This window comes from Panthera uncia (genome assembly GCF_023721935.1).
Source record: "Panthera uncia isolate 11264 chromosome A1 unlocalized genomic scaffold, Puncia_PCG_1.0 HiC_scaffold_16, whole genome shotgun sequence".
Lineage (NCBI taxonomy): Eukaryota > Metazoa > Chordata > Mammalia > Carnivora > Felidae > Panthera > Panthera uncia.
In genome coordinates, this window is record NW_026057576.1 from 70543214 (window position 1) to 70687392 (window position 144179).

At 42.6% G+C, this 144179-nt stretch overlaps 2 protein-coding genes and 1 long non-coding RNA gene across 8 annotated transcripts; 1 reads left to right on the forward strand and 2 right to left on the reverse strand.

Moving 5' to 3' along the window:
* The first annotated feature begins 17158 nt into the window (after positions 1-17158).
* TPP2 (tripeptidyl peptidase 2) lies at positions 17159-85058 on the forward strand. Of its 6 annotated transcripts, XM_049647180.1 has the most exons (31): positions 17159-17414; positions 24833-24961; positions 33477-33572; positions 35325-35429; positions 37351-37475; positions 40386-40549; positions 43651-43805; positions 44418-44494; positions 46470-46597; positions 48699-48798; positions 52077-52225; positions 53968-54083; positions 54592-54760; positions 55444-55601; positions 55884-55960; positions 57917-58023; positions 59991-60145; positions 61256-61372; positions 61614-61714; positions 62332-62428; positions 63447-63584; positions 64941-65185; positions 65442-65520; positions 67687-67725; positions 73182-73333; positions 74430-74526; positions 75581-75711; positions 79937-80144; positions 80238-80309; positions 81870-81989; positions 84086-85058. In XM_049647180.1, exons 1-31 carry the CDS (start codon positions 17250-17252, stop codon positions 84173-84175), a joined length of 3861 nt encoding a protein of 1286 aa, XP_049503137.1. In that variant the 5' UTR covers positions 17159-17249; the 3' UTR covers positions 84176-85058. The 6 variants fall into 6 exon arrangements, with proteins under 6 accessions (XP_049503137.1, XP_049503139.1, XP_049503138.1 ...); XM_049647182.1 differs by lacking the exon at positions 80238-80309; XM_049647181.1 differs by lacking the exon at positions 67687-67725.
* Positions 70287-76641, reverse strand: LOC125933935 (uncharacterized). The gene is made up of 3 exons (XR_007461163.1): positions 76341-76641; positions 75494-75576; positions 70287-72424 (listed from the first exon to the last, which is right to left on the reverse strand). It is a non-coding gene; the product is annotated as an uncharacterized LOC125933935 (long non-coding RNA).
* Positions 85059-91456: 6398 nt separating the features above from the next.
* On the reverse strand, positions 91457-99557 carry METTL21C (methyltransferase 21C, AARS1 lysine). The gene is made up of 4 exons (XM_049647186.1): positions 99411-99557; positions 95942-96093; positions 92859-92976; positions 91457-91851 (listed from the first exon to the last, which is right to left on the reverse strand). Exons 1-4 carry the CDS (start codon positions 99532-99534, stop codon positions 91457-91459), a joined length of 789 nt encoding a protein of 262 aa, XP_049503143.1. The 5' UTR covers positions 99535-99557.
* Positions 99558-144179: the final 44622 nt, after the last annotated feature.

Sequence of the window (144179 nt, forward strand, 5' to 3'; positions counted from 1 at the left end):
CTCTCTGAACTGAACCTCAAACCCACGGTGTGTGTCCAGTGGACTGTGGTCCATCTCTCTTGGGATAATCGGAGAAAGATGAATGGGAGACTCATGCCTTCTCTTCATGATGACACTGCCTTGTTTCCTTTACTAAAGTCTGTTCCATATGAAGAGCCATCATGTAATTCATTATGAGTCCTGTTGTATGACAGTGACATCCAGTGTGGGGCACCACCCTATTAACCACTTTGCATTTGGTACAACCACCTACTGTGGATTTCAAAAAAAGGTAGGTATATACCCTCCTTAATCTCTGCACTTCACTGGTGTACATAAAGCAAAAGCCAGGGGGTAGTGACTATGGCTCCTTACAAAACAAAATTTTTGTGACAGATATGGAAAGGAAATTTGGAATACAAATTTCTGGAGTTCTCAACTATGTATATGAAAATTGTAAATGAAGCTGCTTGTCATAATTGACACGAAAACGAATCCCAGTCAACTTAGCAAAGATCTTTTTAAGTATCTATTATACACTATGGCTTTTGGTAAGGACAAAAGAAACAAAAAATTAAAACTTAGAATTCAGTGAAAATAAAATTGAGGGCATTCAGATAGCAATAATGAAAGGAATTGACTTCCTGCCTCATGACTTGATACTTCTGTGCTCAAAATCCGTGATGTGTCCGGCAAACCCATGTCCCTCTTCCCAGGGAGCTGGCCAGGGTGGCGGTTCCATGTTCTCAGCAACGTCTCCCATCAGACCACAGCTGATGCATGCAAGGATGCGTTTGTGTGTTGAGCTGTCCAGTGGGATTTCCTTGGGAATTTTGACCGTCTGACTCAGAAATACAAATTAATGGCCACCTTCCCATTCCCCCAGCATTATTATCCAAAGACATTCAACTTAATACTGGACAGACTAAAGGATAATCTTTCCTCAGTGGAACCATGAGACATTTAACTCAATGGCCATGTGCCCATCAAATGCAGGAAGTATATGAAATAAGAGAGGAGAATGAAGCCAACATACTGAGTAAAACAGAGTCCAGAGCTGGCAAAAATGGCCCTGGTGGCATTTGTGTCCCTGGTTCTGGTCAGTCCTCAGGCCCACCGCATCTCTTCCTTTCCCAAGGTTTATATGGTTGACACTTCCTTAGATTCCTTTGGGTCCTGCATCCCTCAACTAACTTGAAAGCCATTTTCTCGTTAATCTAATGACGTCCTAAGTAACTCAGAGTCCTCTTGTGCACACCTCAGTAAACAGAGGCATGTCCGGGGGTGTCTCTCCATAGTTGTGACACCCAGGGTGGCTGGGGAAATCAAGAATGGTTGAAGGCACCGCAAATTACAAGGGTTGCTTGTGCCCTAGTACAACTAGACCAGACAAGTTGGCCTCCCTCTGCAAGTTTCTTCCCACAGACTCCAGCCATTGCTTCCCTCATCTCAACACACCCCCCACCCCTACCATAACATTCTGCTTCCTGCCCTGCACCTGCCCTTTACTGCTGCACATGGTCCCTACCTCTCAACTCTAGCAAATAGGACACTCATCCCAGTATTGAAAGAGCAGTATCCGCCCAATGGGAGAAATCATAACTGCTCCAAAGCTGGTAGGAACACCACAAGTGTGTGAAATCACCCAACAAATTATAAAATGTAAGCCACGGTTCTATGTCATTGAGTATTTTCTCATGATAGCAAACAAAAATGGACTCCCAGGGCCATCTTGGAGAGAGACCTTCCATGAAGAAGATGTCATTACTCCAACACTATTATTTTACCCACCATATACACCTGTGATGTCACTAGTTACTAGTTTATGAACATTCTCCTTGTCACAGAATAACTCATCTGGCACTAAGCTCCAACATTACTATTGCAGATAGCAATTTGGAGTAAATTCTCTTGTGTCACTAAAGCATTGGAAAGTGACCTGCTAATGCTCCCTTATCAAAGAGTGTCATATATTCTAAGTGAATTTATTACTTTGTGAAGACATGAAGAGCTTGAATCATTCTCTATTGCTTAGAAGTAAAATTTCAGTTTATTACAAAACAAATTATGAAAATCCTCCTTTGGGGTAAACTTTGTTAAGTGGTATATTTTTGGCTTAGGGTGGGAGTTGATTTTTCTGCTAAACTAATACATCCATGTGTCTTCATGATCTCGGGAATACATTTTTTAAAATATTTAGTTACACTCTTATCTCTGATAATTAACACAATTTCTATCTTAAGCTAACAAAAATATGTCCTTACCTTCACATTTAAAAAATGCAACGTATAGGGCGCCTGGGTGGCTCAGTCAGTTAAGCGTCCGACTTCAACTCAGGTCACGATCTCACAGTTTGTGAGTTTGAGCCCTGCATCGGGCTCTGTGCTGAAAGCTCAGAGCCTGGATCTTGCTTCGGATTCTCTCTCTCTCTCTCTCAAAAATAAACATTTAATTAAAATAAAATAAAACATGCCTTGTGTTAAGTCCTGGGATCCTCCAGAGATAGATTATAGATGTGAAATACCTTACTAAAAAGGAAGAGGAAGAAATGTCTACTTTAGAGTATACCCTGTTCCAATAAGCTGATTTAATGCCAAAGTGGAGACATTTTTAGCATGCTTTCCCAACGGAGACCAAACAGATGCCTTCCCATTTGAGGGGGTGTCACAGGGAATCGTCTGAGCAGTCAGACGATGTCACATCGTCACATATGTATGCTCAACAGAATTCAGCATAAACAATTGGGGAATTGCAGTCTGGTAGGAAATTTATGATATTAGATTGTTTCCTTGGGTATTTTCAGACTTAGAAATACAGAGTTGGCCAGTTTTGTCAGAACTTCCATTTCTCCAGCCAGAATGGTGGGCTTGCATTGATAATGTAAGTCCTAGAAACCAGCAATCACAAATATTTATGAAGTATCTATTGTGCTCAAATCCCTTGGCTCAGAAAATCTCTTACATCAAAGACTTCTTACAACACACAGCCCCTCTTGCTACAGAGTGTGGTGTTGCCTAACAGCAAAGAAGAGTCTTCACTGTGCATGCCATCTGCCATGGAAGGCACTTCCCAACCTAGTATGGGAGCCTGTACAACCCCGGAAATTCAGTGAAATGGTCAAATCTGGGAGGGAGGAAGGCAACCATCCAGCAGTGAAGGGCTGTAAACAACAGAAAAGACATGGGAACTGTGGATGACAGTCTACAAAGGAGCACGTGCAGAAAGTACATGGAAATCTCACAGGGACCCTTTCTGGTTCAAGGACTGTTGGTCCCAGTTCTGACACTGAGCCCCTCCCTCTGCCCTGGGAGCTAGATACCAGATACCACAGCACAGCATTCCAATGCTGGCCTCACCCAGGCAGTCACCCTTGGGCACCCATACTTGTTAAACACTTTCCTTACTTCTCCTCAGCTTTAGCCCTTAACCGGCACCTATGGACCTGCTTTACAAGCATCTGAATGTCTTATTTTTAAAAGGAAAGAAAAAGTCCCTACAAATAACACTTTTCCAGCCTATTTACTGTATTTGAAGAAAGTTTCTCCTCCAATCTCCGTTGAAGGGCGGAGCTAATTTCTCCGGAAATATCACCCATTCTTTCTTTCTTGGCAGTTATGCAAAAGAACATTCTACACATACGATATTTATTTTTTATTTTTTTATTTTTGAGAGAGAGAGCGAGATGAAGAATACGAGCAGGGGAGGGGCAGAGAGAGAGAGAGAGACAGAATCCAAAGCAGGCTCCAGGCTCCGAGCTGTCAGCACAGAGCCCGATGCAGGGCTTGAACTCACGAGCCCTGAGATCATGACCTGAGCCAAAGTCGGTGCTCAACCAACTGAGCCATCCAGGCGCCCCTTTATTTTATTTTTTTAATGTTTATTACCCGAAGCAGACTCCAGGCTTCTGGAGCTTTCAGCACAGAGCCCAACGTGGGACTTGAACTCACAGACCTCGAGATCATGACCTGAGCCAAAGTCGAACGCTTAACCAACTAAGCCAGTCAGGCACCCCATACAGTATTTTCCCCCTGTGCCTTCTCACTCTTATTATTTTAAGTTTATTTATTTATTTTGAGAGAGAGAGAGCAAACAGGGGAAGGGCAAAGAGGCGGGGAAAGAGAGAGAATCCCAAGCAGGCTCTGCACTGACAGTGTAGAACCCAGTGCAGGGCTTGAACTCACAAACCATGAGATTATGACCTTAGCAGAAATCAAGAGTCAGACACTTCACCAACTGAGCTTCCCAGGCACCTGTCACTCTTATTTTATCATGCTATACTGTAGATGTTCTCAGAGACTTTCAAAGAAAATCTCTTTAAGTCTCTCTGCTATTAATTTTATTAGCCACATGAAATCATTGAATGGTTAAAGTCATTGAGAATGGTTAAAGGAGGGCAGATAAGGAACTCGCTTTCCTTTTCTTTTTTTAGTTGACATACAACATTGTGTGGTTTTAAGGTGTTGATTTGATACACTATTGCAAAATGATTGCGCCCCTAGCGTTAGCTACACCTGTATAATATCACATGGTTACCATTTCTTTTTTGTGGTGAGAACATTTAAGATCTACTCTCTCAGCAACTTTCAGGTATAGAATACAGTATTATTAACTATAATCAAGGAATTCGCTTTTCTAAAGTAAAAAAAAAAAAAATCTTCGCCAACTTGAGCATCTGGGAAGCTATAAATTGAAAGTAATAAAGATTGATCAACCTTCACTGGAAAAAACTCCCACAGACCTTGAAATACTTTTGTGTAGGAGATAAGTAAGACCTCTGACTAATGATCTCACAAATCCAAACATAGCAGGTGAACCGGAGATGCCTGTAGGTTCTTCTGTGTTTGGAGTATGGCTCAGGTCCTACTTCTCTGAGAGAAACCTATATTTACATGCTCCCAGATCTGGTTTGTCAAATCCACTTTTAGCTGAGGTGACTGAGATTCTGATAACATGAACAATTTTCACAAGTGTGTGTGTGTGTGTGTGTGTGTGTGTGAGAGAGAGAGAGAGAGAGAGAGAGAGAGAGAGAGGCAGAGACAGAGACAGAGAGACAGAGAGGGAGAGAGACAAAGACAGAGAGAGACAGATTTAAGAGATTTGCTTGCCATTAGATTTAGAGAAGGAATAAAAGGAAACAATAATTATCATTTTTTTAATATTCATTTATCAATTCAGGACTCAATTTTGGTTTCTGTGCCTCAACTGAGATCAACTGGCCCTTTAAGTCAGCTTTATTTTCTGTTGAGAAGTTTGTTTGACAAGTTCACAAAATAACAACAGAGAGGTCAGTTAAGTCTTTTAGGTGTCATTTTTACCTCAGAAAAGACCTCTGAATTATTTTCTATAATTGAGAATTGGTATATGTCTTTTGCTTAAAAGTATCACAATACGACAGAGGATTTCACACACCTAGATACTAGTTTGGTAAGCTGTTGGTGGCCTTAGCTATGGGGAAAATTTGCTTTCAGTACATTGTGAAAGGTTGAATAAATGGGAGTAAATAGTGTAGCTACAGTCATTGAATTTGAGGCATCAAGATAGGAGATTCTCAGTCTGAGAGTCTTGGTGTGAGTTGTCCTGATTATTTGTGAGGTTTGTCACAAATAAATTGTCACCGCTAACAAACTGCCAATTTTATGTTAACCAGGGGCTGCTTGATAGGAAAGGAGTTTCTTATGTTTACCCAGAGACTGGATCCAAGAACAAACGCAGTGAAAACGTCCTTGAGCTTTTCACATTAGAGGGAATTCAAGGGTTTTCCTATAACAAAGAGACTCCCATTCATTCTACAAGTGTCTCTGAGAAAGTGAAAGAAAGTGAGAAATCTGGGGGACTAAACATATCTTGTACCTGAATTTAGCAGTAAGTAACCTTTACTATTGAATCTGAATAGTTATGTTGGGTACAAATTGCTGTAATGCATTATTTTTACCAAAAGTGGGAGAAGCTTTTGTGAAAATCTGGGTAAGTTTATGGAAAATTTTAACTTCATACTTCAAAAGGGGAAAGGTGAGGGGGTAGGTTTAAACACTGTCACTGTAGATGGACTCAAATGGCTATCTTCAAATGCTCTTATGAAAGCTCAGTAGATACCGTAGTGGCCCAAAAGACCTATCTTGGTCGTTCCTGACCTCCACATGTGCAAGGTTTTAAGACAGAGTTTTTTGGATATAATCATTTCATCTGGCCACTTCTGCGACTTATTCAGTTGTATTGTATCCTTCTAAAAAACTTTTTAATGTTTATTTATTTTTGAAAAAGAGACAGAGACAGAGTGTGAGCGAGGGAGGGGCAGAGAGAGAGGGAGACACAGAATCCAAAGCAGGCACCAGCCTCTGAACGGTCAGCACAGAGCCCAACGCGGGGCTCGAACTCACCAACTGTGAGATCATGACCTGAGCCCAAGTTGGGCACTTAACCAACTGAGCCACCCAGGCGCGCCCCCTATTATATCTTTCTAAAAGAGAATTGGCAAATCAGAAGCAAAGAACCATTCCAAGATTAGACACATTCTTGGTTTATTTATACGCTTAGTTTCCTGCATTCTGAATGTTTTTTCATAATTTAGCACCTATCAGAGCAGCATCTTTAGTGGGTAGTCTCCGGAGATTGATTTACCATGGCTCACTCAAGTATCCCCTGGAACAAAATCACAATTTACCAGGCAGGATGGAACGAGCGTGAACAAGACGCCTGCTTGTAAAGGCAAACTCTTACCAGAAGATGGCACTATTGCAAAACCGATGCTGAGTAGAAAACCCTCCCACACCCCCCCCCCCCCCCCCCCCAACAAATTACTTTTGAAACATAATATTTTTCTAGGAGCTACTCACACACTTCACACAAATAGATACTGAATCAAAGTTTACATGGATAAGAAAACAGAAATTTTTACTCCCATTAAGGCTAATTATAAAGGAATTATAATTGTAAAACTGAACACATAGTTTCCAACCCCAAAAGCATGCTTTCCTATAAATATGTAGATTTGCAGTCTACTTTCCACTGTAGCCAATTTTTAGTTGTAGATACGACCACCATTTAAGCAAAGCAGTAAACACTTTTCTAGCAATCTCTCACCATGTGCCGGAAGAGTTCTAAGCACCTTACACAAAGTCAATTAATCTTAATGGGCCACTCTGAGGACACTCTTTTTTTTGGAGGCATCGAGTGAGGACACACTGTGGCTATTTTCTACCACGTTCTCCACTCTACCTGCCGAGCTGTATTCTAGTATCTGAAAATGACCTTGGTCCATTTGGCTTGAAATTCTTTCAAAAAGCTGGCCACCATGGTTGTTTGAGAAGAGTCACCTAATTAGAACCAATATGCTTCCATATTCATTTCTTGTTGATTCTTGAACGCTTTTTTCCCACAAGGTCAGGTTTTCATAATTCAAATCTGAAAAATCTTTTCATGCATTTTGAGTAGGAAATGTGAAAATGTATGTACTGTGAGAAATTCCAAAATTCTGGTACCTTTTCTAAGGAAATAATCACAGATACAATCAAGATTTGGGTTTTGTAAGGATGTTTGTTATAGCATTGCTTATAAAGGCAAAACCTTAGAAACAATGTAAATATTCAAAAATAGGGAATGGTTTTAAAACTTTCAACATATTTATTGAACTATAAGTAAATCGTGTTTATAAATAAGTCTTTAAAACTGCAAATGTGAATAATATAATGTTAGATGAAAAGTTTGTATATGAAATTCTGAAGACAGTCTAATTTTGGTCTAAGAAGAAGTCTAGTTTTGGTCATTGATCTCTATTTCAGGGGAGTGGATTTAGGATGCTTTTCATTAAAATCAAAATCACAATGAGATGTCACCTCACGCCTGTTGGGATATTAAACAAACAAACAAAAAAAGGTAAGTGTTGGCAAGGATGCTGAGACTTTGGAAGCCATGGATATTCTTCTGTTTCTCTGATTTTTGTTATTCTTTTTTTAATGTTTATTTATTTTGAGGAAAAGAGAGAGAGTACGTGTGTGTGAGCTGGGGAGGGGTAGAGAGGGAGTAGAGAGGGGGAGAGAGAGAGGCAGGGGAGGGGCCGAGAGAGGGGGAGAGAGAATCCCAAGCAGGTTCCATGCTATCAGTGCAGAGCCCAGAACTTGATCCCACGGACCATGAGATCATGACCTGAGCCAAAATCAAGAGCAGGACACTTAACTGACTGAGCCACCTGGGCACCCCTATTATTTTAATTTCAGTATAATTAACGAACAGTGGTACGTCAGTTTCAAGTGCATTCACCAATTCTGTGCATACTCAGTGTTTGTCACGGTAAGTGTACTCAGTCCTCTTCACCTATTTCACCCATCCCCCCTCCTCCCCTCTGGTAACCATCAGTTTGTTCTCTATAGTTAGGTCTGGGGGGGGGGGGGTTGTCCCTTCTTTTTCTTTGTTTTTTTCTTGAATTCCACATATGCGTGAAATCATATGGTACTTGTCTTTCTCTGACTGACATATTTCACTTAGCACTATACCTTCTGGATCTATCCGTGTTGTGGCAAGGTTATTCCATTCTTTTTACGGCTGTGCAATATTCCATTGTATATATACACCACTTCTTCTTTAACCATGCATGTGCTGATAGGCACTTGGATGCTTCCATATTTGGGCTATTGTAAACAACGCTGCAGTAAAGACAGGAGTGCATTATCTCTTGTCAAATTAGTGTTTTTGTATTCTTTGGGAAGTACCCAGTGGTGAAATTACTGGATCACATGGAAATTCTATTTTTAATTTCTTGAGGAACCTCCATACCGTTTTCCACAGTGGCTGCACCTCTTTGTATTCTCACCAACAGTGCGCGGGGGTGAGACCTGTGTGCATTCTCAATGGGAATGATAAATGGTGCAGCCACTAAGGAGAATAGTATGGAGATCCTCAAAAAATTAAAAATAGAACTACCATATGAACCAGCAATCCCACTTCTTGGTATATATCCAAAAGAATTAACACCAGGTTCCTAAAGAGATACCTACACCCCATGTTCACTGCAGCATTATTTACAATAGCTGAGATATGGAAATAACCAAAATGTCCATTGACAGATGAGTAGATGAAGAAAATGTAGCATAAACATACAACGGAATATAGTTCAGACTTAAAAAACGAAGGAAATTCTGCCATTTGCATGGATGGACCTGGAAGATGTTATGTCAACGGAAATAAGTCAATCACAGAAGGACAAATACCGCATGAGTGCATGAGTCCTTTTATATGAGGCACCTAAAACAGTCAAAGGTACGGAGGTAAGCAACAGAATGGTGGTTGTCTGATGAGGTAGGAGGATGTGCAGAGCTATTATTCAACGGATATAAAGTTACAGTTACACAAGATGAGTACTTTCCAGGGATGTGCTGTCCAACATAGTGCTTCTGGTCAACAGCGAGGTACTGCACACTTATCAACTTGTAAAGACAGTTGAGCAGGTCTCTGGAGCTTGTCTAGAGCAGTTTCGGTTTGTTCCTAGAGCTGTTTCACAAAGAACCTTCTAATGGCTGAGACAAAAGGAAGGAAAAGGGTTCTGCCTCGCTGAACAGTATATTTAATTCACAGCCCCAATGCCTCACATCGTGTGGCGGTCAACACGAAACTGCAGTTTCTTGAGGACAGGGACTGTCGTGTTCCCCGCGGTGCCTAATGCAACATTTGCATATGGTAGACGTTCTGTAAATATCTGTTGACAGGTCTGCCCTCGGAACAGTTCTAAATGAGATGCTGAGGATGCCCCAGATGGAGTGATAGCAGAAAGCAGTGTCTAGGTTTCAGTTCTAACTTTGTCATCAATAATAACTACCATTTGCCAAGCACTTACTTACTAGGTACCAGTCACAGCTGTCTTCCTTTATGTGAAGCCTCTGACTCAGGGTAAAGCATTTTCTGTGGACGGGCCAGACTTCCAGGTTAGAGGAGAGTCCCACTGGCAGTAGGGACACATTCTCCTCTCTGTGAGCTCTGAGCATCCAATACATGTGATGCCTCTGCCCCAGCTTTGAAACCATTGCCAGTACAGAAGCCATCCCTTTGCTGCGCTGTCTGTGGTTTTCTGTTATCTTGTCATAGCATCCCGCACAGACGAAGACAGAAGGTCATCTTGACAATAGCAGAATCTAGCCTATCATGATAGAGGAGGCTACTGTGTAACCCAGACAGACATCCTGTTGGCTCGAATGAAGGAGTTGGCAGTGAAGGCGATGACAAGGGATCAGACTCTAGGTGGATCTGGAAGATAAAGCCAACAGGTTTCACTGATGACTTGGATGCATGAAGAAGAGTGAGGAGACAAGGAAGATTTCACGATTTCTTACCTAAGCGACTAGAAGCATGATGTTTCCAATAACTGCAAAGATCACTGGGAGAAGAACAGGTCCGAGGAAGATCAGCAGCTGAGTGTTGGAGCTTGTAAAGTGTTGATGTTTTGTTAGATAACCAAGTAGGTATCAAACAGGCAGATGGAATTTAGGAGAGAGAGCCAAGCTGACAACTCAGATTTTGGAATCTTCAGTGAGTAGACGATAGAGAGCCACGCCACAAGATTTCATCATCAAGGGACTTCGGTGTAAATAGAAAAGAGAAGTCTGAGGACCAAGTGGGCTGGCATCTCTAATCCAGAGGTCAGGAGAAAAGGAGGAACCAGCAAAGGAGACATAGTGAAACAGGAAGGCCAGGAAGATAAAACCAAAGGTTGTGTTTTGAAAACCAAAGTCTGTCAAGGGGGACACGGCATTTGGCTGTGTTGAATAGTGTTGTTGATGGTCAAGGAAAAAGGAAGCCACTTTCTGTTAGCCGTGTGGAGGTCCTTGAAGTACATTTTCAAAAGTGGGGGAAATATCCTAATCCTAGTGGGTTCTTAAGAAGCTGGGAGGACTTCACTTGGAAACCACAAACATACACAACCAGCAAAGCTTGGAACGGTGGCAACCGGCAGGGGAGGCACACTTCCGGGGCCCAGCTCCCTTATCGCAAAGCAGGGCAGAGCAGGGTGGGTCTGAATCTGAGAGGCAATACATTGATAGTTGGCCCCCTACCCAGTGAAACAAAACAGCTTAAAGAAACTTTTCAGTTTTAATTCTCTGTGCTGCTGAGCTATCTTAGAACAGAATAGGGCAAATCTCCTAGAAGTAGAGTTTCCCAAACTTTAGTGATGAGAAGAATCGCCTGGGTCTTTGTTAAAAATACACATTCTCTGGGTGCCTGGGTGGTTCGGTCGGTTAAGCGTCCGACTTCGGCTCAGGTCATGATCTCACGGTCTGTGAGTTCGAGCCCCGCATTGGGCTCTGTGCTGACAGCTCAGAGCCTGGAGCCTGTTTCAGATTCTGTGTCTCCCTCTCTCTCTGCCTCTCCCCGGTTCATGCTCTGTCTCTCTCTGTCTCAAAAATAAATAAACGTTAAAAAAAAAATTTTTTTTTAAATACACATTCTCATGGGTACCTCCCCAAATGCCCCCTCCCCACTAAACATTCTGATTCAATGAGTTTGAGGTAGACACCAGGTCATCTGCATTTTTATCAGGAGCGCTGGATGATTTGGATCATTGGACCAGTTTAGAGACCTCGGTTGAAGAAATTTTTCCTTCGGTCTTCATGTGATTACTACTTCCTGGCTTTGAATGTGTATGTGGTGTGTGTTTAAGTATTATGCATACGATGTGCTTTCGTTAAAATCTTTATCTCAACCTAACAAACATGTATTTAAAAGTTTTAGGAACTCAATAAAGACTTTAATTTTTTAAATTTTTCTAATGTTTTTTATTTATTTTTGAGAGAGACACAGACAGACAGAGCATGAGTAGGCACAGAGAGAGAGGAAGACACAGAATCCGAAGCAGACTCCAGGCTCTGAACTCTCAGCACAGAGCTGCGTGTGGGTCTCGAATGCATGAATCATGAAATCATGACCTGAGCCGAAGTCAGACACCCAACCAGCTGAGCCACCCAGGTGCCTCAAAAGACTAATTTTCTTAAAGTCTCTTCTTCCACCTTATTTTCTTCTCAAAGCCTTTTATATTCCCTAAAGCTAGCCAGAAAAGCTAAAATTGCTTTGTGATTTATTGGGAATCTTTTTTCCCCCAGATTTTAGTCAGTTTCAGAAGACTTCAAAGAATCTCAGTTTGACATCCCAAAATGCTACCACCAGTGTATGTGGGTGCATGCGCACGCGCGCACACACACACATACACACACACACACACACACACACACACACACCCAAACAAGGATTATTATAAGCTGTTCTCCATTTGTGTTTTCTTATTAGAGGAAAAAGAATAGCTCAATAAGATTGGAAATATATCGTGTTAAAGAAAATTCCCTGCTCACATGCGCTCCTCTCTCTTTCAAAATGATAAACATTAAAAAAGAGAGAGACAGAGGCACCTGGGTGGCTCAGTTAAGTGGCCAGCTCTTGATCACGGCTCAGGTCATGATCCCACGGTTCATGAGTTCAAGTCTGAGTCAGGCTTTACACTGACAGTGTGGAGCCTGCTTGGGATTCTCTCCCTCTCCCTCTCTCTCTGACCCTCCCCTGCTCATGTTCTTTCTCTGTGTCTATATTGTGTTTCACAAATTCACAAACTGACCTCCTTATCTCAAGGAAACAGGCTTTAAGGTTCTACTATATGCTACCTTGATTTTCAAAAACCAGTTCTTGCAAACTACATATCCTTTGGGGAAAAAATTGCTTTGTCTACTTTATCGAACTCTCTAACTCCCAACGTTAGGTAGTAGGATGCCAAACGAGACAGCCAGGCCTAGTGCATACCAGCTACACTATACTAACAGCAGTTATTTATTGGCACTGTGGGGGGTTCATTTTCCCATTTAGTTCTGATAGAACCCTCAGATTTGTAGTTAAGGACCCTGGGGTCTTGTTAAATGTCATGAAGCTAATTAGTGGCAGAACTAGTCCTCGAAGAGACACTCCCTTAACTTCTAAGTGCTTTTCCCAGCCTATTTTCTGCCTTTCTTGCTCAAGTCATGATATTCAGGATCATCGCTAGGATTCACCTTTCGTTGGAATGCTAAGGCTAACATGTTTTTCTGGCACCCCAAGTCTGAGCCCCTGGGAAGAGCAGTGTCACTGCAAATGCTGCCCAGGATTTCAAAACCCAGCAGCTGGGACAAGGTGGATGCTTTCAAAATCTCAACACAGTTTTGGAAACTTGATTTAAAAATATTCTCTAAATGGTGTGGTGCCACAATAGTTGCAAAGAAGGTGAGTCATGGGAAACTACTGCCTCTCACGGCCCCTTTGCATTGGCTTGCAGCCTGGATGGGCCGGGTGATGGGAAAGCAAGGAGGTAGATGGCAGGAACACCTGGCTTAGCACTTCCTACTCTCAACAATGTTGTGTGGGAGGGTTTCGTGTGTGCAGCCTGTTGCTTTACCCCAGATGGGGTAATTGATGCCTTGGTCTGACCCTGTTGTGTCCTGTCCACCCCTTCCTCCTCCTCCTCCCATTCCTAAGCCCTTATTTGATTTATCTGTATCTTCATTGTTCCCTCCTAGTGTCCTCTACTTGTTTCCTTCCCACATCCAAAGAATCAAGCTGTTTGTCAAGTGATGCAAACTGACTCAGCATTGAAAGATTCCTCTCGACTGAGAATGTCATTGAATCAAAGGAAGAAGAGCGTAAACACAGAGTGCAAATACTAAGGATGTGACGACAGAGAATAAATGACTTTGTTTGGAGTTAAAGTGATTTCAGGGGTTATATGAGATAGTGGTTTTCAACTGTGGTGCAAAGTCACAGATAATTTCAACACAATCAATATCTAGACACTGAAAAGTCATGTCTACTCTTTTCTAAACTTCTCTGCTTAAAACTGATCTGCCTGTGGTGGAAGGTAATACCTACTCTCCTTTGCACCTGTGTCACATCTGGGTCTCTCTCACTTGTTAGTAGTAAAGGCATCTTACTATTGGGCAGTGCCCACAGGTAAAATAGACGGTGGGGCATCAAATAAGGGGACAGTTTGAAATATTGTCTGTGAAAGCGTCTTTAACCAAAGCCCAATAACATGTATGTCATGCACCTTTTTAAAAGCTACATTTTAAATAACATTTTTCTTTTTGTTCTGTAATTTGTAATCAAAGCTTAAGATGTATCCATATCATTTTGATCAACTTCCTAGTAATTAAAAGGTAACTTAATCCAAAAGAAAAATGTTAACACTTTTGTCCAGGAAAAAAATTTAAATATTAACACACATTTCTGTTATAGATCATAAATGATCAATAGGATTTTGCATTATAAATATAGATTTCATTAGAAAACTCAGTACAGAATGGAAATAAAGTTTCAAGAAAGAGTGATGTAAAATGACTGATTTTACATATGTTTTGGGGGTGCCTGGCTGGCTCAGTCAGTAAAGCTGGCAACTAACTCTTGATTTCAGGTTCATGAGTTCAAGCTCCATTTTGGGTGAAGAGCTTATGTAAAAAAATACATTTGAGGGGCACCTGGGTGGCTCAGTCGGTTAAGCTTCCAACTTCGGCTCAGGTCATGATCTCACGGTTCATGAGTTCAAGCCCCACCTCAGGCTCCGTGCTGACAGCTGGGAGCCTAAAGCCTGCATCAGATTCTGTATGTCCTTCTCTCTCTTCCCCTCCCCTGTTCATGCTCTGGTTCTCTCTCTCTCTCTCAAAAATAAATATTTTAAAAAATTAAGAAAAAAAATATATATGTATATTTGAATATGTCTTTGAATATGTCCAGATAGTTTATAAACAGACACTGGTAAGTATCAAAGAGTAGCATTCAACTGGATATATTTAAATGGGTGATGTAAAAAGTTTCATGAACGAATGCCAAAACTTTAACATGTCAGATATTACATTCTTTTTTTTTTAACTTTTTTAATGTTAATTTATCTTTGAGAGAGACAAAGAAGGAGTGAGAGCGGGGGAGGGGTAGAGAGAGAAGGAGACACAGACTCTGAGCTGTCAGCACAGGGCAGCTCCCAGCTCTGAGCTGTCAGCACAGAGCCCGACGTGGGCCTCGAACCCACGAACTGTGAAATCATGAGCTGAGCCAAAGTCAGACACTCAACTAACTGAGTCACCCAGGCACCCTACATATTACATTCTTTATAATTCCTTAAGCTTATGACAAATTTCAAATGTTATCTTAAAACTATACAAGAAGATACATTATTTTTCTAAAACATTTTTCCAGGACTCATAAGAAAAAAAAATTAAAGAACACTGGTACAGGAGGCTAATAAGTATGCCATCTCATAATGAACAGTTCATTCCCCATCCAGTCGTTGGATGGTACAGTAGAGAACAATGTGATAGGAAAGAAAATACCGAGGACTGTGAGAACAGAAATCCAGCTTTCTCACTCTTTTTGTTACTTACTGCAGTCAACCTTTGCAGTCCAGCTTTGTTTGCTCATCTGTAAAATGACAGAACTAGACTATGGTTCATTTTAAACCGGGAGCTGTTTCATTCTGTCACCAAATGCTCTACATTGGTTATATTCTTAGAGTTTGTCTTTTTCTTTTCTTTCCTGTTAATTTGAAGTTTTTTTCTAGAGGTAGCATACACAGTTGAGAACAGGAAGGAAAGCGTTAACTATTCTCTTCTTCCTCACCACTAGAGAATACAGTTCCCTAAGACTTATGAAATCAAAAAATGGTCAAATAATCATTAAAACAATCACACAGCGATTGTAGTCATTTTTGGGAGTGCATGAAGATTTTCTAAACCCTGTGGATTGGAAAACGACATACACAGGGCTGGCTTCCCTTTCCATCAGGCATTCTCAGCCTTGGATCCATGATGGAATCCAAGGGGTTCAATAACTTGTGTAAGAAAAAGGGAAAAAATACATCTTTATTTTCATGAGCCTCTTAAATCTGTTTTCTTCAGTTACACATGTAAGCAATACACAGAGTAGTGATTAGTTACTGTTTGTTACTTTGTCACCAACACAAGTATACCGTGCTAGCTCTGTTATTTAATGTTTATTTATTTTGAAAGAGCAAGAGCATGAGCAGGGGAAGGGCAGAGAGAGAGAAGGAGAGAATCCCAAGCAAGTTCCACACGGTCAGTGCAGAGCCCCAGTGAGGCTCCATGTCACCAATGATGAGATGATGACCTGAGCCTAAATCAAGAGTGGGACGGTCGCTTAACCCACTGAGCCACCCAGGCGCCCCGGTTTTAATACTTTTGATAACTATATTTCAACATAATTTTCTTTGTAATCCTATATATTTCATTTTATGCGTCTGAAAACGTTGCTGAAAAGTCCCTAAACTTCACCAGATTGCCAAAAGAGTCTGTGGCACAAACTAAAAGTCTAAGATTACTCAGGCGTGAATATAGACATAGATCATTAAAGAACCCCTAGCGCGGGCTGCAAGAAGCAATTGACAGCCACTGTGAACTTGAAAAAATGCAAATTGTTTCGATAATTGAGTGAACCTTAAAGAACAACCAGGAACTTCAATTTAAAGGGCCAAAAAGAATGTTGTTTAGAAATCTCGGAAGCCAAAGGTTAGCAATGATGATAGGAGCGGCCCGCTTCGGCCTCCTACGTTGTCACTGCCTAAGAGGCCGACTCAATGGCCAAGAACCCACTTCCTGTTGACAGAGTCTCGGGTCTAATCCACCCTGTTCCTCCCAGTCTGGGCCGCGATCAAAGGAGTACACAAACCCTACACCACAGAATCAAAAAACTGTCCTTCAAAAATGTATATCGGGGCAAATCGCCGATATCCTACGACTCCAGGGGGTTTAGCGTTCGAGAGTCGGCTCCCTTTCCTCGGGGCAGCTGGGACTCCAGCAGCAGCGGACCGAAAACTTTCGTCCACAACTTGAAGTTAGGAAGGGTTTCCGCTACTCCGGCCGGCGGCTCATTTCCTTCCCTGTCCCTCGGAGAGGGTTTCTCCCGGGACTCACAGACCCTTCCCTCGGAGCGCAGCCCTCTCCTAAAAAAAAAAATCCCCAGTGCAGGTCTCTTTAAGACCCCAAGTCTAAGAGCCGAAATCTCCAGCACCGGAGCCAGACTCCTCCTCCTTCTCTGCGGCCCGGGCAACACTCCGGCCCAGGTCCTGAGAGCGGCGCCGATGGGTTACGTAGAGGCACGTGATTGGCCGCCTGCCCCTGGCAGGCCGGGATTGGCCGGCGCCCGGCCCCGCCCCTCGCCCCCGCCCCTCGCCCCCGCCCAGGCCCGCGGCCGCCCGGGTGTCCTCGCGCCGCTCGTCCACGCGCAGCCTGGCAGTTTGCCTCTTCCTCGTCCTGCAGCCTGCGTCCATGGCCACCGCAGCGGCCGAGGAGCCCTTCCCCTTCCACGGCCTCCTGCCCAAGAAAGAGACCGGGGCCGCCTCCTTCCTCTGTCGCTACCCAGAGTATGACGGGCGGGGGGTGCTCATCGCCGTCCTGGACACGGGGGTGGACCCCGGGGCTCCTGGCATGCAGGTGCGGCAGCCGCGGAGGGCGCGGGGGCGCGGGCGGCCGGCTGGCCGGCGGGCTGGCGGGCTGGCGGGGGACGTGGAGGGGACGCAGCCTCGCAGCGCGGCAGGCCGAAGCCCGCTCGGCGGCCGAGCGGGAGCCGGCACCTGGAGGAGGCATGGGGGCTCGGGCTGGGCCGTCAGCCCGGCCCAGACAAAAGCGGCGTGCCAGGCGCGGCCGGCCGGGGTGCCTAGGTCCGCCTTTCGCCCAGGAAGCCTCTTCCTGCCCAGGTGCTGCCAGGCCCGGGCCCCGGGGCCGCTTCCCGCCGCGCTGCCTTCCTCCGCAGGTCCCTAGCGTCTCGGGCACCGGCCCGTGCCTACTGTTTTTTGACGGGGATTTTACAATTTTTATTAGTTGTCGGGGGTGGGGGCGGGGAGGAAACAGAACAGTGGCGAACGACCTATCAGACCCTTTTTATTGCTGTCGTTCGGGGGATTTGGTTCTGGGGAGAATTGTTGGTCTTTAGCACCAAAGCCGGGTTTCGAGAAGATAACTCGGTCAACTTCCTCTGGTAGTTTCCTCTGGTAGTTTTATGTGTTCTATTTTTAAACCATCTTCTGCACTGTACTTGTTTAGGGTCATTGAAGCGCATGGCTTCGTCTTTGTTTTACATAAGAACCCAATTTAGTTTGTTTTTGGCCAACTCTTCAGGCTCTATTAAATTAGGCTTCTTTAATTTTTTTTTATCTCCAAATATAAAACAACATGCTTTAATTACGATTTTAAAAAATTGCTTAATTTTGCCAGATGCACCTTTGAAATCTTTAAAGTACTGTGCCAAAAGGTAATTTTTTTAAAAATGTGTCTCTTGATTAAAAGTATTCCGTCTAAAGTCTTTGAAGTTTGGCTTCTGTAGATTTCACCTTAGCATTTAATGAAATACAGTCATAAACAAAATATCACTGTTGAAGATCCATCTTTTAAAAATCTAATCTGGATGTAATCCTCTCCCTCTGATCAACCCTTCATCTGTGTATCTTACTCTCCTTTCTTCACTATACTCTGAAGTTTAGTAATTCTCTCCCTCCCCCAAGTCCCCTCTGGCCTCTGGATCCTTTATTGTACTTTGCAATAATCGAGGTAGCATTTTGGAGGTTAAGATGTCATGCTGGGGAGGGGGCGGGAAGGGGAACCAGTCTGACTGTACAGGATCCCTTTAGGAATCTTGCTTTCTCCTGTTAAGTCTTCAGCAGCACTCTGGAGTACAACACACCTTGGGCTTTTGGGACCAGGAAGCTTTGGTGAATCAGAATAGGGAGTCATACTGTTCCCTCCTGGTAGCTCTAGTGATACAGTTGTTGCATTAATAACTCTGAAGCTTTGCAACAGTGACAGCTATCACCTCATTGAGGCTTGATTGCAGAGTGGTCGTGGTTTCCATTCTGTCCTAGTGTATGTTTACTTTTTATAGGGATAAGTGGGAGGAGAACAGCTGGGGTAAGTGGTTCACTGGTTCTTTTGTCAGGATAATAAAAGGATCAGGAGAGTTTGGAGGAGTACTGTCTCAGTAAAAATGCTTTTGTAGAATTTCCCAGTCTGCTTATCACTTTGTTCCGTTACTCTCTGTAAAGTAATAGCAGTTCTCAACACAGTGTTGCTGTGGACATTGATTGAGAAGATTAATTACATGTGACTTTTTCAAATGCTCAAGCAGAGTATTAAGCAAACACTGATTTTTTTTTTTAAAGCAAGTTTATTTAGAAGTTGAGGTTGGGATTTAAATCACCCACTGTGTGAAGTATAAATACACACTAGATATTGGCATGTAATAACAAATGTTCAAGCAGTAAAATATTGAAATAAAATGAAAACGTAACTCTTGTCTTCCAACAACTTTAACTCTGAGATACTGACATAAATATGACCAGTTAAAGAAATTCAGTACAGTGGCTTGCACATGAGTGAATTGTCAAGGTTTTTTTCCCCTGCTTTTGCCAATTTATTTTGTAGATCTGTGTATACATCATTAAGATAAGAAAGTGGATAGAAATAGGAAGGAAAGAAAAAAAGGAGTGGACATTTAGAATGCCAGGTGGGGTCTGCATGGAGGACCAGAGATACAAATAAACCCTTTGGAGATGGCAATGGGGTGTCATTCTTCAGTGAGTGCTTTGGGCCCAGTGGTCTTTTGTGACAGCTGTCTGGGCTTGTGAAAAGCAGAGGGTGGTGGGCACCTGGATGCTTCAGTCGGTTAAGCGTCTGACTCTTGGTTTCGGCTCAGGTCACGGTGTCACAGTTCGTGGGATCGAGCCCCTCATGGGACTCTGCACTGACAATGCAGAGCCTGCTTGGGATTCTCTCTCCCTCTCTGCCCCTCCCCTGCGCATTCTCTCTCTCTCTCTCTCAAAATAAATAAACTTCAAAAAAAAAAAAAAAAGTAGAGGGCAGACAGCATGAAAGGAGTAATAAGTGCATAAATGATTACATCTTTCCTCATCGAATATCCAGGCACCTGGCAGGTGCCCAAGGGTGAGTTAAAAGCCTTCCTCCTGCAGGCGTCACCAGGATTGATCAGGGGCCAGTGAGAGCTGGCTTTGAGGCCGAGATGGGACTTGCACTGACCTGGAAAGAATACACAGTGGCCAGTTGGTCTCCTGCCACCAGTCTTCTCTTGGCTCCACCCTTTACAATGCCAGATTATTTTCCTTAGAAAAAATAAGAAACTGCTTCTGTAACACCCTTGTGTAATACAAAACAAAGCACTTAATTTTGGCATTCTAGTTGCCTTTGCCTAAAAATTCCGGAATTTGAATATTGTGTGGCGCTTCTCCGTGCAGCTTGACGTCCTCGTGGTGCTTTGCTTCTCACTGTTTGCCCTATGCTTCCATCCAGAACATTCCACCCTTTCCACTCACCCCCGTGTTTCAGGCCTTTCCTCAACACATGAGTTAATCTGCCCGCAAGCCTTCCACCCTCACCTGTAACTTGCGTAATCCTTTAAGACCCACCTGGGTCTTGACCCTATTAGCTTTTGGGACCTCTACTGGCTGAATTAAGACCCCAGCATATATCTACACGTGTGTGCCCAGCATTGTGTTTGACCCGAGGCTTCAGGATGAATAAGGCCCATCCTTACCAACAGTTATTTGGGTGCTTTTTTTCTTTTTGCTTTCCTAGCAATGTGTTCATATCCCCCCTCCCCGCCCCCCCTGTAGCGCTTAAAATGTTTCATTTTAGTATTTCTGTTTACGTAACCTTTTTTCCTGCATAAGTTAAAATTCTTTGACAGCATATGTCCAAATGCATTTTGTAGGAGACGTGCCTATCACATTATTTTTGTTGAATGAGAAAAAAAAAATGTGTTCACAGCGTGCATAATTTCCTCATGGAGAAAAAAATGGCTTGGGGAAGGTTACAAGTGGTCCTATAAAAATCTTTGTTTTTACATTTCCTGAAGTAATAAAGTAAATCATAGATACATAATTGGTTACAAATGTTGGATGCTATGCAGTTGGTTTTAATTTTTATTACCTTTCTCTCGGTTAGTCTTCCCTAATTCCCCCAAGCTGGGTTTTATATTCTTACATGCTTTCATACACACTGTCCTTACCTTTTTTATTTATTGTCCTGTGTTGCAGTTATCTCTTTACTAATCTGTTTTCCAACTGGATTGTAAGCTTTCTGAAAGTGGAACCTGTCCGATTCATTCATCATTACGTCCTCAGAATAAGTCATTTAATAGTACTTGCTTATGAAATATCTTCCCTTGCTTAAAAGAGTATTTTCAAGTAAATGCTTCTACATTCACCTTGTTTTGCTCAGGATGATTTGCAACTCCCCTTTCCCGCTTTCTTCTGATCCTCGTGTTTAATGACGGGAGCTCCCAGCCCTCACCAGCTTCCTCACCAGCTTCCTCACCATAATCAATTCAGTGGAGACACAAAGTGATTTCGAGTCTTGACGTGGGGGAAACCTTTAGACAATTTCTGTTTTGTTTGTCCAGCATAGCCCCCTAGGCCTTTCTCAGTCCCCCACCCCAGTGCACACGGCGTACTACCCTAGCTCTGCTCATAACATCCTCCTCCTCCCCCTGCAAAGATGAGGGAATTCATTCTGATGGTAGCAGTTCACTGTCCTACTTCTCCCAAAGCTCCATTGCAAAATCCTCAGCCGGTTTGCCTTTTTTAACACCTCTCCTCCCTAACCTCAAATTCCCTCTTGTGTCTTACTGTCTCCAGTGGCGTGGTTTCCTTTACCTAATGGAGAAAGAAGTACAGGGATAGAAAAGTGCATATGTAAGAAGTTGTAATGAAAGAGACAGACTAATAAGTAAAGCTGGTGGCAATAGTAGATGGTAAATAAGTCACCAAATCCCATTAGGTTTTCTTCCTTTGTTCACACACTGATAATGAGGTTTCTAGTGAGAGGGATCTGTTGTCTGGCTTGTTAGTGATCTCTTGTGATTCTTGATCTCAAGTCACTGAAGTTGTTTGCTCATTGAGAAGATAAAGATAGGTGATTGTGTTCCTAGTGCTATGGCTTAGCTTTCAAGTTACAGACTTATTTGGAATGCATTTTGAAATCGATTATTTTCTTACGTGATTTAGCTAGTTTTAATTTTATAAGGGAGTATTTCCATTTTGTATTGTGGTTGATTTTCTTATATTTTCCTTCATTTATTTTATTTCCAAAGATGCTTAGCCAATCCCTTCAAAGCCAGTAGCGGATTTAATCAGTTAATTTTATCATGATCTTATCAGAATTTGGTTTGACTTCCAATGTTGTTTTTTTAAACTGATTTTGAGCCTCCTGAGTATATTATTTTGTTACTAGTATAGACAATTTCCAAGAAATAAGTATCCAGCTTAAAGTTTCCGTTAAAAAATTTAAAAAAGGCAGCTGTACCTGGGAGGCCTTTATGGCCCCAGGTGGTTCTATAGCAATGTCGTTGGAAGAAGATTTGGGGCCCGCCAAGAACCTCTTTGCTTCTGCCTCATAAAGAAAAACTTGTGCCTTTGTTTCCTCTACGTGGTAACTTTCCCTCTCCTCCCTTGGTAACCCTTACCTACAGGGCTTTGAGGACACTACAGTGGGAGAAGTGCCTGGAAAGACACACAGAGGGACACTTAGCTTGATCTTAAAGAGTGTGAATGTGAATTCTCTGGGTGGAAAGGAGTTGGAAGACCTTGTGCTTCTCTGATGCTCTTGGCATTTTTTTTGCGTTCCCTTTTTTCTCCGCCCCGCCCCTCCTTGAGGATAGGTAGGGGGTTGTCTTTTTTTTTTTTTAATTTTTTTTTTTAACATTTATTTATTTTTGAGACAGAGAGAGACAGAGCATGAGCAGGGGAGGGTCAGAGAGAGAGGGAGACACAGAATCCAAAACAGGCTCCAGGCTCTGAGCTGTCAGCCCAGAGCCCGATGGGGGGACTCGAACTCATGGACCGCGAGATCATGACCTGAGCCGAAGTCCAACACCCAATCGACTGAGCCACCCAGGCGCCCTGGGGGATTGTCTTTTTTTGGTCGTCTTTGTGTCTCCATGCCTGACGATTCCCTGCTGGTAACTCAGTACCTCTATCTTGAATGCTACAGATTCCCTTTGCAAAGCAAGCCAAGAAGTGATTTTTCCAACGAAAGCAGTGTGGAAATATAGGACTGCTGTTACCTGTAGTAGTCTGCATGGCCCCAAAGAAAATTTGTGAACTGGCCAAGAAACCAGGCCTTAGAAAAATCAGTCTTAATGCTGAGCGGTTTGTGTCAGATCGTTCAGTAATTAAATCTGTATTGAGCACCAACCAGGCACTGCTAGGTTTGGGAGAATTTGGTGAATAAAATAGACCTAGTCCTTGCCCTTAGGGAACTTACTTTCTAATAGTGGAAATAGATGAGGAATCAGCTAACTGTAGAATTACAAATTCTGTGAAGGAAACAAGGCCCAGTGAGGAGGAGTAAGGCTCAGGTTTAGGGTGGTGACTGCCCACAGAAGAGGTCATCACGGAGGCCTTCTGAAGAGGTGACATTTTAGTAGAAGGCTGAAAGATGAGATGGGGATTTCTATGGAACAGCTGAAGGGACAGACAGAGGATCCCAAGCGGAAGGACCGTGTGCACAGAGTCGTGGGGCAGGGAAAGGTTGGCACATGGCAGGAACCTAGAGGAGGCCAGTGTGGTTACAATGGTCCAGGGCCGCGGTGGAACGGGTCGCTCAGAGGCTTTTGTGCTGAGTGCGGGAGCTCCATGGCGGGGGGCCGCATGGGAGCTGGCGGCTGCCATCGCACAGCTTGTCCTCTTGCTTCTGGTGCGGGCCACGAACGCACCCGGGAGACCTGCACAGAGCATCAGTGTCACGAAGGCAAGGGTGGTGGTGGGGAGAGGGTTGGGATAGCGGTGGCTAAAATCCAGAGAAGATGGACTCGAACTGTATTTTAGAGGTGGAATGAAGATGACTTCCTGACAGATTTGATGTGGGCAGCAAACCAGAGAAAGGAATCCGAGAAGGACATTGAACTCTCTGGTTTGAGCAACTGGGTATGTGCCGATTCCTGAGATGGCAGAGCCTGGAGGGAAGGAAGTTCGAATGTTAAGTCTGAACTTTGAACTTAACGAAGTTTGAGTGCCGGTGGGCATCCTGTAATGAAATGTCATTACATGTTTTCCCCTGAAGGTTTGTGCTCATCGGGCCCAGAGCTTACCTTCTTCAGATCTTTTCTCAGATGTTACCTTCTCAGTGAGATCTTTCTTTTTTTTTTTCTTAATTTTTTTTTTTTTTTTTTTACCATTTATTTATTTTTGAGACAGAGAGAGACAGAGCATGAACGGGGGAGGGGCAGAGAGAGAGGGAGACACAGAATCGGAAGCAGGCTCCAGGCTCCGAGCCATCAGCCCAGAGCCCGACGCGGGGCTCGAACTCACGGACCGCGAGATCGTGACCTGAGCTGAAGTCGGACGCTCAACCGACTGAGCCACCCAGGCGCCCCTCAGTGAGATCTTTCTTAACCAACCTAGTTACTGAAAACCCCACGCTACCTCCTCCTTCTCTTTAATTTTTCTCCATAATAATTATCACCATCTGGTGTTAGGTATCTGACAAGTTAATTGAGTAGAACAGAAGATCTGTGAGACCAGGGACTTCTAGGTATTGATCATTACTGTGTGTGTCCCCAACACCTAAACAAGTGGCCTGTGGTAAATGCTTAGTAAGTATTTATTAACTGTGTAAAATCACTTGAAGGATTCTTTGTTTTTCATGAGTAATTTTTTTGTAAGTATATCTCCAGTTTTTGGCTTAAAACAACTCAATTTTCTTTTTTAAATGAATGCAGATTTTATAGGGTATTTTATGTATGTGTGCATGTGTGCACACATATATGGGGGTTGGCATTGCTTTTTATAATGATTAAGAAATTAAATCTATAATTCATATTTCAGTTATCCCTTCATTTTCAGGTCACAACTGATGGAAAACCAAAAATCATCGATATCATTGATACAACAGGAAGTGGTGATGTGAATACTGCTACAGTAGTAGAGCCCAAAGATGGTGAGATTGTTGGTCTTTCAGGAAGAGTGCTCAAGGTTAGAGCTTTAATCTTTTAATCGAATTTTTCTTTCCTTTTTTTTGTACTGTTGCCTCAAAGCATTTAGTGTTTTTAGCTTATGGTTACTGGTAGGTTACTAGTTACCTGTTGCTGTTTAACAGATTACCCCCAAAACTTCATGGTTTAAAACAACAAACATTTATCATCTCACAATTTCTGCGTGTCAGTAATCTGGGTTTGACTTAGCTCGGTGCCTCTTGTTTAAGATCTCTCCTGAGCTTGGCCAGGGCTGCAGTTTCATCTGAAGGCTCAGCCTGAGTGGGGAAGGGGAGTCTGTTGCAAGCTCACTCAAGTGGTTATTGGCAGGCTTAGGGTCCTCTCCACGGGGCTGCTATATGCCATGTAGCTGTCTTCCCCCTGGGTGAGTAGTCCAGGAGAGTACCCAAGATGGAGGCTGTAGTCTTTTTACATATTAATCTTGGGATTCACATTCCATTGCTTCTGCCATTTTGTTTTCATTGGAAATGAGCCATGAAACCCAGCACACACTTAAAGGGGAAGGGAATTTTACGAGAGCATGAGGACCAGGGGTCATCTTAGAAGAAGTCATTTGTTTTGTTGTGTGACAGTGGGCTTAGAATTAGGATATATTTTTCATTGTGGTTGCCAAATTCCAAAAATTTTTAAGTTTTGGATAGAAAGATGGGAAAAGTGACCAGGTTATAGTTTTGCCTTGTTTCCTGTTCCTTCTGAGAACTTGAACAGGAAATATTTAGGATTTAATCATTGTGGACTTAAGTAACTGGCTTTGTGTTAACTCTTTGTGCTTGGTAGAAAGGTGAGCTAACATGAAAAATGATTAGATTGCTAACATAAAGCAATTCATGAGATGTTAGCTAATGAGCTTATAGATGTCAAGAATTTGTGGTTTGGTATTTTAAACCAATAAGCAGAATTAGTTTGGAAAATGAATTTGTGCTTATTTATATGTTTAAAGAGCTGTATTTAACTCTGGCCATCTTTTACCATCTCTCTGAATTATGTTTAGGCATCCTCTTCTGGATAAGGTTGTTGTGCTATGTAGTGAGTTAACACAAATTCAGCTGCTTAAAGCTACATACATTCCTGCATTTATTATTTTACTGTTTCCACGGGTCAGCACTGCTTTCTGTGGTTCTCTGGTCAGTGTCTCACAAGACTGTACTCAGGTATTGGTTGGAACTGTGGTTTCATCTGAGGCTCAGGATCCTTTTCCAACTTCATTCTTCTTGTTGGAAGAATATATTTTTCTTGCAGCTGTTGAGCTCACCACAGTTTGCTTCTTCCAGGCCAGCAGGAGAATCTCTCTGACCATTGGAATGGCCCCTGTCTGTTTTAAGGAGCCTACCTGATTAGGTAGGCTCACCAGGGCAGTCTCCTTTTTTATTAAATCAGTCACCTAATTACAGACCTTAATTGTATCTGCACAATGCCTTCACTTTGCTATATTACTTACCATAATACAGTCACAGGAGTGCTAGTCACAGGCCCTGCCTTTACCAAGGGGAGAGGGCTATACAAGGGCATGGGTCTTCTTGAGAATCTGCTACCATAGGCACACAGCAGGCATTAACATCCACGACTGAATTGTTTGTATGACCCCAAAAGTCATATGTTGAAGCCCTGACACCCAATTTGATAGTATTTGGAGATGGTGTTAGGGGTAGGTGAGCTCATGGGAGCGAGCCCCTCATGACAGGATTAGTCCGTGTTCTCTCTCTCTCTCTCTCTCTCTCTCCCCCCCCCCCCCCTACCGTGTGAGAATAAAGTGAGAAGGCTGTGCCTGCAAGTTAGGAAGAGTCTCCCCAGAACCTGACCATGCTGGCACTCTAATCCCATGCCCCCAGCCTTCAGAACTGAGAAAATAAATTTCTGGTGTTTGAGCTACCCAGTATTCTGTGGTATTTTCTTACGGTGCCTGAAGTAAGACACCATCTGCCGAAAGAAAAGAAAGAAAGAGAGAGAGAAAGAAAGAAAGAGAGAGAGAGAGAGAAAGAAAGAAAGAGAAAGGAGGGAAGGAAGGAAGGAAGATTGTAAACTAGAGGGAAAGGAATTTCTGCACATCTGCATTATTCTGAGGTTTTGCCTGCCTTCCCCAAGTCTGTGTTGTTATTTAGACTATATTTCAGAGAAGACACATTGGGATTCCTGTGAGTTACATTCTTTGGGAAATTAGGGAATGCTTCTAGTAGGTTCCAAAGATTTAGAATCCTGTAAAGTTTTGTCCTCAATTGTTGTTTTATAAGTTTATTTTATGAGAGAGAGAGAGAGAGAGAGTGTGTGAGTGCGTGAGCCGGGGAGGGGCAGAGAGAGAGAATCCCAAGCAGGCTCCGCACATTGTGGAGCCCGACATGGGGCTCGAACCCGTGAACTGTGAGATCATGACCTGAGCTGAATTCAAGAGTCAGATGCTTAACCGACTGAGCCACCCAGGCACCCACTCAGTTGTTTATTTTAAATAACTGTAATAGCCCATGCTTTAAACCACATGGACTGATAACACCACTCGTGCTCAAAGGCAGAAGTGGATGTACCATGTATATGGTAGGAAATAAGATCAGAAAATCGACAGATTACTACTTAAATCTTAACCTGATGACCTACTTCTTTAGCTCTACTGTTAAGTATTCTCTGCCCATCAATATAGCGGGAGGTTTTAACTTAATTTTTTTTGTATTCAATGTGTCTTCAGAATTTAAAAGGACAAATGCTTGTCCACAGCTTCTAACAGGAGAAGCCGAGTGCGGTGCCCTGCGTCTCCCCTTTCACCACCGATTCCCACTCTCCGAGAGGGAAGTCTTTGATGTTACATTTTCTTCAGGGTTTTAAGTAACATACTCTTCTTAATTCTTGAATTTTTATCTGTGGAATTAGCAGTGTGGAAGAAGAGAGTTCACCTTCCAGGTCGTTCATTTCTGAGAAGTTTCCTGGTATTGTCTCTGGGGTTCTTCCTTCCACTGTTTTTGCTGTTCTTTTATCTGGAATCCTGTTAATTGGACATTGGACCTCTTGAGTTGATCTTCCAATTTTCTTATGTTTTTCCATCCTTATTGCTTGTGTTTGTTTTTTTCCTTCCTGAGAGATTTCTGAGATTTCTCAGTATTCTTTGCTAACTCTCAAATTGAATATTGTTAATTTTTGCCTATTATTTTTAAATGTAAGTCTGTTCATGTCCACTCAGAGCATATCTTCGTGTCATGTATACAACATTTTATGTGGGAATATTGTCTAAATTTTTTTTTCTAGTTTCTTCATCCTCTCTTTACTCACCTTCCTCTTCCTCCCATTCTCCTTTCCCCTTTCTCTTCCTTTTTCTTCGCCCCTCCTGTTCCCTCCTCCCTCTTCCCTTTCTCTTCCTCCTCTTCTCCTGCTCCCTCTACCTCTCCCCCTTCCTTGTGCTCTACTTTCTACCTGAGAGCTTTCCCCCAGCTGTCTAGCTACCCTGGCTGTCTCTTGGTTAACAAGGCACCTAAAGGGGACAGAGGTGCTCTCTGCCTTTGCAGGGCCTAGGGGTGTGGGTCTCAGTGATGCTATTGTGACAGACTCCAAAGTGACAGTATATGGCATACTTTTTCCCATTGAGATATGCTCATTTACCTCCAAGAGGACTTGGCCAGTTCGGCCTGGGGTTTGGGGGAGAGGGGAGAAGCCTCTCAGGGGCTCATGCCTGGAAAGGTGCCTGGAGAGATCTCTTGCAGACTCTTAAGTATGTCTCACCTCTCCGCTCTGCTGTGTGAATCCCTCAAGAAAGCTGACATTTCCATGTCTCTGGTTCAACGTCCAGTTGACTGGCTGGTCAGGTTTGGGCAGCCCATGGGATGTGCAGCAGGTGTCTGATTGTTCCTCATACAGGCTTTCCACCAGTCTTCTTGGTGTTAGCTCTTTATCTGAACACAGAACATACCCACATACATGTTCAGCTTATTTTCTTTCAAGGAAGTGCAGGTGTTCAGATACTTTGCAGTGGGCATCAGAAAGAATAGTGTTGCTAGTCACTGGTATTCTGGCTAGCTCGGATCTCTCAGAGCTCTTTAGCACACAGTTCTTAGCAACGTAGCGAAGTATTCAGGTTTCTTTGACTTGACCATGCCTTAAGATGAATTAAATAGCTGTATTTCAGCTTCTTCGAAATCGCCCATAAACTGTTGACAGTTAATGTCTTGCTTTCCCTGTTTGAGATGAACTACTGGTTAAGTGCTTTGAACATTCCAATAATCTCTTTCTCTAAGGAGGCCATTCCTAGGCCTTCTTGAGAAACTAGTGGTCAGTTACTTTGGAAAGTGACACTCCTATGAGCAAGTAGAAGCAAAAAAGTGAACAGGAGCTTAAAATCTTTTATGATGAAATGTACAGGCATAAAGGAAAGTGCATAAAACACATACGTACAGCTTGATGAATACTGAAGTGGATGCCGCTTTATCTACTACCCAGATGGGACAAAGAACATGACCATACCTCAGAAGCTTCCTGCATTCTCCCAGATCACAACCTACTTGGGCTTTTGTGATGATCATTTCTGTGCTTTGCTTTATAGTTTTACCACCTCTGTGTGGATACATGAAATACATTGTTGGTTTTGCCTGTTTGTGGACTTTATATGAATGACCTCATTTGTGTATCATTTTATATCAGTTGTTTGCAAGATTCTTGCCACTCAAGCCAGGATGTTGCATGTAGTAATGAGTTGTTTAATTTCATTGCTGTTCGAGATACTGAGGTTTGTATATACCAGTTCTGTCCACTCCACTGAGGATGAGCCGTTGTTTCCAGTTTGGGAGTCACTAAGAGCTCTTCAGAGAACATTCACGTGTATGTATCTTTTGCACATGTGTGTAGATAACCTCCAGGATGCATACCTAGAATTGCTGAGTCTTAGAGATACAACTTAACTAGGTGATGTCAAACAGATTTTCCAAGTATTTGCACTAACCTGCATTTCTACTAGCAGTGTGCAAGACATTTGATAGCTGTACTGGTAACACTTGGTATTTTTAGGCTAAAATCTTTGCAGATATGTGGGGAATCTAGGTGTATCATGTTGTGGTTTTAATTCATATTCTCTAATTACTAATAAGATTGAACTCCTTTTTATATATTGATTAGACATGAGGATTCCCTCTCTTGGAAAGTACGTGTTCGAGTCCATTTGCCCTCTCTCCCCCAGTGAGTTGTCTTGTTTCTTACTAATTTGCAGAATTTCGTTATGTATTCTGAGAACCTGTCCTGTGATGGACTGTGGGTCAGGTGTCTTCTCCCATTCTGTATGTCTGTGTTCACTTTCTGGGCGGTGTCCTTTGAGAGCTAGAAGTCGTTAAATTTAATGTATTTGGATATTAGTCTTTGCCTTTTTGATTAGGGTTTTTCATGTCTTAATGACCTTTGCATGTCCTTCCTGACCCCAAGATCAAGAAGGTATTCTCCTCTATTATTTTCTAAAAACTTTTGCCATATTTCTTTTCCTATTCTAGATAATTCAGCTGGTATTGATTTTAGGCTGTATCTGTTTTTCCATCTGAAGACCAGTTGCCATAATCTCCCCACAAATTTTTCAGTGTTGCCTTTTACTTTGCAACCTTCACAGTGGGGTGATATAGTTTCAAAGTCTCATTTCCAATTCTCTGTGTCCTTTGGATGTTTTTTTCCTCATTTTCCTTATTCTAACTTTAGTAGCCATTTGGAAGGGAGCACAGTGCTTTTTAAAATTTACCACATTTAACTTGAAGTCAGTCTTTAAATCATCAATATTTATTCTTGTGTGTGTGTGTGTGTATGTATATATATATATATATATATATATATATATATATGTAAAAAAGTCCAGGCCTAGTGAATCACTTGGCCAAATGTGGCACCATATTTAGATGCAGTGATAGCTGGCAGGTCCATGAGGCTGACAAGGCTGACATAAAGTTTGAAGTTAAAAAAAAAAAAAAAAAATGGGACATTAACACTTATGATGACATTTGGCTTGTTAAGGAAATGTTCAATTCATTAGGCATCCCCTTAAAAGAGTCAGGGAAAAGAGGTGTAATTAGTAATCAAAGAGACTCTGTTTCTTTTATGAAAATGATCTTATTCCATTGCAGTGTTAACCTTAAAAATAAAACTGCCAGTTATTTACCAGCAAAAGTGGGTTTATTCCAGCATAGCAGAGAACTGCAATCCGGAATGAGCAGCCTTTGGCAAAATCGTAGACAAGTCCCCAGAACAAAGGAGAGGACTGCTATTTCATATAGAGGAAAGAGGGGAAGGCAGGAGGCCTGGTGGACACGAAGCGCCCCTTGCAGTAAACTGCCTCCTGCCTGGATGGGAAAGTCTGTGCACCGGCGAGGTCCCCCTCCATGAGTGGTAGTGCATGAGAGCACCCCCTGCTGGCCGCCTGACTCCATGCGAGCAGGTCTCTAGTTCTACAGTAGTTACCATGTAATAAAACCATTTTAAAGAAACCCACTTAAGTGGTCAAAATATAAAGCTTGGATTCTTAAAAGAGACCGAAAATAAGTTCATGTGTATAAAATACTCAAACAGGCAAAATGACATACTCCATAATTGCTTCATAGGATAAAGTTAGCTTTACTCAAATTTGGTTAACTCTAGATAGCAGAACTGTGATTATAACATTTATGATTTTTGTAGTTGAATTTTTAATAAATAACCAGTCTGCCTTTACTGTGAGGAAAATACATAGTAGTGATTTGAAAAGTATCTGGTTGTGTGGACACTGCAGATTTTGGTCTCATTTATGATTAAGTATAAATTATGTGTAGTGTATTATTTTTATTGCGTTACATATATTGTAAGTAATTGTGGTTAAATACGTGTTCGCACCTGTTCATCTTGCTGTTATTTCAGTCAGTCACTCCGTTTAGTCCTTCGGCATTTCACGGCCTTTTATAATCTCCTTGTACGAGAAGTTGCCACTAGCCTAGGGTTACAAGACCTGTGTAGTGGGACACCTGTGATGAAATAGTGTTTGAATTTGCCAGCCAGGGATTACTTACTTTTTTGTTGTTGCAACACTGTATTGTTGTGATGTCAAGGGCTGCTGCAGGAACATTAAGAGTTAAGAATTCCTGTTCTCTAAAAGAGATCGGTAAATTGTGAATGAAAAGCACCAGTTTATATGCCATCATATACTCCAGACATCCATTCGATTCAGAAATGTTTACTGACATATGCAGACTTTTAAAAAGTCGATCTTTGAAGTGCTGTGAATGGTGGGTTTTTCCCTCTATTCAGTCATGAGAAAATTTCATCCAAAAGTTTCTTTCCTGGGGACTAACTTGATGAGGGACCAGGGGTGAGCCAGTTACAGATAACTACCCGAGTGAGAACTCAGGAGTCAGCCAACTCTGAGTGGTTGATAGTTCAACCTCATGTTTTATACACATTTGAAAGCTGTTTTTGATGACCGGGGGTCCTGTGATTACAAAGAGAGTGAACATTCCACATTTTCTTGATTGACATTTGAAGTTGGTTGATGTTCAGTGTACTTGTGCAAATCATAAGGTGGAGATTATTTATTTTTTTCCTTTTACACACCGGGAAGTAGGAACCTGTGGGTCCACTCTGGTTAGTGGTAGAGTTTGGGTTCACAGCCAGGTTTATCTTTACACTGGATGTTTTGGTCTCCATGATAGAGCTAGATTCTAGCTTTCTTTTCAGCCTTCCTGTGGTTTGGGCAAGCAGTGTGATTTCTTTTTGTTTCTTTGCTTTTTCCATGTGTACACTGGGCATGCTGTTTACATCATTCTGTTAATTAGAGGCCTTAAGTGTTATTTTTAAATACTTTGAGATATTTAGAAAGACTATTATGTTATATATAATTAATGTAATCTTATATAACTTTTTTCTTAAAGAGCTTGTTTTAAGTATCTAGGCATTATCCCTGTTGATTGTAGAGAATGCAGTTCTTAACAGAAAATCTAAGCATGGAGAGGGTCTGTTAACTGCTTCTCTTTGCCCCTAGTTGGGCAGTAAGTAGGTCTGAGAAGGGAGGGAGAGGTGAGGTTTCCTTGATGCTTGAGAACTAAAGATTGTAGCAGTTTAATGAGGTAGCTTATGTTGAAAGCACTTTATAGACCATGAAACATTGTAATTCAAAGGTATCTTGGGGCGCCTGGGTGGCTCAGTGGGTTAAGTGCCCAACTCTTGATTTCAGGTCAGGTCATGATCTCACAGTGGTGGGATTGAGCCCTGTGTGGAGTTCTGGGCTGAGCATGGAGCCTGCTTAGGATTCTCTCTCTCTTCCTCTGCCCCTCTTCCTTGCCCCTGCTTTCTCTCTAGAAAGAAAAAGAAAGATATCCTGAGTGAAACATCTTACGTATGAATGAGAAAAACTCGAGAGAGATATTAAGTGGCATCTTAGAATATGAGAAATATTGCTCTAATACACAACCTTGCTTATCCAAGTTGAGCCATTAGGATAGAAGTGAAATAACCTTTCTCCCCAGTAGTAAATCATTGGAATTGGGAAGCATTTAGTGAGTCAACAATTTGCTCTTTTTCTGTAGATTCCTGTGAGCTGGATAAATCCCTCAGGCAAATATCATATTGGCATTAAAAATGGCTATGACTTCTATCCAAAGGCGCTCAAGGAAAGGATACAGGTAATGTCCAGTCTAGAATCAATGACTTCTTCCTCAAATTTTTTTCCTACTGAAGGAAAAAAATTTTCATAAGATCCTGTTAACTCTTAATTATTGTGGAGACCGGGAGCCTTTCAGACAATGACTGCTTAAAGGTTCTGGTCAGTGGAATGTTACCCATTTAAAGTCACCATTCTTAATCTTGGATACATGGCTAAGTTTAGAGAATGTTGTGAATACATTGAAATTCAAGTTTTTGTATATTTGTGTTTTTCTGGGAGTTCGAATATAGCTTTCATTGGAGTTTTGAAGGACTTTTTTTTTTTTTTTTTAATCTCCAAAAGGCTAAAGACTGTTTAAAGTTGATTTAAAGCCCTGGCCGACTTATTTATTCCTGGTCCTGTAGCTTCTATGATAATTTGTCCCATTTTTCTTAACCATTTAACTAGGCTTCTTGATCTCAGTTAGTCATCATTCAGTACTAAGAAAAGGGTTACTCAGACCAAAGCAGCTAAAGTGTGGAAAACACAAGTCTGTCATTAGAGAAATAAGAATTGCAAATTGAAGAAGGAGGAGTCTGCTTTAAAACGGAGCTACTGAGTAAATCTTTCTGTGATGATGGAAGTGTTCAGTATCTGTCCATCATGGCAGCCACTGGCCACAAGTAGCTGTTGAGAACTTGAAATGTGACTAGTAGGAAAATTTAATTTTATGTAATATTTTAAAATTTAAATCTAAGTAGCAACACATGGCTCCCATATTTGCCAGTACCACTTTAGTAGATTGCTATAATACTGGTAGCTGATACAGGTTCAGAGTTGCAACTGCAAAGGAAGATGTGATCCTTGAAAATGAGCCTGATGGGTAAGACCTATGGAACGTTTCATCTCATCATAGCATTGTTATTTGCTTCTCCACGGGGTCTGTGAACCATAAGAACTACTCAGCATGTTGCATATATAACCTTTACTTATTTGATTCTCATCGTTCTGCAAAAAATAAGGTTACAAAAAATGCATATAACTTACTGGATACTAATTTATTTTAAAATTTCAGGCCGAAATACACATAACGGTATTATGCACTATCTTAAATTTAATCAGTTGTATCAATAAGATGCAAATTAACATGCAAATATAGAGTAAGTTAATATCAACCCCCTCCTTAGCTCAGTGGAGTTGATTGTTTTACTGGAAAGGATTTTTTTTTTTAAACTAGCAGACCTCCACTGGGTGGCACTATGGGTTAAAGACAGCAGAGATGAAGGTGAGACCAATTTCAGTAACAAAGAACACTGTCAAATCCAAGACAGGAAAAAAACAAGCCAGGAAGGGAGGAAGTCTAGGAAGCCTGCATGTCTCTCTTGCGGCCAGTCTTACTCTTGTGTTCCGCCTACATGGCTTAAGGCAGTCCTCAGTTCCCTAAGGGCCAGTGTGTAGTATTTGCTTTTATTGTAAATGCCTGGGAATTCAGTTTTTTTACCTGACATGCTGTTATTAATCCTTGGATGGGCTGAGATTGGGACATACGATGTTATCAAAATACATTTGGTTGTGCCTTGCTAAATGTGTTCTCTTAAAACCCACGTGTAGTGAATAGTTTTAGTAATTGACCCATTGCTTTATCAACTTGATGATAAATGATTTTTTTAGCCTCTGTGTGAAAATTGTGTACCATCACAACTGATAACAATTAGGTCCATATATAAATGACTGGCTAGGTTTACCTGGGTATTTGTCAACCTCGTTGTAAGGTAACTTTTGTGTCTTGCAGAAAGAACGGAAGGAAAAAATCTGGGATCCTGTTCACAGGGTGGCCCTTGCAGAAGCCTGTAGAAAACAAGAAGAATTTGATGTTGCCAACAATTGCCCTTCTCAAGTTGGTGCCAGTGGCTTTTATTTACACGTTACCACAGAACCATATTTCAGAGTTCTCAGAGAATCGGCAGACTTTTTTCACAAGTTTTAAATTGTTTAATTTTAGTAATTTTTCTTTTATTCTGAAATCAATTTACACATTTTTCACAACTTCTCATGAATTACCACAAAGTGAACACTCCCTCCCATACCTCTTCCTAATCATTGCTCCCTTCCTCCTCCAAAAGCAACCACCATTGCCTGTTTTAAATTTGCAGAATGGAATCATACAGTGTGTCCTTTTATACATCACTACTTTCAGTCAGTGTTATGTTTGCGACATTCATCCATGTGTGAGTGTGGAAGGAGTTTGTTCATTTCTCTTGCTTATGATGGATGCACCACAATTCATGCGTGCATTCTGCAGATCAATACTTTGTTTTCAGTTCTTGGCTCTTGTGGAAGATGCTGTTTTGAACATTCTCGCGCGCATGTCTTTGGTGGGTCGTAAAGGGGTAGTTCCAGTTCATATTCCCGCAAGGATATGAGAGCTCCCATTATTTCACATCGTTAAATAGCTGTTACATTTCTTTTAATCAGTTAATCAAATGAAGATAATGTCTTGGTTTATAAGGAAAACAATACGTGCTAGTTGCAGAAACTTTTTGGATAACACGGGTGTGTAAAGTAACAAGCAAGAGCCTCCAAAGTGCCACTCCCCAGGGATGGTACCAACAACCTGATGTTTATCCTTCTGAATCTTTCTTTTAATGCATACATGTACCTTTTCTTAATCAAAAGTGGAATGGTATTGGTGGTTGTCAGCCCTGGCTGCAGATTAGAATCACATGAAGAGCTTTGTGCCCTAGAGAGGAATTAAATCAAAGCCTTGGAGGAAGGCTGGCATTTTTTAAAGCTCCCTGGAGCTTTAATTAATGCACAGTTAGGGGCGAGGACTACTGGCCTCAATAGATCTACATACACATTTAACTTGCATTTACTTAATCTGCGTACAGCATCCCCTTTAATTGGGTAATTCACCCTCTTTAGCTGCATTATTTTCTGTTAGGTCACTGTTTGTCCTTCAGCCTCTTACTAGTCACATTAAATGTTGTATTTCAGGCAGTACGCATATCAAGTCAACTTTATAGAAGGAGGGATCTAGATTTAATTATCCATTTGATTTTGTTTACCAACAATGTCTGTATAATTGTTTTTTTTTCCTTTAAGGAGGAGTAAATGTTGAATATATTGAATAACTAAAAATGAAGCGTAACCAGATTTTTGGAACATATGGAAATTACATTTTAATTCAGTAAGACTGTTCAGGTGAATGTAGAGCAGTCTAATGTAGTACGTAGTTTAAACAAAAATAGTTGGCGTGTAACAGTTCTCATGGTGATGGATCAGAATGGTTAAATAGCTTATCTATACAAGGTCAGGAATATAGTATGTGTTTAGCATGTTCTAAAAGACAGAAGGTAATTTGTGGTTTCTCTTATTTATTTGGATTCTTAAACAGATTTCAATGGAAACAATCCTGATTAAAAAAAAATCTAAAGGTCAATAGATAACCTATTTTATAGCCATTTTAGAGTTAATTTTGGAAATTAGTTGTGCAGATTATAGATATGTGACTAAATAAGTCTTGGTCAAATGATACCATCAACATGGAACACTGTGTCTTTCCCAAAGCGGTTGGAATAAATAAATGAGAGATTGACTAAAAGAAGTATTATTTTTAAAGTATTCGATATATTAATTAATATCTGCATCATTAAATTGAACTACAAGTTGCATAGATATAAAAAAAATTTCTTACATTTTTCCAGAGTAAAATGGCTTTCCTGTTGGTCACACTGTGTCTTTGGTTACATGTTAATATGTTGTGTGTTTCAAGAACACAAAATGTACTAATATTAATATATGTTCTTATTGATTAGGCAAATAAACTAATCAAGGAGGAACTTCAAAGTCAAGTGGAATTGCTAAATTCTTTTGAGAAAAAATATAGTGATCCTGGCCCTGTGTATGACTGCTTGGTGTGGCATGATGGTGAAGCCTGGAGGTAAACATCATGTATTATATAGATCTTCACTTAAAGCTGTTTTTATCTACTCTGAAGAACATTAAATTCTCAGAACCGTCCAGAGAATTGGTTTAAGTGACATTAATATCCCTAAGCAAAACTGTTGGACAGCCGAATTGGCTTTTGGGTAGTTTTGGATAAGCTCTTTGAACTTCTTGGTATTTTAGGTGCTAAACCTGTCCCTTGTGTGTTTTAAAGAAGCTTGTTTCATTAACCAGACAGTAACTTAACCAGATAATAGCAGGTTAATCATTGGTAGACATAGAAATGTTCCTGACCAGAGCTGGGCAGTTTGGAAAGTAACTGCAAGAGAATACTAGATACAGAACTGAGCGTATGTGGGAAATATTGGACAGGGACTTAAGGAAATATTCTAATATTCGCAGGGATGGGGTAGTGGGACAATAGGTGGTTCAGTTCCAATGTTTCCTGCATGTACTGAAAACACTGCCAACTTTGTCCTGAGGAAAATATGTTTCCAAGGTCCTTAAGGCAGTTGACAAAGGAAGGGATCCATGCAACGGTTTGTCGACATTATTCTAAGACAGCTTTTAGAATTTTTGCATTGCAAATGAAACTTAGAGGAAATAAAATCTGAAGTCACTGGAGTAACACTTTAGAAAATGTTATAATTAATGAAAAATGCAGCAGAATTGTGGTTTCAGGTGCTACTGGAAATAATTTTTCTGATTGCATTGTACTGTATATCGTGTAGGGCTTCGATTCCCTGCCCCCATCTCAGGGTTAGACACAGAATTTTTTGAGGAGAATCTTAGAGACCCCAAATTACCTAAGGCGAGTCTTGGCACTGTCATTTCAAAAATGCCGGCCACTTCTGAGGGGAGGTAAAGTGACCTTAAGTGCCTTGGTTTTTGTTTCTACAGACTGTCAAAGCTGCCCTCCTCCTGCCACGCTTCCACTGTTGAACCCATATCACTACCCTTAGCAGGGAACCCAATAGAACCATACTCTTAAGTATTCGTCAGGATGTACAGGGTCAAACGCAGTCACTCTCTGTTGAGAAAACTGTTTACAGAAGATTACTTGAAGGAAAGAACTGTTAGTTGGTTTCTTTTCAGTGGTTTTTGACCTTGTTTTCTCAGGTTTCCTTTGAGTTGGATGAAAGCTGTGGACTTTTTTCATAGAGGATAGGATGAAGAAATGTATTAAAAATGTCCAGGAATTTATAACCCATGCCCCCTTTCCTGCCCCCTACCTTCCACAAGTACTCTAATCCTATCCGTGAACCTCATCTCCATGTTCCCTTTCTGGTATGCTAACACCTGTTCCTTGAACTGAGCCAACCACCTTCAGAAAGTTATACCCTGCACCAATATGCATACTTGGCCTCTGTGGAATTACTTAGGGGAGTCACTCAGTTTTATGTTGATATTTTGATATGGTGCTTGAAGTGTTGAGTCACTGCATGTTGACGGTGGTTACAAGAAACTGATTTTTGGAATGTGTCACTGTATTTGCTATGAGAATGTTGTCAAAGATGTTGATTCATTCATTCTTTCATCATTGGGCAAATATTTGAGTACTTTTCTTCGTGCCAGGTAGACTCTAAAGAAGCTATTCCGTGGACTCTAGACTCTGTGAAAGCCAGTGTGAGAACATCTGAGCCCGTCCACAAAGCATCAAGAAAGATTTTATTGAAGGATCAGCTCAAGTTAGCAGACAGGGAAGGGGCAGGGGTTAAAGGTCCAGGAAAAGGCCCAGAGGAGATGGAGAGACTTCCAGGGATGTAGAATGTTTCATGGGCCGGATGAAAATGGGGCAGGACTTCCGAGATGATTGCCGGGATGGAGAACTGGCCAGTTACATCTGTAACTTTTAAGAACCCCAGGTGCTAACTGTTTTGGCAAATAGGATTTGGTGGCATACGTTTTACCTGTTGACCTCAGTCCAGATTCCATTTGACATGCTACTTGTTTCCTGCTTGCTCATTTCCATTAGTGTTCAGTCTCCTCTGTCTTGCTCTACTGTATGTCTTTTTTTGAAATGCCATAAATCATTTTAGCCGCACACTGATTGGGTATACATAAAAACAAACAGTTTCAGAGATCCTTCTGTCTAAATTGTCAAAGTTTGTTAATGAAATATATGCCTTAATATTTATAATAAATGTCCTGTCTGTACTAGTGGGCTTCCATTAATTCATTGTAGCAATTGTGATTGACTCTAGCTTGTTAAAACACAATTCTTCTTATCTAGAAAATGCACACAAAGGCCTAATAGCTGAAAACATAATATTGACCTTAAATGATGTGCATTCCACTTATGACTTTTATTTTAGATTTATTTAGTTTTAACCAGACTATTTTGTAGTATTTGGAATACATATTGTAAAAACTACAGAGGTAATAAAATGGGGAAAGAGCAGACAGGACAACCATAAAACTATGTAGAAAATGCTGTTTGTAAAAAGTAAATGTTTGCCTGAGGCTGTTACAACTGTGGGGAGGGGATGAGGCAGTTTGTCGTTCATCTAGTGTCAAGAAACCTGCATCCGCCATTGGATTCATTAAGCCAATTCTAAAAGAAGGGAGTAAGGCCTAGGCTGTAAGTCGTGATCATCCTGAATTAGTCTGAAACTCTAGGCCAAGCTTTGGTGAAATATCTTAAGTAGTTAAATGGTTTTCTCCCTGGACTTTTGTGAAGGACAGTGTTCCTAAAGCCTTTTATCCATGGCTTCATTTAAGGGCTGGTTCCTTTAAGCTTCTTACTTAATCGTTACTGATGACTCTGAGACAGAGGACTCTAAACCTGGCAGTTACTGTGTTTGTTGTCATAAAACAGGGCAGTAAGAAGGTACCTAATAGACCATACCACATTATTTTTGGAAAGCCGAGAAAATAGATGAGTTTCACTATTCTCAATTTACAGAGCCTGCATTGATTCGAATGAAGATGGGGACTTGAGTAAATCTACCGTGTTGAGAAACTACAAAGAAGCCCAAGAATATGGTTCTTTTGGCACAGCTGAGATGTTAAATTACTCTGTTAACATATATGACGATGGAAACCTGCTGTCCATTGTGACCAGTGGAGGTATTTTGTTTCCGATTTGGTAACTAGAGATAAATTTGTAACGTGGTAAGGTGATAAATTTCTGTAGCCAAGAAGAAGCCTTATAGAGAATTTAACTTAGAGATTCCACCTAAAGAACTAGGTGTGTGATAATAAATGGGATTTGATTCCCTGGCAAGGTGTTGTTTTCTTTAAAGTTGTAACCATGTAGGATCTATTCCAAGAATACAGATGTAGTCCAGCCACAAAAAAAAAACACCCAACATAATTCATCTTATGAAAATTCTTTTGGAAGGAATTTTGCTTCTGTGTTGCTGACTCTTGAGCAGTTCACCAAGTACAGAGTCGGGTAAAAAGATCCTCATGTGGCATTCTGTGTAATTTCAAAGAAGTGGGAAACTATCCATATACCCATGGACAAAAAAGTTTGTTTAAAACTGTGTATTGTTGGGGACTATTATATAGCAAAATGAATAAATCTACATATACCAATATTCATAAATCTCAAATACATAAATTTTAAATAAAAATATATTGATAAAACATTTGTGTAAAATTGTAAAACATGCCAAATAATACCACACAGTGTTCATGGGTGTATGTGTTTGTATGATAAAAATACAGATGGGAAGAATCTACACCAGCTTCTACATAGTGGTTACTTCTAGGAAGGGAGCCAGGATAGCTTTAACCCTTTCTTACCCCCCTCTCACAGTATTACTGAATTATAGTTGAAGTACAATAAACTGCACATACATACACAATTTGATAAGTTTTGATAGACATGTACACCTAGGAAGCCATCACCACTGTCAAGGTAATGGACATATCTATCACCCCTCCCAGTCTACTTGTCTTCCTTCGTAATCCACCCTGATGTACCCGCCCCATATAGCCACTGAACTGCTTTCTGTCAGTGCAGATACTTCGTGTTTTCTGGAATTTTATAGAAGTAGAATAGTTCCGGTATGAAATCTATCCATATTATGGTTATAAATAGCTAATTCCTTATCACTGAGTAGTGGCTCATTGTGTGGATACACCAGGACTTACCCACTCACCTGCTGGTGGACACTCAGATTTTTCCAACACTGGTGTGTAGGTCTCTGTGCAAATATGTTTTTGTTTAATTTGGACTGGTATCTAGACAAACCAGTTGGGTATGGTAAATATGTTTAACCTTTTAAGAAACAGTAGCTGTGCCCTTTTATACTCCACCAGCGGGGTGCAAGGGCTCAACAGCTCCATATTCTTGTGCACATGTGGTGTAGTCAGCCTCCTGTGACATTTAGATGCTCTGACTTGTAAGTGGTGATGTCAGGTGTTTTGGGGAGGAGCAGGGGCGGGGGGGATTACATTAAAATCTAGCTTCCCCTTTTTTTTTTTTGAGAGAGTGGGTGTGAGAGTGGGGGAGGGGAATGGAGGGATAGAGAGAGGGAGAGAGAGAAAATCTCAAGCAGGCTCCATCCCAGCACAGAGCCCAACACAGGATTGAGTCTCACAACTGTGAGATCATGAGCCAAGATCAAATGTAGGATGCTTAACCGACTGAGCCACCCAGATGCCCCAAGCTTCCCTATTTTTAAATGGGAAAAATGAGAAAGGAAGAATGGGTAATATTGGGTCCACAAAGGGGACACTTCTGCGTAAACACATCAGGAAATAAAACATTGTCGAAGCCCATCATGTCTGTTCCTAAACATGCATCCTCTTAGAGTTAACCATGGTCCTGATTTTTTTTTATCACCGCATTAGATTGAACCATCCATTATTGCTGTTTTTATAGGTCAGAAATGATTAAATAGTGGCACTTTCACGTAGTTCAGTCTAACATGTGTTTCCATTTATATAAATGAAATTATTCAGTATATACCCTTTTGTATGTGGTTTCTTTAGAGCAACCTTATTTTTGTGTGCTTCATCTCATAGTGTTTAGAAGTAGTTGATAATGGGGCACCTGGTAGCTCAGTCGGTTGAGCATCTGACTCTTGATTTTGGTTCAGGTCATGATCTGACAGTTCCATGGGTTCGAGCCATGTCGAACTCTGCACTGGCAGTGCAGAACTGCTTGAGATTGTCCCCCTTTCTCTCCCCCACCCCCCTGCTTGCACTGTCTCTCTCAAAATTAATAAATAAACTTAAAAAAAAGTAGTTTAATATTTATTGCTGTGTGATATTCAATTCATTAATATACTATGTATCCATTTACCATTGATGGATCTTGGGGTTATTTCAGGTTTTGAATTTTGCAAGCAATGCCACCGTTAATGTTTTTGCACGTATCTTTTAGTGTACATGTGCACGCATTTGTGTTGGGTGTATAGCTGGAAGTAGAATTCCCGGATTGTAGGGTATTCCTGTGTTCAGCTTTCTGTAATGCTGGTCTATATCCTGCCAGTAGTGTGTGGCTGTTGTCAGCCATAAAGTTTTAGCCATTCTGAAAGGTATGCCGAGGTATATCTCATTGTGGCTTTTTTTTTTTTTAAAAGGTTTATTTATTTTTTTTAATTTTTGAGAAAAAGGGTGTGAGTGGGGGAAGGGTTGAAAGAGAAGGGAGAGGAGCAGAGGATCCAAAGTGGGCTCTTTGCTAACAGCAGCAAGCCTGATGTGGGGCTGTACCTCACGAACCACGAGATCATGACCTGAGCCGAAGTTGGACCCTCAACTGACTGAGCCACCCACGTGCCCTCTCATTGTGGCTTTGAACTGCACTTTCCAGAGGACTCATGAAGTTGAACATCTTTTCGTATATTTATTTGACATTTGGTTATCATCTTTTGTGAAATGCTTTTCAAGTGTTTTACCCATTTTTCTCTCGGATCTGAAAGATCATATGGATTTAAGCTCTTTGTCAGCTGTGTGTATTGCAGATACTTTCTCACCTTTGAGACTTGGATCTTGTTCTCAATGGACGGGATAGAATCCAGGGTAGCAGAGTAATTCAAGGTTTCACTTTTTTATAAATTATTGAGAAGAGACTTAAGATGATAGTACACAATTAGATGTTAAAATGAGAGTATTTTTATTAGATTATTTTATTTTATGCTTAATACATAAATTGAATGCTTAAAACTTGGAACCCATGAAAATATTTTGTCATTTTCCCCTCTTGCTGCCTGTAGGAGCTCATGGGACACACGTAGCTAGTATAGCTGCTGGGCATTTTCCTGAAGAACCTGAACGGAGTGGTGTAGCTCCCGGTGCTCAAATTCTTTCAATCAAGATTGGCGATACAAGACTAAGCACAATGGAAACAGGCACGGGCCTCATAAGAGCTGTGAGTGTTTGTGAGGTGTTGATTTAGAAGATTAATGATGGATAGTGGATAGTCTTGGATATTTTTAGTCTTATAAAGTGTTCTTCAATTCACTAGGAATACATTAGACTGTATTTGGTATATAGGACTTGGTTTTAAGAAGCAAAAATGCTTATTTCAGTTTTAAGTTATTTTTATTAAAAATTATTCGATAAAATTTTTTGGAAAATATTATTTATGTTTTACTTTTCATTTCCATTAAGCCCCTGACACACTATTTTGAGATACTTTAAAAACCCCAAACAGACCTTTTCACCAGCTTGCTCCATTGGTCTAGGAAGAATTGAACTCATAGTCTGCGTTTCATTTTAACGTATGGATTAGATTTTACTTGAACTTCAGTGATTTTAGAATTCAGTCAGAACCATTCCATTCTGCACCTGCTAGTTGTGTTTTTATTGACTACTTACTATACTGTGTCTCCACCTACCCTTTAAGTTTTTCAGCTTCAAAGTAGAATGGAAGTGGAAGTAGAATATGATTGGTTAAGAAACTGGGAGTCCATGCCTTTATTTTACTGGTCAGTCTTTCTGTAAATTGCTGCCTCAACTAGACTCTTCATCTTTTTAATAGATGATAGAAGTCATCAATCATAAGTGTGATCTTGTCAACTACAGCTATGGAGAAGCTACTCACTGGCCAAATTCTGGGTGAGTGTTCTCAGGCGCTCGTGAGCCACAGGCTCGAGCTGACGAAGAGCATTAGATGTTTCTGTGCCTGGGTGGCACGCCACAGGTGAAACCGGGCATTCCCCTGGCTCGGTAATAAGGGCGGGTCTCGTGGGCTCCCGGCCCCCGTTCTGTGTGTGATGTGGTCATTCCCTCCCAGCCGTCGAGACCCGCCGGCCCACCCGTCCACTGCTGCACTTCCGCGTTCCCAAACAGTGTGCTTACCTGACGGAACGTAGACCGCGCATCTCGGTCGCTCAGCGTCGCCTTTGATCATTTGCATGTACTCTTACATGGCCTGCATGGCCGTTGACAGCGTCTGTTCTCCTCAGAGACCTTCAGCAACCCTTCCTTTCTTCCCTCGGCTGATGTTCTCACCTCTTCCTTTCCCAGAGACGATAAAAGCCCTGAGAGGGGACTCCTGTCCTTCCTGCAGCCTACCCTGACCCCAGCCCCCCTGCCTTCCCTTCTTGTAGTAAATGAAGTGCCCGGGGCCAGAAGTCCCTCAAGCACTTGCTGTGTGGTTCCCATTTCCCCTCTCCTTAAAAACTCCCGTAACATCCCTCTCCTTTCCTGGATTAATACCACTCCACAGGCACGCTCTACAATCTGCTGCCTTTGAAACAGACAGATCTCTTCATTTCACACTGCTTTCCCTCACTCCTCCAGCAAAACTTGGTTAATGGTGTGTATTCGCCACTTCTGAGGCTCCTCAGCACATTTTGACATGTGTCCCAGGTCTTCCTGCTGCCAAATCCAGTGGCTCAGCCTTGGTCTGTTACCTCAGCTTTTTTTCCCCCAGGGTAATAACTTTGAAATTATTTAAAGTGTTTACTTGCCTAGTCATCATCTCTCCCCCATTCCCATCACCAGCCCATCCATATCTGCGTGTCACCCAGTGTCTGAAGCTCTTTCATAAAGCCCTACCAAAAGGGAAATTTTACCGAGCCTGGTTTGCTGTCCTCAAGCAACGTAATTTTCTCAGATAACCAGTATTAGATTTCTTGCGACATGTCCCTCCCCGCCCCACCGCCATAACAGTCAGCCTGTCGTGCTCATTTCTTTCCTGAATGTAATCTTGCCTTCTTCTCTTGCTTCAGTACCGTTTTCACCTAAGTGTATTTCTTTCTCTCTTCCTTTGTTTGACCTTCATCCTATTAAAGCCACCTTTCCCTGATACTCTTCCCCTCATACCCCGTGATTGTTGCATCTTGGCCCTACGCCTTTTTTCCATTTCCTGCATTTCCCCAACTGTCTAACTTCGTTTCTTTTATTTAATACCAGTTTGCTTCTTGTTTGCTGTCAAGTTCTCGCCAGATCCTTTATTTTAAATCTTACTCTTAAGTTCTTCCTCTTGCCCGTTTCCCTTTCATCTTTGCCACTGCTCATAGATCTGCATAGGAATCCCCTGAGGAGTCACTTCTGACCAAATCATTTTAAGGGGAGGTGGGAGTCCAGCTGCCTGTTGCCCCACCGTCTGATCCAATCCCTGCCTGTATTTCAGTGTTTGCTTTTAGTCCTTTGGGTTTATTGTCCCTCCATCTATTCACCGTCGTGTCTAGCACTCTTCCCCGTTTACCGCGGTCTCACAACTCCTTCCTTACGCTGAGACCCAGCTGGGGTGTACCACTTGGACTGGCCGTGCCATGTTCCAGCGTTCTGGGGCTGGGTGTGCCACGGGTTACTTGCCCTGCATTCGAACAGCGTGGGGTGTTATAAACAGTGGGAATAAGGCTAAACACGTATAGTTTGAGAACGTCCCCGAGTGATTCTCATGCACGCCTTCTTGTAGCCACTGTTTGAGTTCTACTACTTGGAACCCATATTCTAGTTTGGTTTCTATGTACGCCATATTTGAAAGCATCTTCACAGTATACTAAGACATTTTTTTGAAAAGTGGGACAGTTTTCTATGTCCAAAGGAATTCTCTCTCTCTCTCTGTGTCTCTCTCTCTCAGGAGAATTTGTGAAGTCATCAGTGAAGCAGTGTGGAAGCATAACATAATTTATGTTTCCAGTGCTGGAAATAATGGTCCGTGCCTTTCTACCGTCGGTTGTCCCGGTGGAACTACATCGAGTGTAATAGGTTAGTTTCCCGTTTCAGAGCTGGACTTAAGAACAAGCCAGCAAACCCCTCAGCGAATGTGATGTTAATCGCATCTCTTTTGCATGCAAGACACCGGGAACCTCCCGTGTGTGCCCTCAGGAAGCACAGGTGTAGTCAGACCTGCTGGTTCAAAGGCGACTGCAGTGAGTGGCTTATGGAAAGTACAGGCACAGCCGGGGCTCACAGAAGTGCAGTTGCTTCTGATTTGAGAATTTAGGTGAGGCTTTCTGAAGTGTGGCAGCGAGGATTTCAGTAGGCAGAAATGAGCAAGGGAAGGGTTTTCCAGACTGAGTGAACAACGTAAACACAGATGCTTGCTTCACTTTTTATTTACGGTGTATGGCGGCTAATTTTAGTGTGGTTTCCTCCTTTTCATTTCTTGTGGGACATACAGGAATAGTCAGATGTTGAGAAAGGGAGCTTTATTAATAAGAGCAGTTGAAACACATTTATTCCATGAATGTGACTTCCTTCCCGCTACTTGGTCTGTCGGATGTGATGCACTCAGTTGTTTTTTTGCTGTCCTTGGAGGGGAAAAAATGCCTGTCAACAAGAAGAATTAAGGGAAATCAAAATGAGTTGTGCTCATAATATTAAAGTGGTAAAATTAGCTGTAGCTGCCAACCTGTGTGAAAACACCCACAGAACATAACACCCTCCCCCTGTTTATTTATTATTTTTTTTTAATGTGAGGCATGAATGAGGAGGATGAACCGAGAGAACAAATAGGTAGTAAGTGATACCTGGAATTATTTTCTTTATTTTCACATTGAGAGCACTATAAGGCTTATACCTCTTAGCATTTGTAATTGGATGCATGACAGTAGAAACTGTTTGGTCCCAAATGATTTTTCTGGTGTATACATCAATAACTGCTTGAATAGATACATATTATAGTTGTTACTAAAGGCATACAGTTACTGTAGATGTTATCGATACATAGTAACATCTGGGTATCAAAGTTCAGAAACTAGTCCTTTAAAAATTTTTTTTAAATAATAGTGATCTTCAATTATAGGATGTGCTTTTATTTGTAGCTTCTAAATCTCAAGCAAGGTATAGCTTATTTTGTGTGATTTAAAATTTCTTGGTTCAGTAGTTCTGTTAAATCCTGTGTTGAGACAACAGTACCTACCAGTGATCTGTCCTTTGTATTTTAGTTCTCGAGATATTTTAAATAAAATGAAACCAAATAGGTCTGAAAGGTACCTACAGATCAAAATACATTATTCTCCCACAATACTCAGTATTTTGTCATGTTCTTACCCCCAGATTCACTGGAAATTTGTAAACTAAATTTTACAAAGTGATTACAGTTTTGTGTGTCTGCATTGTTAACCTAAATCCTGTTAACTCACCTATTTTATCCAGTCTTCTACTCTGTGTCTGTGTTTGCTATAAAGAAGAATTAGGAGCTGGTGGACCTGGATTGTAAGTCTTTCTCCACCAGTCCCTGTGAGCTTAGTAAATTTTTTTCAGCCCTCTCGAGGCTCTGTTTCCAGATTTCTAGAATGAGGAAACTGAGTTTGATCCCTATAGGTCTATGAATTTAGAGTCTTTGTGACTAGTCTGCCTTTACACATTTATCTGAAACACCGAAGCATGTTAATGTCTCCGCTGTTTGCTTGTTTTTACAGCCGTTTCGGGGGAGGGGGTACTGCGAACTTTATGGGTAAGAATATTGGATGCAGTGGTCATTTAAAAATGAAGACCAACTAATTCCCTTACTTTCCTAAAGTTATATTTTATAGTTTATAACACATTTATCTTTCTATCTTATACATACACACAGTTTTAGGTACATTATTATATTTGATTCACATAATAACCCTGGTAGATATTTTTATGGTCAAAACCAAAGCACCTCGTTTAACATCTGGTACATAGTAAACTTTCCTTATCAGATTTTCTTTCTTTCCATTTATGAGCAAGCACTAAGTACAGGGTGACTAAGGGATTTACCCAAGTGAGTAACAGTGATTTGGAACGAAGCAAGTGAACACATAAGCGAGTGAACAGTGGATTTGGAATGAACATCTAATTTTGTGTCCTTTTGTTAACGATGAAATTCATCCCGTAGGTGTTGGTGCTTATGTTTCCCCCGACATGATGGTTGCTGAGTATTCCCTGAGAGAGAAATTACCGGCCAACCAGTACACGTGGTCTTCTAGAGGCCCCAGGTGGGTTGAGAGTGGTACACGGTCTGTTACACATATTTTGTTGAACTACATGGTGGGGAGGAACAGAGTTTTGATAACTTTACCAGTTCTCTGGGTTTTTACTTTTTCAAGATTATCATTTTGATAAACAGTCTCATTTCAGGGAAACATCATTCAAGGAACAAATTATAATTATTTCATTGTTAGCTGTATGACATACCTGTTCTGAGTGTAAGATTAGAAAAATTGGTTGGAACCTGGTCAAATGTCGTAATGCTAGATTCAAATCCTCTGAGTTCAGGAATCTTCGTAGTCTTTTCTCAATAATTTCTTCTTAAAAAATAAGCTTATTTCAATGGTTGAGTGTAACGGTCATTGAAAGCAGTCGGGCTGTAGGTCTCCATGGGGATCAGCAAGCTTTGCCTGTGCCATCACATCAGCCTACCTAACTGGCCTAAACGCTACATCACTGCACAAGAGCAACTAGGGATACAGTTGGCTAAGGTTTATGTGTTTTACATTCAGTTAATAAAAGTATTATTAAATTTACTAATTCTCTTCTAAAGGTGATTTCGAAACGTTTTATCTTATAGTCAGTATAACACACCAAGTATTAGAAAATGTTTAAACCAGACTTCGTTGTTAGTCTTATTTGCCCATAGAACTATAGAATAATTAAAGAATTATTTTAAGAAAATGAGTTAGTCAATTATGGGGGAAACTTGGATTAGGGAGATACTGGTTCACAAACCCAGTTATTCTAGGAATTGAAAGAATTTGTTTCATGTTTTTACTGTGCTATGAACATGGAATCATACTTCAAATACATGGTTTAACTATTAGATTTAATTATTACGATATGAAGTCTAAAACATTGACTCATCATCACTGAATGAAGCACATTCTGTGTACTATTTGAAAAATCTTCTTTGTCAGGAAAGGTTGTTAGACATACAGAATTTACTTGACTTCCTGGTATTTGCAAGTATGGCACATTTGGTTTTTCTTAACAAATTTTTTTAAGTTTATTTTTAGAGCACGTGTGCAAGTTGGCCGGAGGGGGGGGGGGGTACCAAGAATCCCAAGCAGACTCTATGCTGTCAGCACAGAGCCCTGCCACAGAGCTCTATCCCATGAACTGTGAGATCATGACCTGAGCTGAGATCAAGAGTTAGACGCTTAACTGACTGAGCCACCCCAGTGCCCCAAATACGGCATATTTATTAAAAGACACATTACCAAACAACGTCTACATAAGCATGTTTTGAATTTGTATTGCCTATTGTATTTTAGAAGAACATCATCACTTTTTAAGGATACTTACATAATGTTTATGTAAAGTTTTTTTTTGGTAAGGAATATGTAAGGTTTATATAAAGAATATTTATATGGGCGCCTAGGTGGCTCAGTCAGTTAAGTGCCCGACTTTGGCTTGGGTCATGATCTTGCGGTCCGTGGGTTTAAGCCCTGCATCAGGCTATGTGCTAACAGTACAGAGCCTGGAGCCTGCTTTGGATTCTGCATCTCCTCTCTCTTGCCCCTCCCCCACTCATGCTCTGTCTCTCTCCATCTCTCAAAAATTAACAAATGTTAAAAATTTTTTTTTTAATTAAAAAAAAAATGTTTGTTTTTAAAGTAGACTCTATACCCAACACGAGGCTTGAACTCACAGCCCTGAGATTGAGTTGCACGCTCTATACCCAGTAAGTCAGCCAGGAGCCCCCAAATTTTATTTTTTTAATGAAAATTGTATTTACATATCATGGGACCCTTTTTGGAATACTTATTAAATGTTTTATGATTAGCCACTTTAACAGAGTAGTGGGAAATGACTACAGAGAAGCAGGAAGTAGTTAGAATTCATGACTTTTCCTAGTTCTTTTTTCCAGTTGTGAAATGCCACTTGCTCGTTGTGAGTATCGATAGACAATATAGATGGTGCAGATCACATGGGGACATTTTCAAGGACATTCTTTTAGTTACTCTCCTCCTGTACATAAATGCGAGATCACATGATTCAGGCACCCCCATAACGTCTGTCACTCAGTAATACCATATGAAAATCTTTCCAGGTCAACAGGTATTTATTTACCTGGCGGTACTTGTTTTAAGGTATTCACTAAAGGGGGGGGGCGGGCACCGGCCTATTTCAGGAGGAGGATCTTATTTGCATTGCTTTCAGCTCTGTATAAATTTGAAACCAAATTGCACTAGTATTCCTAGCCAGGAATAAAAATAGTTCAGTCAGTGGGAGGAAGGGTGGTAGGAGGGAGAGGCCAACAATTTATGGGGAATTTATGGCCACTCTTCCAGGGAGGACACAGTAGTGTGTCATGTTATTCCTTTGCTTGGGGCACAGGGCAAAGCTTGTGTTTGCCGACTGTGCGATGAGCTCTGTGGATTTTTTATCTCATTAGATCTTGTGCAGTCAAAGCCCTAAACAAGGCGGCTGTGTTGACTTGAGCTGTCCAGGGTGACAGCCACGAGTCCCACGAGGTTAGTCTGAATTGAGATGTGCTGGAAGGGTGTGTGTCAGCTATTCAAGACTTAGTGCAAAAAAGAATGTAAATTAACTCATTTTTTTCTACCAATTGCATACTGAAATTATATTTTGGATACATTGGTTTAAATAAAATACATTATTAAAAGGAATTTCACCAGTTGTTAGCTTTTTAAAAAAATTTTTTTAATGTTTGTTTATTTTCGAGAGACAGATGTGAGTGGGGGAAGAGCAAAGAGAGAGGGAGACACAGAATCCAAAGCAGGCTCTGAGCTGTCAGCACAGAGCCCGACACAGGGTTCGAACTTCTGAACCGTGAGATCGTGACCTGAGCTGAAATCAGACGCTCAACCAACTGAGCCACCCAGGTGCCCCACATTAGCTTTTTTTAAGTGGGGCTTTTGGAAAGTTTTAAATGCCCCATGTGTCCCACATAATTCTTTTGGACAATGATGTATTAAATTTTAGACAAAGGCAAAGCTTCCACTTATTGCAGACAATAAAATACATTCATTAAGGAATCTGAGCAATGACATTTATTTTCCCTCTGTAAATATACCTGATATCTTTTACACATAACCCCAGATACACACGGACACACAGATTTTGTTCATTTATAGGGAAAATAATTGCTATACAATGGAGAAATAGCTGTGCTGGTTATTTTTTTTCCGATTGATTCTGATACTACAAATTATCCATGGTATTGTACTCTATTTGACCACTGGCATTTTTATGAATGCCCATGTTTATCGAGTCCTCAACCATCATAAGCAAACTTTAATGGCTTTTCATTTAGTGCCGATGGGGCCCTAGGAGTGAGTATCAGTGCACCAGGAGGAGCCATTGCTTCTGTCCCTAACTGGACATTGAGAGGAACTCAGCTAATGAATGGGACATCCATGTCTTCTCCTAATGCGTGTGGAGGCATCGCCTTGATACTTTCTGGTAAGGACATTGCTTAGTGCTCTGCTTGGTCTGACTTGGTACTGTTTCTAAATTCCAGTAAAGTGATGGTGAATCTTAAGTCTATAGCATAATATGAAGTCAGGTATTAGCCATAAAAAATAATTGAATAAATTTACCTTTTTGCAGACAGATGTTTGTGTTTTCTGAAGTTCTCGTGGTGAGAAATTGTGTAGAATTGGTAATGCTCTGGCCCAAAGTAAAGTTTAAGGTGGAGAAAAATTATGTGATTATAATTATTTAAATGTGCATTTGTTCATTCAACAAATATATTTATTGGCTGTTAATGACTATTGAGCATTATTATGGCTCAAAAGTACTTGCCCCTGTGGAGTTTATATTACAGCTGTGGGAGATAGACTATAAACAGAATTACCAGTAGTTTATCTTATGTGTTGAAAGGTAATGAATATTGCCATGGAAAGAAGTAAAGTGGGAAGGGTGATAGGAGTTCCTGGGGTGGTGGTCAGAGGCTCACAGGATTAATTGGGTGGCATTGGCATTGACTGGGACTCAGTTATGGTCACCGGGTTGTTGCAAAGATTCCACCTCAGGAGTGCTCCTCTCATGAAGTCCAAGGACACTCTGCCCTCATTTCTAGCCCCTTTCAACCACATCAGGTATTTAAGTTTGCTCCATACTTCCGGTCCTTGCACGTATTATTCTCTCTGCCCAGAACTCCTTTGTGCCATGTTTTGGCCTTGCAGACTCTTGTGCGTTCTGATAAGATTCAACTCACATCTTCCTTCGCCTGATAGAGCTTCACCTTCTTTTGGATTCTCACAAAATTGGCCACTTTTTTGATTTGCTCTGACAGCAGCATCTTTCCACGTTCTCATCTCCTGCAGTATGATAAGCGCACACATGTTTGATGAGCTCTGCGGTGGGCAGGGATGCTATATTACTTGGGGTGCCTGGGTGGCTTGGTTAAGCGTCCAACTCCGGCTCAGGTCATGATCTTGCAGTTTGTGAGTGCGAGTCCTGTGTCCGGCTCTGTGCTGACAGCCTGGAGCCTGGAGCCTGCTTCAGATTCTGTTATCTTTTCTGTTTCTGCCTCTCCGCTGCTCATGCTCTGTCTGTATCTCTCTCTCTCTCTCTTTCTCTCTCTCTCTGCAAAATAAATACACATTGGGGGGGGGGGGAAAGGAATGCTATATTACTCACCTTTTATCTCTAACAACAATCTTCAACACAAAGCTGACAAATTGGTGACCTCCGTGTCCTTCTCACAGAACAGTCCTTCCCAGCTGGCTACTCCTGGCATCACCTGGGAGGCTGTTAGTATCAGTGCCTGGGATCCAGTCTCAAAGATGCTGAAGTAATTGAGCTGTAGTGAGGCCTCAGCATCTTTTCTCGCTTGTTTGTTTTAAGCTCCCTTGGCGTTTGTAACACGCAGGGAGGCTGGTGAGTGTTGGTACTGCTGGCGAGCATTGGACCAGCAGTGTTTTAATGAAAGTGTCACCTGAATGCCTTTGGCATCTCCTCTGCAGAGAGGGCACTAATGCCACAGCATAATGGGCATCAAGTGATTTTTGTTGAATGACATCTGTGCGTGATGCCAGCAGCTTGAGTCAGACTGTTGTAGTTCAGGTTTTTAAAAAAGATTAAGAAATGGGCACGTTAAAGCCGGGAAATGTGTGTGTTATTGCTGCTGGTGAGGGAAAGAGATTTCAAGTAGCAGACTCTCTAATACTCCTTTTCTTGCTTTTGCTTTGTCATTTCAGGTCTGAAAGCTAATAATGTTAACTACACGGTTCATTCAGTCAGAAGGGCTCTAGAAAACACTGCCGTGAAGGCTGACAATATAGAAGTATTTGCCCAAGGACATGGTATTATTCAGGTAGTGTTGTGTGTGTGAAAAATGGATTGCTAATCAAGATGCAGTCTTAGCTACTACTGGATAATATTTGATGTAATAACAGTGATTGAGTTGATCTAATTCTACGTTACGTGATCGTAATAGTTTCCGAACTGGTAAGCAAACAGGGTATGAAGCAGATTTTGTAGCTAAGACAGATTTGTTGCAGTAAGAGAAATACAGTAGATGTAGGACACACAGGGTAGAAATTCAAAGTGAAGAGCTCGAGGGCAGAAGCTGTCACTATAACGGCGTATGGAGGAGTCCCTAACTTTGGTCACTTGGGAATAGTGATGTGAGTCCAGAGAGTGGAGTGGGGTTGTGGGGGTGGTTGAACTGGTGTTTTGTCTGAAAAGGTAGACTTGTCCTCTTAGGCAAATGTACAGACTAACTTTTCGCCTGTACTTTGCTACAACCGAAATCAAGTTGGTGATTTGTTAATATTTTCTTGACCCAACCATTGATATTTTACTTTTTTTTTTTTAATTAGGTTGATAAAGCCTATGACTACCTCATTCAGAATACGTCATTTGCTAATAAATTAGGTTTCACTGTTACTGTTGGAAATAATCGAGGCATCTACCTCCGAGATCCCGTTCAGGTGGCCGCACCTTCAGATCATGGCGTTGGCATTGAACCTGTATTTCCGGAAAATACCGGTAAGTAATAAAGGGACAGTAAGCTGAGGTGCTCACATTTGTGGTTTGAATGAATAGTATCGTACGAGAGAAAGGCCATTTGGGTTAACGTTCTAAAGAGAAAACATGAATTGCCAATATTATTATCTTAAATCTTACATAGTTTAGGGAGATGCGATCGCAGGTAGGGTCCTGATATCATGGCAATTCAGTGAGTCTGGTGACTGCGGAGGGAAACAGTAGCCTAGGCCTTCAGTGACCCAGGGTTTTATTAAATTGTGGATAATAAAGCATCAGGTTCCTTTTCTTTGCCACTTTGACTGCTTGGGTGTAAGACAGAGAGGTTCGGTCAGAGAGTGGGTGGCAGAAGCAGCCAGCAAGAACCACAGCTCTTGGAGGTAGGAACAGAATGGTCATCACTGTATCCTTGGCATCTTCCTTTGGGTCAGATGGCACATAGTCATGAAAACACCCTGTTGTGAGGCTGTGGCCACGCAGGTAAAACGTGAACAGATCACAGGTGCACTACAGCCTAGGAAGGTCCTGTGGCTGTTATTTAAGCTGTGTTTTAGAAGCCCATGTCCTAGTGCATTTTTACAATTGATTAAACTCATTTGTTAGGTTTTAAGAAAAGGTAGAACTTTTGAAAATGGAAGAAAAGGAAAAAAGTACTAATCTTTAATTTTTGGTCTTTTTAATGCTAGAAAACTCTGAAAAAATATCCCTTCAGCTTCATTTAGCTTTAACTTCAAATTCATCTTGGGTTCAGTGTCCCAGCCATTTGGAACTCATGAATCAGTGTAGACACATAAACATACGTGTGGATCCCAGGGGCTTAAGAGAAGGATTGCATTATACAGAGGTATTGGTGCATCTCCATTTTACTTTCTAAATACTCTTTAAAATGTGTAAAAGTACCTTATGTGGCAGTCTGTGTTCCCATTGGTCTGAATTAGTTAAGGGTGGGTATGCATGCATTTGTTATTTTGCCATTAATTATGTGACCCGACATCAGAAAAATGGTGTCCGCCCGTGCTTAAGGCTTTTAAATTTTAATATTAGATTACTTTACTCTGTGAATAGATTTTACCTTTTTTTCTCTTGTAAAGGTTTATGGATACTGAAACTTCCTCTTTTCTTCTAGGTGTGTGGCTATGACATAGCCTCCCCTAACGCAGGTCCTCTGTTCCGAGTTCCAATCACTGCAGTGGTCGCGGCCAAGTAAGTAACGAGTTACAGCAGCTACTGTTACATGGAACTTTTTCATGGCTATTTATGGAAATAGTGTGAACTTTTAAAGGATTGATAGACCAGAATCAGGTAACTGGGCTTTAGTTCTGCTTCTTGCTCGAAGTTCAGGGTGGCACATAGTCTTTGTATCGCTTGTTGACTATGAGAATACCTGGGGACGTCTCACGTGCCCTGCCCCAGCACTGTGCCCGGTCTGATCCGTCTGCGGTATTTGATGGTATTGTTTCGTCCCTTCACCTACTGTTTCCAGACTCTTCCCTTCCCATCTTGTCTTTCACCCCAGAACCGAGGAACTCTGATCTGATCATACTGCTTCCTGTTTAAGATACATTGGTGGCATTCCCAAGGATCATGCTCTTTAAAACAGCAAACAGTGATCCTTCAAAACCAGCATTTCCTATCACCCCATCCACCCAGCTGCACGTTTCCACTCACTGCTGCCGGCGCCCAGGTTTCCTCAGACTGGCATGTTCCTGGTCATCCCTAGTCGAAGGCAGTCCCTTCTGGCTGCCTCATGGCACTTTTTACTTGCCTGCGGTACAGACTTTAGCCATTATGGTCAATGTTAGTTTACCCCGTTGGACTGTGAGCCCGCTGAAGACACAGGGACTGTATCCTACAAGTTCCTGTGTGGAACCCATTACATAGTATATTCGGAACAAAACAGATTGTTTAGTAGATGAAGTATGAGATTGAGATGGGAATTCTGGAAACAATGGGAAGTTCTCAGTTAATGGTTTCTACTGAGTTAGTTACACTGGTAAATATTAAATATGCCCTAGGTCTCAGCCTGTAAGAAACCTAGGATGAGATTCTGGAGATAAAAAGTGACATACACATGGAGAAATTACAGAACACTTAAATTCTCAGATTTTCCCTGGAAGTCCAGTAGGAAGTTAGACAAAATAATATAGAAGATTCAGGAATTTGCTGAGATATCATCTCCTTCAGGAAGCTTTTCCACGAACCAAGTACCTTTTCTTTCTTTACTGCTAACACTTCCTATCTACCCCAAGCATATTATGTTAAGTGTTTTTGGTGGTTTTTCTGTCTCCTCCAGACCGACTAGGGCAAAGGAAAATATTTTATTCAGAGTCGTATTTGAAGCTTCTAACAACAGGACCCCATAGGTATAGTAGGCACTCATTAAATGTTTGTCACACTGACTGCAATTTATCCTTAGCATACTCTTTAGGTTTCCATAGTGGGTAATTACATATTTGACTTTTTGTGTCATTGATTTCTTACAAAAATGCTGTGAAAGTACTTTTCTTCTTTACTGTGCCATTATAGCATGGCGTATTTTGAAGCTATATAAAGAGGTTTAATACCAGTCTCAGAGCTATAACACAGTATCGGTGACGGGGCACCTGAGTGGCTTAGTCAGTTAAGCGTCCGACTCTTGATTTCCACTCAGGTCATGATCTCATGGTTTGTGAGATCTAACCCTTTATCAGGCTCTGCACTGACAGCCCAGAACCTGCTTGGGATTCTTTTTCCCTCTCTCTGCCCCTCCCTCACTCACACACTCTTTCAAAAATAAATAAACTTAAAAAAAGACCGTATCAGTGACACAAAACATTACGTTTGATTTTAATATTTAGAACTCATGATAGTTTAGATTCTAGTAATTGGGAAATCCTGTGAATGAAGGATCCATGTATGTGTGTCTTCCAGACAGATTGTAGCAGACAAGTAAATAGGAGAAAAATCACTGTCCTGGGCTATCCAGAGCTTATCACTACTAACATGTTGCAAAAATGAGAATACTGTGCGAACTGTTTTGTAACCAGCTTTTAAATCCCTGTGTTTATTTCCAATGAGCTGTGTTTATTTCTAATGTTAAAATCTAGAGTACCGGTGGGCTTATAATATAAAGACATTTTTGTGACAGTGTCACATTTAGCTGTTTATTTTTATTTTCAGAGTAAACGAATCATCACATTATGATCTAGCCTTGACAGATATACATTTTAAACCTGGTCAAATTCGAAGGCATTTTATTGAGGTTCCTGAGGGTGCAACATGGGCTGGTAAGTAACATTTGAGTCCGTCCTGACCACTTACCTTTATGTACGTTCTATCCTCGCTGGGATTGGACCACAGAAAGTTTGTGTATCTCTAGTATGGGCCTTTCTCCTGACAGTACTACCTCTGACACTCTAGATTTGCTGTTAGATTTAAAACATTAATAAGATCTTGTACTATTTTGCATTGATTCATACATCAAATCATCTAGGCTATTTTAAGATGTTTTAATATTCAAATTTTTAGCTTAGTTTAACATTTTTTATTCTTTTAAGAGACAGAGAGGGACAGAGCACGAGCAGGGGAGGGGCAGAGAGAGAGAGAGAGACACAATCGGAAGGAGTCTCCAGGTTCTGAGCTGTCAGCACAGAGCCCAGCGCGGGGCTTGAACCCACGAACTGTGGGATCATGACCTGAGCCGAAGTCAGACGCTCAACTGACTGAGCCACCCAGGTGCCCCTTTTTAACTTAGTTTAGAATAATACTTTGTCAATTAATGATTAGAGTCAGAGCTGTATTGTTGAGAACTCTGGGCTACCGCCCATATAGGGCCCATGGAATTGTCTAATACTGAACTCTGATAAAATGTACGCTAATAATACTAAAGGAAAATCTATGGTTGATTAGTATTGAATCTGATATCTTTTTAACGGTTAATGCCAGTAATTATAATGCTCTAATTATGATTTGTTCAGGTTGCTATTGAAAACAGGGTTATTTTTATAGGAATTTATTGGATGATCCAGAATGGAAGTAGCTCAGAGCATATAGCAGTCTTAGATCAGCAGTGTGCTGGGGGAGGGCAAGGAAACGGGAAGATGGCGGTCAAGGGTACAGACTTTCACTTACAAGATGAATAAGTTCAAGGAATCTAATGTCTAGCACAGTAACTGTGGTGAACTGTTCTTTATTATGTATTTGAAATTTGCTAAAAGTCAGGTTTGAAATATTTTCACAACCACAAAACAAATTGGTAAGTGTGTGAAGTGATGGATGTGTTAACTAGCCTTATTGTGATAGCCATTTTACAATACATGTGTGTATATCAAATCCCCACAGTGTACACCCTAAACTTACACACAATGTCATTTGTCAATAACAAATACACTGCATCTCAGTAAAATGGGGTGGGAGGTGGTGGGGGGGGGGCAAAAAAACAACAAAACCCAGAAATGTGCAACAGATGATTCCTATTTCAAGTAATTAGAAATACTATCCTAACACTAGGTTTTGTATTCTTAGCAATTGATTAGGTTCACAGAGCTCTGTGCCCACTTGACCTTGGGAACCAGAGGCTAAACCTTGCTCTAAGTTCCCTGTATTAGAGTGGGTGTTCATTAGATAAGATGCTGATTCTGCCTCACAGGGATTGTGGCTTTGCCGCCAGCTCGGCCTCAGAATAAAGCTAAGCACATGCAGTTCTGACAGTCATACTTTCTAGAAGCAGACGGGAGGGAGAGACTAGGAAAAGTTGTCAGTGAAGTTGAAGAAATAGATACTAATGGCATGGTATCTAATAGATACTAATTTAATAGATACTAATAGATCCTATTTAATAGATACTAATAGGCATGGTAACAAGTAGAGGTTTCCAAAATTAAAATCCTTTATCAGGAATTGATTGGTCCTCAGCTAAAGCAAGTTTCCTCATAGCAACAGAGGGGAGCAGGGTTTTGTGTAATCGTGTCCATCTGTGGACAGCTTGCTGTTCCGCGGTGTTTGGAGTTTGCGGCGTGGCAGCGGCTCATTTTAATGCTGTTCTGTTTCTTTTCCGTAGTCGAGTCTTCTACCCTTTTATCTTTATTCATTCTGTTGATTCTTTGTTTTTGAGAAAATCCGCGCATTTCCTTTGAGCATATTATTTTATTGGCAATATGTCGCTTTCTAAAAAGTTGGCATTATTAAAATACTTGTATGTCTTTTTTTAAATCCGATCAGTTTAAAGCTTTGCTTCCCCCCCATCTGACTCTAGAGGTGACTGTGTGTTCGTGCTCTTCTGAGGTGTCGGCCAAGTTTGTTCTCCACGCAGTGCAGCTGGTGAAGCAGAGGGCGTATCGAAGTCATGAATTCTATAAGTTCTGTTCCCTTCCGGAAAAAGGGACACTGACTGAAGCTTTTCCTGTCTTAGTAAGTTTCAATTAATAGTTTGAAATCCTAAAATGATGTCTTTTTTTATTTTTGGTATGGGCCAAACCTAAGTATTTGAATTTGGTTTTATAGTTTGTATAGAGCATATTGGGACTGCATATTTTATTGATGCTGAATAAGTAAAGTAGGAAGGTGGGTAGTCTTGGTGGGTTAGTGGAGACCAAGCAGGAGGTAAATATTGTTTGAACTCTTCGATAACTTAGTGAAGAAAAGTGCTGGTCTGCTAGGTTCTGATGCCTTGCGACATGGACCCCGAAGTGGATTGTTTTCCTCGTCACACAGATTATTTCCTCATTTACGTTTTTCTTCATGTTTTCTACTTGTTGCATTATTAATGCCCCATAGTTAAGAATCCATGAGGCTGTTTTGCTGTAGAGGTGAAGCTGTTGCCGCTTCCCACCCGCAGGGCTGCCACGTGGCAGGGCCCCTCCTGCGTGGTGTCGTTTGTCCTCTGCAGGAGCCGGCGTTCTTTCTCAGATCTGCTTCCATAGTGTTTTCAGTTGTATCATCTTTCCCGGATCGTATGTTTTTGATTACTTTTTCTTGTATGTGTTAGTGTCCTGTGACCCATCTTTAAACTTTCTGACGCACCGAGTACTAGAAAACCTAATTTAAAACTCAGTGCTTCAAATAGTTTTTGCTTTTAATTTTTCTAAGAGAAAGATGTAAATGACCGTAGTTTCATTTTGCTTTGATTGCCAGGCAGCTCTGAACCTGCAACTCAACTGTGGGTATTGAATAGGCCTTGCAAAGCTGAAATACCCCTCTTATCATTGTTCTTATAACTTTTCCTTTGGCCCTAAGTTTTTATTCCAGTTTGTTTTCATCATTGTTTTATTTCATGTACTCTGAAAAGCTGCCTCAGATCTTTTATGACAAGCACTGTAGGATTCTGAGTAAATAACTGTGTATTTAAATGCCTGTACTCTATCTCTACAACCATAATTTTCTAACTCCACACATAGCTGTACAAATAGGAAAAGTTTGAAAGCCAGAATTGCTTTAAAACACCTACTAGTTATATTGTGTACTTTGAAGGAAAGTGAGAGAAGGGAATTACACATCTCTGATTTTCATCTTTCTTCACAGGGTGGGAAAGCAATTGAGTTTTGCATTGCTCGTTGGTGGGCAAGTCTTAGTGATGTCAATATCGATTACACCATTTCCTTCCATGGAATAGTGTGTACTGCTCCTCAGTTAAACATTGTAAGTTCCATGTTTCCATTATTTTTAACGTCACTTATTTGCATTAGGGAAAAATAATCTCACTGGTTGGATTTAAATGTTAACGCGCAGATTACCTATGGTTCTGGAAATAACGGTAGTCTTTATTCATAGGTGTTTACAAACTTTGCGTTAGACATGTCTATTTTAGGTCCAAATGTTTAAAAATATGGTTTATTATCAACAAAGTTTGAGAATCTAACTTGATAAATATCCTTTGTAGCATGCATCGGAAGGAATCAATCGTTTTGATGTCCAGTCCTCCTTGAAGTATGAAGATCTGGCTCCCTGCATAACCTTGAAGAGCTGGGTCCAGACACTGCGGTATCTTTAAATGTTTTAGGGCTACAGATGTTGAGCATCGGTGTGGTGGGGAGTGGGGACATCTCTTACACTCTTTGAAAGGAGTCATCTTCTTAAATCATCTGAGTGCTGGAAATACAAATGCACTTTCTGACTTTCCAGCCTAGGAATCCTGGCAGCCCTCAAGGAGGCAGCCCCAGCAGTAGCTTCCAGCCTTAAATAACATGGAAGTAAAGCTCTGGGTGTGGCCCCTACAGGACCCAGCCTGTGATGTGTGCGTTGCCATCTGCAGTTTGGACAGGAGGGTGCGAGTCAAAACCTGTCTCCACTTCGACAGTGTTAGCAGTTGCCCCAATATTGGGATCTGGTTACATGTTGACTATGTGTTGACATTTGAAAATGTTTTTGTAACCTCACAAGATTTAAACTATGTATTGCTGTGGTTCAGTCAGTAGAGAATTCTCTACGTGAATACCATATTAAAATACTATAAAATATACTGAAAATATAATAAAATACACAGAGTTTAGGAATGTTCATTGTCACTTATTGTGACACGCCATAGATTTTGTTGATTATAGTTTCATTGGTCTCAGTAAATGAACTCTTAAATCAGTTACACATTTGTCTAATTACAGACCACTGAGTGCAAAAACAAAACCTTTAGGATCAAGAGATGTTTTGCCAAATAATCGTCAGCTTTATGAGATGATCCTGACCTATAACTTTCATCAAGTAAGTGTTTATATAATGAAGTATAACCTTAAAATGAACTTCTGGGTTTTGTTCATGAATCATAAAGTAAAAAATGGAAGGACAAGGGATTGAGTGTGTGTGTGTGTGCGTGTGTGTATGAAAGAGTCAAGTAATTAACTGTGGTTAATTTGGAATTATTCTTTGGAAAGTAATGATTTGTAACGATCTAAGTCCCATTTGGGTCTGAAGTCATAAACTCTAATTTAGTGGTAATTTTGCCTTTGAACCTTAGTGTTTGTAATGATAACTGTTCAGTGGTTAGACGTCTCATCAATGCCAGATGCCTTCTGATTATGGCAGATGGCCTGACTGCTTTCTCTGAAGCATACATTAAAACCATGAGAAGTCGGAATAACTCTTGGGTTGAATGACTAGTAAAAGGTAGTTGAAACTAGTGTAAATGTGGGATCTGAGAATTTATGTAGGACCAGTAAGATTTCAGCAGAATGCTTATTGGAACATAATATGAATTTGGTTTTAGTGTTTAGGAGATGATTGATTTCGGTGAATTGTCAAATTTCAGTTGTATCAAGTAATTAGAGGTCCTGAAGGATACATATTGTATTCATTAATGCATACAAATGGCTGGGTTTGTATTTTTAAAAGCTCGTAAAGGAGAAATATTTTTTATTACTGCCAAAATATTGGATGTTCTGCATTTTAAAAATCGGTTACCAAAAGGAAATGTTTTTAATACTTTTTTTTTTATTGTCTATTTATTTTTGAGAGAGCACAGAAGAGGGGCAGAGAGAGAGGGAGACACAGAATCCGAAGCAGGCTCCAGGCTCCGAGCTGTCAGCACAGAGCCCAACGCAGGGCTCGAGCTCAGAGACTGAAATCATGACCTGAGCCGAAGTCGGACGCTTAACCGACTGAGCCACCCGGGCGCCCTGTTTTTAATACTTTTAATGTAAAAATCTCATCAATAACAGTTTTGCAGATCTACATCAGAAATCATGTAAATCATGTCAAGTAATCATTCGTATTTTTTTTGTAGCCCAAAAGTGGGGAAGTAACTCCAAGCTGCCCACTACTTTGTGAACTATTGTATGAATCAGAATTTGACAGCCAACTGTGGATTATATTTGACCAGAACAAAAGACAAATGGGTTCGGGAGATGCCTATCCACATCAGGTATGAAATCAGTAGTGATTTTTAGAATTAACAGAGGCTGTTTCCTGAGATAATGAATCTCTGATTTCTTGTTTCTGGTAATTTTTGTTTTTCTGTTTTGTTTTTTTTTTTTAATCATATAGTTTTGTATTTACTTCTTTGACATACCAGTCGAAGCTCAGTTAGTTGTCTTGTATAAAATAGACTGTGACAACCTCTCAGCCATGTAAAGTCAGCTGATTCAAGTTTTGGGGTAGAGGAGGGCATGGGTGATGCCTGCAGACGCTGGCCAGCGTAGCTTTTTATTTTAAGTATTTCTCCTTCCTTCCCACTGTTTCCACCCATCTGAAGGCTGAAAGCGGATCATCTTTCAGTGTTTATATAATGAAGTATATAATATGAATATTATATTCATGAAGTATATAATATGAACATCTTGAAATGATCCCAGGTCTGAACTTGGTGAAAAGCACTACAGCAGTGTCTTCAGTTTACTAGAACTTTGACATTCATTTCTTCCTGACATGGCTGTTTACTCAGCACTTACTGTATGCCAAGCACTGTGCTTGGTACGATTGTCTCAAGGGGAAAATATCTTTTATTCAAACAGTTTGTAGAAATTTCATCCGATTAAAATATCATTACCAAGAAATGAGGTATTTCCTGTAACATCTATAATCTTATGCCAGATAATGAAAATAATTTGTGCAGGTTTTTTTCAGTTCACTAGTCAGGAAATGATTTCCTTTTTCTCAAAGCAATCCCAGCCCCCCCGCCTCCTCAGTGCAGACTGGGTTACACGGTGCCATTACTTTATTGTTTACAATCTCCTCGAGAGAAAGTGCTGATGCAGGATATGGCGTTCCACGCTCCTGAACAGGCTGACTGGGTGAAACGTACTCCTCAATCTCTGCTGGCTCCCTGTTCTCCCTGTTTGGGATAAAGAGGCGCAGCGTTCTGGCTGTAAGATAAAGACGACCCGCTGTATACGCACACACGTGCACATTATTGGTCTTCGATATCATACGGCACCTCAGTTTTGCTAGGTTTGGTGGCATTTTATCCATGTTCTAAAGACTCACAAACTAGAAAATCATGGCTCTCATCAGCCTTGAGCAGACACTGGTGTAGCTGAGAGAATGGGCATAGCCTGTTGTCGTGGCAAAGTGAGGGCTTGGGAGGCATTCCCGCCCGCAGCTCCCTTACCCTTTAGTCTGCACGTGGCCGTGGACAGTTCACATGGTGCTCTCAGCCCTGGTGTGCAGGCAGGTGTGTGCATGCTCTGTGTGTGCTGATTGTTCCTGCTTATTCTCTTACTCTGAGTTCCATTTACTTGGCTAACCCGTACTTTTCCCAATGTTCTTTGTCTTTTTTTAGTATTCTTTGAAACTGGAAAAAGGAGATTATACAATTCGACTACAGATCCGTCATGAGCAGATCAGTGATTTGGAACGTCTTAAAGATCTTCCATTTATTGTTTCTCATAGGTTGTCTAATACCTTGAGCTTAGATATTCATGAAAATCATAGCCTTGCACTTCTAGGAAAGAAGAAATCAAGTAATTTGACATTACCACCCAAATATAATCAACCATTCTTTGTTACTTCCTTACCCGATGACAAGTAAGTGGCAGCGTTGCTTACAGTTAATGTCTGTCCTAAATACTGTACTGCTTTTATGTGAGTTCATTACATTGGGCTAAATTTACGGTATATTGTCGCATACTGTTTTGGACTAAGGTGATTTCTCCCTTTGATTTTTGAAATCTGAGCTACGGGAATTATTTCAGATTACAGTTGTTTTGATGGTTTACTCCGATTATCTTTGTGAGACTTTTTCTTTAGTTCCTTTTTTTTCTCTTTTAAACTTTTGTATTAGAATACCTAAAGGGGCAGGACCTGGATGCTACCTTGCAGGATCCTTAACGTTATCAAAGACTGAACTTGGAAAGAAAGCTGTAAGTATCCATTTTTTTTAATACTGAAATTACCTATTCCAAAATTTCCATTTCTTTGAAAGATGGGAATTAATCCCACACTTTAGAACGGGTAAAAGAGAAGATCTCCTTGGGGAGGGCGGGGGGGGGGGGAATTGGTAGTTTTTTTCCCAAATTACTGGAAAAGTCAATTAATACTTGATTATATTTTAAAATACTTCGTATTCTTTTTCCTAAGCCTAAGTACTCGGGTTCAGAACTGACCCTACGTTGCATGGCTAATACACTTGAATTTCCTGTGACTCATGTAGGTTAAACTTGGCTTAAGTGAATGGGACGTTTAAAATTAGAACATTTTATATGATCTTAACCGACATAATATTGTGGATCTAGAAATAAGTCAGATCTTCTAGGGTTACTTTGAGAAAACAATGATTATTTCTAATGAACAGTATTTTTTTTTTCAGTAGTACATACCTTTCTTTCTTGGAATTTTGCGTAATTGTCTAAATAATTACAAGATACTTCTTTTGGCATTGCCTTTATAGTTTCAAAATTATGTTATTAAAGACATGCTTCTGGTTGTTACATTTTAGAGATAAATGTTACAATTTGATAGGTACCTGTTTTAACTTTTCCATCTGTTTTCATTACAAATTTATTATCTATATGGGTCTGTCACCTTCTGTCATCATGTTAGCTCAGTGCCAGTGAAAGTTGTCATTCTTACAGTTTTGCTTTTCTCCCTAGCATTAGTTCTTTTATAGTAGCCTACCACCTGACACTGGAGTCTATAAATGCCGTTACCAAAATGAATAGATCTCATGCATCTTAACAAGTGTACTTAAACTTCTTGCCACTGTTGAACCAAAGGTCACTTATCACTGTCACAGAAGCATAATTCAGGAATTTTGTGCTTTGAAAAACTCGTTTGCCCTGATATTTCTTGAGTCTCATTTCAGTGGATACTGCAGTTGACCCATGAACAACACAGGTTTGAACTGCACGGGTCAAATTCTCTGTGGGTGTTTTGTTTTGTTTTGTTTTGTTACTAAATACAGTGCAATCCTGTAGACGTATTTTCTCTTCCTTATGATTTTCCCAGTAACATTTTCTTTTCTCTAGCTTACATTAATGTAAGAATATACACAAAATGATATGTTACTTGTTTCTGTTATCATTAAAGCTTCCGGTCAACAGGAGGCTGTTCGTAGTTAAGTTCTGGGGGGAGTCAGAAGTTATACAAGGGTTTTTGACTGGTGGGGGGGTTGGTGCCCCCAGCCCCCTGTCGTTCAAGGGTCAACTGTACTTTTTTATGTATACACTTGAGTGTCATTTGAAGAGAATCAGTAGTCACTGACATTGGAATTCATAGATGCAGATTTAAGAAGTCCTAGCTCAGTCTTTTCTTGTGGGCCTCGCTTCCTGGACAGCAGGGCTGCTTCCACTGTGGGGCTCCCCAGATGGGGAGACTGGGATGCTCACCCACATAACTCTTCTCAGACATCTGCTTCCTTGGAAAATCATTGTTACTAAAAATGCACTTTTAGCAGTTCAGAGAGATATAGTACTTCCTGGCTACATCCTTTCAGAGGCAGTTGTGAAATTAAATGATAAATGTGTGGGATTAACTGTATTTACTACTTACGAGGTAATTACTTGAGGGGTCGATGGTTCTGAAAGAGAGCAAAAACCTAAAGGTGCAGAGTTCATATACTCGTAGCACATTGTTTATACTCTTACCTCCCTAGTCGCGTTGCTCGCCGGTGTGGTAGTTGGGAAGGTGACTGCTGTTACACTTCTGCCTTTCATGGTCACCTTGAATGAGGATGCCTGGGCGTGTGTGATTGTGATGTCCTTGAAATCAGACTCTGGACCGTCCACTAAATTTAATGTTTTTCAAGAGTGTTTTGATAACTAATGGATTTTGCTGTCCTCAATTTTTTGAATACAGAGTTGAAAAACATTTGCCCTTAGGAGTAACGTATTGGAGTGCGTTTTTATTAAAATGAGAGTGGCAGTGTTGCTTTCTTGAAAAGCCTGCCTTTGTGATCGTAGACCTGACCCTTCTAAGCACTGTGACACATGCAGGTGAGACGTAAACCGGAAGACAATTAGACCGAGGTGGTGTCTCCATCCTGTGTAGACTGTGCATGTTTTCTTACAGAATGTCGTTCTAACTCCCAGGGGCAGTCTGCAGCAAAACGACAAGGAAAATTTAAAAAGGTACTGATTGTCAGTTCTTAAAAAAGATGTCTTAAAGCCTTATTTGCGTATTAATTAAACTTTTTTTCTGTCACTACTGTAATCTTTTTTAAAAAAAATCTGTCCCTTAGTTTCCTTTCTTTAAGTTCTGCGGCATAGTGCTTTTAGCTTATCAGTGTTGACATACTACTTTCCTGAAGTTTTCTTTCCTGCCATCAGTTTCTGGAAGACCCCTGTTTTATATGTGTGTAGAAAAAAAATTAGTGCTATTCATTTCTTAACTACAGATATGATACCAAATGGTCATATTTGAAATTTGCATATCTAAAATCCTACAGAGAAATGAATGTAATTGTTTTTTGTAGTTATATAAGCCAAAACAATTATTTTTAAAGTCTAAAAACATTCTTAAATTAGATTTGATCATTAAAATATTAAGGTATTTGAAAAAAAAAGTGTATTCCCTGCTCTGGTGTCATCTTAGTTCTGGAAGAACAGACACAGAGCAGTGGGCAGGAGGAATGGAAATACGGACCATCGACCCAAAATTAAAACTTATGCTAAGAGCATGAGCAGGTTTAAGACCATAACTCGTGTGTGACTGATCGACTTCCCTGCAACTTATTAGACAATGTCTGATTGACTGCTGGAGCCAAATTGAACTCAAAAAAGGCAGAATTCAACTTGGGGTGTACTTAGAGAAAAGGATGTAGGTATTCAGTGAGCTCTCTGATGAAGACCTACTGGCCTCAGTCAGCATTTTCATGATTTCTCATGTTCAGGCAGGAAGCATTGCACGGAGAACTTGTATTTTAAGATATAAACAAAAGATAACACTGTTTCTTAATTCATAGTGATGTGAAACGAAATCACCATTTTAGAACAGGTAAAATTCTTTCATTTAAAAAGACTTATGAAATGTATATGTTATTATGCAATGGTAAACACTTTGTCCAAACAAAACGCCCCACTGGGAGTCGTCTTTCCGGATAGAGGACTATCTACTTCACTGTAGACCAGTATTGCTAGCTGAGATCTTGACCCATCTGTGGGCCATGTACATTCATTTAATGACGTAGCCAGCTTCAAAATGAAAACAGAATAAAGTAAGAAGTGCCGTTCATCAGTCTCCTAAAATGAATTTCTTTTTATCTATAGATTGTTTATCTTTGGGTCGTCCTGAAAATGGCTTGAGAGCCACTACTTCAAAAAATGAGAAAAAGGTCTTCTAGAAGCCCATTAAAAATAGAAGGTGCTTATCACAGAGGCATAGCTGAGATTTTTTTCTATTGTATATTTTGGTTGCTCTTCTGGGAGTTTTGGTGGATTTTGTTTGGATTCGGTTGTGTAAGGAAACCATTAAATGAGTAAGAAGGTTATTATTACTTGGTTAGGAAAGCTTTATATAAAGGACGTGGCAGCTAGAGTTGCCTCTTCCCATTTCTCCCTGTCTTCAGGGCAAATACGTGTGAAGCTCTTATTTTAAAAATAATCATTATTACAGTTTTATAGTCCCATTACCAAAAAGATGTATATGTTAATTTATTGCCTGAACAAAATACCAGCTAGCTTTTGGTGCATAGCCCTCAGTGTATAGTTCCTCTGTATTTCAGTGACTTTTGATTTGAAAATCTAGGTTACCTTTTTTAAGTTCATTGTCGTATGAAAGAATATGGTTACTTTCAACAGATGATAAATAGCATTCAAATATGATACTAATTTTAAAATAGCTAGTTTGTGTGAAGGCATTAAAGTTTTGAGTTTAGCCATTAATAATTTAAGAAGAAAATTATAATTTTTGAACCAAAATTTAAATGGCAGTTATGTTGCCCAGAGAATAATTATCGGTTTTGCAGGTCGATTGGACTTTCTAAAGGAAATGGTTCATTTCAGACACTGTCAAAGTACTTGGTGAATAGCTGAAATGGATGTTTTTTTAAAAAAAATTGTTAAGTATCAACTATAGAGAACTTCAGCATTTCTGCTCTGAAGATTCATCTTGCGTACCTTTTTAAAGCATAATCAAGATTTCTCAAGATTTAATGGCACAAAATGATTTCTATTAAACTGACCCTGTACTAAGTCCTTGAGAAGTGAGTTAAAAAAATATTGACAAAAAGAACAAGTGAACATGATAAAACAAAAAATAACTCAATTTTTCTGTTGATTAGGAATTAAAACTGCCATGTTCATAATTTTTAGTAATAAAAAATTACTGTCCCAAAATATTTTATAGGATTTTATTAACACTTAAAATAGCTAATTTGACATATTTAATATTTAATAATTAAAATGCTGATCACAAAAGCTTGATTTCCCCCCACTTCAAGGTCATTCCTCATAAATTCTCCGTCTCGTGCTTTTACTGATAGTTTATGGTTGCCATGGTACCCCATTTCTTCCTATTTATAGATCTTTGTTAGAGTTTGTTGTTAATCGTACATTAAGTTAATGGATTGCTCATTTTAAATTCAATTCTGTTTTCTCTCTTCTGTACTAAAATGTAATAGCAAATGCCTTACCTTTGAGCTTCAGAGGAGGAATTGCCTCACAGCAGAGACTCCTTCCCATCCTGACAGTTGCCCCTGTCCCTAATCAGGCAAGGAGGAGGGGATCTAAGGGAGGCTCACATTAGAGTAGAGTCAACACGGCCAACAAGGTTGCCTCCTGCAGGCAAGTGTCCACATTCTAGTGCAGTGGGTTCCAAAGAGAATAGGACTGTTAGTCAGAGGGTCAGCATTCGAGGCTGTCTCTGCCCCTTAACTCTTCAGTGGATTGTCTGTGCTGCACGGATGACACTGAGTGAGTGATCCTTTCCCAGAAGAACCTGACGGTTAATTAGCAACTCAGATTTTGCAGATGCTTGAACTCGGCTTTGCCCGGGCAGTGCCCACTTAGGAAGGCGACCTCAGGAGGAGGGGGGAAGGATGGGTAGCAGGGTCCTGAGGAGCTGGCCCAAGCAGAACCCCTGCTTCTTTTCCCCCGTCTCACTCTGCACACACGACCTTGGCTTGCCAGTGCTGGCTCCCGGCCTCCAAGCGGGGCCCTGAGATGGCTGCAGGTGGATGTGTGTGGTTCCGTCCTCCCAGTGGTCCTAGCGGGCTTCAGACGGGTCCTGTCGAAGTGTGGCTCCCGTTTGACGTCGGAATGCTGTCAGAACTGCAGCAGTAGTTGCTTATAAAATTTAATTGTGAGAATTGCTAACGTGGGGATATCCGTGTTGTATTTACACCTGAAAATCCTATTTGGGGGAACGTGGGGGCTTGCAATACTATTTTCTTTGACTTAACCCGTGTAAAGTTTTTTTCTGAGATTCCTGTGATTAGGGGAGTAAAAGTCTTCTTGATAACATAATTTTTTCAGTTTTAGAAACTTTGTTAATTAAAACAAAAGGTTTGAATTTAGCAGCGTTTTTAATATAAACCTGAAGATAGAGTTGGAGAAGTTGACCTAATAAATAATGACTTAATTAAGGGCACCTGGTTATTGTGCCAGAAACAGATTAGCCAGCGTAATATGGGGTTTGATTTCCCAGATAATGCATTAGTTTCCACCAATAAAGACTTCTGTGCTTTCATAGAATAGAGGGAAATAGATGTAATTAGAATTCCATTTCTCTGCTCTCTTGTAAGCGAAGCTTCTCAAACCATCTGTGCCTGTTTACTTCCCACTCTGTCTGCATCTCTCCCAGGCAGCCCTTATCCCCCGCTGTCCATGGAAACAGCTACTCTCTTGTCATCTCTTGCCGTGGTAGCAGCCACTGCTGCCGTTTGGTTCTTTGGGATTCTGTGGCAGGCCCTGCCCCAGCTACAGGCCCTGGTTGACCACTCCTCTCTGCCACTTGTCCTCACAGCCCCTCTGGGGCCCGTCTCCCTCACTCCCAAGCATCTTTGAAACCGTAGAATGATTTGGATCAAGGCCTGGGCTTCCTCTTCCCCTCCCTCAGCCCTGCTCAGTCTTCTTTGTCCCCAACTTGCAACCCCATCAACACCACTGTCAATTCTGCATCATGGATTTCTAATCCGTCCGCTTCTTCCTCTTCTACAGCCTCTTCTTCACATCAGGGCGGTGCTGGGAATTCTAGCTTTGCTCCCTAACTTGTCTCCCTCCTTCTTGACTTCGGCCATCTATCATCCATTCTCCAAATAGTATGAAGAGCTATTAAAAACAAACCAACATTTTTCACATGTGTAGGATCCAAAGTCATTAAATAAAGAGCAGAAAGAAGTCTTTAATCATGCCACTGCCTTGCCTACAACTGTCCTGTAGGCTTCCTCTTGCATTTAGAATAAAATCTGTATTTTTGTGCCATATTCCATCAGCCCCACTTACTGTGGTTGCTGCCCATTTGCTCTTGCCGTGTCCACAAGCTCGGGTTTTTATACGTCCTCCTCTTCTGTCTTCAGACTCTTCTCCCTCTCCTCGTTTGGGTCGGTTAGGTTCATTGAGGCTCTTCCATTTAGGTCATGTGGGTTCACTTAGACAGGGTAGTCCCTGTTCCAGCACCACTGTGTCTGTGCTGTTCCCCCACCGTACTGAGCAGCTGCTCTCTGTCCCTGCATTCTGTTTCATTTTCTTCCTATCGTGTGGGATTAGCCGAAACTATTCATTACTTGTATGTGTCTGTCTTGCCCCACTGGGATGTGTTCCCCAAGGGCAAGGAAGGGCCTTGTCTGCTTTGTTCTTCACCTTGTAGAGCCTCACAGGGCCTCAATAAGTCCTGCCGATTGAATGAAAAAAGAAAATTTTTCTTTAAATTTTCTTAGAAAAGAGGGTCTTTTTTAAAATTCTAAGTTATTTCCTCCCTTCTCAGGTATAAGATGTGAAAGGTCAGTAGACTTTCATAATTAGTACTTTTTGTAATTAGTCTCTTAGGTAAAACTAAGAATACAAAAACACTCAAATGGAGGAAAGTTTGTTCTTGCCTCCTTTATTTTTTTTAAAGATTTTTAAGTAATCTGTGCACCCAGCATGGGGCTCGAACTCACAACCCCAAGATCAAGAGTTGCATGCTCCACAGACTGAACCAGCCAAGTGTCCTTTACCTCCTTTATTTTAGAGGAGATTTAGAAGCAACAGTACTTTAAAGTTTGAGAGAAAATTCCTTTGGTCACAGATTGGATTTTGTTTTTGAGTTTTTTTGAGGGAGAGAGAGAGAGCAAGTGGGGAAAGGGCGGGGGGGTGGGGGAGAGAATCCCAAGCAGGCTCCACACTGAGCACAGAGCCCAACGTGGGGTGCAGTCCCACAAACCGTGAGATCATGACCTAAGCCGAAACCAAGAGTCGTGATGCTTAACCAACTGAGCCACCCAGGAGCCCCACAGATTGGAAATGTTTATGTATTGTGGCCCTTAGGATCTGGAATATAATGTAGTACAAGTCAGTGCAGCCTGTGTTACGTGATATTCAGGTATTGAAGATGATTGTAATTATGTAGAATGAAGCATGTTAATCTGAGACTCTTTCCACATTCATAGGATGTGATCCCTGTTCATTACTACCTAATATCTCCGCCAACAAAGACTAAGAATGGCGGCAAAGATAAAGAAAAAGAGTCAGAAAAAGAGAAAGACTTGAAAGAAGAGTTTACTGAAGCATTACGAGATCTTAAAATTCAGTGGATGACAAAGTAAGTTTTTAATGGATTTTGATCCTCTGTTTACTTATTTTTCCGGTTACGACAGTGTCACGTACAGGTTCATAGGCCATATTCAGGAATGTTAACAGTGGGTGGAAGGGTTAGACATGCTTTTATTTTAATCACTTAATTTTGATTTGCTCTCAGAAGAGAATTTTATTAGGATGTGTGAAGAAAATAAAAATCGCTTTTTTGCCTACTCTCCGGGGGTGGTCGTTGTCCTATCATTATTTTCTCCGTATTTACACATGTAGCAGTATGAATGATGTTGTGTTCCAGTGACTGTTTGATGATGAGCATTTCTTGGGTCATTTGATAGTCCTTTAAAATACCATTTTTAATGACCACATAGGAGGTGGTCCTGTTGATGAAATGTAACCTACTTAAATACTCTATTTGGCATATACTTTGGCAGCTTTTCTCCATAATGCTGTGCCGGACATTTTTATACATACAGTGTTTTAAAATAATCCATTAAGGGCATCTGGGTGTCTCAGTCAGTTAAGCGTCCAACTTCAGCTCAGGTCATGATCTCATAGTTCATGGGATTGAGCCCCAGGTTGGGCTGTGCGCTGACAGCATGGAGCCGGCTTAGGATTACTCTCTCACCGTCTCTCTCTCCCTCTCTGCCCTTCCCCGAAATCAAGAGTCAGACACTTAACCCACTGAGCCACCCAGGTGACCCTGGATCATTCTTAAAGATCATAGGTCATAGGTGCAGAGCCCTATTCCCCAAGGTGTCTCCTCTGTCGGCGCAATTGTGATGTGGAGCTCCAACTCACAACTGCAAGATCATGACCTGAGCCAGAATCAAGAATCGGACGCTTAATTAACTGAGCCACCCAGGCACCCCTCTTATTGAACTCTTAATTGAAATAATTTTCAATTTGATTTGCTTCTCTGGGGTTTTTTATATTTGTTTTTTATTTATACTCCCGGCAAATAATGATAATCCTTGTCAGTGATTACATTTCAGATTGATGCCTTTCTTATGTTATGGATTGGGACTTCAAATAATGTTAAATAATAGGGAAGACAAATTGTTTTCTTTTTAAAAGAAATGTTTCTCTCTTTCTTCTATACATAGGCTGGATTCTAGTGACATTTATAATGAATTGAAAGAAACATATCCTAATTATCTTCCTCTGTACGTTGCAAGACTTCATCAGTTGGATGCTGAAAAGGTTGGACGTGTTCAATCTTAATAGGAGTATTTTATTTTATTTTATTTTATTTGTAACATGAGATACAGTTCGTATGTTTAGTGAAAATGCAGTTTTGTATTTGTTTTGTGCTCCTGCCAAATGAAAACATGTTTCCTCAAATTGAATGTTGTATTGACTATTTTCATGAAGGTAATTACAGAACGTACTCATTCCTGTGAGGTCAGCCTAAGACTCCCGCTCACAGTTTTCATCAGTGGGAGGAGGAATAGGTAAAGAAATCCTAAGGATCACTTTTCTGACATTCACCTCAGGAGCAGTGGTCCTGGCCTGCTGCAGATCTAAACACCGTCAGCAAAAGAATTCCTGCTTTTCATGAACTTTGCTCATTTTTAAAATTGGCCATAGTTCCAAGCTATCTTAACATGGACCAGCTCTCGCTGGTAATGATGGCCGGTAGGAAGGTGCTCGTGGCCAATCAGAAATTGTAGAGGGTGCAGAGTGAACTTGAAGGTGTTGAAGGGAGACCTCTGAGACTAGCAAAAGAGGAGAAGACTGCTGAGAGCACCTGGAGCACCATGGCAACCGTATAGTTAGACTGTTGGGTGCATTCTCGTTTATTCTCACCTTCATGGTTTTAGCAATAAGTTAGGAAGAATTTGTTCATCAGCCGTTTGTTTTTTGGGGGGTCTTTTTGGGTTTGTTTTGTTTTGTTTTACTTCTCTTTCCGTGTGGTGTGCGGCTGGAGTAACAAAGCAGGTCATGTTTCTAAGAGGCCCAGAAAAGGAGTTGCCTGGGTAGAAAGCTGTTTACATTTCTGTGACCACCTTTTACCTCCCTTATTTGCACCGTTTAACATCAGTGGGGAATGTGAATGAGGTCTTTTCTAGAGATGCTGACACTGCAGCCCCCACACTATGAGGCAGCACACCCCCCCCCCCCCACCATTGCCAGCAGAGGGCTCGGCCCCTGACTCTGGAGCCGCCACCCTTGCATTTGAGACGGAAGCGAAGGGACTTGGATGGACTCGCTGACACCATTTCTTTTCTGATTTCTTCTTTTTCTTCCTCCCTAGGAACGAATGAAAAGACTTAATGAAATTGTTGAGGCTGCAAATGCTGTCATTTCTCACATAGACCAGACGGCCCTCGCAGTTTATATTGCGATGAAGACTGACCCCAGGCCCGATGCAGCTACTATAAAAAAGTACCTAACCAGTAAATAATCTTTCTTGCATCTCATTTCTTAGTTACTTTTTAAAATTATGGACAATATTCTTTTCTGAGAATTGTTGTGTCCCTAGAATTATCAGTATTTGAATATCCACCCGTAGACAGTTTGTAAGAATTCTTTCCAGTTGTTGCAGATTTAAGCAAAAGAAAAGGACTTTGCCTTCTCTACCTTTTGGTGCTGCTGGTCTGGAGAGATTTGAGTAGCTGTGACCTAGTGGTCCTCCCATTTGGGAATCAGTGTGAATGTGACATGTGCAGAGGCAAACACCTAACACCCTGAAAAATCAGTTTCTAAACTGCTTATTGACCAATAGCGTGAAAAGCCCAGGTTTATGTAATGCCTGGTAACCCAAATAGAAATAAAGTTAGAAACCATCATAGCCACTTGAGTTAGGAACCGGCTTTAGAGTATTCTGTGCGGTAAAGGGAAAGGGAGGTTTAGCTTTAATAAAACCCAGTGCGAGGCACCGCTCTGTGGTGGGTGAGCATGTGGCCCCCATGTGTTGTGTGAGGGTCCCTCAGCCTCACCTCTGCCTTCCCTGAACTCTCTTGTACCACTTTCCTCTCTGTCACTTTGGTTCATGTTCACCCAAGGGTCATTACCTGCAAGGGGAGAAACACTGCCTCCTCTTACAGCTGTTGTAACGAATGAACCAGAAGTGTTGAGTCCGCCCAGGAAGTGCTGCGATTCTTCTTCAGGATTCCGTCTGCTAGGCAGAATCCTTCTTTCTACATGAAGTTCCTGATTCTGAACTGCCGGAACTCTTGGCATTACGCTACGTTCTAAATTGCTAGAACTGTTGGCAGTACCAATGCTGTAGCTCTTACAAATGTTACAGTTTTTAAGCAGAATAAGATTTATTCAGGTTAGGTTGTTGGCGTTGTGCGCACCCTTTCCCACCTTCTAAGGGAACAGTCTCAAAGGGTGCTGTTGTGTCCATTTCTGAAGTGCCAGGTATGTACAGGGAAATCTTTGGGGTATGTTAAATACGTGACCTCATTTAAACTTAATCTTCTAAAAGACATACCAAGTAGGAGTGTTTTTACCCTGTATCTGCAGAAGAGCAGACAGGCTCAGAGACTGCGTGGCCAGCCTCGGGTGCCGGAGCCGGAAGTGGGAGAGCCGATCACACCTGCTCTGCCCTGGCCTGGGCCCCTTCATGTCTTGATAAGCAGCCCCTTGCATTCCCGCTCGTCGTGAGAAGATTCCCACGCCACTGACCTTTGTCTCTTGGCCCGACCCCTCCCCTCCATCTCCTTTGTAACTGCTGTCTGCTGACAAGCCCCTTTCTCCTGGTCCTCAGGCATCCATATCTCAGCCCACAGCCATATCCCAATGTCTTCTGTCTCCCGTGGGGCCCCTGGCTTCTCGCTGGAGTAGTCTACACTGCACCCTACTACCTGAATTCCACTCCGTGTTAACCCTCTTTCAGGAGTCGTCTGGGCTTGATCACCTGTGAGAAGCTCATTGCCAGAGACAGTGGCCCCTTTGAGGCTGCCTTGACCTCACTGCAGTATCTGTTATCAGCTGCCCCCATCCTTCCTAGCATCTGTTGTTTCTTTGTTTGGGAAAATAGTATCTCTTCAGATTGGTGTGTGTAGGAAATAACATGCGTGGGCTCGTTTTGAAATTTCAGTAAATATTAAGGTCCATTTATCCCTGCTCATACTTTGGCCTGTCTTTCCTAAATCTTCCTGTCCATGAAGGAAGCTCTTAATTTGCGGTTAAAGTGAGCTCACAAGACCCAGAGTAGTTGTGTTTTCAATCTTGTTAGTCCCTTTTTTCTCACAGTTTTTATCTCAGGTGCTGACTCCAGTGACTGTCAAAAAGTAACAGTCTGATAGGATCCTGGCTTTAAAGATTGTAGCTGTAGTGACTTTCACACCTGCTGGGATAAAACTAGAAAGGAGATGTCAGATGTGAAAATTAAGAGAAGCTGGTTAGTCTTTAGCAACCTTAGATCGGTTTGTCCACGCTTATAATTAAGGTATTTGCCGTGGCCCTTGCTTTGGCCAAACCACGATGGGCTCAGACACGCCACGCTGAGCAGAGGGCCTCGTCCAGGCCTGGGGCTCCTTGTTCTGGGGCGAGGGCCTCAGGAGCGGGCCGCATTTCTTCCATTTCTTGTAGCAGCAGCCGGCGAGCAGGAGCAGCAGCCCAGCATTCATTTCTCATTTCCATGCAAAACTGCTTTTACTGTGGTCATTCATGAGTCAGAAATTGCGATAGCCATTTTGTGATCTTAAAAATGATATGAGCTTTTCGCAGGTGATCCGGTATCAAGTTTCAGTTAAACTTAATTTATTTAGGCCATTAAAGTATTTGATTGAAGCTCTTCCTAAAATATGGCTATCGCCACTTTGATCGGTACCTAACTGGATTTGATTCAAAGATGTTTGTGGAGCAAACACTGCAATAAAGCACCACCGAGAGGAATGTGAAAAAATGAACAGGACGCTCTTAGAAAGCGTGCGCTCTGATACAGAAGATGCAGTTGCTAGGTGGGGTAAGATTGACAGTTACAATGAATACTTTAAAGTGTGAAAGCCCATTGGAAGCAGAGCTGACTTCCTTTTGAGTGGAGAAAGCCTCGTGGATGAAAGTACGTAGTCAGTACTAAATTAGATGAGGGTGGGAAATGAATATTCTAGATATGTGGGATTCAGGTTACTGGATCAGAGAACACTGAAATAGGGGTCTTGTGGGTAACTTAATCCAGGCCTGGCAAGTACAGCACACCTGTGCCACCCCTGAAATTCTGCCTCCTTCCAGCCCTTCCTGGGGCAGCTGGGTCCAGCCAGGACTGCCGTGAACGATCAAACCTGCCTTGCCGATCCACTTCTGTTCCAAGGCCCCCTTTCTCCGGCACAAGACGGGGACGGTGATTGTGTCCCACTCCTCGGCTGCTGTAAAAGCATAAATGCGGTGCTGGTGGCAAGACATTTCAGACGGCGGCTGGTCGGGCACCCGGTAGAGGAGAAGCTGCGTCCGTGCCCTACAGCTCCCAGATCTTTTTGTTCCTGAGCCCAGAGTAACCAAGCAGTTCCCAGGCGCATTTCCACAGAGAGAGTGAAAGTTGGTTCTTTTAAGCTTTGGAACTCTTGGCTGAGTTCCAAAGTCTTAGGCACCTTTTTTGGCAAAGTTTTATCTACTTTGCAGATGTATTAAGGAGGGTGACTTTGTTGGGTTGTAACAGGTTGTTTTGGCTTCTTATTTTAATTGCCTTTCACGCTATAATTCCTGTTGATTTTAGAGTGCCTGCAGATTTCATATGTTGCACATTCCACTCCGGGTCCTTCAGAATCATTCTCACTCTTACACAGTTTGTTCACCGGTGTCTGAGTGCCTCGGAGACACGCGCCCAGCGCTTGTAGTCCTCATTGCCCTCACATGTGCGGGACATGAATTGGACAAAATGCCCAGATCAGCAAGTATCCTAAAGACTCACACTGTCCCCTGGAGTGTAGGTTGTTACTGTATTTCATTCAGCGATGATTTATTGAGTTTCTGGTCTTTGCCAAGCATTGTCTGGGCACTTGAAATACATCAGAAGGACATGGCTCCCGCCCTGAAGCAGGACCGTGTTACCATCGCGACTAAGAGCAGGCTGTCCAGAAGTAGCTTCAGGTTCTGCGTCTGTTACTGCCTAACTGTAAGACCTTGAACAGATCTCTGTGCCTCAGCTTCCTCCTTGGCAAAATGGGGATGATTACTAACTAGTATCTTACTCATAGAATTATTCTGACTGCAGATGAGTTCTGTATATAAAAGTGCATGTCCAGGGTAAGCGTCATACAGTGTTTGCTCTGTTTATAAATGAAAGTCTACTTCTGAAAGAACTTGTGTGTCTGTACATAAATCTGTAATGATTGCTATTTATAAGAAATCTATAAAAGAGTTCCTTAGCTGACAGAACTTAGAACTGAACTGTCCTTCATTTCTGTTGGTTTATGGCCTCTGTTTCAGCCAGATACAGCTGTCGTGACTCAATCTGTATGTGTAATGCAGTGGCTCATTTGATGTTTGTTAGAAATAAGGACTTTTATTTGATGGATAATGCAGATGTAAATACACAGCTGTACAATATCTCTGCGTTGTAAATCTGAGGCAGAGAACACATGAATTCAGTTTCAGATAAGTCTGTACTTTTAAAAAATGATTTACTGATCTGTGAGTTATTTTTTGGTTTGGAACACAGTGATATGGACAAACAAAAATCTACCCTCGTGGATGCCCTTTGTAGAAAAGGATGTGCCCTAGCTGACCACCTGCTTCACGCACAAGATCAAGATGGGGCCGTTTCAGGTGATACGGAAGGAAGAGAGGAGGAAGGAGAGAGCACTCTGGATTCTCTGACGGAAACTTTTTGGGAAACTACAAAATGGACTGATCTTTTTGACAATAAGGTAACCTGTCTGCCTCTTGTTTGGGCGCAGTTCTTGGGGGTTGCTTCACAAACCTTTCTTGGGCCCCATTGCCTCCTCTTTGCCGTTCCCCAGCTGCCTGGCCAGAAGAGGAAGACAATACATGGAATGTGGCTAAGCTGGGCTCTGAAGAAGACTCTGTGTTTAGTGAGACCTCATTTGTCTTGCCTGTTTTAAACCGTTCTACCATTCTCTTCTCTGTCTGCATAGCAGCCTTTTGGTGAAGGCAGTTATTTACGAAGCTAGAATTAAGAGCATCTCGAGGTCGTGTTTGTGCCTTCCTGCATCTGTCTATGTGCTGATTTGTCAGGGGTGGAGGGGGGTTGCTGGTTACTTTACATGTCATTTTTCTCAAAACCTCTTTGACTTTTAAATAATTATCACCTGGATTTATAGCTCACCAACTTTAAAATCCAGTTCAAAAAAAGTCACATTGATGAACTTTTTGGATGTGGGTTATAAAAACATTTTAAATCTCTTTTAGCTCTCTACTAGAATTCTCACGGTAGGGATTATATAACTCCCAAGTTGCTGTCAGTCTTCCTTTCTTCTGGAGATAAAAATAAACTAAATGAAATCAGTGGAAATCTCCTGACCCAGCACAAGCCCTTGTTTGTGTTTTACTAGACAGATGCTTGTTTTCTAGATTCACTGTGATCATTTGTAGTACAGACCTCTGAGATAGGAGAAAAGTTTTCACCACAGCACAGTCGTGCTCCTGCCGTGGAAACAGAGTCCTAGGCAGGAAACTGCAGGAGCCAGTGTCACAGCAGAGCTTGAGAATTTGGATCTGAAATCAGGCCCTGGAGTGCAAATCCCACTTCTTCCATTTTTATCTGTATGACCCTCGGCAAGTTTCTGAAACCTGCTGAATGAGTACTCAGTACACGGAAGGGCCTCCGTGATACTTGCTCTTATTCTGAACACACACCTGTTGCACGTCTGCTCCCCACCCAGTGCTGTGCTTGCTGCTGGGAAAAGATAAGAGCCTGGTGGATAAAAACTTGACGAGCCCCGTAATAAAACCATTACGAATAATCCCGTATCTCCGTATCTGCCGCAATACTGCTGTATCAGGGGCCAGGCACTGTATTACCTGTCCGTTTAGCACCTTTGTTACAGTTGAACACCTTGCTTGGCTCTAGAACACAAATAAATGTGATAGGATTGCTTTCTTTGAGGTAATTCTCCATATTCTGAAGGTGGAGACCAAAAACGTAAATAAATGGTTACAGGTATATTTGACAGATGCAGTAATTAAAGGCACCAACGTATACACAAGGAATTGACAGCGTAAGAACGTGTTTGTATAATAGAACACTTTTTTTTTTTTTTTTTTTTTTTACTTTTATCCCCTTTTGCAGTTTTGGTAATTTATAACGAGGTTTTCATAGTTCTGTACTCCCCTCCTTACTCGCGTTTTTGTGATCACTTCTGTCAGCTCCCCTTTGCATAAAGAGATGTTTTGGTATGGATGCCAAGAACTAGTGATTCATCAGAGCTTCATTTTTTTCCCCAACACAAGTTACCTGTTTTGTGGCATATTTAACTTTTATTCTTTCAAAACATTTTTGAAATTTGCTTGATGGAAAATGTTCATTTTAAAAGCTACACTTCTGTTAAGGCCTTCATCTTTTCCTTATTGAAGCTCTAAGCCATACAGTGTAAATATTTCATAGATAAGCTTTATCTTGTTTTACCTTATAGGTTTTAACATTTGCATACAAGCATGCATTAGTAAATAAAATGTATGGGAGAGGCCTTAAATTTGCAACTAAACTTGTGGAAGAAAAACCAACAAAAGAAAACTGGAAAAATTGTATTCAAGTAAGTGATATAAAATCGTCACTGTTAAGTGTCCCCTCCATATTGCATAGTGACAAGATAGAGCCTTATGGTAGTGATTTAGCGATACTGACTTTATCATGACAGATTGCTACTCCAATTAATGTAATGCGAACTATAAAATGAAAGCATGAGAGACCGCCAATAAGCTATTTACATTTTTTAAACTTTTCTTATTAAATTTTAATTTTTTTTAAATGTTTATTCATTTTTGAGAGACAGAACGTGAGCAGGGGAAGGGCAGAGAGAGAGGGAGACATAGAATCTGAAGCAGGCTTCAGGCTCTGAGTTGTCAGCACAGAGCCTGAGGGGGGGGCTCAAACTCCCAGACCTCGAGATCATGACCTGAGCTGAAGTTGAATGCTTACCTGACTGAGCCACCCAGGGGCCCCATTATTATTAAATTTTTAAAACTCCTGTCCAGAAAGGACAGAAGGGCTGTACTTAGCCTCAGATGTTTACAACGTAGGCAAAGTGCATTATGAATTTTAGATGTATAGTCAGAAGACAGTTTTCTTTATGAAGAAAACAAACAGAATTGCTTTTCAATACATGTTGGCTCAGTTCTAAAATGGTTGAATTTTTAGAGTTTATATTTCAATATTCTTCATTTGAAGTGATAGGCCATTTTGTGATTTTACCACATTCTGTATTATATGCAGAGAAATTATGTGGTTGATACTAGAAACAGGAGGTAAATGCTGTTCTTTCTGTACAAGTTAATTGTCAAGTATAAAGTTTACTGAATTCCAGAGAAATCACTGTAGCCTCATCCTGTCTCTGGGCCTGGTTTGTTCCTGAAGGATATTATGGGGTTGGGCAGCTTGGTCATGCCAAATGTGGCCAAGGCTCTGGTCTCCGTACCCAAGGTATTCTTTGAATGTAAAACTAATCAGTAGGTTCCTAGGGAAATTTTTTATAATTAGAGGAAACTATAGGTTATCTTTACTCTTAGACCTTTTCTGGCATACCTTCACCAGTCCAAATTGTGAGACATTTTAACTCAGTTCTTCAGATGTTTGAATAGGTTAAGAGAAATCTTTCTGCAACTCACCATAAGGTGTGTAGTGTGATTCTTATCACATCAACTATAATCTGTGAGCTCTCACATCCGTAAAGCCCGTGACTCACCCAGACATTGACACCAGGGGGTGTTTCATAATTTGTGTCCCCTGCACTCTGTTCCTGTACTGCCTGCCCTCCACACTGCTGCTGGGAAAGATGGCTTTTGACACCTCCTGGTGAAGCCCCGGGCGCATGTAGGATAAAATCCAAACTCCTCCCCATGGCCCATAAGGCCCATGTGATGTGGCTCCTGCCTTCCTCCCCAGCCACATCTCATCACACTTCCCTGGAATGGCTCTGCTCCCATCTCGAGAGCCGCCTCTGCCTGGCCGAAGCAGCCTCGGCCCTTCCCACCGTGGGACCCAGCTCGTCCAGCTGTGTGGAGAGCTCTTTCCCCGACTGGCAGAGTAGGTCTCTTCTTCAGGTTTCCTCTTAAATGTCATCTCCCCGGAGATCCCACTTGTGACCATCTCACTTCCCAGCTCCTCTGTTATGTCACCATTGTATACCTGACATGTACATCTTAATTATGGACTCGCCTATTCATCTGCTCATGGATTTGCTTTGGCACTCTTTGGTTTTCCTGAACAGAACAGAACTTTCCTGAAAGTGAGAAGTGAGTTTGTTCAGTGCTGTTTTCCCGAGGTCTAGAATAGTGTTTGACTTCCAGTCAGACAAAGAATGAAAGGCAGCTAGGTTGGTAGGAAGGAAGGGAACAAGTGTGTCAGGATTGAAGAAAGAAAGCCAGAAAGGCTAGTAGAAAGACAGGAAAGAAGGAAGGTTGGGCGGGATGGTCATAATCACCTGTTTAGGTTGGTTGGTAGGAAAATGAGTAGGTTAGTTGATGGTAAGGAAGAACAATTGGTAGGAAGGGTGGTGGGTGGTTGGGTTGGGATGGAAGGAAAGTTCTATGTGCTACTTTATTATTATTAAATATTTAATGCAGAATTTACCCTGAATATTGAGCTTGAAAAATCTGTTCTTTAATAATAAATTTTTGTGTTCTGTTCTAGCTGATGAAGTTACTTGGATGGACCCATTGTGCATCTTTTACTGAAAACTGGCTTCCCATCATGTATCCTCCTGATTATTGTGTATTCTAAAATAGGAACCAAGACTTTAAATTTTAAAAAAAGAAAGTTTTATAGTGAATGGATATAAAAACAAATTTGTGGCATTTTTAGTCTAATGCATGTTTTCATCCGCTATCAAATACTGATTATTAAAATGATGTGTATTTATCAGAGAATTTGCTGGCGTGTGGCTTAATACATGTAAATCTAGACCTCTGACATCATGGTGTTTTTTTAATGCCTCACATGGCTGGCACTGGGCTGTGCCCTGACTGCCAGCACCAAGGACTTTCGGTTGGGTTGCAGATATCACTTGCATGATAGGTTTTGAACAGTGACTTTTAACTGCAAACCTGTAAAATTCTATTTTTTATTTTATAAACGAACAGGGTTTTAACATGCTCAACTTTAATTTTTTTCAATTGTATGAAGGCCTTAAAAAGCTACATTAAGCGTAGCTAAAATTATTTATTGGACTAAAAAAATAGCAGAACTTCATTTCCAGATTTTTTTTTCTTTTTTTTTCTTTTTCTTTTTTTTTCTTTTTCTTTTGGTAAAGGTTTACATTTGATTAAGGGGAAAAAAACCGGCACAAATGAGTGTGTGGCAATTGCTGGAGCATAACTGCTTCTCACTAAATCAGTCTTCATCTTGGAGTTATTTCAGGTCAGTCATTTTTAACATCCTTTTGACGTGCAGAGAGCATCAGAATGAACTAATACGTGTATAAGTGCCAGACTGATAAATCTTTATCAGGTATTGTAAAGATACACATATGGTATGTTTGTTAAAGTTGAAATAATGTAAACACGTGAATACCTGTGCAAAACCAAGATCACAGTATATACCATATGCATTCTGATACCTTGATTTTTTTTATAAATAATAAAAGTGAATATTGAAGCTTCTTAAAGTTGGTCTTAATTTTTCATAAATAAAATTTGGGGTTAAAACAATATATTAGATCAACAGAAAAAAATTCAACGTGAGGTAATTTATATTTCCTATAGGCTTGCAATTATTTGAATATATTGCCAGTTCTTATTATGTGACTAACTTTTGTGTATGTTTTTTGGCTTTTTATTTATCTTTCTGGCTACCATACTTGCTTCTCTCATCCATCCTCTCTCCATAAAATAAAAAGACACACGTAGACGATATTGAAAAGCCTCTACTCGCTTAAGCAAACGTGTTTGTGTGTGTGGTTATGGTTTTTAAATCTTGTTCCCTTAGAATGTACTACTGCAAAAGGCCTCCCAGTTCATCCTGTCTGGTCACTCATAACTGGTTTGGGGCAGTTGACCCCTTTATCTGATAAAAACAGAGCCTTTAGGAAAACTACAATTATGCTTGCAAACATTTTCCACATGATTTCTGAGCCATCTAGAATTCAAAGTCCCATCAGTGAACAGCCACATGCATATTCTCGCCAACACCCGTGCTTTCATGCTCACTCCTGTGGGTTCCCGTGTGTCCATACAGTCCGTGAGGAAATGGAGAGGCTCGGAAAGGGTAGGGTGACTGACTGACTGGTTATTAGAGAATCCGTTTTCAAACCCAGGTCTTGCCGTTCCTAGTAAGTGCTGCCTGCATGCGCAGAGCCGGGGGGCGGGGGGGGGGGGGGGCGGGGCAGCCACAGGTGGAAGCTTGGGTCCTTCTCAGGTCTTTCGTGAGGATGCGCACAGCCCTAGAATGCACGGGGTCCTCTACATACCCAGGTCTCGAAGCCCGTGTGACATCTCCTTTCCCAGCTTTTCCTCCTAAGCCTTTTGATTAGCCCCAGCTGTTCGCCATCTCAGGCAGCCACAAAAATCACACAGTTGCCTGTAATTATCCAGACGGCCTCCCCTTGGGAAAAGGCTTCTGGGCCTGAGATCGGAGCCCCGTTACATTCAGATAGGCTTGCACACGGGGTTCTCTGGGGAATAAGCGTTACAAGCTTTGAAGGAGCTCCCAACCCTATTCGGCCCCCTCAGGTGACTGTCAGGCTGCTGGTGTTCAAGGCGACCATGCAGCTGGAGACGCGATGGGAACGGGGCAGTTGGACATGTCACAGGGTATGCTGTTCTGACTGACGTCCGGCCACCTCCGAGCAAACACGTCTTGGGTCGCGACATGCATGTGGTTAATTCCACAGTTCTGAGAAAAGTTGCCTCAATTTTTGCCAGTTTCTCATTAGTAATGGAGAAAATCTTCAAGTGCTTTTTCACTGACAAAATTGTCCCCCATTTTCAAGGACCTCACACTTTTTTTTAGAATCCATGTTTAAATTTTAACATAAATTTAAGGTTAGAAACTTTCTGGTGGTACGTTTTGATTTTTTTAATTTAATGTTAATTTCTTTTTGAGAGAGAGCGAGGGAGACAGAATCTGAAGCAAGCTCCAGGCTCGGAGCTGTCAGCACCAAGCCCAACGCAAGGGCTCGAACCCACCAATCGCGAGATCCTGACCTGAGCAGAAGTTGAATGCTTAACTGCTTCACCGACTGAGCCACCCAGATACCCCGGGTGGTATGTTGAAGTACTACCTGCTGAGTTATGTGAAGATGCAGTCCTAGGATCCTTCAAATGTGACTTATTTTTACATAAAATACCATTGTTCCAGAGCTTTCAGATTTCTCACTTTATCCCTCAGGTTTGGGTCTTTTGGCTATATTTTTTAATGTGGAAGAAGAATTCAGCCCATGGTGGATTTTCGCTATCCTAATCTTCAAACACAATGTGGAGCTCCAGGTACAGGAGGCGGCCGGGCCCTCCCAACAGGCTGGTTACTGGTTGTGTGTGTGTGTGTGTGTGTGATGCTGTGAGTTGCTGGCCTCCCTTTGGTACTGAAAAGCAAACAAGTGAATTACGTGTTTTCAGGGGGAGGTAGCAAAATAACAGAGTTTTTTAATAGTACACAGTAAAGCATGAATATTTTCGGGGAAGTTTTGTTTTTGGGGGTTTTTTTTATAAGGGTCAATAAGCCCTACCAGTTCTCAGTTGGAACAAAAACTTCTATATCTAATTACTATGTATGTCTTCTGTTGGAGCTAACGTCTTCCACAGATGATAGAATTTTGCAATGAAGATTGGTTAGTTTGCTGTGGAAGTTAGACATCCACAGACTGGCAGGATCTGCTTTGAACTGTGTGATTCATAGACCAGCTCTGAGGGTGAAACCTGGGTGAGAGGCCGTGACCATGATGGGGGGTGGGGGGGCAGCCCTACAAAGCTGTCTTGTCAGCCTCTGCTTTCTGTCCCAATCACACTGTCTCCATGGTGACAGCTGCACCCACATAAGCTCTAGAAGAAAGTGTCCTCAGTAAAGTCATTCTTGTTTCTTTGTGATTTGGTTAATACAGGAGGAAAATAGTACTTTAAAAAGCCAGGGATAGGGGGCGCCTGGGTGGCTCAGTGGGTTGAACATCTGTCTCTTGATGACCTCACAGTTTATGGGGTCGGGCTCTGCGCTGACAGTGAAGATTGGGATTCTCGCCCTCCCTCTCTCTCTCTGCCCCTCTGCAATCTCTTTCTTTCTCTATCAAAGTAAATTAAAAAAAAAAAAGCCAGGTACACTATTTCTGTTTCCCCTTTCTGATAATGGTGGCCAATTTTTGCTCCACAGCCACCAAAGGCAACTGAAAGAGGTACTTTCTAAAGAAACAGAGAAGGAGGCGCCTGGCGGGGGGGGGGGGGGGGGGGGGGGGGGGGCGGGGGATGGGACTCAGTCAATTGAGCCTCCGACTTCGGCTCAGATCATGATCTCATGGTTCGTGAGTTCAAGCCCCACACTGGGTTCTCTGCTGTTAGCACAGAGCCCACTTCAGATCCTCTGTCCCCCTTGCTGCACCTCCCCGACTCGCGCTCTCTCAAAAATACAGAGCACGTGCTCAGTACTAGGTCTGTGGCCCCTTCCCAGTGCTAAGGGACTGTTTCCAGTTGTCACTGGCAGGAGCTTTGCCATCATGGGGTTTCTCACCCCTCCTGTAGTAGCGGCTTCCTCAGATAACTTCTCTTTGCCCTGGAAGAGCATGGCCCGGTGCTCTCCCTCCCTCCTGGTCCCTCTCCTGCTTCTCCCCTGTGACAGTGAGACATCCAAACGCAATGGCTGGAATCCCAGCCTGGGTCTCTGCTCTCTGGTCCTGGCTCAGGCACTGACGAGCCACATCACTTGACCCCCATGGGTCTCACCTAGAAAATTCAGCTGGTGTATTCAGTGTGTCTGTTTCAACTCAAAATCCATTGAATCTGAATTAACTCGAGTCTTCCTCTGCAGCGTTTCATACTCTCAATGGTCCAGGATTTAAAGATGCGTTTTTGTCTTTCTCCGCAGGATCTAAGAGAAGCATGCATAGAGAGATGGAGAGGAAGGAAATGAAATCCTTTTCATTTCCCCATTCTTCAAAAATCCTCTTGAACAGAGAGAATTTCTTAAGGAATAAGAAAGTAAAGAATAAGCGCTGGCCTTCATTGGTCTGAACATAATTAACCGGAGGAGAAAACCACATTAGTGATAAGTGAACGAGGGAGCCAGGAACGAAGAGGGCAGTGGGCGTACAGCTCCAAGGTAAAGGGCCGGGGGGTGGAGGGTGTCACCGGCAGGAGCAGCCTTCCGGAGAGCCCACAGACAGCAGGCAGGAGCAGACACGGTCCCCTGCGCCATGCGGCACGAACCCCCTGCACGCTCCTGCAAAGGTATCGTTTTAGTTTCCTTTAGAACCCCTGCTTTTCTGAGAGGATTCCAAAGAATTAACCAGCAAATGTATAATTTACACAAGCCGTGTCCGCTCGAGGGTCACACGTGAAGAATTTCAGTTCCAGAAGCAAGGAAGGGCAGATGTCAGTTTCCACGATGCAGTTAGGACCACCTGCATTTCCAGTCCTGAAAGGGAAGTGATTCTAGAATCTTGACCACGCCAAGCCCTATCCAAGATGGGGCTAGAATATCAAGTGACTGGACCTGTCTTCCATAGTTCTCCTTTTACGTGTGATTTTTAAAGTCCCTCCCCTATATCTCAATGATTCCGTGTACTGAGCTACCTCAAAACTCAGTAGCATCCAGGCAGCGATCCTCTCTTTTCACTCATGAGTAGGACTCGGCTGGAGTTCGATCCAAGCCGCGCTTGGCCTGGATGGTTCCACACCGGAGCCATTAAAATGCACAATTTACACAAAGAACTGGATAGAGGGACGTACGGAAGGGATACCTTGGTGGTGCTGTCAGCATCATGCGGGGGGGTAGAGATGCTACGGGACACACAGCTCAGATTCCTCAGCAGATACGTGGCACGAGGAAAAAGCAAGAGGTTCAAGCCACAGGTGGAAAGAGACTTCAGGTACATGCCAGTCAGTGAATCAAATTTGTGGACCTTGGCTGGGTCCCGCTTCAAACAAACTCTAAAAGTAAAGGTCATGGCATTTAGCAAACAACTGGAAATTGGAACACTGGGTTTTTCAACATGTGAATATACAGTACTAAATTATTTAGTATAAAATTTTATATTACATCGAATATATTTTTGGATGTGATAAAGTCCTGTGGTTGTGTGTCATATATACGTGTATATATATTCATGTATATATAGAAGTACATGTATATGTATATATACGTGTGTGTGTGTGTGTGTATATGAACCAAATATATAGAAGAAAGGAGATCTGCTATTTGCTTCAAATTAACACAGAAGTGGAGATGAAACAAGGTTTGCCAGGAGTTGAAATCCACGTGGGGATGCGGGTTCATGATTCTTTCTTTTTTTTTTTTTAATTTTTTTTTAATGTTTATTTACTTTTGAGAGAGAGACAGAGTGTGAGTGGGGGAGGAGCAGAGAGAGAGGGAGACGCAGAATCGGAATAAGGTTCCAGGCTCTGAGCTGTCCGTGGGGCTGGAACTCAGGAACTGTGAGATCATGACCTGAGCCAAAGTCAGACGCTTAACCGACTGAGCCACCCAGGTGCCCCTCCTAAACTCTTATAAATTCCAATTGTTCCACTGTAGGTTATCTGTCGTTCCAGGGCCAGCAAACCATGGCCTACACAAGTTTAATCCATAGCCTGTTTTTCACAGGGTCCACAAGCCAGGAGTGAGTCTTGAATTTTTATAAATGGTTGTAAAATATGTATGTGTATATTCCGTAGACATGGTATGTAGCCTGAAGATATTTATTAGCTGGCCTTTACAGAGAAATGTTTGCTGCTCCTGGCCTCTATCAACAATCATATCACCCACGAATAGGGTCCCTTTTCTTTCTTCCATTCTAAATGTGCATGTTTTATTCCTCTCCTTTATTACATTGGCTAAAACCTCCAGTATAATGCTGAGAAATGGTGGTAGCTGAATTTTTCATTTTTCCCCCATCTCAGAGAAGAAGCTTTTAACATTTTATAGTCGTGATGTTTGTTTTAGATTTTTCGTAGCCTTCCTTTATCAGAACAAACAAAAATCCCATTCTTTCCTACTTTTCTAGGAATTTTATTTTTTAAATTTTTTTTTTAACATTCATTTTTGAGAGTGAGAGAGACAGAGCAGGAGCGGGGGAGGGGCAGAGAGAGAGGGAGACACAGAATCCGAAGTAGGCTCCAGGCCCCGAGCTAATCAGCACAGGGCCCAACGTGGGGCTCGCGCTCATGGACGGTGAGATCATGACCTGAGCAGAAGTCGGACGCTTAACCGGCTGAGCCACCCAGGCGCCCCTTCTAGGAATTTTAATCATAAATCAAAGTTGAGGGGGGAAAAAAGCAGACAATCCAGAAATCTAACTTGAAATGGTTGCAGGCAATTAATTGGCACAGGAGCAGGATATTTGTAAAGTAAATTATCTTATGAAGTTCCTAAGATAATATCCCTTTCCACAATCCAGTATTTTTCACTTTTAATTAATGTTAAGCCTAAGTTCACTGTCACTCAAGATCCTCTCCCTTCACTGCAGCTGAAATCTGTATAAGTAGATTCTTCAAAATTAAGTTAGAAGGACCCTGTCAAGCTCAGTTTCAAAAGGCACGTGACAAAGGTGCGTTGACAGATTCACAGTAGAAATAACAAGGGGGAAATCCACTGCTTAACTAATGTATTCGTATGAAGTGTATTAAACAATTGAGCCCTTTTGGAAGCCAACAAAGGTACTTTTACGTTTTCATATTATCCTTTGTAGATATTTAGATTAACCAGTTCATCTTAAATAGGTTCTTTTAGAAAGCTGCTACACCATTATTCGAAGCATACAGGTCGGTTTTATGCACTAGCTTCTCAGTCTTATAAAAGCTCTTTTACTGACAGTCCAGTTTCTACCACCACTCAACAGACACACTAACGTTTTGAAAGGCATTCTGTCTAATCCCATTTTAGTATTCCCTGGAAAATTTTGACCGATGCCTCTGGAAATTCAGCCAAGAGCGTTGTATCAAAAACTTGCTTGAATTTATCTAAAAATTCGTAGTCGGTGCTGAACCTGAATTTGTTCGCCCAAAGCAGCACCGTCCCCGGCTGGCAGAGGTGCGCCATGGTGGCGAGCAGCTTGTCCAGGAAGTAGTGGTGATAAACCACATCCGAGGCCAGGACGTAGTCGTAATGAAACGATGACCTGGGGAAGCGTTGCTCCAGACTTTCCCCCCAAACCAGTTCTCTCACTTCGGGCAGATGCGCTGTACGTTTTAACGTGTTCTTCAAGAGATTGTACTGAAGGTTTCCTAGGACGTCGGGCAGATCCGTTGCCGTGACTTGCGCTCCTAAGAGACAAAGAGAAAAATTGTAGGAATCACCTAGAAACGTTCAGGCAGCCACAGCAGACACGTACACTCAGGGAGAACACAAGAAATGTAACTGGGCTTCTCAGCTTTGTCCCCATTGACATGCGGGCTGGACGTAGTTGACCCAGTCCCACCGGTAACTCTTGCCTGTGGGGGGTCTGCGCTGAGCACCGGACGTTTGGCAGCACCCGGGTCTCTAAGCCCAACTCCTGGCGATCAGAAACGTCTCTAGACATTTGTGGGGCAAAATCACCACTGAAATAGAATAATGTTAGCACATTTTAAGAAACAGTGGTGTGGTGTTGGGAGATTTCAGGATAATGAGCTGCTTAATAGAAGAATTCATAGTGCTTTTCCTTCTACAATTCTCTTTATCTGAAGATTTGTGTTTTCTTCTATATGAAGTATTCAGCACCCAGTTTTCTTTCTGTGTTGTATGACTCTCCCCAACCTAAACTTGTTAACTGTTAGGCATCTTCAAGCTAGTGACGGGAGTCCCCACAACGGACCGCCACGTTTCCCAGGTTGGCTTGAACAGGAGAACTGTAAAGGCATCGGCAGAATTATGCCGCACTTGTGCCCACCCCCTGCTCAGTGCTCAGGAACTCACAACCCGCATTTGGGGTATAAGTCTGTCTTCGCCTTGGATTATCTCACTTGTGTCTCTTCAAAGGGTTAGTTACAACATTTCCGGCAAGAAACAGGAGACGTGTTCCCAACAGGGGCTGGACAGTCATACCTCCAGAATCTGAACTTCATCACCTGGTAATCGGTGGACTGGGCGAGGTAACGAACCTCTCTCAGATGCAGTTATCTTTTCTCTGGGCTAACAGCTTTCACTCCTCGCTCGTGACATTTTGGGGGACTCAGTGAGTGAAATCGTGACCTGGCACCTGAATAGCAGCTGGCCGGACAGGGGGCCCTCACTATCACTGCTGCCAAAGTGAGGGTCTTTCTGAAACAAAGTGAGCAATAAACAGACAAACCTAAAATACTGGCCACAATGGAAACAAGGCCTGGTCCAGCACCAATTTCAAGAATTTTAGCGTCTTGGAGATTCAGTTCCTCTGAATGTTCTTCCAAATACTGACACAAAGCCGTAGCCTAAAAGAATACAATTGTCACCTGACCATCGGAGCGTTGGAAACCAGTAGCGACCCCCCTCCCCTCCCTACCCCTGCGAAATACCCAAAGAGACGTTATTAATAGTTTCAGTTTATGAAGGGGTTCGTAAGGATTGAAATCTACATTCGATGCCATATCTGGACCTCTGGAACCTGAAAGGTACAACAGGTGTCACAGGAACTGGAAACAGACTTTCTCGATTGCCTCTCTCAGAAGACCCTGGGTCAGTCCGTGTCCAGCAACGGGCAGATGAACTCAGCTCTCAAGTCCAGGAGACGAAGCCTCCAGAACCGCTCTGGTCCGGCCGAGCCGTCCACTCAGGAGCAACTGCTGTATAGTGAGCGGCCTCAGGCTCAGCGAGTTCAGGCTGCTCGGGGCTTCGTCCGCTGCTCTGGACGGCGGGGCAGGTGTTCATTCCGTAAGCGGGCCTCGAAGAGACAGACACCAGAACAGGGCTTGTCTGGCTGCAGTGTGTGCCACAGCCACCTGGGGCCCGGCCAGGGTGCCCACGTCCAGACTGCGTGTCTGCGAGCCTCGGGGCCCTGGCGGCCCTGCAGGTCCACGGCCACACCTCGAGTCGCAGCAACGAGACGCTAGAAAACATGTGACTTTTTACACGGCAGCTCAGACGTCCTTTCCCTCTTCCTTCATTCTCTTCTGCCTCCACCTTCTCCCCACCTTTCTACGAAGAGATAAAGGGTATTGGGTCTGCATGGACGGGTGAGGTGTTTACTCTGAGGGTCTCGGTCAGCAACACCACGGACTCCAGAGATCAGGAAGCTTCCGCAGAGGAAGTCCCCCGAGTTAGGAACGTGAATCCTGGGATGAAGAAGCAAGTTGAACTCCAGTTTGTGCACGGTGTTAGCTCTCTTCTTCCTGTGGCTGCTCTGGGCTCGTTATGATGCCACTTTTGTTTGGGGCCCGGCTGGAGTGGGAGCGGCCCAGACCGTGAGACGTGCCCCTCGCTGTGGCCAGGGCAGGGGCCCCAGAAACCTACCCCACAGGCTGCTCCCTCTCATCCCCCCCATCTGTTCATAGTGAATAGTCACACGCACAGACAGATGTGACTCTCCGTGTCTCCTCTCTAGGGACTCGGCGGGGCTGGGGGAAGGACATGTAAACGGATCCTAAGACAGGTGAGGGGTGTAAAGGAGGCCCCCTCCAGGGACCCAGGGGTCCAGTGAGAGGTGACCTCAGTGCTGAAGGATGAGGGAGCACGGACGGGGCGGGGGGGGGGGGCCTCCAGCGAGGAGCGGCAGGTGGAACAGCACCATCGCAGGTACACGGCACAGAGTTCTGGACTTGGGAAGGGAGCTCTCCGGCTGAAGACAGATAATGATTTGTGGTGCAGGGAGGACATGAGGACGTGTCACCCAGAGCCATCACAAGGGCATGCTGTGGAGGGGTTCTCTGAAGAGGCGGCTGCAGGCTTCCCTCTGTGCCCTGCCCTGGGAGCTGACCCCTGTGGGTGCCATCCGGAGACCCAGCTTGATGAACCCCTGTGTGGTGAACACCCCCCTTCCCAGCCCTGCTAGCAAACTCCGAAATGTGGGCTCTTGGGCAGAGAGCTGCACTGGGCGTCACACAAGGCGTCTCCCACCTCCCATAAAGCCTGCTTTCCCAGCTTTCAGGAAACCCAGGTGCCAAGAGAGGCCAGGCTTGTGTGTGAAAGGTGGAGGCCTTACTGAGAATGAAACAGTCCCCGGGGGCAGATGTTCCTCCAGCCCCGATCTCCCGAACCCCCCCCCCCCCCGTCCCCCCCCCCCCCAAGCTGTCCATTCGCCGCATCCATTACACCAGGAAGCTGCGGGGAGTTGGCAGTTTTCAAACGTGTTATGAAGCCAAAGCTTCCCGGGAAGCACATCGGGCTCCCATGCACAGGGGATGAACACCGAGCTTCCTTATCTGGGGGAGAGCAGCTCCAGGACCACCCTCCTGGGCCCCCCTCACCTGCCCCCCCAGGACCCAGGATGCCCTCCCCAGGGAGCCCCATGGCGCCTCCACACACAAAGCTCAGCATGCGGGTCTGCCTTTGAACCCAGACCCCCGTGCCATCCCCCAGTAACTACAGAGCAGCTTGGATCCGGAGCCTCTCGGAGCACAACCAGCTGGCATTGGAGGGCCACTGTCCCGAGCCCTGGTGGCACAGCTTCCCCCAGCGGGTCAACATTTCCGAGCCCTCAGCTCCCCGGCTGTCAGGTGAAAACAGTGTTGCCTTAGCAATTACTTCAGTGAGTACTCAGGACCCTCCCAGAGTGATCGTGCACCACCCATTGTGCCCAGTGCACCTCCCAGCATGCCCAGTACACCGCCCAGTGTGCCCCTTACTCCGCCCAGTGTGCCCCATACTCCGCCCAGCATGCCCAGTACACTGCCCAGTGTGCCCCTTACTCCTCCCAGTGTGCCCCTTACTCCGCCCAGCATGCCCAGTGCAGAAGGAAGATCAGGGAGGGAAGTGGGCATCCACAACCACACAGCAGGAACTAGCGGGGCTCCTGACTCGAAATGCACAGCATCTGCCCCATTTCCATGCCACCCTCGCAGGCTGCTGCAGGAAGGACAGGGAGCCCGGCCTCCACACGCTTCCCCTGGAACACCCACGGCCTGGAAGGGAAGCCAGCACTGGGCTCTGATCGTTTTGGTTTTTTTCCCTCAACGTTCATATGAATTTTTCATCTTCCTGACATGTTCAAGCCTATCTTCATGTAGAAAATACTGTTTCAAGAAACACGGCTTGGAGGGAAGTGATGACTCCTGCAGGAGATGCTGTGCCTTTGCGGAGTCCCGGCGCACCCCCGCGCCCCTGGGGGCCCAAAGCGACCCTCCACTGGGGAAGCACAGAATTCAAAAGCACTTGGCACATTGTCCCAGGTGACCCTGACGTATGGGATTGTCACTGTCGCCCCCAGAAACCCCGCCATCCCGAAGGTGACGGCTGTCTCACCCCCGGCCACACCACCGCGCCGTAGCTCTCTATCGATTCCTGGATGACAATCTTCGTGCCTGCAAACAGATAGTGCTCCTGAGTGTAGCTCTCATAGTCTGTAGGAACGAACTGCTGGAGGCTGTGAAGGGATGGTTCTATCTTGTTAGAGCCTGTGGGGCAGAAAATAAAATAGGTTCCGTGATTTGTGGATCCAGCATAAATACTAAGTAGAGCTGATAAGTCGGGAACAGATTGGGCAGTTTTCCCACAGAGAGGGGGGTTGATGCTGGCAATGACCGTGGCTTTAAACTGGCACAAACCCGAATGATCTGGGGTGATAGGGACACCGAGTTCGGACGTGACATGTTTGTGACACGACGAGATGCCAGAGGATGCCCTGGGTCCTCTCCTCCATGGAGCAGAGGACAGAGAGGCGTGGCTCCCCTCCACCCCTCTGTTCTGAGGCCCTCTGTAGCCAACCAGCAGAATGGCACGGACGAGCTGTCTGCATGAGGACCTAGGCAAACACGGACCCGACTATTTTTAGGTCTCGAAGTGAAGTAACATTCCCGCGTGTTGGCTGGAGCGTGTTCCTTAAATCCTTCCTACGGCTCCTCTGCAAAAGGTACGGGTCACCCGAAGACGAGCCAGCTCCACGGTCCTGGGGTGGTTGTCAGATGAACCCTGGCTATTAAGTTACTATTGCTTTAAATACCCATTAAACTCATGAGCAGCTCTCGAATATCACATAAAATGAGCAGAAAAGAGCACCTGATCGCGGCTGACGTCATGGAAGCACAGGTCGTGCAGATTTTGCAGAGTTCCAGAATAAAAAGAGCAGCGCGCGAACATGTCAGGAGTGGGGATGCCAAGCACACGCACAGCAGAACGGAAGCTGCTGGTGCCAGCGGTGGGCAGGAGTTAGCAGCAAGGAGCCGGGGGGAGACCCCCACGAAACCTGCCTTTGCTCCCTGAGGCTCGCCTGGGACATTTGTCACCACAGGTGGAAGATGGGCTTTGGAAAGGAGCTGACAGGGGCGGTTGGTTCACATTTGAGCTGCTCTCATCAGAAATCTGCCCTCGAGGCGAAAGAGGAGGAGGTGGGGGCAGGGCGCGAATACAAGGTGAAGGGTCAAGGGTCTTTGGAGAAACCCAGTGAGGAGCGCACCCTCCAAAGCAGGCGGGGACAGAAGCGATTTGGGGCGTCCCTGATTAGCGGGTGCACCGGGGCAGATCTGTGCTGCTGGTCTGCTCACTGGAACAGGCTCACAGAAGACCACAGACATTTGGAGTCAGCTCTTCCAAATGTTTACAACCGTGTGACCACGCCTGTTGAATCCAATTGTAAGCAAACTGACAAAACCCCCCAAAACAGGGCTGGCGTTTTGTCTTCGCATGTGTTTTCATTTTGTTTTTCTAGAAATTAATTTTTGTGGTATTTTACCAAAAAGGGTCAGCGTGCAGCGGACTGAGAAATGGTCTCAGAGCCCAGCGGAGCACGGGGACTGGTTTGTAGACTAGCATGACGGGCGACCACAGCCCTTTTGGGAGCACTGCTCTTGGCCCCCGGTTCTGATGGAGCGTGGGCTCCAGCCCCCGGGGGAGAATTCTGCGCTCTGACCTAAAGGTGAGCTTTCCAGAGACGTGGGGCTTCACGGAGCAAGAACCTGCTAATAAACAGGGGCCAAGTCAGTCGTGAGACGTCATCCTTTCCTGTCCTGCACCCTGGTAGTGGGGGAAGGAGACTTATGGCCTTCACCTGCCTCTTGTTATGGGAAGCTCCTGACATCTAACACCACCAACCCGTTATCTGTGAAAGACCAAAGAGGCCCTAGCTTCTCCCAGGGAACCGGAGGCTGACTGGGCTTTGCAGAGATGATGCAGAGGCAGAGGACTAGACCGTGGTTTGCCGGTAAATGCTTAACAGTCGGTGTGGGGCGAGGGGAGGAAGCACCGACTTTAGGGTCTGACGATTACCATGGTGTCGATGCTCCCACCGTGGCCATTTCCAGCCTTCAGCAGATGCCCTGGGGAAAGCTGTGCACCTGCTGACCATGGCAGAGTATTTCCACCACGCAGAGCGATGGACACCAATAACCTCAAGCGCATAGATAATCTTAACGATCATCTTATAATGTAACAAAATAGGTCATGATGAGTTGTATTTATTACCTTAGCCTTTAAATATACCCTTGGCTTTTATCTGATCTATTGAGTGGTAAGTTTTCATAACTTACATTTCAGTAATGGCCATGTTTAACAACCACCCTCAAAAAAATCCCTGAAATTCAGGAGCTGGTACAGGCCAGTCGGTACAAGGAGCCAGTCCAGGGCAACTCCTTTTTCCTCTGAGGTTTCGTCACTGGAGTAGGTGACTCAGAGCAGCCAGACCAGCAGGGACTCATGCCAGCTCCTGCAGGCTTCCCTCCGCCACTGTGGCTCAGATGGCTCCTTCCCTTCCTCCTGCGTCTCACCAGCTGGGGACTTACTTTTCACTGACCGCAGGAAAAGTCAATGGGCTGATTGGGAACGGCTCACCGGTTCATAGGCTAATGAGCTGATAAGTCCTGTTTTCCCAATCAATCTTGGACAGTAACTCGAGCATACAAATATTGTCCCATAAGACCCTTCCACGTCCTACAAAGATAATTTGTGTTTGTTACACATTAAACATTTTCACTTATTGTATCGATGCTAGTCTGAGAGTGTTAGATCAGGATTTAGAGATACAAATGCCTTTCTCTGTAAACTAGTTTAGCAAAAATAAACAGTCCTGATTTAGTTGAGCTGGAACATAACTTTACCATGTTAAATGGTTATAAAGGTTTGAAATGCTGTATCTTGGCTTTTCTGACATTCATCATTACGTCTACCATTTATTACTACTGAGTCCCTCTGTGCAGAAATGCAACCCACATATGATACAGTTGCCGGGGAGAACATTCTGGCGAAAAGCCGAAGCGAATCAAGATTTTGTTTCTTTTTAAAAGTTCTAGGGGCTCCTGGGTGGCTCAGTCGGTTGAGCGTCCGACTTTGGCTCAGGTCAGGATCTCACAGTTGATGGGTTCGAGCCCCTGCGTCGGGCTCTGTGCTGACAGCTCAGAGCCTGGAGCCTGCTTCAGGTTCTGTGTCTCCCTCTCTCTCTGCCCCTCCCTCGCTCATGCTCTGTCTCTCTCTGTCTCAAAAATAAATAAACATTTAAAAATATTAATAAATAAAATTTCTTATTAACAAAAAATATAACCATTTGAGATTTACAGACACGCCAAAACAAATTTGTGGACTTTGATAAGTGCATAATAAACAAAAACAAGGATTGCTTTTAATGCTATGCTTCTGCTCGCGTTAAGGCACTTTTCTACCACGCTTCACTATAGGAACCATCTAGAGTTAATAGGAAACGGGAACTCTTGTCACGGAAGTTAGCTGGAAAATGCCGTGGCCAGGGAGACAGCTGAGAAGGTGCTGCGGTCTGGAAGGAGGTTACCTCCTGGAGGGCCACCGGTGTCTTCCTCCCGGGGAGCCCCCTCCGGCGCGGAGCAGCCATCCGGGGTGCAAGGTGCTTCCTGCAGGTGCTGGGACCGCTGCTCGGAGCTCAGACACGCGTCCATGACCGCAGCTGCTGGAGACCAGAGAGGCGGACAGGCCCCCCGCGCGCTCAGCCCAGGCTGGCTGAGCCTCCCAGAGGCTCTAAAAGGTGCAGCTTATCGCCTTAGCATCTGCTGAGCCGCAAAGAACCCCTGCTTTTCAGCTTTAGCTCCCCCCGTCGGCAAAGCAGCTGCCCCAAGGCGCTGCCATCCTGGTTTCGCAGAGCAAAGGAGAGGGGGACCGTTCAAACATCACCCCGCACCTGTTCCGTGCATCAAGAAACGCAAACACAGAGCGAGCGTAGCCGGACACGCACGACGTGGCTGGGTTCTAAACCACATCTCTAATAGCTTTTGGAACCGAATCTTCATGAAGAAAATCTGATCTAGCAGCGCATCGTACCGTCACGGGTACCGTGTGGGTTGAGGGCTCAATGACATCACGGATGAGAAGGCAGGATTTGAACCAAACCCAGGGCTGCTCCCTTCTCAGCGGAGGCTTTATCGCCAGATCTAGAAAGCGCTGGGGGCCCGAGCCAGGCGCCTGACCTGGCTCCCCGCTGGGCGCTTGGCAGCCCACCCACCCCCCTGCCTGCCGTTTCCTCATCAGCAATGATAGTATCTGCCTGCTTCCTAGGGCCGAGGTGAGAAGCAGGAGGGTGAAAGTGATGATCCCGGAGAGGAAAACTACCAGGTTTAGAAAAGGAGAGCTGGCCGTTGCGATCACTGATGGGCATCAAAATGGTAACTGCAGGACGTGTACTGGTTCCAAGCCCCGCTCTGGTGCAGTGCATTGATTCTTCCAGTCCTGGCAATAGTCTCTGTGAAGTAGATGCTATTATTATGCCTCTTCTCAGATGCGAGCAGGCCAGGCACAGCCGGATTGAGAGGCAGCCCAAGAGCAGGGGCAGATCCGAGAGTCAAACCCAGGACGTCGTGCAGCAGAATCTACGGGCTTCCCCACCAGGCGGGCTTGGCTTGGGTTTCCCTGCCCCCTCTGCCCTGAAATCACTCATAACGCTCAGCTGTCATAGTGACACTTTCGAGTCCTTTGCACAAAACGTGAACGGTCTGCCTCATCTGCGTTGACCATCCTGAGTTCCTCTCTGCACACCCGAGCTACCCTGTCCTGTCATCCCAGCTGGGGGCACCGGCTTACTCCAGTGAGCAAACAGACAAAATGCAAGAAAGCACAGCCCCCGAAGCAAATGGCATTGCGTCGCACACCCGGGACAGGCTGTGTGTGCCTCGCATCAATGTGCCACAGGGCTTCAGACAAATGAGATTCCTGTGAAAGTAATTTAACATGCTCCTTGGCTCTGCAATCGAATAACCAAATATTTGCCCCAAATCTCCCAACTCCCCACGCCAGGCACAGTGCTCTACCGGGCTGTACGTCAGAGCAGTTCTTTCTCTTGTGGGTGCTTACTTGTTCATTCCTTTCAACCTACCCCTAAAAGATACTGCCCGGTTGTTTATCAGTACACACAGCATCTTCAGGGAGGAAGCCTGGCACCGTGGTGAGGCGCCTGCATCTGAATCTTGGCTCTGCCCTGTGCATGATGGGGGTACCTACCTCTTCTGGAGGCTGTGGTAATTAACAGAGGTAAGCTACGCAGAGCGTCTCACGTACAACAGCAACCGTTTTGTCCGAAGCCAGAGCGTGGTCGTGCGATAAATCCAACACTCCACGCAAACAACCCTCATCCAGCACCATGGGACTCTGTGCATTAAATTTAAGACATCTCCCCATTTTGCATGCAAGCGAAGGAGAATTATTTCCAAATGACAGCTGTACTTTTCCTTTTGGAAGGAAATGACTCCCTCCCCCATCATTGTAGTTCACATGAGAATTTAATTTTTTCCCAGACATCTCTGCACTGAAAGTAACGCACCGTGCATTGTAGTTATTCTAGAAAATAACTACAGGAATCTACCTAGTGTTATTAGTCAGACGTAGCATGTGGTATATATCGTGTGTTAGTTATCTAATAAAGATTTGGGAAGTTTTTAAAATGACTTCTTGTTAGTACCCTCAGAATCATTTCAAACTGTTAGTTTAAACATTACCTTATGTAGCAGAAGAGATTTGAGATTTCTGTGCACCCTTTAATCCCCAATGTTTTATATAGATGTGCACCTGAAAGGATTAGCATTTTATGAACAAAAGCCAGCCAGTGGAAGCCCAAGTTATTTAGGGTAGCATGACCCACCAGCACGCAGACACATCTCTGAAATCTCTCTCTCTCTCTCCCCCTCTGTGCTACACACACACACACACACACACACTCCTTGCAACATGAAATGGAATCACCCTCAAAAGATCCAGAAAATGCCTCCAGCAGAACAGAGGCTGTCCTCTATGGTATCCAGTTGCTGTGATGTAGTTTGAAATGTAGATATATTTCACTTTAAAAAGAAGTGAGGGTTGGGTCGGTGGGGTTTTGTACAGACCTGCAAACTTTCTTTGTGCTCATTAGCCAAAGTCCCGTCTGTGGCTGAGGAGTGAACTGTCCCGGACCCTGCTTCCAGCAGCCGGAAACAACATAGGACTCTACCAAGAGAAGACAGAACATCTAACTAGAAGGGAGGTGAGTTAAAGGCCTTAACATTGCATTTGGGGTATTTAGTTGGGGCCCCAGTGGAAACCAGGAAAAACTCTTCCAAGAAGAATGCAAACCATTGCAATTTATTGCGTTGAAAAGGAAGGGGGCAGTTACAAAGGAAAGAGGAAAATCGTGTGCTCATTTGGGAAGCCTCAAACCCTTAAAATAGAATACAGGGCATGTAAATCAAACCCTTGGGCAAATGGGAATCAAACAAGCGCTCGCAATTTATGAGGGGTGACGTTTAGCCGGCGACCTGAATGAACGGTGGTTTGGCTTGAGTGGACACAACAGCCTATGTTTATTTTTTCACCCAGGCTTGGTACTCTCTTCCCTGCTATCACTTTTTCTTTAACTCAGGTCTTCATCTGGATGTGCTGTGGTCCCATGACCGCTAGGTGTGCTTCCCCACTCCCTGAAACGAGGGAGGTGACCTGGAGTCTAGCCCAGATCGGTCATTCCAATGCTTTCGTATTCCTGGAGTGGTCCAGGTCTCTGTGCCCGGCCCTTCTGTAACTTGTTTCCACCAAGAGTCAGCACCCCAGTGTATGACCAATAGCAAAACGGTGGTCATCTTTACAATTATGTGAGTAACATTTAAAAACTGATTGGAATACATATGAATACACGTACGTGTATGTATATATACGTATGCACACAGATACTCGTTTGATAAGCTTTAACATGACGAAAAGGGCAAAGAAGAAATATTTTAAAATCTCTTTTAATCCCACTATTTGGAGAAGTAAGCCTGATATAACAATTTTTATATCAACTTCTAGGCTCTTTTTGTATAAACTTTATAAAAGCTGTTTTACTGACAATGAAACTGGACAGAAACAGGTACGTCTTTGACCTTGTATGGAATAACCTATTATTTTAAGAGTTTCTCTTCATACTTTTTTCAAAAACCATCGACTGCATCACTGCTTTAAAAAACAAATTGCGGGGGCACCTGGGTGGCTCAGTCGGTTGAGCATCTGACTTCGGCTCTGGTCATGATCTCATGGTTTGTGAGTTCGAGGCCCACATCAGGCTCTGTGCTGACAGCTCAGAGCCTGGAGCCTGCTTTGGGTCCTGTGTCTCCCTCTCTCTCTGCCTTTCCCCCACTCATGCTGTCTCTCTCTCTCAAAAATAAATAAAAACATTTAAAAAAATCACAGGAGAGGGGATGCCTGCCTACCTCAGTCAGTTAAGCATCCAACTTCAGCTCAGGTCATGATCTCAGGCTCATGGATTCAAGCTCCCCATCAGGCTTCGTCCTGACAGCTCAGAGCCTGAAGCCTGCTTCACATTCTCTCTCTCTCTCTCTCTCTCTCTCTGCCCCTCCCCCACTCACACTCTGTCTCTCTCTCTCTCAAAAATAAAATAAACATTAACAAAAAATTTAAAAAGAAACAAATCAGGGGGCACCTGAGCAGTTTAGTTGGTTGAGTTTCTGACTCTTGGGTTTCTGACTCTTGATCTAGGCTCAGGTCATGATCTCACAGTTCATGGGATCGAGCCCTGTGTCAGGCTCCATGCTGACAGTGTGGAGCCTGTTTAGGATTCCCTCTCTCTCTCTCTCTGCTCTCTCTCTCTCTCCCTTCCTGTTCATGCTCTCTTTCTCTCTCTCTCTCAAAAAAAAAATAATAATAGGTAAACATGAAAAAAAATTTTTTTAAGGAAACAAATCAGAATTCTATTGCCCAGAGCTGGAATGAGTTAGGTCCAAGGTTTGTAAATACTGGACTATCCCTAAATACTGTCTACATCAGAATTACCTGGAAGCTTTGAAACACAGAAACTCTAGGCCCCTGGAAATTCCTGCTCAAAGGTTGAGAAAGAGCCTAGAGGTTTGAAGCCCGAGTCCACAGCTGTCCCCTGGCACACGGTCAGTGCTGATCTATAGGGCAGAGGACACATGAGTGATTTCACAGAGCTGAGATGTCAGCCCGTGACGGGGGATTAGGCCTTGGGCGTGGCTCTGCAGGACACACAGATGAAGTAAGAGCCGGGCAAATGCATTTGGTCTCAATAGGAAAGAACTTTCTAACAAGCAGAGCAGTGGAACAATTGATCTCAGGGAGCCAGCATGATGGAAAGTGGGCCAGATCTGGAGTCAGAAAGCGCGCGATTGGACCAAAGGTTTACGCAGGGTCAATAAACAGGCCATGAGTGTGCTGTCACTCGCTTTTCTCCAACGGTGTAGACCCCAGATCTCTCACAGCGTTTTTCCAGCTGAAGCTGACTCTCTCAGCCAAGTGGTCCTCACCACGGAGGAACCCCCCCCACCCAGGGATGTGTGGCAATTTGGAGACTTTTTGCTTGTCACAACTAGGGCAGGTGCTCCTGGTGTGCGTAGAGGCCACGGGTGGTGCCAAACATTGTGTGTCATGCGGGACAGCCCTTCACAGCAAGGAGCAATCCTGCCCAAAATGTCACCAGTGCCAAGGCTGAGAACCCCTTGCCTCGGTGGGGGGCTGGAGTTGCAGGGTGAATTCTCAAGGCATGTTTTTTTTGTTCTAAGGAAACTCTACCCCCAATGTGGGGCTCGAACTCATGACCCTGAGATCAAGAGTCACACTCTTGACTGAGCCAGCCAGGAGCCACAGGGCAGATTCTAATTTCCATCCTCCACACACCCATCTACCAGCCCAGTGATCCCTGCCTCCTCAGCCCCAGTGTCCTCACCTATAAAATGGGGTCGATTAGCATTTGCAGACTGTCTAATAGACAGATCTAACATCACACCCTCTGTCTTCCTCAGGTTTCTCCCAGGAGCAGACCTAGAGACAAGGATTTGAGAGAAAGGATTTGGGATGGGGGGGGGTGGTGGAGGAGGAAGAATAACTCAGGGAAAGGGTGGCAGCCAGCAAAAGGTGTTCCATGAAGCCGGCTGCTGCGGTGGGCAATCAAAGCTTCGGCCCGAGGGGAAAGGCTGGGAGATGATGTAGAGCACACAGCTCAGAATGATTCCATTCCAAGTTCAGAGGGCTTCTGGGCTCTTCCCACACCAGCACCTCAGCCCGGATGCAGGAACCAGCAGCTGCAGGTGTGTCTGAGAGAGTCCTCTCACAACTGCAGAAGGTGATGGATTTTCTATGTGAAGAACCTGGCGCAGGGCCTGGTGCCTAGAAGGTCATCAATAAATAAATGTCTTGTGTTAATCACATGCCATTGCAGCAGAGGGTTGAATGAGCAGGGTTCCTTGGAAGGATTCACTCACTGAATCAAATGCAAATACTGAGTTTGGGGCTTGAGAAATAAGGACCCAGGGCTGCTTTGGCCCCAGAGATTTCAGCAGCAGGGATTCAGGGGCCTTCTCCACAAATAGTGCTGTTGGGGGCTTCCAACGGCAGTCACAGCCTTTGCTGTGGCTGAGCTTCGAGATCTGGGGGAAAGTTCTGATTGATCTAACCTGCTCATAAGCTCTCCCTATAGTTAGGGATGGATGATGTGAGAAGTGTCTCACAAAATCATGGATGCTGGCCCTGTAACAAGCAAGAGTTATGGATGGCCCTCTTCCCCTTCCTGGCCACCCTGCATGTACATACTTTCTTATTTCCAGAAATACAGTTTCAAATTGGACACCTTTTCTCTACAACAGAGGACAGCCTGAGTCTCACTGGCTATTGTGTCCAGAGGGAACAGAGTCACTTCCCTCCAACTGGAAACCTCCAGATGACGTGCGTTTCTTCACTAGTCCCATGGCTCTCCTTCAGCGGGCATGCGCTCCCAGAAAATACCCTGATCGGCGATTTCATCACTGCCTGCCATGGGCTGCTGCAATGGCATACAATTTAATACAAGACATTTATTTATTGATGACCTTCTAGGCAACAGGCACAGCTGCTTTGCACATGCCCTTCGCCAACATTCTGCAGAGGAAGGGTTGCTGACCAGACAAATATAAGATATGCCCACCATACTCACTTACAGGGGAGACGGCGGTGAGACTCCCTTCCAGAGAGATGGGGTTTCATTGCAGAACTAGATGTTCCCTGAACACCCTGCCAACCAACACCCAAGAATGTGTGGGATTTTCAGTGTGCAACGCAGAAAATGGTCAAAGAGAAATGTAATTCTATAATTTCTGCCCCCTCGTTTTGTCTGGTAGCACAGTGGCTCTGAGTCCATAACCCTCTCTGTGGAGTGATTCAAAGCTGCCCTGAGAGGCCAGGGGAAAAGGTCCACCAAGGCTGCCGGGGGGATGGAAGGATTTAGACCACGCAGCAGTGTGGAAGCATCAGACGCAGAAAGCCTGTGTGGCAGGACATTAACAGGACTCTTCTTGTGGTTTGGCTGGGACACGAAGACAGTGGCTTCCTTGTGCCAAAGCGAGACCACCGTCAGAAATTTTGAAGCAGGGGGGCGCCTGGGTGGCTCAGTCAGTTAAGCGTCCGACTTTGGCTCAGGTCACGATCTCGCGGTCCGTGAGTTCAAGCCCCGCGTCAGGCTCTGGGCTGATGGCTCAGAGCCTGGAGCCTGTTTCCGATTCTGTGTCTCCCTCTCTCTCTGCCCCTCCCCCATTCATGCTCTGTCTCTCTCTGTCTCAAAAATAAATAAACGTTAAAAGAAAAAAAAAAGAAAGAAATTTTGAAGCAGGTGTTCAAAATCCATTCCAGCAACACTTGTTTCGCCGGGCTTGTGGACATAGAAGAATTTACTTCTGTTTCATTTTAAATGCCTTTTAAGTAATGACAAACATTACCAGTGAAGGGGAAAGAGGATGAGTGAAAGAATCCAATACATTTGGAAACAGCAAGTGATGCGATAGTCATTTCATCTTAAAAAAGGTGCATACCTGCTCCCCAGCACCTGAGGCTGTTCTCAAACCACATTTGAAGGCACAGCTCTGCTAAAGTATCTGCCTTGTGGAGTTGCTCTGACTGCAAACCCATGAGTGGCCTCAATGGCCTTACGTGCATTTCGGAGAAGAGAGGTACATAGTTGTTTGTTTCTATTTTTTATTGCTTTGTATTTTCTTTTAATTTTTAAATGTTTCTTTTTAATATACTTTTTAATGTTTATTTTTGAGTGAGAAAGAGAGAGCTTGAGCGGGGGGAGGGGCAGAGAGAGAGGGAGACACAGAATCTGAAGCAGGTTCCAGGCTCTGAGCTGTCAGCACAGAGCCGGACGCGGGGCTCGAACCCACAAGCCGTGAGATCATGACCTGCGTGGAAGTCAAATACTTAACCAACTGAACCTCTCCCAGGCACCCCTCTGTTTTCCCCAAGCCAGTTCCTTTTTTTTTTTTTTTTTTTTTTTTTGAGAGAGAGAGACAGTGTGAGGGAGGGGCAGAGAGAGAGAATTCCAAGCAGGCTCCTTGAGGTCAGCGCACAGAGCCCAGCACGAGGTTTGAACCCACAAAACTGTGAGATCATGACCTGAGCCGAAATCAGGGGTCGAATGCTTAATCGACTGAGCCACCCAGGCTCCCCCCAAAGCCAGTTCCTAAAACAGATTTCCCCTCAAAGAAATTGTATTTATTTTAGAAGCCTCTTCAACTGCAGCTGCGTATAAATCACAACTGTAATTGCCAGGCTTCATGTCAGCAACACAGCCGAGAAGGCCGTGGAGCCGAGCAAGAAGCCTGTGATATTAATTACAGGGAGACACGTTGTGCTTGGGAAACAGGTTTACTAAGAGATTCTGACATTCTTCCTAATTCAAAATTTAATAAATGATGGCTTATGGAACCAAGCAAAACTGTCAGTATGGAAAAACCTCCCTTCAGTTAGCTTCCAGACTCGGTGAGAGATGATCCCTGGGTTCCAGAGCTCGGGCCAGACCCATGAAGCAGCCGTGACTGCGACCAGCCCTCGAGCCCTCCCCCAGAGGCGGATGCCTCCGGTGCCATCTGTCCTTTCCACAAGCCATCAGCTGCTTGGAAACGGCACTTTTTAGAGGGGCTTAGTGGTAACGCATCATGCTCTGATTTTAGCAACAGCAGTTGACTCGCGTTGGGGAAGGTACTAATTTTTCACCCCAGCGGATTTCTATTAGGAAAGAATGTTTACCTGGTGGGACTATTCTGGGATGTGCCATACTGGGGGAATTCCTTTCATTCCTTCCCCCCATTCCAGGGCAGACTCAGCTTGAGAAACACGTGTTTTGGTCTGCGGCTGTGCGGTCATGGATTGGGAGAATTAGACCGAGTTATTTCAGTAACGATCCAGGTGGAAAGCGGCGAGAGAGGAATGGGCAGCTGCCTGGGAACCTCGCCCTCCCAGGCTCCAGCTGCGTCATCTCAGAGAAGCCACATCTCCAGGCTCTGCTTCCTTCGTCTGTTTGGGACGATGGCACCTCTAACATGCCCCAGGTTCTTGTACAGGTCAAGTGAGACAAAGCATATTGGAAATTACAGGGCCTGTGTAGGCGTTGTCATTAGTTTATTCAAGAGGAATTTGGACCCTATGATATGTGAGCATCAATTAAGTTACAGAAGAAAATAAGTGTTCACTTCCAGCCATGCAGCTGACAAAGCTGATACAAGACATTCCTTCCCGTTCTGAACACATAAGACACTGGATCAAGTGTTTTCAAATATGCTTTATTTTTTAAAAATATTTTTTATGTTTATTTTTGTTTTTGAGAGACACAGAGCACAAGTGAGGGAGGAGCAGAGAGGGAGACACAGAATCCGAAGCAGGTTCCAGGCTCTAAGCTGTCAGCACGGAGCCCGACGCGGGGCTCGAACTCACGGACCACGAGATCATGACCTGAGCCAAAGTCGGACACTCAACCGACCAAGCCACCCAGGTGCCCCAAGAAGAAAGGCTGTTTTCAAAAATGCGTTAAAAATGCATGCCCAACCTTGATGGGAAGGAAGGCCCTAGATACCATCACAGAGGGAATTAGAGTCACATTAGTAAGTGAATGAATTCATGCCACCACAAGCCTGGGGTATATCAGATTTGGGTGTAGGCCCCGGAATCCAAAGGCTTTGGGGTTTTAATGCATATGACGGACAAAAGATATGTCCTTGGGCTGATGGGACATGAGATCTGGGTGCGGAGTAAATCCTGGTTTTGGGAACCTGAAGTTTATACAAACCTATAGGGAGTGTCCTCTTTAAGAAAAAAAAATTAAAATTGCAAACACAGAATTTGATACAAAAGTTAATATTTATTTAAAATGAGAAGCCATCAAAAATAAAATTTTAAAAGCTGAAAAATAACAAAGTAGTTTTAAAATAATATATTAACAATATATTACCAAATAAACAGTATAACTATATAACATAATTATTATGACAATATAATTATTACTTAATAGTATTTTAAACATTATATCAATTAACTTTCTGCAACACTTTAAAAATATTATTTTCTAAAATTCTGACTCCCTACTTTTGATTACTTTATTTGATAATAATTTATAATCCTTTTTTTTTTTTTTTTTTTGAGAAGACAGAGAGAGAGTGCACACGTGCTTGTGGGGAAAGGGCAGAGAGAGGGACAGAATCTTAAGCAGGAGCCATGCTCAGTGTGGAGCCCTACGCAGGGCTCGACCTCACCACCGTGGGATCATGACCTGAGCCAAAGTCAAGAGCCGAATGCATGACCGACTGAGCCACCCAGGCGACCCTATATCATCCTATTTCTATAGGAAAGATAAGCCATTAAAGAAGGTTTTTTTTCTCCTGTCATGGTTTATTTAAGTGTATTGTAATTAGTGATACTTCGATAAAGTTTCTTTTATCTTTACAACCCATATCTGGCAATGCCATGTGAGTTTTCAGCACTGTTGTAAAAGTTGCTTTTTTCACTTATGAGTTGTAAGGTCACAGGGCATTAAATTTTTCTTATTGAGATGAGCCATAAATATTGTTCGAATGGATGACCATCACCTGCTGGATGTCATCAATGCCCTTGTCTCTGTAGTGTGCTGTAAGTTTTACTTTTGTCCTTCTTCAGCGTCAGTATTTCATATGAAACAGAAAGAAGTTTAATCTTTTCCCCCAATGTGTTCACTTTGTCTATTCCTTTTTGTTGACTGGTAGGAGCATTATGTCTAAGGACTTGAACCCCAGGTACTTGTGCATTTGGACTCTAGGAAGCAGAGAAGGCATTAATGCACTTAAGGGGACATGTGTGACGAAGGGAGAATGGACACAGGGAACACGCACACATACTCGTGTATATGAGGAGTATAAATATTGGAAATGGAGATGTTGTTAAAGGAAAAACACACAGGGGGCCACAGTTCCCAAACACTCATAGTCACTCAAACAAGATTCAAACTGTCCCAACTTCCCCGAAATACTGGCTCTGACCTTCAACAAAACTCCCATGATGACGGGATAAAGGTGACATATCACAAACCACCTGGTTATGACAGTTGCCAATAATGATACCTTCCTTTCTATAGTTGTTGACCACATCTGCAGCAAGAAAACTCCCTCCTCCTCTCTCCCTCTTCTCCCCTCCCTCCCTCTTCCCCTCTTCCTCCCCTTTCCCTCTCTCCCCCTCCTCCTTCTCTCCCCTTTCCCCCTCTTCCTCTCCCCTCCCCCACTCCATTTCTCTCTGTTTTCTTTTGTTGCTTTCAATTATTCCAAGTACACTGCAGTGTTATTTAGTTATGTCAAAGTAAATGGAGAGAAAAACCTGGAGCACGAGATCAACATAAATTGGGGAAATCGTGCAAAATCACAAAATAATTCTTGGTGCTTGCAGAGACAAAGGCACTGAAATAGACCCACACTCTCCCTAAGGTAGTGAAGGTTGACAACTTCTGGAATTAAAAATGATGTTTGCTGCTTCTTATCTCTTAGATTCCAAAGAATACTGTCCATTGTAATGAGAAATTTGTCTCTTTTTAACTAGTATCCTGAAATTAACTAGCATCAACTGTAATGGGAAATTAGTCTCTTTTTAACATGCAAGTGTTTGCATGTGCAGGAGACTGTGCGTGTGCTATCAAGAGACTGGTAATGCCACCTGACGTGTACAGCTGCTTTCAGTTTCCAAAATCTGTTCAAAAACATTACCTTGTTTAATGCTAATAGCAATTCGGTGGGATCTATAGAAAAGGCATTGGCATCGATGCCAGGGGAAAGAACAGGAGGGAAGTTCCAATTAGTCACCTCTTCCAGGCAGCAGGATGCTTAGGGGACGGCAATCTTTAGCAGAGTGAAATGGAAAACAATGAGTCAAAAAAACAGATTTCAAACATGAAGGAAATAATTGGTAAGCTGGACTTCCCTAAAATTAAACACATCTGCTCTGCAAAAGACAAATATAGGTCAAAAAATAAAACAGGCCATAGATTAGAAGTAAATATTTGCAAAAGACATATCGATAAAGGACTGGTATTCAAAATGTTTTTAAAAAAACTCTTAACAACCAAAATACAACCTGATTAAGAATGAGCCACAGACCTTAAACAGCCACCTCACCAAAGAAGATCTACAGATAGCAAGCGAGCATATGAAAAGATGCTCCACACCATCTGTCATCAGGGAAATGATGAGTAGAACAACTATGGGTATCACTACACACGAGACATTACTACACATCTATGAGAATCGCCCAGATCTAGGACGGTCGTAACACCACACACCGGGGAGACCGTAGAGCAGCAGGACCTCGGGACACAAGATGGTCCAGCCGCTTTGGAAGACAGTTTGGCATCTCTTACAAAACATCTTCTTACCATGGGATCCATCAGTTGTACCCCCGGGTATTTACCCAAAGGAGCTGAAAACATGTCGCACAAAACCTGCACACGCATAGCGCGGCTTTACACATAAACTCATAATTGCTGAAACGTGGAAGCAACCAAAATGCCCCTAAGTAAGTGAATGGACAAATAAACTGCGGTACATCCAGGCAATGAAATATTGTTCGGCAACAAAAAGAAATGAACTATACTCAAGCCATGAAAAAGCATGGAGGAAGCTTGAATGTATATTACTATGTAAAAGAAGCCCATCGGAAAAGACTATCTACTGTATGATTCCAACTATATGACATTATCAAAAAGGCAAAACTACGGAGACAGTAAAAATAAAAGTCAATGGTTTTGAGGGTTTGCAGGAGAGGTAGAGATGAAAAGGCTGAGTACAGAGGATTTTTAGGACAGTGAGACTATTCTGTGCGATACTATAATGATGGGTACATTGGTCGAGACCCATAGGATGTACAACACCAAGAGTGAACCCTAACATAAACTATGGACTTTGGTTGACAGTGATGTGTTGATGTGGGTTCATTAGTTGTAACAAATGTACCACTCCATGGGGATGTTGATGTAGGGGAGTCAGCGCATATGTGGAGACAGGGGGTATGTGAGAATCCATGTCCTTGCCCCTCAATTCTGCTGTGAACCTAAAACTACCCTAAAAAATTCAATTACTAATTTAAAAAAGTAAATGGCAACAAAAGTCCTCAAGATTTAACATCAGTTAAGGGACTGTAACTGCCACAACTAGGGTGGGGTCCATCTCTGTTTTGTGCAAAGCATGTCACAAGTCAATCTTTTCCAATCCCGTCTCACAATGTTAATAGAAAACCCTGAGTGGAAATCAGAATTCAATCGTCAAGTCAGTGCAAGCTGAAACCCTGAATTGCACGGTAGCTTAAGTGCTTTACACATGTGTCAAAGATCAGCTGATTTAGTTACAGGCTTGGTTCTCTGCCCAGCACAGCAATAACGATGGCATTATCAGTGGCACCAGTATGGGATCATGTTTTCGTTCCAGACATATGAATCACTTCAGGTATTGGAACAACAACACAGTGCCTTCTCCCAAGGGAAAGGTTTGCAGCATGACTTAACAAATAGACAATAAGATCAGAAATATTCAATTACACATCCATGGAAAACAGCAATCTTCCCTTGCAGTATCTCTTGGAAAAACCCAGGATAAACAGGGGAGAACAGCCAAATGCCATATTACTTTCACTGAGGAGATGAATGTGATAAAGTGCATATTTCATGAAAGAGATCCATGTCCCCTGTCCCAGAATACTTTGCTTCTAGTCTGAAATGCATGCTGAGTTACCTGAACCACTTCAAACCGTTAACATCGCAGATAGCCAGAAATGGACTGTGCCCCAAATACAACCTTTTGTAAAGTTCTGTTGGCATTATGAGAGCTGTAGGACCAGAGATCGTTAATAAATGCCTTAACTCCATCAAAATTATTATTTTATTTAGCTCTTTCTTCCAGACATTTCTTATGTAGGATCAATTTTTTTCCACTCTCTTGGTTTAATTATTTTATAGGTGAAAATTGAGCTAGACTTTCTATTTTTCTCAAACAACTGCTGCCTCTGAAAAAATCATTCCAGCCTCTCTTTACCTGGATAATTCATATTATCTCTTTCAGCACAGTTCAGATGTCCCTGTGCCGGGAAGACTTCCAGAACGCCTTCCCAGCAAATACCGCACTTACATTCTCTTCCCTTATGGTCCAGTTTAACTGTCTGAGGTTTGCATCTTGCACAAAGACTGGGCTGTGAGGAACTTGAGGGTAGAGAGCCTGTACCTGGTACGGTTACAGGAATGGAGATGTTCATTAAATGTTTAATGAATAAATGATCGGTGAGTGAACCATGGGAACAACATCTTACTTCTCCAACAGATATCAGGTCATACAAATGTAAAAAGTTGATGGAGATCAGTTTCTTTAGATGTAGGGGGATTGAACTACCAGCTCAGCTTTTCTCAAGCTTAATAGATCAATCCCTTTTTCAAAGACTTCTTTGCTTCACTTGAAATATACAGAAAGTTACAAAGCTGAAATAACACACACCCAAAGTCCCACCACTTAGAGTTTTAACTTTACCTTTTATCCTATTTGTTTCTAGTCACTGTTCAAGAGAGAGATGCAAATAAAGGTCCCTTTCAACAGATACCTTGTGCAGATCATGGACTTTCTGCCCCTCGGCTCCAAATACACCCCTCTTTACTTGCTCTGTGAGGATGGATGTGGGCCCTTTGTCTATTTGTCCCCTGCCAGCTCCATGCAGCTCTCTCTTCTCTCTGTGACTCTGTTCTTTGAGCTTTAGCTGCCTTGTCTCCTCTGGTGACTCCCATTCTCTTCACCTCATGGAGACCGGTGGGGGGCGCAGGTAGTGTTCCACCTGGTTTCCCCTCTCTTCCCTACGGCCTGGCAATTTGATGCGGGAAGTGAGCTGGGCTAAGCATACTGAGCACCTCTTTGTTTGCTGTCTATCCGGGATTACTTCTCTTGTGGCCTGATGCTCAGTATTTGGGGGGTCACTCTGTCCTGTATGCTGTCCAGTGTCTGTTGTTTCAGGCAGAAGGGTAAGTCCAGCTCCCATTACTCCATCTGGGCGAGGTGCAGAAGAATGCCTTTTCCTAAGTTTTTAATTGAAATGCTTATTTATTTTTCTCACTCTTTATTTTTTTCCTGATATAAACATTTAAGGCTACAAGTTTTCCTGTGAAGATTTTTTCCACACCTCCCCCCCAATTTTGATATCTGGTTCCCTTGTTATTCATTTTCAAAGTTTCTAATTTCTATTCTGTTATATTGCTTAATCGATTGCCTAAAAGGCTTTGAATCATTGTATTATAAAATATGCACAAAATTGCAGAGACTAGTGCAATGAATCCCTATATACTGTTCCTCCAGATTCAAGTTATCAAGATTTTCCCACATTTGTTTCACCGTTTCATTTCTATTTTCTTTTTCTTTGTTATTTTCAAGAAAATCCTAGACATTGTGTCATTTCCCTCCCAGATATATCAGAACATATATGAACCTTACCTTCCTTGCAATCCCTATCAAAATAACACCAGCATTCTTCACAGAGCTGGAACAAACAATCCTAAAATTTGTATGGAGCCAGAAAAGACCCCGAACAGCCAAAGTAATCCTGAAAAAGAAAACCAAAGGTGGAGGTAACAGAATCCCAGACCTCCAGATGTATTACAAAGCTATAATCATCAAGACAGTATGGTACTGGTACAAAAACAGACACTCAGATCAATGGGACAGAATGGAGAACCCAGAAATGGACCCACAAACGTATGGCCAAATAATCTTTGACAAAGCAGGAAAGGATATCCAATGGAATAGAGACAGTCTCTTCAACAAATGGTGCTGGGAAAACTGACAGCAACATGAAGAATGAACGTGGACCACTTTCTTATACCATACACAAAAATAAACTCAAAGTGGATGAAAGACCTAAGCATAAGACAGGAAGCCATCAAAATCCTCCAGGAGAAAGCAGGCAAAAACCTCTTTGACCTCAACTGCAGCAACTTCATACTCAACACGGCTCTGGAAGCAAGGGAAACAAAAGCAAAAATGAACTAATGGGCCCTCATCAAGATAAAATCTTCTGCACAGCGAAGGAAACAATCAGCAAAACTAAAAGGCAACCAATGGAATGGGAGAAGATACTTGCAAATGACATATCAGACAAAGGGTTAGGATCTAAAATCTATAGAGAACTTATCAAACTCAACACCCGAAAAACAAATAATCCAGTGAAGAAATGGGCAAAAGACATGAATAGACACTTCTCCAAAGAAGACATCCAGATGGCCAATGGACACATGAAAAAATGCTCCACATCACTCATCATCAGGGAAATACAAATTAAAACTACAATGAGATACCACCTCACACCTGTCAGAATGGCTAACACTAACAACTCAGGCAACAACAGATGTTGGCAAGGATGTGAAGAAAGAGGATCTCTTTTGCGCTGCTGATGGGAATGCAAACTGGTGCAGCCACTCTGGAAAACAGTATGGAGGCTCCTCAAAAAATTAAAAAGAGAACTACCATACGACCCAGCAATTGCACTACTAGGCATTTATCCACAGGATACAGGTGTGCTGTTTCGAAGGGACACATGCACTCCCATGTTTATAGCAGCACTATCAACAATAGCCAAGGTATGGAAAAAGCCCAAATGTCCATTGATGGATGAATGGATAAAGAAGATGTGGTATATATACACACACACACACACACACACACACACACACACACAATGGAGTGTTACTTGGCCATCAAAAAGAATGAAATCTTGCCACTTGCAACTATATGGATGGAACTGGAGGGTATTATGCTAAGTGAAATTAGTCAGAGAAAGTAAAAAATCATATGACTTCATTCATATGAGAAATTTAAGATATAAAACAGATGAACATAAAGGCAGGGAAGCAAAAATAATATAAAAACAGGGAGGGAGACAAAATACAAGAGACTCTTAAATATAGAAAACAGAGTTGCTGGAGGGGGTGTGGGAGGAGGGGTGGGCTAAATAGGTAAGGGGCATTAAGGAATCTACTCTTGAAGTCATTGTTGCACTATATGCTAACTTGGATATAAATAAATAAATAAACAAACAAACAAACACATAAATATAAGAACCTTACTTTACTTAACCATAATGTCATTATCACATTTGACAGAATTAGCAGTAATTCTTCAGAATCATCATCTAATCAGACCATGGTCAGTTTCTCCCAGTTGTCTCAAAAATATTTGTACGCGTGGTGTATTCAAACTAGGATTGAATCAAGGTCCACTCATTACGCTTGGTTGTTGTGCTTTCTTAAGTCTCTTTTAATCAAACAGAGCTCCTCTCCACGCTTTGTCCTGCCACTGGCTTGTTCAATAAGCTCGATCAGTCATCCCATAGAATGTCCCACATTCTGATTTGTTTCTCTGCTTCCTTGTGATTTTACTTAACTTTATTATCTATCCCCTGTATTTCTTCTAGCTCACCCTAGAGACTTGACTAGATTCAGGTTTAACCTTTTTTTTCTTTCCAGCAAGAATATGTTACAGTTGGTGCTGTGTTCTTCATATTGAATTACATCAGGAGGCACCTGGTTTCTATTTTTAGTGATGCTAAGATTGATCAAAGAGTTTGGGTGGTGACAGCCTGATCCCTCCATTATATCTTTCCACCAACTATTGGTCAAGTGTTATTATCCTTTGATGATTGTTGCATGACTCAATTATTTCGTTAGGGGTGACAAAGTGATGTTTTTCTCCTTCTGTCATTCCTTACATAATTATTAGCTGGAACTCCTCTGTAAATAAGAACTTTCTCTCTTCAACTAGGGATTATCCTAAAAGGCAAAGTGAGTGCTTAATTCTTTTCCTTCTTTTTTTTTAAAGTTTATTTATTTATCTTGTGGAGGGGAGAGAGGCAGAGAGAGGGGGAGTGGGGGGGAACCCCAAGCAGGCTCTGCACTGTCAGCACACAGCCACACACATGTGGGGCTTGATCCCAGGAACTGTGAGATCAAGACCTGAGCTAAGATCAAGAGTTAGGCGCTTAACCAGCTGAGCTACCCAGGTGCCCCAATTCTTTCCTTTTAGCTGCCAATTTCCAGAGGAAGAAACTGGTACCCTGGCACTTCCAGAGATATCCAATGAGCTGGGTCTCTCTCTCTCTCCCCCATATATTCATTCATTAAATGAATTGAAGGAATATGTTGCCTGTTCCACAATTGTGCCCCTTTGTGAGTTGAGAGCCCCATGGAGCCAGAGGCCTGCTTCCAGAAGTGGGGGATAACATTTCCCTCGGAGGGCCGGCAGCCATCAAGACAAGGTCAAGATGCTGCTGGAGCCAGGGTGGCTGGATGCTGCTTCTTGAGCGAGGCTTGTTGGGTCTTTCCCACCCTGTTAGTCACCGAATCTGAGTTTACACACGCCCTGATGGGAATTTCAAGCTGGAGAGCCATAAGGTCTCCATGAGTCAGGTGAGCAGCTTCAGTTAGAGCCCCAGAGCAAGTCATCAGTGGTTTTCAAAGGGGGTGTGCTTGGTGGTCACACCAGGGAAACCACAAGTCCAACACCACTAGGTTGGGCATTGCAGTGGGATGTGTCCCTTTGCCCATTGGGCATCACCATTGGCCACAGTGACACACAACTCAGAGGAGTTGGGAGGCCGAGTCCCCAAGAGTACTGTCACTTCTCCACGTCAGCTCTTCCTGGTCAGAATCATCCCCCTTGGCACTGACGGGATGGGAAATACAAGCATAGAACATATAAATTCCTACCAGATATCCAGATGTAAAGCAGCTACACCAGCAATATTAATTAGCTTGATACCTTATTAGAAAAATACAGGGGCATCTGGGTGGTTCAGTCGGTTGAGCGTCCGACTTCAGCTCAGGTCGTGTTCTCAGTTTGTGAGTTTGAGCCCCGTGTTGGGCTCTGTGCTGACAGCGTAGAGTCTGGAACCCGCTTCGAGTTCTGTGTCTCCCTCTCTCTCTCTCTCTGCCCCTCCCCTGCTCATGCTCTCTCTCTGTCAAAAATAAATAAGTATTAAAGAAAGAAAAGAAAAAGAAAAATTTAAGATTCTTGTTGAAAAGGACATTTGCTGGTACCTAGTTGGGCTTGGGTGCAATAAAGAGAAAGAAACCACACAGCACTTTAACAGGGAAGCTAAACGTACGGAATTAAGAACTGTAACAGGGGAGTGGGACAATAGGCATTGGCTAGCAAGAAGGCGACTCTGAAGAATGTAGAAATGGCAAAGGGAAGGAGCTGCCCAGACACCGAGGGCTGAGATAGAACTCCCTCCCACGCTGCTCGCCCACACGCACCGACAGCGCTGAGGTAGAGCTTTTCATGAGAAGACACAGGTGGCTGTGGCTAGATGGCAGGAAAGTGGCCCCACTGTTGTGCTGGGCATATTGTTGGACATCTGCCCCGAGCGGTGCCACAGAAAGCTGTTTGCGGGGAAGGGCGGAACTACAAAACCACCCGTGTGTTCGCTGTGAGCTCCAGTGTGTGCACTGTATGCAGAGCCCTGGGGAAGCGGCAGGCTGGGCCCCAGGGAGGTCCACACAGCTGCTGGGCACGTCCGAACTCGGAGGCACAACTCTTTCCTCCTGCCTTCTCTACTGACAAAGCTCAGTACTGTTCCAGCTGCAGAAGGAAAGATTTATAAAGGACCCACATATATTTTCAAAGCACTCAAGAAATGATTGATTTGGAGCTCAGAGGCAGAAAGCCCGAGACTGCCATACTATATCTGTGCAAAGAGACCTTAACTGGGGCTCCTGGGTGGCTCAGTTGGTTAAGCGCTAGACCCTTGATTTTGGCTCAGGTCATGATCTCACAGTTTGCGGGTTTGAGCCCCTCATTGGGCTCTGTGTTGACAGTGCAGAGGAGGTTGCTTGGGATTCTGTCTCTCTTTCTCTCTCTCTCTAAAATACATAAATAAACTTTTTTTTTTTTTAAAGAAAAAGACCTTTAGTTGTATTTCTATCTTGAATAAAACCCGGGAACAATTATGACAAAAGGTTAAGTTAAAATTCTAAGTGGTGGGACTAGTGGTATTCGCTTCTTTGTAAGACACTGTAAAATAATTAAATACAAGCCTTGGATGAAAGAACATACGAGCAAAGCAAACATCTGATAAAAGACCACTTCTATAGAAGATCCACTTCTATAAAATATTCTAAAAAATGCAACTCTCGAAACTCAGTAATAAGAAAACAAAGTAAAAAATGCACAAAAGATTTGAATACAGTTTACCAAAGAAGATATACAGATAGCAAATAAGCACATGAGAATTTGCTCAAAATCATTGGTCACTAATTAACTATAAACTCAAACCAAGGAATACCACTAAGCATGTATTATAACAGCTGAAATAGAAAAGATTGATACTACCAAGTGTTGCTGAGGCTGTGGGAGAACTGGAATTCTCATACATTGCTGGTGTGAATGTAAAGGGTACAATTACTTTAGAGAATAATTTGATAGTTTCTTAAAAAGTTAAAATAGGACTGACATAAGACCCAGCCATTCTCTCAGGTGTTTCTATAAGTGAAGTTAAAAAAAATATGTCAATACAAAGATTTGTACATGAATGCTCAATTTTATTCACGGTAACCAAAAAATGAACATAACTTCGTATCTAGAAATAGGTATGGATAAACAAATTATGGTTTATCCATACAACAGAGTACAGCTTAGCAATAAGCAGGAGTGAGTGATTGATACCTGCCACATCATGGATGAATAATTATGCCATTTACATAAAATTCTACAAAACCCAGACTAATCTATAGTGCCAGGGAGCACAGTGATCTGCTGATCACTGGTTCCCTGCAGAATGGGGGTGGGTGGCTGAGGAGGGCACGGTGGGGTTCTAGACGGGAGCACAAGGGAACTTAGGTAGTGACGCATATATTCGTTACCTTGTTTGTGAGGATGGCCCGTGGTGCATAAATAGGTCAAACTTAGAAAATGTTATACTTTAAGATTATGTAGTTTAGTGTCTTCAACTATACCTCAGTAAAGCTATTTAAGGAACAACAATGAGATACCATTTAACATTCATTAGATAGAAAAAATTTAAGGGGTGCCTGAGTGGCTCAGTCGGTTGAGTGTCCGACTTCAGCTCAGGTCATGATCTCGCGGTTTGTGTGTTCAAGCCCCACATGGGCTCTCTGCTGGCAGCTCAAAGCCTGCTTCGGAAACTGTCTCCCTCTCTCTCTGCACCGCCCCACCCCCCTCATTCTCTCTCAAAAATAAATAAACATTTTTTTAACGTTTAAAAAAAATTTTTTTTTAAATATGGAAAAATTTTAAGAGATTTGATGGTATGTGATAATTGCGAGGGTGTGAAAGAAAACACTACCATATATTGTTTATGGTACATGAATAGAGAACGGTATTTGGGGGAGTGATTCATGCAAATCCTTTGAGATTTAGTAGGTTCATTAAAAAAGTGCTGGTAGGGGGCTTTCTGGGAAGGTGGCGACCTACATGCAGCCCTGCCACCTTCCTCTTCCAACCACTTCTTTTTTTTAAGTCCATTTATTTTGACAGAGAAAGAGAGAGAGAGAGAGAGAAGTGGGGGAGGACCAGCAAGAGAGGAAGAGAGAGAGAATCCCAAGCAGACTCTGCACTGACAGCACAGAGCCTGATGAGGGACTTGAACTCACGAACTGTGAGATCACGACCTGAGCCAAAACCGAGAGTCTGACGCTTAACTTACTGAGCCACCCAGGTGCCCCACCAACTACGTCTTTTGAGCAAAGTAGCTGCTGGGCATCCAGACTCCATGGTTTGCCTTGATACGCTGAAGAGGACTTGGGACCTGCCAGGGTGCAGAGGGGGAGGGACCTTGCTAGCTTCCCCCCTCACTGGTCTACAAGAGAGCCTGAGGACTAGCAGGGAGAGTGCGAGATGGTCTAGATAAACGGGCTCATGGAAAAAGCGTGGCTGGTGCAGATCTACAGATCTGAGAGGGGAAGATGACTTTTCGTAGGATTACCTGCTCGTGCTTCTGCCGCTGGGGACCTGCAGAGGAAGAGCAGAGCTGGGCTGAACCCTCCCAAATTCCCAGGCTGGAGAGCCTTGGCCTTGTAGCTGAGAAGAGTAGGAAACGATAGACTTCTCCATCTCAGCAGGGAATGGCCAAATTGCCACCAGGAACGAAGCTACTCCACTTCCCGCTATGTACAGAACTGTTGCTCAGGGCACATCGGGCGCTGGATCGGAGTCCCCGGGATGACCAGAGCCACAGGGGAGCAAAAGAAAATGCTACGGGTGCAGCAGCCAAAGATGGGAAGAACCAGCAGAACACACTGAGCCCGCAACGCCTAGTGACGGAGAGCTATTTCTAAAGGGGCACAGATGGTAATGCTGACATAAGTGCATAAAAAGAACATTCAGAGAGATTCGAATATAGCATACAGATTCACGGCGGAACTAAGAAACCAAACCAAAAAAATGCTGTTTTCAAATTTAAAACAATCAGTAGTGTATTGCAGGAAACGAAATGATAACATATCAAGGTATGCATGACAAGAGCGTACATTATGCCGAATGGGTTTTATTCCAGGAATGTAAGGGTGGTTTAATACTCAAAATTACAGTAACGGAGCGGGGGTGGGTGGGGAGGAGAAAAGTTGTATGATCATCTCATAGATGTAGAAAAGCATATTTGATAACACGTAACACCTGTTCGTGATTTAAACACACTACTGGAAACTAGGAATAGAATGACGCTTCTTCATCCCAATGAAAGCGTCTACAAAAAGCCTCCAGCACCCATCATACTTCCCAGTAAAATACTGAAGGCTTTCCTACTGCTATTGAGAATGAGGCAATGAGACCAACTGTCACCACTCCTATCATCATTGCACTAGGAGTTCTAGCAAGAATAAATAAAAAATATATAGCGTTGAAAGGAGGAAATAAAACTACCATTATTTTCAGATATGGTTGTGTATGTGGGGGGCGGGGAACAAAAGAATTTACAGGCAGAGTGTTAGAATTAATAACTGAATTTAGTAAGTTTACTGGATACCAGTTTATTAAGTAAACAACAATCGTGGAAATGCAAGTTAAAGTCATAATACCTCGCATAAACCATCGGGAGGGTAAAATGGGACAAACATGATCATATAAAGGCTAGCAGCGCTGTGAAGCAACTGGATTTCTCATAACTGTTGTGGGAGGATGAACTGGTACAACTACTTTGAACAATCGGTTAGCAGTATCTAGGGAAGCTGAGCCTACGTGTACCCTTTGCGCCCGCAACTCCATTCCTGAGTATGCGCTACAGACGTGCACAAATATGTACCCCTCCACAAATGCATATAACAGCATATTTCACAGGAGTGAAATAGCCAACAAATGCAAACAACCTGTTTGTCTATCAGTAGTAGAATGGATAAATAAATCGGGGTGCCTTCAGACAATGGAATATTATACAACAATGAGAGTAAACCACCCAGTTCTAAATGGATGAAGGTCACAACAACATGTTGAACAAGAGAAGCCTCCCACAAAAAGTACATATTCTATGGGGGTCCTGGCTGGCTCAGTAGGTAGACCACACAGCTCTTGCTCTTGGAGTAGTGAGTTCAAGTCCCACGTTGTGTGTAGAGATTGCTTTTTTAAAAAAAGTACATATTCTATGACTCCATTTGTATAAAGTTCAAAAGAAGCCAAAACAAATCTATAGTGATGAAAGTCAGAAGACTGATTCTGTGTAGGGGTGGTAATTTCTGGAAGGGGTCATGAAGACCCCTTTCTATATCTCCATGAGGTGCTGGCAGCTTCCTATATCTTGATTTGGATGATGGTTAAATGAGAGTGTTCTTGGAAAAATGTTTCAGTCGGACACTCATAATCTGTGCATGTTTATGTGTGATCCTTTAATTAAAATGTTATAAAATCCAAATAAAAATAACCATTCCTTTACAAAAAAAAATATATCAATGGATGCATTGAAGGAGAGGTTATTCATTGCTAAGACACAAATTTGTGGCCCAGGAGATCAAGTGGAAGATAATCTCAAAAACAAATATAAAGCATGAAGGGAAGGATGAGAAATGTGGAAGAACACATCTCAAAACCCTTCTGTGCAGATAACAGGTGCTCCAGAAGAGACAAAAAACAAATAGCAGGGCAATAATAGACTATACACTGGGGCTCCTGGGTGGCTCAGTTGGTTGAGTGTCTGACTTTTGCTCAGGTAATGATCTCATGGTCCGTGAGTTTGAGCCCCACATGGGGCTCTGTGCTGACAGCTCAGGGCCTGGAGCCTGCTTTGGATTCTGTGTCTTCCTCTCTCTCTGCCACACCCCCCCCCCACCACCACCACTCATGCTCTGTCTCTGTCTCAAAAATAAATTAACATTACAAAATTAAAAAAAAAAAAACAATAGACTATACATTGATACCCTTAAATGAGAGAGAGACCCAGATTGTGAATTGAGAGGGCCGTGCTACTCCAGAGAAGACCGAGGACCTAGACACAGCCATATCCTGGAAAATCTCTGAACTCCAAGGCTAACGACAAAACTGAAAAGCTTCCAAACTAAAAAATAAACCTAGTGAAGAAAAAGACTTAGAATAGTACTGAATGTCTCCTCTGTCATCACTTCAGGCTAGGAAACAGATAGTGCTTATGAATTGCGGCTAAAAAAAGGTTGCAACCCAAGAATCCATATCCAGCCAAAGTAACATTTAACCAGGTGGCAACAGAAACACATATGGGGACACGCATGGTTTCGAGGCCATGATGGTCATAGTCCATGTGATGAATATACTAGAGAAAGCTAGTTACCATAAATGACAAATAAATTAGAAAATTGACTTTATGGGGCACGTGGGTGGCTCTGCGGTTGAGCGTCTGACTTCGGCTCAGTCACGGTCTCACAGTTCGTGAGTTCGAGCCTCACTTTGGGTTCTGTGCTGACAGCTCAGAGCCTGGAGGCTGCTTCTGATTCTGTGTCTCCCTCTCTCTCTGCCCCTCCCCTGCTCATGCTCTGTCTGTCTGTCTCTCTCTCTCAAAAATAAACATTAAAAAAAAAACCTGACTTTAAGATGGAGAAACATGAAGTGTAGAAGAAATGCTTTTGAACCAGGACTCTAGAGATATGTGGTTAACTCCAAATGGTTCATTGTTTAGATTTCTAGAATTCTGCATAAATGCTCAATAAAGAATCTCGGAACAGAAAAGGTATTGTGCAAAGAAAACCCTGTCAATAGGCTGGAAGTAAAAGATCCAATTACCTTACCTAAATGATAGTTAGGAAAAGTCTGGGATCCACAGGAAGCAAAGCTGTCTGAAGATCTTATCTAACAAGAAGACAATAAGGGAGATAAAAGAACAGATAAAAGCAATGTCACAAAGTTAGTACCACCCTTAGATGCCCATAGGAGGGTCCCGTGCTCTGCATCCAGGTCTTAGAGCCCCCAACTTTGTTCCATGCAGAGCCCACCTTCCAGGCAAGGAGTACCCGGTGTGTGTACTGGGAGGAGGAGGAGGGGGGGAGTAAGGGTCATGCCCACCCACTTCCTTCTGGACTGTGCTCTGGGTTCCTGGGACTGTACAATATCTCGTCCAAACAGACCTGAGCCAACTCCTGGGGTCTGAACATGTTTTTTTCCAAGTCTGTTCCCTAGGGAATGATCACAGAAGGCAGGACTCAGTGGTGGGGCAAGGGACAGCTGTGTGTGTGTGTGTGTGTGTGTGTGTGTGTGTGTTGAGAATGGTTGATGAAGCTTGTACATGTGTGCTGATGTGTCCACACCCACAAGCATGATGCTCTTTGTGGGCATGGAGCCAGGTTGAGAAGGAAGGGGGGTGGGGTGGGGGCCAGCATCCTAGACCAAGCGTCACCCTCCCTGCACTGTCACTTTCCAGAGCAGATCTCCAAGAAGTCTGAGAATTCTAAATTTGAGCCGGGGCTTCCAGGGTATTATGAAGATTTATTTGTCACAGCAGAAGGATAGAACATATTTTTTATAACAGCTTGTTAGTTTGATTTATAACTTTTATATATTTAGACAAATGGTATTTGGGTCTCCTTTTGAATTCTTCTCAGGTCCTGGGGCAAGAATAATGTCAGGACAGCACTCTATCTGGCAAATGATGAGCCCTGCATTCAGAGAAGAGAGAAATCACTTGGGATGGTATGAGCTGCCAAGCAAAGCTTCATGAGAATTCGCGGCAAATCATGGAATATTAGACCAAAAGGAGACAGCTGACATTATGCTAACTAAAAAGTCAAGTATCTTTTTTTTGGGTTGGAGAGGGCTCTTGGACAGAGACAGGGCAGATCACAAATCTGGCTTATTTTATAAAGGAAAGCCCATGGGGGTTCTGCAGATAGTAACAGAACTGGGCCCGACCCCACGTCTCCTGGCTGTCAACTCCATGCTTCTCCACTTTCCTGTTCGCTCCAGCTGGCCTGGGAGGAACAGCAGCTTTGGAAAAACACGAGTGTAGAGGCCGGGGGATGGGGTTCAGGGAGAGGCAGAGAGAAGGCCAGAGCTCCCCGAACTTTTCTAACCAGATGCAAATGAATGCCTCCCCAGCCTGAAGTAGCCACCTTTGAAATCTCAAACCTGATCTTTAAAAATGTTGTGAATTGTATATTCTCTGTCCCTTCCTTGGTAACTTTGGGCACGTTATTGATACTTTGGGCCTCAGTTTCCACATCTGTACAATGGGAAGAGTCGTACTACGAGGTCTGTGTGAAAAGTACATGATCCGATGTGTATCAAGTGTCCCTGGTGCTTCGTAAGTGTTGGCTGATGAGCTCTCCCTGGCTTGTGTGCGAACAGAACTTCCCTAATGAAATGGCCACTCACGATGTGGTCCATGGCTTTGCTTTGTCCATCAGGGCAGTATTATTTGGTGTTTAGAATGTATGTTGCAACTTATTTACTCCCTTTGGAAAGCGATATGCCAGCAACAGCTGAGTTTTGAAGAATTCATGACATGTTACCTTAGAATGAACACAGAGGAATGCTGAGGCCCGGTAAATGCACCATGCGGTAGTTCACAACCAGTTGAGACTCTTGGACGAAGGGCAAGCTTTCCTTTCCAGAGTTCCAGTCTATTTTTGTCAGCAGGGAGAGGTGATATGGCTTATTTTGTAATAATCCTTGTAATCCTATGATGATGTGCTTGTTCTAAATCTACTAATGAACCAGCTGAGATGTGGTGTTATGCTTTTCTGGGTGCTTTGGGAGCGTATCTGAGTTGCTAGAAAAGCCATGGAATTGTTTATATGTTGTGCAGGAGGGATTGGGAATAGATATTTGATAGTGTTTTAAGAAAACCAGCAAACATCTTAACTATGAAATTTATACACATCTTAAAATGAAATTGGGGAAAATATAGGGATGTACCTTTGGTGGTAGTGAATTCTAGAAGAAATGGCATGGTAAATTCTAGAAGAAATGGCATGGCAAATCGCATAGAGGTATTACTGGGTGTTGCAGGACACAGTTCATGTCCTGGCATCTCCCTCCCCCTGTGGGATTTCATTTGACTCCCTCCTCCCATGTTGCCCATGTCCGCCTCATGCCTCAGACGACCACCAATGTGAGCTCCTTTTGGGGGGGATGGGGGTTTGTTTTTAGATTCTACATATAGGGGCACCTGGGTGGCTCAGTCAGTTAAGCATCTGACCCTTGGTTTCAGGTCAGGTCATGATCTCATGAGTTCAAGCCCCACATGAGGCTCAGAGCCTGCTTGGGGGTCTCTTTCTCCCCCCCCCCGCCTCTCTCTCTCTCTCTGCTTCCCACCCCCCCACTCGCTCTGTCTCTGTCTTTCTCAAAATAAATGAAAACACTTAAAGATTCCACATATAAGTAAGACCATTCAATGTCTTTTTCTGTTGGACTTAATTTCCTTAGCATGATGCCCTCAAGATCCATTTGTGTTGTAACAAATGATAAGATTTCATTCTTTTTTATGGCTGAGATAATATGTTAGGATGGAAGTCTACCATTTTATTATATTTTTTAAATGTTTATTCCCTCTGTGTTTTGTTCCAGCTTCCCTTTTCTTGCATTCCCCTGGGGAATTGCCTGCAAGATATTTGGTAATCAGTTTTGATTTCTCTGAAGATGACTTTGAATATATAACATATGTGTGTGGTTGTGTATGCATAGACACATATATAATTTAAAAATATATTATTGTATATATAATTTTTAAACACACACACACAGATTTCAGGATCTGATTCTGGGTGTTTGCAACATCATAGTTCACTTCTAAAACATTTTTGGTGCTCATGCTGGTTGGTTTCATGCATTGGTCATTCAGGAGTCTTCCTGGAACTTCACAAACATATTTAAATAGTAGTTAACAGTGGACTATAGAATGCTTACCATTTAGGTCCCTTTACAAATCCCCCTTTTAAAATCCACTTGTAAGAATCACATCTTGCTTTCAACCATCAAAGGCTAGTCTCTTATGTTTCTCATATACTCATCTCTTCTGTTGTTCTTTGTTCATTCCAATGTTCCAAGTTCCCTTCTGTTATCATTTCCTTTCTGTTTGGAGAATTTCCTTTGGCAAATATTTTAGGGAAGGTTTACTGGTGACAAATTATTTTCATTTTCCTTTACCTGAGAATGTATTTCACCTTCATTTCTAAAAAAAAAAAAAACATTGTTAAATATAGACTTCTCTATTAAAAGCTCTTTTTTTCTTCACTTCTTAGGCAATGTGGTGCCATTACCTTCAGGCTCCACGGTTTCTGATGAGAAATACACTGCTATTCTAATTGTTCTTCCCCAAAGGAAATGTTTCATCTCTCTCTGAATTGAATGCTTTCAATATTTTTGTCTTTCGTTTTCAAAATTTTTATGGTGATGTATCTTGGCATGAATTTCTTTGGGAATTCTCAGATTTCTGACCTACCTTCAAGTTCACTGATTGTTCTGTATATCATTTCCATTCTGCTATTGAGGGCATTCAATGCATTTGCTAATTTCATTTAATTTTCCAGCTTAGAAAATTTCAATTGGCTCTTTATATCTTCTATTTCTTTTCTGAGACTTCATTTTTTCCATTTGTTTCTAATTGCTTATTGAAGCATTTTGGGGATGAATACTTTAAAGTCTTGGGCAGATTCTTTTTTCACTGAGATGAGATGTTTCTGGTTCTTGATGTGGTGAATAGTATTTGATTGCACTCTGGACTTTTTGGATATTGTGAGAACCCAGTTCTTTAACTCTTCTATGTTGGCAGGTAGTTACCCTATTTGGCTTTAGAACATACATCCTGGCCCATTTTTGCTTTTCTCCCCCCCTTACATTTTTGTGGAAATGTCAACTTAGTCTTCAAAGCTTTTGCTGCATTATACTGGTCTGCCCTATTTTTGTGCTATTTAGAGGCCAATCTGCATCCTAGTTAGCATTTCACACTGTAATTCACTTCTAAAACCTTTGCTGTTTGATTCTGGTCTGTTTCATGCCTAGGTTGCTTGAGAGTCTCCCCAGTACTTCATACGCAAAGGTAAGGAATTCTTTTCTCTTGCTCCTTTCTCTAAGTAATCATTTCCCCACTTTCTGCTTGAGAGAAGCACCACCTCATTATTGCAAGGTGGCAATGAAAGCCAAGATGCCACCCAGTCTCCATGGAAAACTTACCCCTAACTGGTAGGAAGGGGAAGGTGTGACACCCCATTACCAGAGGACAGGAAGGAAGTCGGGGCTCACAGCACCAGTGCTGACCATTGTACTCAACAGAGAGTGGAGTGGGTCTAGGGTTTTTGTGGTATTTGTGAGGAGTAGGATGGGTACTATCCAAAGGGTTCTGTCCTGCTCAGCTTCCCCTCTCCTGGTCCTTTGGTTACAGGAAGAAGTCTCTTCTTAAGGTCTTTATTTTGTCTGCTCCTTGTTTCTGGGTTCTGACATTCTCTAGTCCCCAGAAGAGGATATATAAGCAGAAATATAAAACAGGGAACTCACCTCCCCCCCTTTTTTGTGTCCTGAAGTCCTTGGCTAATTTGCATTATTTTGTCTACCTTTCAGAGCCTTCTCATATTTATTTTATATGTTTTGCCCAGAGTTTTTATCTACAGCCAAAGGAAGAAATGGGGTGGCAGGTGTTATAGCATCTTATCTGGAACCAGAAGACATGAACCCTAGGTTTTTATCTGAACAACTAGAATAGAGTGACATCAACTGAGATGGGGAATGCTATGGACAGAACAAGTTTGTGCATGAAGATCAGTACTTTGGTTTTGGTTATATTGAGTTTGAAACATCTACTACTCAAACAAGTGGAGAAACTGAGAGGGCAATTAGAGATCTACGCCTAGAGTTTAGGAGAGATATTTGAGCTGGTGATGTAAGTTTGGAATAATCAATCATATAGATGTTCTTCCAAGACAGGGTGGGAGTGGGAAGGAAACCAAGTATGTTAAGAGATCAGGGAAGTGAGGAAGAACCAGCAGATGCAACTGAGAAGTAGAAGCCAGTGAGGCAAGGAGAAAACCAAAAGTCTGTGGTATCATGGAAGCCAAGAGAAGAAAACTGCTTGAAGAAACAGGGAGAGCTCACCTGGGTCAGATATTGCTAATTGAAGATGGTTTTTGATTTAGATTTAAAATATTACATTTCACTGTGCAGAGGTTACTCGTGGCTTTTGTAAGAAAAGTTTAGGTGGTGGGGGTGGTGGGGAAAAGGATTGGTGTGGATTTATAAGACAATGGAAAAGAGGAATGGGAAAGCGAGTGAAGAATTCTTCAAGGATTTTTCTTACAAGGAGAAAAAACTAGATGGGGAAGTAGCTGGCAGCAGAAGAGAGGTTAAAGGATAACTTGGGGACTTTTATCTGTTAGTATTTTGTTTTTAGATGAAGAAATAATAGCATATATGCTATTGGGAATGATCCAGTAGAGAGAGAAAAAGTGATGATGTAGTACAGAGAGGGGAGAATGTTAAAATGATTCCTTGAGTAGATGAGGACTGGGATCTAATGTGCAGAGGCACTGGCTTGAAACGGCAGCGAGGACTGTCCATCCATGGCAGGTACAGATGGGAAGAGAGTCAGTGAAAGGTCTCTCTTCTCTTCTCAGTGAAGTATGAAGCAAGGTCATCTGCTTGTGAGGATGGAGTAGGAGGTATTAGAGGTTTGAGGAGAGAAGTAAAGGTATGAAATAGCTAGGAGAGGTGGGAGTGAATGGATTATGGAATGTTCTAAGGCCCACCAGAGTTTTCTTGCCGAAAAAGTAAGAGGACACAAATTGGAGCCACTATGTGCATGTACGGTTATCTGCTTGGAGAAAGAAATGAATCCATCCAGCTTTAGTGTCTCATGACTCTGTTCCTTCGCCCCATTCACACTGCCCTCATTGTCCTATTATTCTTGGAGACCTGCTTTTGAATAAACTAGAAAAATAGAGCCTTGCAACAAACTTGAGGTGGCAGTTCCAACCATGTGCCCTGTGGCCGCATGAAATATTTTTGTCGTGAGGGAAACATGGCGACACCTGTTGGACACTGTGTGAACTACTAGCTCAAGGTGGTGCACAGTTACATTATCAGATGGTGCTACATTCCTCTCCGTTCCTCGATATATTGTGAAGCTGATTTTCTAGCTCTTGCTGAATTAAAAGAAAACACTGCACAAAAATCAGTGTGGCATTTCCAATCTGATTCTAAAGATTGAAAAGTTGTTCAGCGCCCAATAGGCACACATCCCCTTGGCAAGTAATTGTGGTTATTTAAAAATAAAATAAAACATTTTTTAAAGTTTATTTATTTATTTGGAGAGAGAGAGAGAGAGCAAGCAAACGTGAGTAGGAGAGGAGCAGAGAGAGAGGAAGAGAGGGAATCCCAAGCAGGCTCTGTACTGTCTGCACAGAGTCTGATGTGGGGCTGGAACCCAGGAACCATGAGATCATGATTTGAACTGAAGCCGGACACTTAACTGAAGCCTGAGCCACCCGGGCACCTCTAAAATAAAACATTTTTAAACTTATATTGTTTTGGGGCACATGGCTGCCTGAGTTGGTTAAGTGTCCGACTCTTCATTTTGGCGCAAGTTGGGATCTCACGGTTAGCGGGTTTGAGCCCCCGCATCAGGCTCTGCACCGACATCACAGAACCTGCTTGGCATTCTCTCTCTCTCTCTCTCTCTCTCTCTCTCTCTCTCCCCCACTTGTGTGCACTCTCTCTCTCTCAAAAAATAAATATTAAAAAAATGTAAACTTATATTGTTTTTTCAAACAACTGCTAAGTTTTTAAGATGTGAATAGTAATTAAGTTGTTTGAACCTAAGCTACTTAATATGAAGAATTATTGGCTATTTATTTTGGTCTGGGTTTACAATCAGAGACACTGAGGGCACTGAGAAAGTTTGGGAACCTCTGACTTAAGGATGAATTCCTGTTGTTTCCTCTAGTTCATCCGTGTAATGGCTCAAGGCCCTTGAGGGATGTAGGTGTGCAGTAGGACTAGGAACTTCTCAGAACTAAGTCTAAATCTTGCACAGGATAGCTTATGAAAAACCCTTCTTCCACCCTGTCCTTTCAAGATTCCTCATTCCCTTAAAACTTGAGCTTAAATTTCTCCCCCCAGTTGTAGCGGCATGTCAATGCACCATCAGCATCTGTTATAACTTGGGTATTTAAAGCCAAAAGGAAATACACGAGTCTCAGCTCCCCCAGAGTTTTGTGTATCTAAAAGAAACCAGGCCATGTGGGTCACCAGAAGACTTGGCTTGGGTGTTCATCGTTTTGCCAATATCCACTCCAAATGGGTAATTCTTGATAGATGGCTCAGGCCAAATAACTGTGACATCAGAACTGCTTTGGTTTTCTCCAGCAAAGATACAGGAACATATGCATGTGTCTTGGAGAAATGAGACACCACTAAGCTGTATGCGTGCATGTGCGAGACTGTTACAGGGCTCTGCAAAGACGGTCTCTTCTCGATCTGTAATGGGGACCTTCCAAAGTCCAGGTTTCAGTACCCAGGACAGGGCCTGGCTCACGGCAGACACTGAATAAATGTTTGATGTTAGAATATGGAAATTAATAAATTAATGTTGTCTGATTTGCATAAGCAGAGGTACCATAAAAGCTAAAGAAGTTTAAGCTGGAGGGCCCCCAAGGATTCATAAATGAGATATTTTAACTGTAATTAGTTAGAAATATTATCTTTCTAGTTTGACTTACCATCTGACATATTTGACTTCATATTTGGTAAGATCAGAGAGGCTGCAAACATTTTTGGGGATCTATCTCAGGGTAAGTGGAGTTAGGTTGCCTGTAGTTTGGGTTCAGTGGGCTAAATGTTTGTGATTGGCATTCACTTTTTTTTTTAATTAATTTATTTATTTGGGGAAGAGGGGCAGAGAAGGAGAGAGAGAATCCCAAACAGGCTTCAGGCCACTAATACAGAGCCCGATTCGGGGCTTGAACTCACAAACCGTGAGATCACGACCTGAACAGAAACCAGGAGTCGAACGCTTAACCAACGGGAGCCACCCAGGCGCCCTGCCACTGGTTCCAGGAATCCTTCTGCCCACTGTGAAGGACACATCCCAGGTTGGGACATGAGGTCAGGGGTAAGGTCCGGGGCTAGATCATGTGAAAACTTCCTACAGCACCCAGGGCAGGAGGAACGTCCATGACAGAGGACAAACAGGACATGGGAGGGAGGTATAGAAAACTGGTCTGGAGAAAATTTTCCATCCATCAGCTGTGTCGAGTATAAGCTGATAAATCCTTCTCTACAACACCTCATCAGAAAGGATAGTCTTTTCTGGCAAGAATATACTCAAAAAAGCAGAGCACACAGGATATATTTAGTATACTTACTTTTTTGATGGTGATCACATGACAGAGTTTACCCGCTTGTTGCTGTGTTACAAACCTATACCAGTCCAGCAGACAGCAAGGTCATCTGTGTGTAATGTAACAGATTTTGTGCATCTTAGCTTGTTGGCCTGCATCTTACTGATTTGATGTATCATGTTCTAATGAAGTCTTGTGATTCCAGGTGAAATGGTACGCAAAATGGCCATTCAGTCAGCAAAAGTCCAGCATTTTTTAATTGTCAGTAATAAATAATAAATCTTCATCAACCACTAGAAGAATCGTTTACTTTTGATCTCTATATGAAAAATTATTACAAAATTGGGGGTTTTTTGAAGATGTGATCAAACAGTGTGCAGCCAAAAAAAATATTGGAAGAAAATATTAGGCAGTTAACAAAAAGGTCACTTTTTGGGATTCATGATGGTTTGGGTTTGATCAGCTTTCCAAAATTTGAACTTTGTGCTGATTTTTCTCCTACTCTAAATACGCCCTTTTCTACCTACCTTTACATTCAGAAATTTACAATATTTCTCTATTAACAATTAGACATTTGATGTCCCAGGATGCAAAATGTTTTCACGATGTAAGAACTAGTCACTCAATCTGTCCCTATCATTTATGGTAGGAAATTTCACCATTTCAGCTCTAATAGCTCTAACTATATAACGGGTCTATGTAACATTTAACTATAGAGAGCTCTGTAGCTAGCTCTAACAGCTTCAAATTTGAATTGCCACAAGTGACAGCCAGTCTTCTGAAATGATATGCTTTATTTAAAAATGCTGCACATGGGGGCGCCTGGATGGCTCAGTCGGTTAAGCGTCCAACTTCCGCTCAGGTCCTGATCTCGCGGTTCATGAGTTCAAGCCCCACGTTGGGCTCTGTGCTGACAGCTCAGAGCCTGGACCCTGCTTCAGATTCTGTGTCCCCCTCTCTCTCTCTGCCCCTCTCCTGCTTGTGCTCTGTCTCTTTCAAAAAATGAATAAACACAAAAATATAATTAAAAAAATAAAATGTTGCACACTGTGTAATCTATTTGAAGACCTTTTTTTAAAATTTATAATTCTATTATTTTACTTTTATATATAAATAATTTATTGTCAAATTGGTTTCCATACAACACCCAATGCTCCTCCCAACAGGTGCCCTCCTCAATGCTCATCACCCACTTTCCCCTCTCTCCCAGCCCCCATCGACCCTCAGTTTGTTCTCAATATTTAAGAGTCTCTTACGGTTTGCCTCATTCCCTCTCTGTAACTTTTTTTTTTCCCTTCCCCTCCCCCCTGGTCTTCTGTTAAGTTTCTTAGGATCCACATATGAGTGAAAACATGGTATCTGTCTTTCTCTGCCTGATTTATTTCACTCAGCGTAACACTCTCCAGTTTCATCCACATTGCTACAAAAGGCCAGATTGCATTCTTTCTCATTGCCAAGTAGTATTCCATTGTATATATAAACCACATCTTCTTTACCCATTCATCAGTTGATGGACATTTAGGCTCTTTCCATAATTTGGCTATTGTTGAGAGTGCTGCTATAAACATTGGGGTACAAATGCCCCTATGCATCAGTACTCCTGTATCCCTTGGGTAAATTCCTAGCAGTGCTACTGCTGGGTCATAAGGTAGGTCTATTTTTCATTTTTTGAGGAACCTCCACACTGTTTTCCAGAGCGGCTGCACCAGTTTGCATTCCCACCAACAGTGCAAGAGGGTTCCCATTTCTCCACATCCTCTCCAGAGTCTATAGTCTCCTGATTTGTTCATTTTAGCCACTCTGACCGGCGTGAGGTGGTATCTCAGTGTGGTTTTGATTTGTATTTCCCTGATGAGAAATGACGTTCAGCATGTTTTCATGTGTCTGTTGGCCATCTGGATGTCTTATGTGAAGACCTTTTTAAGGAACAATTAGGAATCCAGCTAACCATTTCAATCTGCCAACGGGGACACTACCTGCAAAACACAGATCATGGGAAACTAAAAAACAACCTGGTTTCTTCAATCTGAGAAACTGTAAGGAAAAAAAACAATGGAAGGAAAAGCCTATGGATTAATAAAGATTTAAAAGAGAAATACCTGGGGGAGGAGACAAGATGGTGGAATACCATGGAAGTTTTTTGCATGTCTCGCGTCCATGAAATACAGCCAGACCAACACTAAACCATCCTACACATCTAGAAAACTGATTGGAGGATTAACACAACAATCTGCACAACCTGAACTACAGAATTCAGCAGGTACGTGGCGCAGAGAGGTGAATTCGGGGCGCAAGAAGCCGCAGAAGGTAGGGAACCGCTTTTGTGGGCAGAGAGAGGACCAAGACGGGGGGGTGGGGGGGGAGCATACGGGAAAGCATCCCTCCCCAAAAGCAGCTGGAGGGAAAGTGGAAAATTAGAAATAGCCGCAGGGACTAAACTAAAAAGGGAAAAAGGAGAGGGTTTAAATTCCATTAAGACTGTAAACAAGGGGAGCACAAAGACTGCAACTCCACAGCTCGATACCTGGCGATGTTCTGCTGGGAAGGGCGAATCCCCAGGAGCAGAGTGGGATCCGGGAGGTTCTCGGGCCACGCGGAGAAAAGCGGTTCCACTGCCGGAAGGACGTTTGGTAGAGACTGTTGAAGCCACCTGGTCCCAGCAGACCCCGGAAGGCGGCCACATTTGCTGGTGCTGGGGCAAGGTCGTTGAGAGGGAAGCCTGGTGCCAGATGTGTATTGCGATTTTCCATAATCCCTAAAATGCTGCTGCTACACTATCTCGCGAACTTTTTCTGGGGCGGGCTGGCACCTGGCCGCAGTCTCAGGGCAACGGCAACAGCAGGGTCCAGCGGGTGTTCCTGGGTGCAGCCGACACTTGGCCATTGCTCATTCGGCCATTGCTCGGTGAGACCCTCCCACAGAGGGGCAGAACGGGCCAAAGCCGCAGTCCTTCAGAAGTAAGGGGCCGGGGAAAACAGCTGCATCTGAGACAAATTCGGGAGAGAGGTACTGCCTGGGGCTTGGTCACAGAGAGTGAAAAAACGGGGAGTGGATGAGAGCTGAAGACAGAGGACGGGCGTGAGATTGCTGACCTGGGAGAACAGTTGCGTGTCTGGGTGGCACCATTTTTCACCACTCCCGCCCATGCGCATACGCACCTATGAGCACCGCAACAATCCACCCCAGGAGGCTAGCAGCGCCATCTAGTGGAGAGCAGAACCATTACACTGAGCCCCGCCCAACTGGGCCAACTTCAATCTTCAAGACCAAGTCTCACCACTGGCTCAGTTTATGGACTATAAAGCGCTACATAGCCTGACTTCTAGGGGAAAACGAAGTGACTTCAGTCCTACTTCAATCTGTTAGCAGGTTCATCTATTCAATTTTCTTTCTTTTTTTTCTCTTTTACACTTTCCTTATTCTTGAATACAGAAAGAGAAAAAAATTCATTTTTATTTTCAATTTTTATTAAAAATATTTTCTTTAATTTTTATTACTATTTTTTTACCTTTGTGTAATTTTTTTCAAATTCTATTTTACTTCCATCATTTTATTTTAGTCTACTACAGTGTATTCACTTTTTCAAATTTTCAAATGATTTCCTTTTTTTCTTTTTTCTTTCTTTTTTTAATCTTTTTTCTCTTTTTCAATGCTTTTGTTTTTTCTTGAATACAGAAAAAGAAAATATTTATATTTATTTTTAATTTTTATTAAAAATATTTTTCTTTCATTTTTTCTACTATATTCTTTACTTTTCTGTATTTTTTTCAAATTCTATTTTACCCCCATCATCTCATTTTAGTCTACTTCAGTGTATTCATTTTTTCAAATTTTCAAACGATTCCCTTTTATTTTTTCTGCCCCCCCTTTTTTTTCTCTAATCTGTCAAACCACTTTCAACACCCAGACCAAACACACCTAGGATCTAGCATCATCTATTTGATTTGTGTGTGTGTGTGTGTGTTTAATTTTTAATTTTAATTTTTTTCAATTTCAATTTTTCTACCTCACTAATTCCTTTTCTCCCTTCAAAATGACAAAACAAAGGAATTCACCCAAAAAGAAAGAGCATTAGCAAACGACAGCCAGGGAGTTAACCAACAGAGATACAAGCAAGATGTCTGAACCAGAATTTAGAATCACGATAATAAGAATACTAGCTGGAGTTGAAAACAGATTAGAATCCCTTTCTTCAGAGATAAAAGAAGTAAAAAATAGCCAGAATGAAATTAAAAATGTTGTAACTGAGCTGCAATCACGGATGGATGCAGCAGCGGCAAGGATGGATGAGGCAGAACAGAGAACCAGCGATATAGAGGACAAACTTATAGAGAATAATGAAGCAGAAAAAAAGAGGGAGATTGAAGCACAAAAGCATGATTTAAGAATTAGAGAAATCAGTGACTCATTAAAAAGGAACAACATCAGAATCATAGGGGTCCCAGAAAAGGAAGAGAGAGAAATAGGGGTAGAGGGTTATGTGAGCAAATCATAGCCGAAAACTTTCCTAACCTGAGGAAAGACACAGACATCAAAATCCAGGAAGCACAGAGGACCCCCATTAGATTCAACAAAAACCGACCATCAGCAAGGCATATCATAGTCAAATTCACAAAATACTCAGACAAGGAGAGAATCATGAAAGCAGCAAGGGGAAAAAAAGTCCCTAACCTACAAGAGAAGACAGATCAGCTTTGCAACAGACCTATCCACAGAAACTTGGCAGGCCAGAAAGGAGTGGCATGATATATTCAATGTGCTGAATCAGAAAAATATGCAGCCAAGAATTCTTTATCCAGCAAGGCTGTCATTCAAAATACAAGGATATATATAATATATATATCAAAAGCAACAAGGATTAGAAAGTACCAGAGAACACCACCAGAAACTCCAACTCTACAAGCATCATAATGGCAATAAATTCATATCTTTCAGTACTCACTCTAAATGTCAATGGACTCAATGCTCCAATCAAAAGACAGAGGGTAACAGAATGGATAAGAAAACAAGATCCATCTATATGCTGTTTACAAGAGACCCACTTTAGACCTAAAGACATCTTCAGATTGAAAATAAGGGGATGGAGAACCATCTATCATGCTAATGGTCAACAAAAGAAAGCCGGAATAGCTATACTTATATCAGACAATCTAGACTTTAAAATAAAGACTGTATCAAGAGACACAGTCTTATCTGTAATAAGCTGCATCCTAATGCAGAAGGGCATTATATCATAATCAAGGGGTCTACCCACCAAGAAGACCTAACAACTGTAAACATTTATGCACCAAATGTGGGACACCCAAATATATAAATCAATTAATCACAAACATGAAGAAACTCATCGATAGTAATACCATAATAGTAGGAGACTTCAACACCCCACTCACAACAATGGACAGATCATCTAACCAAAAAATCAACAAGGAAACAATGGCTTTGAATGACACACTGGATCAAATGGACTTAACAGATATATTCAGAACATTTCATCCTAAAGCAGCAGAATATACATTCTTCTCCAGTGCACATGGAACGTTCTCCAGAATATACCATATGCTAGGACACAAATCAGCCCTAAGTAAGTACAAAACGATCGAGATCATACCGTGCATATTTTCAGACCACAACGCTATGAAACTTGAAATCAACCACAAGAAAAAATTTGGAAAAGTAACAAATACTTGGAGACTGAAGAACATCCTATTTAAGAATGAATGGGCTAACCAAGCAGTTAAAGAGGAAATTAAAAAGTATATGGAAGTCAATGAACATGATAACACCACAACCCAAAACCTCTGGGACACAGCAAAGGCAGTCATAAGAGGAAAGTATATAGCAATCCAGGCCTTCCTAAAGAAGGGAGAAAGATCTCAGATACACAACCTAACCTTATGCATTAAGGAGCTGGAAAAACAACAGCAAATGAAACCCAAAACCAACAGAATACAGGAAATTAAAAAGATTAGAGCAGAAATTAATGCTATTGAAACCAAAAAAAACAGTAGAACAGATCAATGAAACCAGAAGCTGGTTCTTTGAAAGAATTGACAAAATTGATAAACCACTAGCCAATTTGATCAAAAAGAAAAAGGAAAGGACCCAAATAAATAAAATCAAGAATGAAAGAGGAGAGATCACAACCAATACAACAGATATGAAAACAATAATAAGAGAATATTATGAGCAATTATATGCCAATAAAATGGGTAATCTGGAAGAAATGGACAAATTCCTAGAAACATATACACTATCAAAACTGAAACAGGAAGAAATAAAAAATTTGAACAGACCCATAACCAGTAAGGAAATTGAATTAGTAATCAAAAACCTCCCAAAAAACAAGAGTGCAGGGCCAGATGGCTTTCCAGGGGAATTCTACCAAACATTTAAGGAAGAGTTAACACCTATTCTCTTGAAACTGTTACAAAGGGGGATTCGGAAGATGGCGGCGTAGGAGGACGCGGGGCTCACAGCGCGTCCAGCCGATCACTTAGATTCCACCTACACCTGCCTAAAGAACCCAGAAAACCGCCAGAGGATTAGCAGAAGGGAGTCTCCGGAGTCAAGCGCAGACTAGAGGCCCACGGAAGAGGGTAGGAAGGGCGGCGAGGCGGTGCGCGCTCCACGGACTGGCGGGAGGGAGCCGGGGCGGAGGGGCGGCTCGCCGGCCAAGCAGAGCCCCCGAGTCTGGCTGGCAAAAGCGGAGGGGCCGGACAGACTGTGTTCCGACAGCAAGCGCGACTTAGCGTCTGGGAGGTCATAAGTTAACAGCTCTGCTCGAAAAGCGGGAAGGCTGGAGGACAAAGGGAGGGAGAGCTGCTGAGCCCCCGGACGGCAGAGCTCAGCTTGGCGGGGAACAAAGGCGCCAGCGCCATCTCTCCCGCCCATCCCCCAGCCAAAATCCCAAAGGGAACCAGTTCCTGCCAGGGAACTTGCTCGCTCCGCGCAAACACCCAACTCTGTGCTTCTGCGGAGCCAAACCTCCGGCAGCGGATCTGACTCCCTCCCGCTGCCACAGGGCTCCTCCTGAAGTGGATCACCTAAGGAGAATCGAGCTAAGCCTGCCCCTCCAGCCCCCGTGCACCTTGCCTACCCACCCCAGCTAATACGCCAGATCCCCAGCAACACAAGCCTGGCAGTGTGCAAGTAGCCCAGATGGGACACGCCACCCCACAGTGAATCCCGCCCCTAGGAGAGGGGAAGAGAAGGCACACACCAGTCTGACTGTGGCCCCAGCAGTGGGCTGGGGGCAGACATCGGGTCGGACTGCAGCCCCGCCCACTAAATCCAGTTATACACCACAGCACAGGGGAAGTGCACTGCAGGTCCTCACCACGCCAGGGACTCTCCAAAATGACCAAACGGAAGAATTCCCCTCAGAAGAATCTCCAGGAAATAACAACAGCTAATGAACTGATCAAAAAGGATTTAAATAATATAACAGAAAGTGAATTTAGAATAATAGTCATAAAATTAATCACTGGGCTTGAAAACAGTATACAGGACAGCAGAGAATCTCTTGCCACAAAGATCGAGGGACTAAGGAACAGTCACAAGGAGTTGAAAAACGCTTTAAACGAAATGCAAAACAAAATGGAAACCACAATGGCTCGGCTTGAAGAGGCAGAGGAGAGAATAGGTGAACTAGAAGATAAAGTTATGGAGAAAGAGGAAGCTGAAAGAAAGAGAGATAAAAAAATCCAGGAGTATGAGGGGAAAATTAGAGAACTAAGTGATACACTAAAAAAAAATAATATACGCATAATTGGTATCCCAGAGGAGGAAGAGAGAGGGAAAGGTGCTGAAGGGGTACTTGAACAAATTATAGCTGAGAACTTCCCTGAACTGGGGAAGGAAAAAGGCATTGAAATCCAAGAGGCACAGAGAACTCCCTTCAGACGTAACTTGAATCGATCTTCTGCACGACATATCATAGTGAAACTGGCAAAATACAAGGATAAAGAGAAAATTCTGAAAGCAGCAAGGGATAAACGTGCCCTCACATATAAAGGGAGACCTATAAGACTCGTGACTGATCTCTCCTTTGAAACTTGGCAGGCCAGAAAGGCTTGGCACGATATCTACAGTGTGCTAAACAGAAAAAATATGCAGCCGAGAATCCTTTATCCAGCAAGTCTGTCATTTAGAATAGAAGGAGAGATAAAGGTCTTCCCAAACAAACAAAAACTGAAGGAATTTGTCACCACGAAACCAGCCCTACAAGAGATCCTAAGGGGGATCCTGTGAGACAAAGTACCAGAGACATCACTACAAGCATAAAACATACAGACATCACAATGACTCTAAACCCATATCTTTCTATAATAACACTGAATGTAAATGGATTAAATGCGCCAACTAAAAGACATAGGGTATCAGAATGGATAAAAAAACAAGACCCATCTATTTGCTGTCTACAAGAGACTCATTTTAGATCTGAGGACACCTTTAGATTGAGAGTGAGGGGATGGAGAACTATTTATCATGCTCCTGGAAGCCAAAAGAAAGCTGGAGTAGCCATACTTAGATCAGACAAACTAGACTTTAAATTAAAGGCTGTAACAAGAGATGAAGAAGGGCATTATATAATAATCACAGGGTCTATCCACCAGGAAGAGCTAACTATTATAAATGTCTATGCGCCAAATACCCGAGCCCCCAGATATATAAAACAATTACTCATAAACATAAGCAACCTTATTGATAAGAATGTGGTCATTGCAGGGGACTTTAACACCCCACTTACAGAAATGGATAGATCATCTAGACACACGGTCAATAAAGAAACAAGGGCCCTGAATGATACATTGGATCAGATGGACTTGACAGATATATTTAGAACTCTGCATCCCAAAGCAACAGAATATACTTTCTTCTCGAGTGCACATGGAACATTCTCCAAGATAGATCATATACTGGGTCACAAAACAGCCCTTCATAAGTTTACAAGAATTGAAATTATACCATGCATACTTTCAGACCACAATGCTATGAAGCTTGAAATCAACCACAGGAAAAAGTCTGGAAAACCTCCAAAAGCATGGAGGTTAAAGAACACCCTACTAACGAATGAGTGGGTCAACCAGGCAATTAGAGAAGAAATTAAAATATATATGGAAACAAACGAAAATGAAAATACAACAATCCAAACGCTTTGGGACGCAGCGAAGGCAGTCCTGAGAGGAAAATACATTGCAATCCAGGCCTATCTCAAGAAACAAGAAAAATCCCAAATACAAAATCTAACAGCACACCTAAAGGAAATAGAAGCAGAACAGCAAAGGCAGCCTAAACCCAGCAGAAGAAGAGAAATAATAAAGATCAGAGCAGAAATAAACAATATAGAATCTAAAAAAACTGTAGAGCAGATCAACGAAACCAAGAGTTGGTTTTTTGAAAAAATAAACAAAATTGACAAACCTCTAGCCAGGCTTCTCAAAAAGAAAAGGGAGATGACCCAAATAGATAAAATCATGAATGAAAATGGAATGATTACAACCAATCCCTCAGAGATACAAACAATTATCAGGGAATACTATGAAAAATTATATGCCAGCAAATTGGACAACCTGGAAGAAATGGACAAATTTCTAAACACCCATACTCTTCCAAAACTCAATCAGGAGGAAATAGAAAGCTTGAACAGACCCATAACCAGCGAAGAAATTGAATCGGTTATCAAAAATCTCCCAACAAATAAGAGTCCAGGACCAGATGGCTTCCCAGGGGAGTTCTACCAGACGTTTAAAGCAGAGATAATACCTATCCTTCTCAAGCTATTCCAAGAAATAGAAAGGGAAGGAAAACTTCCAGACTCATTCTATGAAGCCAGTATTACTTTGATTCCTAAACCAGACAGAGACCCAGTAAAAAAAGAGAACTACAGGCCAATATCCCTGATGAATATGGATGCAAAAATTCTTAATAAGATACTAGCAAATCGAATTCAACAGCATATAAAAAGAATTATTCACCATGATCAAGTGGGATTCATTCCTGGGATGCAGGGCTGGTTCAACATTCGCAAATCGATCAACGTGATACATCACATTAACAACAAAAAAGAGAAGAACCATATGATCCTGTCAATCGATGCAGAAAAGGCCTTTGACAAAATCCAGCACCCTTTCTTAATAAAAACCCTTGAGAAAGTCGGGATAGAAGGAACATACTTAAAGATCATAAAGGCCATTTATGAAAAGCCCACAGCTAACATCATCCTCAACGGGGAAAAACTGAGAGCTTTTTCCCTGAGATCAGGAACACGACAGGGATGCCCACTGTCACCGCTGTTGTTTAATATAGTGCTGGAAGTTCTAGCATCAGCAATCAGACAACAAAAGGAAATCAAAGGCATCAAAATTGGCAAAGATGAAGTCAAGCTTTCGCTTTTTGCAGATGACATGATATTATACATGGAAAATCCGATAGACTCCACCAAAAGTCTGCTAGAACTGATACATGAATTCAGCAAAGTTGCAGGATACAAAATCAATGTGCAGAAATCAGTTGCATTCTTATACACTAACAATGAAGCAACAGAAAGACAAATGAAGAAACTGATCCCATTCACAATTGCACCAAGAAGCATAAAATACCTAGGAATAAATCTAACCAAAGATGTAAAAGATCTGTATGCTGAAAACTATAGAAAGCTTATGCAGGTAATTGAAGAAGATATAAAGAAATGGAAAGACATTCCCTGCTCATGGATTGGAAGAATAAATATTGTCAAAATGTCAATACCACCCAAAGCTATCTACACATTCAATGCAACCCCAATCAAAATTGCACCAGCATTCTTCTCAAAACTAGAACAAGCAATCCTAAAATTCATATGGAACCACAAAAGGCCCCGAATAGCCAAAGTAATTTTGAAGAAGAAGACCAAAGCAGGAGGCATCACAATCCCAGACTTTAGCCTCTACTACAAAGCTGTCATCATCAAGACAGCATGGTATTGGCATAAAAACAGACACATAGACCAATGGAATAGAATAGAAACCCCAGAACTAGACCCACAAACGTATGGCCAACTCA

Coding starts and splice junctions, on each gene's coding strand:
- TPP2 (XM_049647180.1), top strand. CDS start 17,250: ATGGCCACCGCAGCGGCCGAGGAGCCCTTCCCCTTCCACGGCCTCCTG. Junction 17,415..24,832: donor CCGGGGCTCCTGGCATGCAG/GTGCGGCAGCCG, acceptor CTTCATTTTCAG/GTCACAACTGATGGAAAACC. Junction 44,495..46,469: donor ACTCACTGGCCAAATTCTGG/GTGAGTGTTCTC, acceptor TCTCTCTCTCAG/GAGAATTTGTGAAGTCATCA.
- METTL21C (XM_049647186.1), bottom strand. CDS start 99,534: ATGGACGCGTGTCTGAGCTCCGAGCAGCGGTCCCAGCACCTGCAGGAA. Junction 96,094..99,410: donor CACCGGTGGCCCTCCAGGAG/GTAACCTCCTTC, acceptor TCTGCCCCACAG/GCTCTAACAAGATAGAACCA. Junction 91,852..92,858: donor CATTGTGGCCAGTATTTTAG/GTTTGTCTGTTT, acceptor TTTGTCTCTTAG/GAGCGCAAGTCACGGCAACG.